This window comes from Melanerpes formicivorus, unplaced genomic scaffold (assembly GCF_026170545.1).
Source record: "Melanerpes formicivorus ecotype bairdi unplaced genomic scaffold, bMelFor1.0.p_v2 SCAF_6, whole genome shotgun sequence".
Lineage (NCBI taxonomy): Eukaryota > Metazoa > Chordata > Aves > Piciformes > Picidae > Melanerpes > Melanerpes formicivorus.
The window spans coordinates 19,797,168-19,935,986 of record NW_027142358.1 but is presented as its reverse complement, the minus strand read 5'-3'; the positions used below and the strand labels follow the sequence as shown (position 1 = coordinate 19,935,986).

The 138,819-nt window shown below is 40.2% G+C and overlaps 4 protein-coding genes and 1 non-coding gene across 9 annotated transcripts in view; 3 read left to right on the top strand and 2 right to left on the bottom strand.

Moving 5' to 3' along the window:
* GPRIN2 (G protein regulated inducer of neurite outgrowth 2) overlaps window positions 1–12,806 on the top strand; it is a 17,484-nt gene extending 4,678 nt beyond the window's left edge. Inside the window, exon 2 of the mRNA XM_068140004.1 lies at window positions 6,946–12,806. Within this exon, the coding sequence (XP_067996105.1) occupies window positions 6,960–8,762 (1,803 nt within the window). The 5' untranslated portion in view covers window positions 6,946–6,959 and the 3' untranslated portion in view covers window positions 8,763–12,806. The remainder of the gene's footprint in view (window positions 1–6,945) is intronic.
* A 6,798-nt stretch (window positions 12,807–19,604) lies between these two features.
* NCOA4 (nuclear receptor coactivator 4) lies at window positions 19,605–31,959 on the top strand. 5 transcript variants are annotated; one of them, XM_068140001.1, is made up of 10 exons: window positions 19,605–19,705; window positions 25,223–25,376; window positions 25,792–25,932; window positions 26,070–26,158; window positions 26,634–26,742; window positions 27,242–27,313; window positions 27,911–28,057; window positions 28,263–29,267; window positions 29,591–29,680; window positions 30,268–31,959. In XM_068140001.1, the coding sequence occupies exons 2-10, from the start codon at window positions 25,236–25,238 to the stop codon at window positions 30,271–30,273; spliced, it is 1,800 nt and encodes a 599-aa protein (XP_067996102.1). In that variant the 5' UTR covers window positions 19,605–19,705; window positions 25,223–25,235; the 3' UTR covers window positions 30,274–31,959. The 5 variants fall into 5 exon arrangements, with proteins under 5 accessions (XP_067996102.1, XP_067996103.1, XP_067996101.1 ...); XM_068140002.1 differs by lacking the exon at window positions 19,605–19,705 and adding an exon at window positions 22,177–22,298; XM_068140000.1 differs by lacking the exon at window positions 19,605–19,705 and adding an exon at window positions 22,666–22,841 and having other exon boundaries at window positions 28,290–29,267.
* A 3,930-nt stretch (window positions 31,960–35,889) lies between these two features.
* TIMM23B (translocase of inner mitochondrial membrane 23 homolog B) lies at window positions 35,890–54,887 on the bottom strand. The gene is made up of 7 exons (XM_068140003.1): window positions 54,722–54,887; window positions 54,123–54,181; window positions 51,803–51,896; window positions 51,497–51,581; window positions 48,835–48,893; window positions 46,083–46,193; window positions 35,890–36,546 (listed from the first exon to the last, which is right to left on the bottom strand). Exons 1-7 carry the CDS (start codon window positions 54,816–54,818, stop codon window positions 36,431–36,433), a joined length of 621 nt encoding a protein of 206 aa, XP_067996104.1. The 5' UTR covers window positions 54,819–54,887; the 3' UTR covers window positions 35,890–36,430.
* Window positions 49,538–49,739, bottom strand: LOC137442145 (small nucleolar RNA SNORA74). Its single transcript, XR_010987591.1, has one exon. It is a non-coding gene; the product is annotated as a small nucleolar RNA SNORA74 (small nucleolar RNA).
* Window positions 54,888–54,959: 72 nt separating the features above from the next.
* PARG (poly(ADP-ribose) glycohydrolase) lies at window positions 54,960–124,093 on the top strand. Its single transcript, XM_068139997.1, has 18 exons — window positions 54,960–55,420; window positions 58,598–58,664; window positions 60,316–61,299; window positions 63,720–63,903; window positions 65,051–65,173; window positions 66,326–66,409; window positions 67,581–67,655; window positions 84,067–84,159; window positions 86,708–86,865; window positions 98,242–98,321; window positions 100,830–100,890; window positions 101,429–101,504; window positions 103,687–103,834; window positions 110,133–110,211; window positions 110,880–110,988; window positions 114,571–114,676; window positions 119,824–119,952; window positions 120,664–124,093. The coding sequence occupies exons 1-18, from the start codon at window positions 55,246–55,248 to the stop codon at window positions 120,825–120,827; spliced, it is 2,895 nt and encodes a 964-aa protein (XP_067996098.1). The 5' UTR covers window positions 54,960–55,245; the 3' UTR covers window positions 120,828–124,093.
* The last annotated feature ends 14,726 nt before the right edge of the window (window positions 124,094–138,819 follow it).

The window sequence follows — 138,819 nt, the reverse complement described above, 5'->3', positions numbered from 1 at the left end:
CTTGAATATTTTCTACTAAAATAAAAAAATTCACAAGTAGATGTTATAATTACTTAGCCAGTTTGGACATGCAAACTGCTGTTTTCTTGTGAAGATTGCATTGATATATAGCTGTACTCCCCTGCTGTGAGGCTGGAAGCAGGCTAAAGTGGGCTTTTGGTTTTCTGTATGAGTTTTAAGTTTGTGCTGTTTCACAGGCAACTGCATTTCACAAAGTTTGCAGGTTTGGGCTTCTGATGAGCAGCTTGTTGCGCAAAGCTATGGCCATGTGTTTTTTGCAGAGTCCCGGTCAGTGGGTTGGCTTTGGGGGTAGTCTGTTCAAGATCGAAGAATAGACTCCAAACGGGAACTCTGAAGAGGATGAGTCATTCAACACCAGCCTGACCCTATCCCTTCCAAATTGATACGTGTGTGGCAATAGGATCTGATCCTCTGTTGCAAAGAGGAAAAGATACAGTAGTGTTTCTGAAATAAACCCGAGTGTGGATAAGTCACTGCAAATTTTGTGCATTACAGATTAATTGTGAACTAAATACAGAAATGTGTTTCTCACAGGACTTCTGTACTGCCAGTGGATATTAGTAGCTAGCAGTTCTGAATGGCATAAACCTGGCACCAGAATTAACAGTTTCGTTTTGCTTAATTCTGTTCTGCTTAAGCAGAAAGGCAATTCTACTAATGCACCAGTTCTGGAGGCACACACTGTTCAATGTAAGCATGATTCTAGGTCAACCTTGCCGGCTGTCATAATACTAGATGGGTTGCTTGATTTTTTTTATTTGTTTTAAAGCCCCAGCTGTTGGAAACAGCTGATTACATGGCCATATCAGCATATTCCATTTGTAATGAAAATGTTTCAAGTCCTCTGACTCAAGACCACAGTTTTAAAGAAGTCAGCTCTCTAATAATAATGCTGAGCAACAAATATGACTGTGCTGCATCTCATATTTTAGCCATTTGGTATATTGTAAGGCGCCAGGTACACTGTGTGCATGGAGATACAGTGGGAGTAATGTTTTGCTTATAAATTGGTTCTTAAAAAACCATAAATCTAAATCAGAGAATGGCTTAGGTTGTTAGGGACCTTAGAGATCATCCCCAGAGTTTCTGAGACAGATGATTAAATTAAAGTGGCAAAGAGGACACATAGCTGAACAATGCATCATGTGAGGTGTCAGGACTCCATCCCAACACATGCCTGCCTTGTGATAGAGTGCATCCCTCTCTGGTTTCCCAATGATTTATTTACAGCCCCATTTGAATTCTTCTGCCTGGGGATTCAATTGAAATTGTCATTAGTCTCCTTTGGTTCATCCTTCTCAGGCTTTTCTTTCAGATTCAACTGAACAAGATGTAGTTAATTTATAGTTGTAGTCCAAAATGGAAAGAGTAAGGTAAAATGATGGATTAAAGGTTAAGTAATTGGGGTCTCAACCTGACTCTATATTAATCTGGTTGTATTGACAGTCTTCTATTTACAGAATTTAGATAAATTCCTTGAAATTCCCTGGTGAGTGAAACCTATTCCCCTGTTGTAACTCCTGTATTTCTTACTTTCTCTTATACTTCACCAAAATAAAGTAACAATTAAAAACACCAAAACCCCCTAATCCCAGACACTTGAATCTCTAAGCTTTTTACCATGCTAATCCTGTTTTGCCAATGCCTTTCAATTGGTTTGAGTCCCCCCCACCCAACTGTAGATGTTAGTGATTACTCTTAATGGACTGTTTCAGAGGAGTTAGGGAGAGGCCATCAAGTCTCATAATACTAGGATGTTAATCTTTGTGTAAGCACAAAACAGATCCTTCTTATCTTGTGCAAGTTACTGGTAATTTTCAGTGTGGGCAAGAAGGGAAAGATGTTTAGACTTGACCATACTCCATCTGTTTTTATTTTGCTGGTATAAGCCCTTTTAAAATTAGTACAGCTCTACAAGAAATTAATGTTTTATTAGATCATGCTCCTTTTTATGTCATTTTAGTACAGTAAACATTTACCTTAGAAGTTCAGTCAAAGATGCCAGTAAGGAAGACACATTACTTAAAATACCAGGCCTGGAGAGAACACTGTGAATATGCTGCATTTCCTCTGGTACCCAAGGTAACTTGGCTGTTTAGGCAGAAATGTAGTTATTTCTCTGTATTCTGCCTTGTCCCAGGTAGGTGTCAGTGGTGTTTAGGTCTAAGTGACAGCTGCCCCAAAGTTGCAATTCAAGTTTTGTAATTTAAACTGCTCTTGACTTTTCAAACTTATAACTATGGGTTTTGTAGTAACTTTAAATAGTTAAGACCCACATTAGCATTGAAATCAAGCTATTCTCCCTGTATAAAACATATGTGTGTTTGTTTTGGAGTTTGGTGCTCCTGCAGATATTCTGTGCTTGTTTTATGAAGCTGATTATCATACAAGTTAGCAAGTGCTAGTGCACAGTGGGACCAGAGTGATGCAAATGAAGGAGTGAGTTCTGGGCAAGGACCGTGCAAACCCCTAATGTTGCGTGTCTTCAAAAAGTGCTAGTGCCCATCATGAAGGGTCCTGGTCCTGAAATGAAATCATCACCCAAAAATGTTGGTATGGCTTCAATCACCTAATTCTTCCAAATTCATACTTGCACATTAGTGCTTTCATCTATGAAACTGGCTCTGAGTTTGTTGCTGAATTTGCACTCTCGTGCTGCTTTTTAAAGCATAAAACTAAATATCTGAGGAAGTTTGAAATTATTTTTTTAGTTAGGGTATGATCAGCAAAGCAAAGTAGGGTGAAGAAACTGCCAGTGGCTATTACAAGTCTTGCTGATTCTTAGGAAGAAGTTCTTCAGCAATAGGATAGTGAGCTTCTGGAATAGGTTGCCCAGGGAAGTTGTGCATGCCTCCTTCCTGAGAGTGTTCAAGAGCAGGTCATATGAGGCCTTGAGCAGCTGAGTCTAGTCAAGAGGTGTCCCTGCCCACGGCAGGGTGGTTGGAGTAGATGATGTCTAAGGTCCCTTCCAACCTAAACGGTTCTGTGATTTGTGGGTTGTTCATTACAGTTATATAAAGAAAAACTAAACAAACACCCAAAGAGAAATCCAACCAACCAAAACAAAAAACAAAGGCAAACAAAACCCCCAACAACTGACTTGTATTGTTCTGTGTGTTAGGCAATTCATACTGCACCACAGTATGTTTAGTTACTGTAGTAACAGAGCACTTCTGAAAGAGAACAGGGTCATGTAGCTTGCTAAGTTATGGTGCAGATTTGTGCTTGAGACAACAAGTCTTCCTTCCTAAGACAAAAGATCCAGGAATTCTCTTAATTTTGTGGCATTTTGTAGTTTTTCTTTGCCTGTTGGAGGAAATGCAAGCATGGCCCATGTTACTGCCCTCGTAATGAAAACTATGATTTGGTTTGTGAATATCTTGTTTATCATATCACTCTTTGGAAGACTGCCAGTGCAGGAAAGCAAGCAATCCCTGGCAAATACATAATTCAGGACCTAAATATCATCATACTGAAACAGCATGTGGTAGTATTATGCTACATGAAAGCTGGCTGTATATACTGATGTGATTGTAAGGAATTATTCCACTTTTTATCTATTTATATTTATTCTCCAAATTGGAATTGAAAGTGCATGCACAGAATACAAAATTAATTTTTAAAAAAATGGAATCATAGTTAATAGACCAGTGAATTTCTTTCAGTTGCTAACATACATGGCATTTCACATTCTGAGACTAAATTTACAAGTGTAGTAAATAGGTCACAATTCTAATCATAAGTCATAGCAAAATACACATTTGTTGCTTTAAAGTAGTTCAGTGGAATTAGTGAAAGCAGCCTAGATCCCCTCATAAGCTATCTGAAGCTCATCCAAAAATAGTGGATGTTAATTCCATTTCTACTCTAATCCTTTCTCTGCTTGTCTAACAATTTTCTGTATATTCATAGCAGAGTATCTGCCCCAAAGTTGCCCCTTGCTTTCTTCTGTATTCAGGTGCAGATTTTCTATGATTTTTTTCCAAATAAAAATCTCTTAAATCAGCTCAGAATCTACAGTATATATTTTTGAGTAAAATAATTTTCCTATAATTTTTTTGGTTTGCTTTTTAAAAAGCACAGTTAACCAAAGCAGTCATCTTTACCCAACATGCATTAAAAAGTTGTTTCAGGTCCCTTGGTACCCGCTAAGTCAGCTGTGTTTATAGCCACGTTTCATATGGAGAATCCATTCCTGATTAGCCGATTCACAAAATATGAGGGCATTGGATGACTGTAAAATTAGAGGAGTTCCATGTTTTGGGAGCTCCGTGACTCGGAGTTTTTTGGATGTTTTAAAAATATTATCACACCGCTCTCAGTACCTGTCCTAGCACCTCCCTGGTGTGTATGTTGGCATCACCTTACAGCCATTTCTGCTTCCTGCCCCTTCTCACAATTCATTAGTGGGATGTAGTCTGCACCAGCTCGTGGCAGGACAGCACCTGTGGTGTGTGTGCATGCACTGCTGTCTCCCCTCTGTAGGGATGTGTATGTACAGGTAAGAATTCTTGTGTACCTTGGGGGACCAGCGCCACCATTGCTCATGTGAAATGTAGAGTATGGGGAGATGAGTATGGGATTGCATGCCCTTTCCAAAGGTTTAGGAAGAAGGGCCCCACATGTGCTGGTTTGCTCCAGGTTTACACTACTAGTAGACTTGTCTTTCTGCAGATGGGAGTGGTCTTCTGTTTCCTCCTCCTGCTGATGTTAGTGATTGGTGTGGCTGGATTGATGATTTGATCTTGAGAGAGCTAAGCTAGTTTAAGAAAAAAATAAAGTCAGCAAGCTGATGTAGTTTGCACAGCCTTCTGACATCTGTAACAGGATATGATTGAAGCTTCCTTTCAACTGAGAACTTACTATTTGTGATTGAGGATTTCCATTAGTAAATGTTGTTTCATCCTAGTATGTGCAAGAGCCTTTGCAGGTGTTATCTTTTAAACTGATTAAATGGAAGCTCTGCACCTTGCAGACAGCTATGCTATGGTGTTTAATCCTATTGACTCCTTTGAACTCTATGTGGCAGACTACACCCACATGTGTAAGTGGCTGCAGGACAGAAATCATGCAGGAGGAGATAAGTGAAGTGTTTTATAACTGTCACTTTTCTGGTTCTTGCTTCTTTTCTAAGTGTTGAGTGAGATTTTTGTGAGGGCTTTGGAAAAACACAAAGAAATACCTTGAGGGCCAGCCTGGCAAGCAATGGTTACTTGTGTCTGTAGATGCCACCAGCACATGTAGTCCCACAGGCCAGAGAGGCAGCTTGGCATATAGAGCAGGCTTGGTGCAAGGCAAGTCTGTAGTGAGTTTTATTCTAACTGAACAAGTGCATGTGAAGAACAGGAAACTGCCTTTCTTCTGCATTCAGTCCAAATCTGAATGAATCCTAATGCTAGAGGATAGTGCTGCTAGTCACAAGCCACTACTACATAGCCCACAATGGGAAGCTTCTCAAAGAAGCAATTGCAAATATGATTATTTTTTTTTATATATATTGTCTTGTTCAATTTAATTTCATTATGGAAAATGGCCATGGGAAAACTTCAGCCTGAACTTGCTGAAGTTAACAATGAAAATGGAATTACAATGTTAGCACTGATAGCTGTCTGGGCCAGCAGTAGAGCTCTTGGTTTGTGGATGGAACAAAAGGTGTATTCAGTTATTTTGGTAGATGACTCTTTGGATCTGTAAATATCTTAATAGAAAGATCACATATTAAAGGTTTCTCACTGATAGGTTTGAGTCTGAGCCCTTGCAGCCACTGGTCTCTTGGTGTTATGACTGAACTTTCCTGTTACATTTACAGAGTGCTTTTGTCTACTTTTCTCATTCCACACATTCATTTTTATTTTGGTAATACAGTTGACATGAAGTTGTGAAGGTTTCTGTAGAAGTTCTGCTAGGTAGGCACAGACCCAGTAGTACTTGACCTGAAGACAATGAATAAATGCTTTAGATTTTTTCTGTTCAACAAAATGGGCTCTTCAAGGAAAGAGATATGTTCAAATATCTGCATGTAGATAAATGAGCATATTGAAATTATTTTGTTGTACAACGGTTGTAGGACCTATGTGATACCAAAGGAATGTGTGTATTCAGACAGTGGAAGATCTGATTCAAGCAACAAAAACAGATCACTAAACCTGGTTAGATTGAATAATCTTCAATTACATCTTCTCTTAGATGTGGAAATGCTAACACAAATGTTAACAACACACAGGATACTATAGTAACCAGTAGAAACAGGTGTTTGCTAACAATGGAAATGACTGAACTTAAAAAAGAGCAGAACTGCAATAGTTTTGTTATTAGTGATCATCTTGTGAAATGAAATCCAACGAAGCCTGTAGGATGGGGAGGGGAAGATGGGTTAACTCTCCAGCACTGATTGGATAACTTCTGAAATCACAATGTTGAGAGACTAAAAACTGAACAGTTTTTGTTTTGACAATGCAGTTAATGTTGTTGGCTCAATGAACATTCTGGTGAAAAGCTATCTTGTTTAAAGACCTCTTTTATCTTTGCATAAGTTATATGACATCTCTGTATGTCCCAAGAATGGCTCTGGTAAATTCCAGGAAGATAATACTTGGCAATGTTGTACTTCTTATCGTTACAAAGTTGAAACCAAGATTTCCCCCTCACCTCCTTGGAAGCAAACAAAAAAACCCAAACACACCCACACACACCCCAAACCCAAACAAACAAACACCAGTGTTTCAATAAATCCTGACTCTAATTCAGGGAATGGCAAGTGACCAGTCTGAGTACACTGACTGCAGTATAATATTTTTTTTTTAAAGCATTTGATAACTGGGCAAACAAGAAGTGCAGGCAGAATGTCAAAATCCATTATATTTTCTAATGCATTTATTTCCTTCTTAAATTGTTTCTTTTACTCTTCTCCACCCTTTCTTGCAGATCTCTCTTTTGCCATGTCAGCTGACAGCCATCATCTCCACACTCCTCCTTACGAGGATTCACAAAGCTCTACTTGTCACAGACTCTTGAATGTCAACAGCCACCCCCTCTCAAAGAGCTCCTCAAATCTGGCCTGTACTGAAAAATCAAGTTTAGAGGAAAGGCAAAGCAACAAACAGGAGCTGAAGAAAAGCCATAGTAGCACCATCTGCCATACCCTGAGGAACAAGAGTGATGCTAGGAATGGGGCAAGTCCTGAATGGTCCTTCTCACAGCCTGAGATGATGGGACTTGGATCAGTGGTCCAAACCGTAAGTGACCAATCAGCCAATGACAATTCACAGAGCAGAACTATGACTACAAACCATTTTCTTAGCACTGAACACTCCACAGCATCCTGGGAGGCAGGGGACACCAAAATATGTGTGAAGAGCAGTACTGTTGAGAATGTTTCTTCAGCTTGCATTGCTAGCCAGCAAACCATGTGTAAAATGGAAGAACCAGGAACAACCCTTCAGAGAAGCCACTCAGACCTAACTTGCAGCTGCAAACAGCAGACTTGTGTCACTCATATAGAAACCAGTGTTACTCACTCCAGTCTGAGCATTCCTAGCTGCCCACACGGCCCTCCAATGGCCTGGATGTCTATTCAAACACAGAGATGTGGATCAGAAACAAATGAAAATACATCTCACTATTCAAACCTTGTCACTCATTTCCCAGTTCTACCTAGAGACCAAAAAGTACCTACAAATAGCTTTGACAGCAGTAGTGTTCCTCAAAACACTACTGTTTACACAGATCCTGGAATATTTCATACTGCTGTTCTAGGACCCCACATGCCTGGAAATGATTTCTCAAACAGGACAGTGTTCAGTCAAGCCACTGGGGTTATTCACAGTGGTCTGACTTATGGTAATATTCCAAACTCTGCATACTCCCCTATGGTGATAACAGTTCATAACAATTCTGCAGGGCCCTGTAATGTAAGGCAGGACCCTTGCATGAAAGTAGATGCCACCATCCCTGCCTATTGCCATTCTTTGCCCATACCATCAATACAACTTGTTCCACGGTTGGCGTGCTCAGTTAGTGAGTCAGGAAAAGAGCAGGCAACATCGGGCTACTTTCATTCATTTTCTACATCAGACATTCTAACATATCCTAAGCTGGTGTCTTCAGTGAGTGAGTCAGGCCTGGATGCCAAGAGAGTCCTGAAGTGCTGTAGTATTCCTGAAGAACAACCGCAAAATGCTCAACAGTGTTCCCAGCAGGAGAGAGCTGCCCCAGAACCAAAGGCTGCCTGTGTTGCTTTCAGTAGCCAGCAAGGTACAGACATAATGACAACCAAGGATATGTGGACTATGACCTCTATGAATGATTTAACCAAAGGACTGAAAACAGCTCTTGAGTGTAGAGATGCTGAGGTACAAACTCTTCCAACCATGGAATGCAAATCTGTGGCAACAAGCCCAGCAGCTGCAGCAGAGGGGCACTCACATGTGTTTCCAGAGGTGAACCTAGAGCAAGACTTGGAAGCCCTCAAATCTCCAGTACGTGAAGTGAGATGGGATGATGAAGGAATGACATGGGAAGTGTATGGGGCATCTGTGGATCCAGAAGTCCTTGGGTTAGCCATTCAAAAACATCTTGAGATTCAAATAGAACAATTCCAGACCGAGCCTGCCGAGGTGCCTGAGAAAAGGAATGAGGAGCCACCTTCTGATAAAATGGGGAAAAAGAAGCCATTCAGAACCATGATGCATTCCCTGAGATATCCAAGCTGTTGTGCTCGTTCCAGCACTGCAGTGGAATGAGCACAGATGTAGGACATGGGACAGCTGTCCTGCTTTTAAACTGTAAATAAATGCTCACTCTTAAGTGTTAACGCAGTACATCCGGACAAGCCACTCCTTCAGGATAAGTGGGAAAAGCAAGGAATAACCCATGGCTGGGCCATATAACAAAGGGTGCAAAGCTGTAGCTACATCATGCCCATCTGAATGCTCTTGAGTGTATTTAATGTAGCATTTTTTTATTCTTCTATCTTAATTTTAAATCATATTGCAAGGACTGAGACTTCTTTTCTAAATGATGTGTCTTTTTAAAATAATGATGACTGTTCCCTGTATTTTAAATAACATAGGGTTTGAAAACAAAGTTAGAAAATGCTTCTTTAATCAAAGTTCTTATCTTTCAATCATGCTCCCTTAAATTATTTGGGCAGTTACTTTACTGTTAGTTTATATTAATGCTGACTCTAAGTCTGCTTTAACTGTAGAGAAAATTACAAGGTAGTGCAATGCTTCATGACAAAGAATTTAAACATTTGCTACATAATTCTGTGGAGAAAATTCAGGACTGCTAGGCTGAAATCTTCCCTTTGCAAGCTGATGTACAGCTGCAGGATGCTCCTGCAACTTTCAGAGTAGTTTGTAGCTATGATGAATTCTACTCTAAATGTCCAGAACTGATGTTTACCAAGTGATTGACACTAATGTACAATATTACCAAAGATGATTCATGTAATGTGAATTTTGCTTATTGAATGCTTGTTCTAGATACATGGAAAAAAGGCTGTTCAGATTAGTCTGTCACCCCATTATCCCCTACAAATCATAAGCAGTTTTGGTTTGGTTGCATTTTAAGCAATTCCCAGTGAGTTCTTTTTGTGTGCACCTATCCTGAACAGTGGTGATTTTGTTATTGCATAAATCATTAGCAACTGTTTGCATGTAACCTCTGCTCCTCTTGTGTTCCCCCTCTGCTCTGACCTCATGTCTGCTGAAAGTGCAACACCAGAGTACAGCTCTAAGGTTATTTGTTCCAAGTGCCTTGGTCATATGGGCAGCTTAAAGAAACCTTTTTCTTTTCAAACAATTTTGCAGGGAGAAACCTGTTCTGATACTGTAGTGCAGCCCTGGTGCAGGGCCTGTTAGAAGTGAAAGATTTGTTAAGGAAGCTGAGACTATTTCCAGTGTCACATGTGGCCTTTGGTCAATGTCTTGGAAAATATTTCTTGAGGAAACTAGGAATATTTCTGATGAGGAAAGAGGAAGAACATTGATTTCTGTCTCAAAGGAAAATGTTCAGCATCACAGAACTCATTGCTGTGGAATTATCCTTTCTTCCTTTAAATGTGTGTGGTCATGCTTTTGTAGTTTTCTTTTCTATTCCAGTAAGTTAGTGGGCTGTCCACATAATGTTCACCTGGCATTTATATATGAACAGGAGCCCCTGGTCCTTAGAACAGCTTTAGAATCTCAGGTAGAAGATCATAGTCTCATCATAGAATCATATGATGGCTTAGGTTGGAAAGGACCTTAGACATATCTACTCCAACCTCCCTGCTATGGTCAAGGATGCCTCTCAACTACACTCAGCTGCTCAAAGCCATATTCAACCTGGCCTTGAACACTCCCAGGGAGGAGGCATCCACAACCTCCCTGGGCAGCATATTCCAGAGTCTCACCAGCCTCATACTGAAGAACTTCTTCCTAAGATCCAGTCTAAAATCCTTAAATATAGAACCTGCTACCTGGAATGCTGTGATGCAGTAATTTAATAACATAGAGTAGTTAATTACCAAATTTTCTTTCCCAGCCAATGCAGAATTAAGCAGAGCTGGCTCCTGTGAAGCTTGGTTTGAGTTCAGGAGGCTTCATTCAGGCCCTGGGACTTCAGCCTCAGTGAAGTCTGAACTCAATGTGTTTTATACAAAGTGTGAAACCATTGGAATATGATGCCTTACTCAGGCTGCCTCTATAGCTGCGAGCATCCAAGTTTTGATGTTGATCCTAGATGTTAAATTTCCTCTTTATTACTAGAAGGTAATGAGTAACTAAAAAAGTCATTTCTGCTGTTGTTTAGTGTTGAGCAAAACAGTTTGTATGTGGGCTTATTCTATGATCCACAGTGTCATAAGCTGTACCAAATGCTGGTTTCTACCTTTTTTCAAGTACTACGCTTCAAGAATTTTAATCATGATAGGGGTCTAAACCCTTGTCTTGTCCATTAGCTTGTCTTTGGGCGTGTGGGAGAATTAAAGACTTGAACCGTAAAACTGAGGCTTTAAAATAGCAAGTGTACCTTGCTCCTGTGACCATCATAACCCATACTTTTAAGCTATCTGACATGTGCAATAATCCTGGTTCTCCCTCCCACCACCACTCTCACAAGCACCCCTCCAAAACAAAGCCCCTACTTCTAGGTAGATGATAAAATAGAACCAGTATTAAACTGGTTTGCTGAAGGGACTAAACTAATACTGTGAAGTCCCTTGAGTGCTGTGGCTGTTGTATACCCTAAAAGCTGGAACAACTCATTTCACAGGGCTCTGGTATGAATTACCAAAGGTTTATGCATTGTTATGGATTTGTTTTTACAATAGGAAACCCTGATTGCCATTCCTGGATGAGAAAAATAAATGACAAGCAAGGGGAAAGGACACCAGTGAATTGCTGCTCAAAGAAAATAGATGCTCCCTCATTGCAGTCATTGTGAGTCGTTAGGATACTAATTGGAGTCACTGTTGATAACAAAAGTAGTGTTTGTGTTTGAGGATTTCCTGTGCTTTTGGTAAAATGCAAGCTACATTAATGGAGATCTGAGGAAAAAATCCCCAACCAACGAAATATTCATCTGACTATTAGATACATGGATAAAGTAAGTTGTTTCACTTGTATGATGGGTGCTTCTTAAAAAACAAACAAAAAAACCCAACTGGATTCACTTTGCACTTGGGTTCAATTTTTAAAAATTAAATGCAGTCGTTTGTATATTAAATACTCTTCATGTTAGTGCTCTGTTCAAGTGTAACTCTAGTAAATGTGAGAATTCAGTCTTGGGTTTTTACCATTTTCTAACTTAGGAAAATCCAAATCCACATTTCTACTTTTAAATAAAAATAAAACAGAGGGAAAACTTACACTGGATTTATAACTGAGTGATCAGTGTTCAATATAGATGCTTGTCAAGTTAGGGTGAAATCAGGTATATTACTTTCTTGAGCCCATTTGAAAATCAGTTTGCATTGCATCATGCCTCTGCTTCCCAGTCTGAATGCTCAAGTACAGCTTTGAGCTAATCCACCGGTGGTTGCCTTTGGCACAAATCCTCAGTAAGGGCTGCACTGGCACACTGGGAGATTGACCCTTTTGCCTCAGTGCTCCTTCTTTCCCTATGAAAACAGCCACCTGATAATGCAGTATTTTAGATATATCTAATCCCTAGACTCTCACTAATGTCTCTAGAAGGCTTTATGGCTATGGGATTGGTAATGGGCTGAGATGCTTAGCTAAGTGGCTCAGCAGAGGTTAAATGGAACTGACACTACTAATATGAGAATACTGATTAAATATCTCTGAGAGTTATAATAATTTCACCACAAATTATTATCTTGCTCTAGTAACAAAGGAGACATATGACCATATTTAGTGTTGCTATTCCTGGAGAAGAGGCCAAAACCTGTCAGACATTTGATACTGGCTTAATTATCATTGCAAAGTTGTAATTGGAGACAGTCCTTGATTGTAGGGTTAAATACTGAAATAATTAAAAAAACAACAAACCAAACTTGCTTAGTGTCATATCAGTTTTAAAATAATTGTATTTACTTGTTTGGTCTTTTGAAAATGCCAGTTTGTTCTGAGAAACAGCTTTCTACAGTTGTATGTGTGATTGGTTGCCTAAAGGCTGGTGATTAGGTGGGAATACTGGGGGCCCAGTAACACTGGATGACAAACTTCCCAGTGATTGCTGCTTCCCCCAGGTTCATGAGGAGACAGGAGCATGGATGGAGGTAAGCATCTGAAAGGCTCTCCAAAGCTAGAAGCTTTGGCGACAGAGGTGCTTTGGGTTCACTGTCACCCCCCGTTCGGTCTGTAGTGTTTGCAGACCACTTGTCTTTGGCCTTATGCTGCTAGTAGAGACCTTTAGGCTGTTGCAGCCTAAGTCCTGAACTGTTTCTGTGAAGGATGCCACAGATCTCACCCTTGACAAACAAGTTTTTCTGTAGGACCTCCTGCTCTAGAGTAAACTTACCTGCCTTCCACATGTAGCTGAAGTTCTGTTGTATAGCTGAGGCAAAAGTCCTCATGGAACAGCACTGTTCCATGCTGCTTATCCTCTGAGACAGCAGTGAGTGTAAATCACTCAAGGAAAATAATAATCAGCTGTAACTGAAGAAGTTTCAGAGAGAAAGAAGCATCTCCATGGTACAAGCAGGGGAATATATTTCGTCCTGATCACTTCTCTACTTGCAGACAGTAAGAAATAGTGGCAAGCTGGGCTAATTGCATTATTGGATAGACATTTAGGCTTTTAAATCCAAAGCAGTAATGACCTCTCTGGAGATGTGCTGAGGAAAGTGGCCTTCTGGAAGGATGTTACTGTTCATTACAAATGGAATAAGAAAAATCATGTAGGTTTGCTCAGGAAAAATAACATGCAGTGAGGTTGGGATAAAACAGAATCTTGGAGCAGAGACGAAACACAGGAACCCTGACCCCAAACAGTGAACAGAGCCAGCTGCTTTCCAGACACTGCCATAGCTCCCTCTCTCAGGAGCTTTTCCAACTGTGAAATTGCAATGTTAATACTTTGTTACCATCTGTTCCTTCCAGACATGTTGAGGTGATTAATTTGTCATCTTAAGCCCCTTGAAAATGAAAGCAGTGTATTAGATCTAAGTGATACAGTTAATTGGAAAGAGAAAGAGTCAGCATGTGGGTTTGAGTTGGAAGTAAATAATTCTAATCAACTCCCACAGTACTAGTTAAATAACTTGGTGAGATTTGCTGTGTCAGTCATTTGTATTTTTCCCTTTGGGGGAACTTTAGGACTCTGAGAGAAGCAGGTTTTGATTTACAAGTTTTTTTTTTTCCCTTTTCATTCAATTCAGAACTATGGATCTGAATTGAAGAACACAACGTCTCTCTTGAGCTTCTTTCCAAAGCTTTGTTATTTACACAGGTCACAAGATCCAGCTGACCTCTGCAAAGAAGAACCTCCTAATGCCAGTGAGCCTGTGATAGAGCCCAGAGCTGCTCATGTCTGCAAGTGCTGCATGCCTGCTCAGCGAGAAAGCTGTGGTGCTTTCTGCTGATGTTACAGTCTGGGGCACCCCCCTCCCCTGCTCTTCTACATGGAACCATTCTACAGAGCCATGTGGTTAACAAAAGGGAAGAGCTGAGTAAGCTTTGTGTGACACAGGTTGCTGAGAATTTTGTTCTTTTTCTTTCTGAAAAAGAAACTTGCAGCCAAGACCTCTGCCCAGTGCAAAAGTGAGGGTGCTCATTTTTCACCTCTGCAAGCTGGAATAAATACATCCATTTTCTGTGGGGCAACAGACATGCCATGTGCAAAACCAATGCTGTGGAGTCATTTCTTCCTCTGGGAGCTCCTTCATTAAGCCTAAGCACATGGTTGCTTGTGGGTGTTACTGCAGGTCTGTGTCAGTGAAGGGAATGGTGAGAATCCTTTTCCATGGTCACCTGAATGTACAGCTTCCATCTTCCTCAAGCTGTAGAATTGCTGAGTGTTGAGCTGACAGCCATCACGTGTACAAGGCCCCAATACGTTCAGATACTAAGCTGTAGCTTGTAAGCCTTTAGAAGCATTAATCCCACCTAATATGTGACCTAAGTATGGTATCTATCTTATTATCAGCCTTTCAATATACTTCAGTCTACACTACTCAGAAAATATGTGCAGGAAGCTTAGAAAACAAAGGGTGGAAACAGAAGCAAGGAAATGACACTGCAGACATCCATCCCATACCAGCCACCGCCTGGCAGAGAAGGCAACTCCAACAACAACAGTGTTGTAGATGGCTCAGCAGTGTAATGCAGCAGAGATTTTTGTCCCCTGTGGTGTTAAAGGCGGTGTGACACGGTGAATCTGGGTCAAGAGCTTTGGTGAACCTTGGCTGGCCAGGTTCTGGCACCACCTGGCGCTCGGTGGCTGGCACACAGTCAGGCAGTACAGACCCACTGATTCTCCCTGCATTTTCTGGTTCCTGCTCATCACCTACAGTTTACACAAAAGCAAAGGTGGGGCAACATCTCCCTGTGCAGTGAATCTTGCTGAATGCCCTGTTGTGCTTTCCAGCACACCAGTGCTGAGGGGCAGCAATTCATGGTGCACAAAGCACATCCAGGCTTGGGGACTGGGATCTGACTTGCAGTGTCAGGAGCTGGCATCTCTGTTCTTTCTCCTTTGCCACAGACACTACCCTCAGTAATGACACATGCATAAAAAGCTATTCCCTTTCTCTCCTCTGTCTTTTGCTATGGTTGTAGATAACTTTGCTTACCCTGCCTCTGGTGCTGGCTGTAGTGCGAACTGCTTCACCCCAAACTGGGACTGGGCAGCAGCTCCTGGAGGTAGGTAAGTTATAGGCTGTCTTGTGTTTGTGTTGTCTGGAAAACCCTACAAATGCCATTGCCTCAGAAAATCCAATTTTAGGAAAGCCTGTGCACTAATTTGAATTCACCATAGGATGGGTTATGTTGTAATTCCTTCCTTGTATTCATAATGATCTCTGTTTGCTAAATGCCATGTTTTTTTCAGCATCAGCCTCAATCTAACAGTAAAACTAGGGGTTACTTTGGTACCATGCTGCTGTAGCTGCTTTCTTAAAAAGGATCTTGGAAAAAGATGAGACAAGTGTTTTTTCAGAAAGCAGAAGAGATCTATTTTGGTTGTGGAATGCCTTTTGTTCAACAATCCACTTCTCCATATAAATAAGAGCAAGAGCCATCCCTACTTGGGACCTCACCTCGAGTACTATGTACAGGTTTGGAGCCCTCAATATAGGAAGAATGTGGACCTGATGGAGAGGATCCAGAGGAGGGCCACAAAAATGATCAGGGGGTTGGAGCACCTTTGCTATGAGGACAGGCTGAGGGAGCTGGGGTTGTTTACCCTGGAGAAGAAGAGGCTCTGGGGAGACCTGCTAGCAGCCTTCCAGTACCTGAAGGGGGCCTATAGGAAGGATGGGGAGAGGCTGTTTACAAGGGCCTGCAGTGACAGGACAAGGGGCAACAGCTTTAGGCTGGAGAAGAGCAGATTTAGATTGGATATCAGGAAGATGTTCTTCACTGAGGGTTGTGGAACACTGGAACAGGTTGCCCAGGGAGGTGGTTGAGTTCCCTTCCCTGGAGATATTCAAGGTAAGACTTGACAAGGCCCTGGGCAGCCTGGTCTAGTTGGGGATGGCCTTTTGAGGTGCCTTCTGGCCTGGACCATTCTATGACTCTAAAAATCTATTTGTCTGGGTATCTATTACAAAAAAGATGCTGTGTTGACAGATACCTGAATGTTTAGGTATGTGCTTACCAACATGTCTGTGCATAGGGTATGGAGTCTTAATGCTTTCATGGCATACATGAGAAAGTAGGACATGAATAATGGTATTTTCCTCTACAATTGCTAGTAACCCTGTTGCACAAGAGAAATAATTTATATTATCCCAAGCTGATGTGTTCCTTTCCTTTGTCCCTTTACTGAGAAATGACACTTCTTCGGTTAAAACTTCTGCTGTTATTTTTTGCATTGATAGGTTTGGTTCCTAAGTAGATTTGTTTATGTCTGTGGCAGGACCCTGATTCACAAATGCTGGGCTCTCACTGCAGCCCTTTGCTTCCAGAAGTAAGTTCTGCCTTTGGTTAGACTTCCTGGAGAAAGTACAGAAAACCTTCTGGGAGCCTCTTTAAATGAAAGATGCAAGTGGAGTTAGATGTGGTCTATACTTCTGTTCCATGTGAAGTGGCATAGACTACATGTGGGACAGATAAATAGACAGTAATTTTTAAAAGTTTGCAGTAATAACTCCTTAAACTAGAGAAAGGAAAAAGGCTAAGTCTGAAGTGCAGAGAAAGGTTATTAAAACATCTGTCTATATATGAAACTGTATGGAAATTAATAAATATTTAGCTTATTTCTGACATTGAGGTAGCTTGACACAAAAAGCAACAATTTATGGTGAGCAAATGCAGCACAAAGAGCTCTGAAACTCCCTTGCAGGGAAGTGAAGCCTTGGACTTAAGCACAACTGACTGCTGCCCTGCTTGGCTCCTTGGGCAGATCAGTGGCTGCAAGGTCGACCTTCAGTCATGGGCAGGATGAGCTCTGCGGGAAGGTTGGAGATGAATCTGGAATGCAGCTGTGGGACTGAGTGCCAGGTCATGGCCTGCCTGGAAGAGGACCAAGGACACATGTCAGAGAGGATAAGCAGGAGGGAGGGCCATGAACCTGGGTGGGCAGGGACTTAGGAGCATTAATTTCCCTGATACCTACAATGACAACTCTTCTATAATTTCATGCTCTGGTTTGGCGCTGTTGCTGTCTCTGAGAGGAACTACTGTCAGCTTGTTAGTCTGCTTTGTCATCTGGCTCACTTCCAGCTCAGCCACATTTGCTACTGGCAGTGTGGTGCACTTCTTTTTTAACCCCTGTCTTTTAAAGGCAGCCATATGCTGCTTAATTGTGTGGCAGTTGCAGAACAGGGAAACTACATAATGAGGCATTAAGCACAGAAGTTAACACAACTGCTTCTCTTTGACTGAATTATTGCAGTTATTGAAAGAGGAATGGTCAGAACAGGAACCACAAGCCTTTAAGGATATGTGCATAAACCCAGTAAAATTTACTATAAAATAGTTGCAGCAGAGAACATTCATCAAGTTCTTTGTGTTTTGGGTGGTGCAGAGCAGCACACTTTGGCAGGCCAGTACTTACTACAGGTAGGAAAACATTCCATTTTAAGAATGAGTGGAGGGACAAATCCCACTCTACCCTCTATTCTTACATGCAAGGAAGAGTGTCTTTGAGTATGCACTGAGGATTATTAAGCACTTTTGCTGACTCAAGGCAAAGCCAAGTGGTGGCTTGTCAGGAGGGATGGACTGCAGGACTACTTGCTTGATTCCCACTGAGTGAAAAACAGTACTGAATTTTGGGTACTGGAGCACATTATGCATTGTCACAGACTTCCCAAGGGAAAAGTTGCATGCCCCTGTTCTCATTACCTATTTTTGATATCTATGTAGGTCCCTTTTATGCATTGAAAATGCTTCTCATCATACTCTGGTTGGAGGTTTACTGTCAATACTGATACATGGGGTTTTTTTCAGCACTGAGGAACACCAAAGCACTTAAGTCTCCATCTTTGCTACTGATTGAGCATGAGGTGATCTTGTTTATTTTTATATGAAATCACATCTCTACCTGACATATGCCCCTATTTTATCAGACTAACTTGCCCTTTGTTTAGCTAATGCCACTTTGAGTGAAATAATTTATTGATCAGTTGTGTAGGTTTGGGTAAAAAGGCACATGAGGTGTGGCTTAGTGTAAGGCAGTGCAGGGTGGAGTGTGTACTGCTATCAGTGGTGGGAGGAAAAAGCCCATTAAAAAGATGCTTGCTCTGAAATTCCTTTAGGGCTGAGATGGAAAACGATGCATCCTCCTGGCAAAACATACCTTAGCTACAATGAATCCAGCTTGGACAGTGTACCATGTGAAGTAAATCAATATACTAGCCTATCCACAAAAAACACTCAAACCATTTTGGAGAATAACATTGCCTTGGTCAAGCTTACTGAAGACATGACAGCAACCTACACCTGCCTGTCTGTCCAGGAACAGCTGCTCTCTTCACCCAGGAGAGTCCCGCTTAGGTAACTGGGTGGAGGGATACAAGATCTATATGAGTGCTGCTGATTTACAAGCTCAGACAGGGTTGGTAATATCTTTTCTCTTAAATCCAAATACACATGTAACACATCCTCTGTCTTTTATATGTTTAGACAAGGAAGTGAAATACAGGTTCCTAGGGTAGCAGCACATTCCGGGTTAGGTGTCTGACTTCTTCTTTCTCTGCCAGCACTGAATTATTTATTCTATGGCTGCAGCCATGAGCTCTAACCATGAGTAGCATCCTAGTTAAGAACAGTTTCTTGGTCTAGGCCCAGAGGGGCTCCCGTGTGTAGCAAATGGTGGCTCATCTACCATGTCTATGTAGACCTGCATGCCTAATTGGGTTTTGAGTTGGAACCCTTTTTCTCTGTTAATGTATGTTTTAAGCACTGTGCAAACACCTATAACTCGCAGTGCTTCACAAATGCAGTTTGGGGGGGTCTGGCTGGGTGATCATAGCCAGCTGACAACATGGGCAGCAGCAGTGCACCCTCTCTTGCTACCCTCCTGAGTAATCACTGGATCCTCTTCCCAGCAGACTATGGTGGCAGGTATTAGGAAGCATTCTGCTGTGATTCACACTTGGGAAAAGACAAAACCGAAACAAGTACTGCGTAAAGCCAAACCAAGCAATGCACGCTGACAATTTTCCAGCGGGCATGAACAATACCCAAACTGGTGGCTTGCCACATCCTCTGACATGTTCTCTACTTCATCTTTCTCCTCTACTTTGTTCTTTTGGAGGCAGGGAAAGGGTAATCCGGTGTTGTCTGAGGGGTCGGAACGGTTTCCCGGCCCTCCGAGCCCGCGGGCTGTCCCTGCAGCCCGGTCCAGACCACCCCGGCCATCCGCCGCCGCGGCGGCGCCAACGGCCCCGCAGCGGTTCCGCCGCTCCGCCAGGGGGCGGACGGGGCGGCGCGGGGCGGAGCTCTCGCGAGAGCTGTTGCTGGTGGCCGGGTAGAGGCGCTGCGGCGGCGCTGGGCTGAGGGCAGAGCCTGGAGAGCGGAGCTGGGCGCCGGTGAGAGGGGCATAGCCGGGCTAAGGACAGACTTCGACGCCGGTAAGAGAGGCCTGACAGAGACTGCCGGAGGCCGCCGCCGCCACGGGGTGTATAGGGGGGGGCAGAGACAGGCTTGAGCTCCCCCACGAGCCGGTTCGGGCCCGCGGCGGTTGCGCGCAGCAGCGACGGCCACGCGTTGCCTGGGTGCGGGTTGTGCTGTCAGTTTCTGTGAAGATTTTTCTCCCAGCGTGGCTCAGGCTGCTCTGTGAGAAACGCCTCCCGGTTACTGGGTGGCTGTGGGATGCCCTCGCGTGTAGCGGCGCAGCGAGGCCGCGTTTCCGCGCAGGAGTGCAGGCGGGCGCGCAAAGCCGGCGGAGCAGTGCCGGGCCCGGCGTGCCCGGTGATGCTCGCTTCGAGCCGCCGTGACAAGGGCTGGGTAGAGGCGGTGCGAAGTGAGGTGTCCTGCAGCCTGGGCGGGCCTGGCATCCCCCTTTGGATGGGGCGCAGGAGTAACCAGCTGGAGTGGGGCGTGAGCGGGAAGGTCAGTCGGGAAATTCATATTCTGTGGTGGAGAGATAACTGTGATGGAATACGCAGGTATGGGGCTTGCTTTACTTACCTCTCTTTTTATTCCCGTGAGACGTTAGGCTGCTAGCATTCTTGAAGTCTTCTCTCACTTTAATTGAAAAGGCAACATCTTTTGTGTACAAATGCGCTGTTAAAAGGCTGCATAAGCAATAACAGCCAGGGATAGGAACGATCAGGAGTTGTGCACCGTGATTACTGTAAGCCTGGAAAACGTTTATTGTTAGGTAATTGATAAGTGATAAAAAGTGTAACAAGTACCATTCCTAACTCTGCAAGTGCGTTGCATTGCACTCATGGATATACAAAGAGCACAAGTATGCCATCTTTGGGTGCAGAGCAAGGGATTTGTCAGTTATTTTCCAAAAGGTTTTAAATGCAGAAATCTGACAAATAGTTAATATGGATTTTACATTACAATTTAAGATAACAGTATGTCTGTTCCACTCTGAGATACCTGTGTTGATACTGTATGAAATTATGGCACGGCGACTTCAGGCCTTCATATTCACATGTTCTGTGATTTTTTTTTTAATTGTGTGTCTGCTGTACTTAAAAAATCAGTTGATGGCCTAAAATGATGGTCAGAATTTTTGTCTCATCTGTACTGTTGACTTCAGAACTCAGCTGTTATGAAGACATCTTAGTACATGTGCTTTGTGTATTGGCTGGTGTCTTCCAGACCTAAAATAGGCTGAAAAAGTAGTTGTGAGCATTCAGGTCTATGGCACAGATCCAGAGTAGTGCAGACAGGGGAAAAATACCTGAATTTTAGAAAACTGATTACCCAGAACTTTTATTATTCCTTAAGATGCTAGTTACATTTTCTCTCTTAGAACTGTTAAAGACTTAAAAGTCTCTTTGTGACTTAAAAGTAGCTTGGGAGTGAAATAATCTCCCCCAGCAAAAGCTTTGCACAGATACTGGCTCATGATGTGGGTGCCGTACTGTATAAAAGACTTGTTATGTTTGGACAGAAATGGACATTTCTGAGGTTCAACTCGTGTACTTGCAATACTTCACTCCCTGACCACAACTCCCACGTATCTAATTTGGGACAGTTGCTTAAGAGGAACTACTGTTTTTTTGGTGGGATGAAATGGAAATGAAGAGGAATTCCAGTTGAACAAGCCAGCTGGTTTAAAACCACATCAAGTCAGGTCAGAGAGACCTTTGGAACATCTTTGTACTGCCAACTGAAAGACATCGTTCCTTATTTATAAATAGATTCTGTTCTGTGTGAGGTCTTGTTCCTATCAGAATCTTTTCCCCAGCAGAGGCCCGGGACGGCCATCTTCTTGAGGTTATCTGACACCCATTTGAAATGTAAAACAATTGCTTTCTCTAGTGGCTGTGGGGATGGTTGTGCTGAAAGTGAAAAGCTGGTAAAACCAGTTTTCTGCTGGCTTGTTCGCAGATTGTGTAGGCCAGGAAGGGTTGTCCTCTGCTCTGCTGCTTAGCCATGTGATATTTAATACAAGTGTAAAGAAATGAGTTACGTCCATTATTTTCTGATCTAACAAATATAATCCAAATAAGGGAAATACAGGAAGTGACACCTCAGGGATGGAGGGTGGGCAGCCTGTTTGAAGACTGGAGATGGTGCAGAGCACTAAGAGAAGTAATACTGTGACCCAGAGTCCTGGGTGCAGGGTCTTCACGGTGACAACTCTCCAGAGAGGCCTTTGGGTGCTAGTAGGAACAGCCAGAAATCTGTCTGTAAAGGCTGGTAGTTATTTTGTGATTAGGAGCAATAATATTATCTTCCTGCCTCATTTGGGTGGTTCTTTTGGTTTTGTAGCTGTAACACTTGTACCGATTGCATGCGGGAACGTGCATGTGCTTGTGAAGCTGTGGAAGCAAGAAGAGTAGGCGTGATAAGGGTTGTGTATCTCTCCAGGAGCTAAGTGGGTCTGAGCAGTTTATTACCACAGGGGTTTCTGGAAGGTCACAGGTGCAGAGCTGGACCCAGTCATCTCTAGGTGCCAGGTTCGCCTGTGGCCAGGGAGGGAAGGTTCAGGTTGGCCGTTGTGCAGCCCCTTCGCCCTCGCTGATGCAGAAGACACAGGTACTGAATGCCTTAGCTCTCGGGTGTACTTCGCTGTGTTTGTGACACGAAGAAGAGGCATTGCCACACTTGTGAAGTCGGGAGAAGTAGCGGGTTTGTTGCAAAACGTTCTGGTTTTGCGGTTTCAACTGCCAGCAGGATGTTAGGAGGCCCTCGGCATTTCAGCCGAGAGGGCGCAGGAGGGGAGCACAGCCGGGGTGGACTGGATGTGCCCTGGAGCGCTCCGCGCCCCGCAGAAAGGCCCGTGGTCCCCGCCGGGCGCCCCCGTCCCGGGCTTCCCCTCCCCCGGTCGCTGCCGACGTGCCGGCGCGGCCGGGCGCTGTGGCGGCGAGGCGGGGCGGGGCGTGGGCTGGCCATACCGATAAGGCCTCGGGTCTGGGCCGCGGCGCGGCCGCTGTGCGGAGCGGAGTCTGCAGCGGGGCTGGAGCGGCTGGTCCTGGCTGTTCGAAAGCACTCCGCAGCCCCTGCTGCTGCCGAAGCGAGGCCTGGCATGGACGCGACTGTACAAAGCGGGACAGTGCCGGCTGCTGCCTTCGCTCGGAAGTAAGTGCAAGTTCCGGTCCTGGGGAGGAGTGCCTCTCGTGATGCAGTGTACCCGTGGTGGGAGACCTCCGTGGCATTGAGAGCAGCCCCATGAATTCTGTTTTGTTACTGCTCAGCCTGAGTGTGTGATCTTGGGGTGCGTCCTGCGATACGGAAATGTTGTGAGCTTCTAGTGCTGTTTGATAGCCGTTGGAAGGCAAGGAAATACGTGGTTAGGCCCATTGGGTTTTTTTAGAGGCTTCCAGAAATGGAAAAGGATGGATTTGCTCTCATCCAACTGTAATGTCAGTTTTATTTGTGAATCTGTGGCAAAGCATAAGAGCAGCTGTTTTGCAATAACTGCCAGGCTGGAGGAAAGGAGCATTCAGTCTCTCTGTGTACGTTTTGGAGAGATGTTGTTGCAGTAGTGGGAAAAAAAAGAAAGGGGGGGGGGGGCAACAAATGGAAGGATTGGCAGAGGTTAATAGAGGAGCCTGTCAAGTTTCTTAAAATTTGACTGTGCCAGTGTGAAACTGCTAATGCAACATGTGAAAAAGTAGCATTCCTTCAGGCATTGACCCTGCTTCCCTGATAGCATAAATTCCAAAATCACATAAATGACAACACAGCATACTTTGGACTTAGCTCTCATGGATACACGGTGTAACATCACTTTCACAAAACTCTTTTCAGGTACATGATGAACTGTGAGCAAACATGGCAATGGCATTTAGCCCTTCAGACTTTGACTCAGTTATTTAAGAGTATAATGAATGAAATACCTTTTAAAAAGTATGAATGTTTTGTTTGCTTTTGAGTATGTGACAGACTTTAACATATCTAATGTGTTGTTTTCAGGATTGGGTATATCTCTGCCTTTGCATTAATACTTTAAATTCCATCTGAGAGCTAGCTCTTAAGTTTACCTGTAGGTTGTACATAAGAGAGTTGACAAGCTAAAATCTAAGGGGTGCTGTGAAAAGGAAGTTTAATCTTTACTAAGCATCACCAGTGAAGATCATCAGACTTTACAGAATTGAATCTGTGAATGAATTAGAATATGGAAGTACAAGAGCAGAAACACCCTAAGTTCAAGTTCACTTTCTATAGCTGTGCTCTGTGCTTCCTAGAAGATGAGATGTTAGGGCACGGATGGGATTGAGTTGTTTGCAGAGGCTTGGGGTAGCTTTTGTGTCTGCTCCATGTCTCATGACATGGGTCACCTGGGAGACTTGATGCCTGTGGTGGGGAGGGAACCAAGGGAGTTGCTGCCACTGCCTCGCAGCAAAACTTGTTTGTTCTGTCAGTGTCCACTGGTGAACCACTCTGGGCCTTCTGCTTTGTGAAATACACAACTTTTATGTATCTGTTGAGTTTTGGCTGTAGAAGGATTGTTCGAGTTGCAGTTTATATGGGGCTTGGAAATTGCAGACTAAATAGCTGCTCGGTAGCACAAGCTCCAGGATTGGTTTGTCACATTCGAAATACTCTTCAGTTACTTCTATGGGAGTGACAAAATCAATTAAATACTTAGATTGGCCCGTGTGTACGCTTAAACACTGCTGAGAATTTTCATAGCTCCCATTGCTGAGAACTTGTTTTAAACAGAATGTTTCCTGACTCTTTAGTTAGTGCCTCTGGGATCCTCTGAAACTGACAGAATTGAAAATTTTCAGCAACAAAATAACCACTGTTTATAACAATGCTTATACTGAGGCTTCCTGTTCTTACTAATAATTCACAGTGAGCTTTTTTTTGCCCTTAACAGTGGGAATTCTTACCAGTATCACTTTTGTCAAAACTTTGTTATCTGAGCCTCTTTTACTTGAGGATGTACTGAAGTTGAGTAAGTGACCAGAGCCGCGCAAATATAATGTGCAGCTGCCATAAGTTTCAGGCTTTGCAGTTTAGTAAAGAGTGATCTGTGTGTCAACACTTGGGTTTCCAGTTGGTCAAACTATAGCACATTTTTTTTTATTCATGGGAGCCGGTTAATTTGCCTGCAGTTGAAAAAATGGCTCCTTGTGGGGCCATTCTCCCCCAGCTCCAGCAGAGCTGCTGAACCTTGCCTGACTCAGTCCCTAGCTACTGGAGTTTGCTGCCTAGACATGAAAGTCAGAGAAAGATGAATGCCAGGGGAGAATTGTCTAAGCTCCTGTGGTTGAAGCTGTTGTCAAATATCTTTTGTTTTTTTCTGTGGGCAGAGGCATTTGAGAGATTGTTGTTACTCCTGGAGAAAGATTTGTCTGTGTTTAGAAAAGGAGTATGGTGTAGGAGTCTTGGTTATCTTTGTTGTTCAGCTTTATAGTGAAGTGGAGCAGATGGCTCTTCATATGATGCCCTTCTCCTTCCTTTAAAGAGGAATAGAAACTATTAAGAAATTTGTTTTTACTCTGTTTCAGGAACACGTCAAGAATGAGTCCCCCTCAAGATAGAAGTAGATATTCCTGCAACAGTGAGCCTCTGACAAAGTGCCTTCAAGCAAAGAAGGACTTGGAAACAGCTATATCTGGAATTGTCAAAGCAGAACAACAGATTAAAGAGAACTGGCAGGAGGTAATACTATGTTGATTTAAAAAATGTTTTAATAACTAGCATGACTTCAATGACAGCTTTTATTATTCCAGGGTACTTTCTGTTATGATGACGGTCTGAATTTTTGTAGAGACTTGCAGACATCTTCCTGTGTAATTTGGTCATGCTGTCAATAAAGGTATTCCTGAATTGCTAGCTTAGACATGCAGAATGTCCTGAAACCATCAGCTGAAACATTAGACTAGAAAGATACTTCCCTGGAGATGACCTGAGTCATGTGGTGCTGTGGGTGACTGCGGTTAGTTGTGGAGAAATAAATTGCTCCAAAAATACCACTTGTTTGTGACAAATATTCTGTTGCAATCAGCACAGCTGTTGGGATGCTTGTCCATGCCGTTCGATAGGCGTTTTAGAAGTGGTGCATGTTCCCTTGCAGGTAAAGGCGAAGATTCACAGCCACATAAGCCGCCACCTGGAATGCCTGCGTAGTCGGGAAGTTTGGCTGTTTGAGCAGGTAGATCTCATTCAGCAGCTGAAAGAGGAAGCATTGCAGCAGCAGGCACAGCAGCTCTACTGGGTAAGATTTGGTTGTAAATGGTTGCAGTGGCATTTTGAAGTAAGCTTTGTCCCTGCAAGACAAGGGACAAAGCTTACTTATTTTCTCAATTTTAATCTCAGAAGCTGAAACAATAACGTGTTTTGCCTTCCATGCAGTATCTGGGACAATTCAATTGCCTTATTCATCAGCTGGAACGCTCCTATAGCAAGGAACTAGCAAACCAGATTTCGGTTTGCCTGGAGAGGTAAATATATTTACTGATGCAAGTTAACGCACTTGGTATTTATTTTCACTTAAGAACTTAATTTGATTTTTTTCATCCCAGTAGAACTAATAATAGATTGCTTTTTCTACTTGTTCAGTCCTTCCTAGAAACAGGATCTTTAAAGCAGTCAATGATTCCTCTTTTTATCTTAGAAAAGCAGGACTATAACAACAGGGGAGGGGCTCCTTTGTGCATATTATTTCGAGTACTATTTCTTGATGGGTATCTAAGAAAGAAGGAAAAACTTAGTTACTCTGGCTATTTATTCAGTTTTTGTTTGTGGATAGGCATCTCTCTATGCATGTATTAGAGGTCTTTCTGTTACCTACATAGTGCCAAGTCAGTCAGTTTGGAAGCCTTTTTCTGCAGTAATGGGAGTGATACCCAAAAGTTGACAGGTGAAGATTGTCTATTGTGTTTTTTCCTTTTTGTAACTATTGTCTTACTTTTTCAGACTGGAAAGTCTTACTCTTAAACCAGAGGAGTCTTCTGTCCTGAATTTTGAGGCTGACACATCTTACCTTCGCCAGGCAATTACCTCATTTGGTTCAATTAAAACAATGGTAAGCACCAAGGCTGTCTCGGCTTGGAATACTTGGGAAAAGTTTGGGATTTTGAGGCATTAGTGCAGTGTGTTCCAAGTGGGATTTCTACTTTAATTATGGCTTGAACAGGTTTTTACAAGTCATGTAGTTTTAGCTGTTTACACATAGCGCTTTAACTATTGCATGTAGCTCTGATTTTGACTGAGCTTCAATCTAGTTGTACATGGTATTTGAATACGTTTTGGCAGAGACTGAAAGATGATTGTGTTCTTACTCTCTTCTAGCAATTAATAATGTCACAGTTTTCATTAGATATTAATAGATCTTAATTCTGAAGGAAGCGGGCCAAAAGTAATATTTTTACAATAAAAGTTTCTCTGTGGTGTTTTTAAATGTTTAGAAAACTTTTGCCACAAAGAACTGAACAGTTGTAATTGTGCTTCATTTCTTTATTGTGGAATTACTCCTAGAAACTGGAGAAAATTGAGATTTAAATTAACTTTTACTTTCCTTACAGCAAACCTCAGAGAGAGAGAATACTTCTCCCTGGTTCCCAGGGCAGAATTGTACCCTAATGAGCTGTGAGCAGGTAAGATCAAGACTTGTATATGTGAATGTTGAACTGTATTAAGGGGAAAAGGAGAACTCAAGCACAGTTAGCTTGCTTTAGTAATGACTCCAGTTTCTTTGCTAAGATCTGTGAGTAGCTAGTAGCAGTCACTGTGGTGAGCATCAGTGATCTGATGTTATAGCTGCTCCAGAAACAGATGTACAAAAACGGTGTGTGAATTTGGAGAATGACTGTCAGAAGTGATGTCAAGCCAGAACCTGGAACTATGTAGTTCCTTTTAGTGCTGAAATTTATGGGAAATCTATCCACTGAAACAGTGTGAGGGTAGTAAATTGTGGTCTGAAGGAGGGTTACAGCTGGTTTACACATATCAGAACTGTGCTTTGTACAAGCTGTCCCTTCCCTTTCTTGTCATTTGCTCTATGAAATATCTGGGCTCACAGAAGAATCCATCAGTGCAGTGGCTTAAAGTCACACAGGAAGGGATTGGAAGGGACTAGGGTTTTGTGGGTTTTTTGGTTCAGCAATACTGATACACATTGAGTGCCTCTAATGATGTTCACCACAGGTTTCCTCAGCAGTTACACTCTCATAACCACGAATACTCTTTCTTAGCAGAAAACATTGTGTGGGACAGTGAGTGCCTCACTTGCTGACTGGTTACTTGGAAGCCGACCTGCAGGTGTTTGCCAGGCTCCGTACATTCCCAGCACCAATCTTGAAGAGTGGGTTACACAAAAATGCATGTCAGAGCCCAGCCAGGTAAGCCTTTCATGCACTAACCCGGGGCAAACACAGGAGCCCATGGCAGGTGGAATATGGTGGAAATGAAACTTTCTGTACTTCTATTTGCTCTGGCTCATGTTTAGCTAATGCTTTTGCACTTACTATCAGAATGCTCCAACTGTGCCATTACTGAACGCTGTCTTTCTGTGGTAATAGATGTGTTTCAATGTGTTTTTACCAGGATTCTTCCAAAGTCTGTTATTTTCAGAAAGCCTGGGGAAATCTGAAAGATTTGGAAAACTGGCTCCTGCAGAACCAACAGCGTGATGTAGCTGGGCAGACAGACTTCCCTGGCTGTAAGGATTCCACCTCTACTTTCAGCTCATCCTTTTCCACTGTTGAAAAGGTGGAGGAACTGGAATCCCTTGGACAAGAAGAGATGGATCTTTCTGATTGGCTGCTCACTTCTGACACACAAAATGGAAGTAGTGCCTCAGATGAGAAATGGAAGTGTGAATTTAAACCTTTTAGGGAAGAATGTAATTGGAATGATTGGCTCCTCAAAGCTGAAACATGCACCAGTTGCCGTGGCAGCCAGACCAAAAGTGTGGAAATTGAGAACCTGGGAAATCTGAAGTGCCTGAATGACCATCTTGATGGGAAGAAGTCACCCACCACACCTGCTGTAAATGCTTGGCTTCTTCAGCACCCCCAGGTCTCATTTAAAGTGGAAGATGTGTGCAAAGCTAATGAGCTGTGTGCCAGCTTTTCAGAATGTGTGTGTGATGAAAACTGTGGAAAAGAGGCTCTGTGTAAATGGCTTCTGAGGAAAGAAGGGAAGGATAAAAACAGAGTTCCAGTCAGCCAGAAAGATGCACCAAACCTAGAACATGAGAAGACCAAGTCTCCTGCCAGTAACTGGCTTAACCTTGCACAGCAGCTCACAGGGGAACCTGTTAGTGCAGAGAAAGGAGATTATTCAGCAGAGATCGCAGAACCTTTGAAAGTACTGCTGGAAAGGCCACTGACAAGCTGGCTAGCCAAGTCTGAGCACAAAGCAGAAAGTGTAGAAGAAAAGACAAGTAGGGAAAAAGCAGACAGTAGCTTCAAGAGTCCTTTCCTAGACCTCTTGGCTCCATTCCACCTCCCCTTGAATGTAAGCAGTTGGGTGTTGACTTCAAACAACCTAGAAAACACTAACCCACCTCCAGCAGAGGATAAATGGCTCCTGCGCAAGAAAGCACAGGTGAGCATAAGTTTTTGTTCCTGCTGTGTCTAAAGCAAATAGGCCAGGTTTGTTGGGTTTTTGACTTTATTGCCTGCCTTCTCTTCCAAATTCATAGCTCTTGTGGATAATACAGACAGTTGTTAGGCTTCTTAGCTCTTTTAATGTTTTCAGTGATGATTACTGAAGTAAATGAGGCCAGTGTCTCACACAAACAAGTTGTTATGTTTTGCTAAATGAAGGAAGCATTCATCTCAGAGACTCGGAAATCAGGTGCCTTTTTGAACACTTGACTGAATGTGTTCATGTTTGGAGATCAGTAATTAAGGTGACTTCTCTTTCAGGACTTTGGCCTTCCTACAGTCTGTGACCTTTTTGCCTGTATGAAACTCAATGGAGATAAAGAAAAATGGCTGTATCAGACTCCTTTACAGGTAGGATATACAGGATGTGTTAGAACAGCTGAGCTGAAACATAACTTGGGGGGGCAGAATACAGATGTTGGCAGCAAAGTGCTGTTTTCACAGACTCTAAATGTAATGTTTAACAATAATTTTCTCCTTGTTTTACCTCTTTAACAACTTAGAACATTCTGTATTTTCATCTTGTGATCACAAGCCAGGGAGGGAATTAGTTCTTGAGTAAATCACTCTTTGGCTGACTGACACTTGGTAAAATCTTGGTAACTTCCAGTTACCAAGTAACTAAACTGTGCAATTCATGTCTGAATTTCCAGGCAGCTTCTTTCTTATCTCAGTCATGTATTTACAGCTGATGTCATGTTTTTCCTTTCTGCCAAGATAACTTTATCATTGTTTTGAAATTCATGGAAAAAGTCCTTAGCAGGTAGACTTCAGGTAGACTTCAAGCCCTAAAAGGCAAGATACTCAGTTCTAAGAAGTGTTTTAGTATGGTTTCCCCACCCACTGGGGTGGTTTGTGGTGTGTGCATGTGTGTGTTTGTTTGCACAAGTGTTGCTGTTCATCAAAGAGAATCCTCTTTATATTTTCAATTTGTTTAGATGTGAAGAACTAGAAGCACTGAAATCGTCCCCTTGCTGATCAATCGCACATCACGCTAAGTGACTGCAGCCAGCTGAATTCTTGTGTTTTGTGTTTGGCCTCTGCTTTTTCTTCTAAAATTGTAACAAAAGGAAAGAATATCATATAACAGAGTTATGGTGCAGAAGATGCCTTTTTGTTATGATTCATTCTGAAATGGTAACCCACTGAGCATATGCAATCCAATACTATAGAGGTGTTAGTAAATTCTTATCTATTACGGGACAATGTGAATCTTCTTTAATGGGTTGTCACTTGAAGTAAGTTGAAGCCAGTGTAAGTATAAAGCAAGATCTTTCTGGTACTGTGAAACATCCACCTTCAGAATTGACTTCAAAAGTTGTTGTTCCTTCAAAAGTTGCTGTTCCTTTCAGTTGTTGTAATTTTGTCATGACGTGGGTTCCAGCTTGGATTGCAAGGCAGCTTAGGCTGTATTTGGAAGCAGTTTGCATCTTGTATTGGTGCGTGTCCCAGACAAGTATGTATAGTGCAGAGTTTGAAAGAGACATGAATTCATGTGACAGGAGAATTGGTAACTTAGCTTGGAGTGGAACTCTTCTTGCAAATATTTGAGCCATTCAGAGAACAGGGTAGGGCTTAATTCTTATGCATCAGCAGATCAGCTCCAACTGTGTCCCCAGCATTGAAAAAGAGGAAAAGCTGTAACGTGAAGTGGGTACATTTCTGCCAGTTCTGTCTAGATGATTCATAATGACCTCTTCATTCACTAAACCACTGGAAAGCAGGCATTGTAGCCACATATTGTTTATAGTATTTGGGGAATTGGATGCCTTCTCATCATGCTGTTTAATGGGAAAACACTAACCTGGCACTCTGCATGGCTCCAACTGATCCATTTGAAAGATACATCATCTGTGGATTTCCATCCTGTTATGCATATCAAAGTGGGGTCAAATGACCGATCCCTAGAGGTGTAGACATAATATGAGCAATGTCTCTTTAGGTATTTAGCATTGTGAGCCCAAGGAAAAAGTGCTGAGATGTTAGATGGAAATGTGGATCCTGCCTGTCAGCTTGCATGAAAAACTGTGAAGTTCCTGGTGCAGCTTCTACTCACTTAAAAGAGTTGGTCTTAATGACGATGAAGACAATAGGCTCTCATTCTCTGCATCCCTGCAGCCTGCCCAGTAATAAAAGTGATTTCACTTCTTCACTATCTTGTAGAAAACCAAATTGGCAATATCTAACCTCAGAATCACTTTGCAATGTGAACACATTCCTGTCTTGACAGAACCTGTGCATTTGGTTAAAAATGAGTTTTTAGTCTGAGAGGGGCATGCTGCACATCTGAAACCAGACCCCAGAAGTGCTTAGTCCGTGGACCACTTAAGGCTTGTTTTTGGAGTTCACTTTCCCCTTTGAACATATTCTTGTTGCGTAGGAAGACCGCACTGTGACTAACTCCATTAACAGCCTAACTTGATTAGCAGTTGAACTTACTGAAGGTGATTGACGTGCAGCCCACTTCTAATAATTCCTTGGAGTTGTCATTGTGTGCTACTTTGTCAGTTCATTATGAACCTTTAAAACCTGGGGGTATGTATTCCTTTACTTACTCATCTGTTATCACTAATTGATATTTATGTAAAACATTTATTAGTCTTTTCCATTAAAAAGTAATTGCAACCAAAGGTGTGGTATGTCTCCTTTGCAAGATGCTTAACAAAAAATGCTATGGCACATGGCCACATTAACTCCTGCCCTGTTTCCGTGGATTCACACCTTTCAGTTCTTTCTTCCACCACAACCTACAGTTGGCTGGAGCCCCTCTGTCAAAGCCGGGGAACCCTGGCACCAGTTACACACCTACTGGGGAACTCTTGTCAATTCCTGCACTGCCACGTACATCCCTGAACACACAGCTGCTATGTTCTAAGTCACCCAGTCTCTACTCAGCTGTTCTAAGAAATCCACATGTAGAAAAAAATTGGTTGTTCCTTATGAGTCTTGAATATGTAAAGAGACTTCAGTCCTCCTATGGCTGTACAGCATCCTCATTGCTCTTTGGGTTTTTGAACATCTCATGCCCTGCATGTTTTGTTTGTCCTTTGAGGATTTTCCATCCCTTTAAATTCCAGACTGTGTTTTACCATTCTCACGAGACACTCTGCAGCTGGGCCTGGCAGCCTTTCACAACAATACAACGTGTGGGTGTGCTTATGCACTGTTTGTCTAAGTGGACTAGAGTTAGAAGCAGCTACGTGGAAATGTCCTGAACATGTATCCTGAATGTTCAGCTTTTAAAGACAGGAGAAAAAAGTACTTCCAGGTCTTCCAATGACAGAGTAGCTGAGCAGAGAATGCTATCCCTGGCTTCTCTGGGTAACATTTACAGACATTCCCCCTTCTCCCCCCGCTTTTTTGTTTTCTTTTGAGATTATCAGCTTGTACTGAGCAAGGAGTCTTCTCTGAAACAATTTATTTCCCTCTCTCCCTGTGGAACTGGAACATTTACCTCCCCACTTTTCCCTCATGTGCGTTTCTGTAACACTTCAAACCTCCTAACTTCTGTACCAAATGAAATGCTTTGTGATCACATCACGTGCACGGGTGAAGATATGAAGCTTTATGGCTCCTGTTGGGTGGGGGACTTCACAAGCTGAGCATGTACCCAGTGAAGGCGTGTTACACCCCGTCCTTGAGAGCTACTGTGGGCAGGAGGGGAAGGTGCCCCAGGCTTTGACCAGTGGAGGAGAAAGGCCAGCACTTGGCAGGCAGTTCCTGAAGCAGCAGTGCAGGCTGTGGCACAGACTAGGTGAGTTGAAGGCAAACTGCTGTCTCCTTCATCAGACACACGGTGCCTGGGGAAACACTTTAGAAAGGGGAGACAACATGGCAGAGCCTTGTAAAGGAAGGAGCAGGAGAGCAGTAGTGGTGGCAGAAGGCCCTTCCCTTCCAGGTACCTGCCTGGAACAGGGTTGCTTGCAGGGCTCCTGGGACACCAGACTGCCTGACTTCACAGACTCAAACCTGCCCCAGTGCCAGTCTGGCAGCATCTCTCACATGAGAGGTAGGGTGCCTGACAGCAGAGGAAGAGACACCCAAGGGCAACACGAGACCAGTACCAATAATGCTGTGCAAATAGAATAAAAAAAAAAAAGGCTGTAGTACTCTTTGGTGCCACTGAAGTGCCTGGCAATTCAACAGCACAGGCCAATACTCACACAAAGTGCCTGGCAATTCAACAGCACAGGCCAATACTCACACAAAGTGCCACCTAAACCACTGATTTCCTATCTAGAATTTATTAAGCACAAGGCTAACCCTCTCTTAAAGCTTAAATCAGGGTTTCCTCCCCCACATTTTTTCAGTCCAAAGGTTAAGTCAGGGGAAACACACTATGAATATTGGCTCATTTTTCTGCCTTAACATACATTTTTCTTCCATTTTCAGAAGCAGCGTCTGCTGCATGAGGCAGCTGGAGATTTGTACCACATGATACGATTTTTCAACCAATTCCCCAAGCTGTAAGAGAAGTCAGCTGCTGACAGGGAATGGTGAAATTGCCTTTCTCTGTTCCAAAGACTACGTCAAAGCAGCTTGACACGATTCAGGAAGCTTAATACCTGTTCTCTCAGACTGCCTCACTTGCTGTCTCAGCAAAACTGAGAGCTGCAAGAGGATAGCATGCTGTTTTTCAACACGGCCAAGGTCCCCCATGCTCATGTTTCGGAAATGCTGCATGAGAGGACCGCTTGCCAAATCCTCCTTGCAACTTCATTTTACTTCTTTTTTCTTCCTACTGAATTTAGAAACACTTTTGGTCACAGCTTTAAGTAGCAACTTTATACTGATTGATTGACATTCGACTATGGGCACAGTCTTGACGTGTAACATCACAGACATCACACACTGCTGCCTCCATGTTCGCATTTCATATCCCAAGTTATGGCTCACTCTATGTACAAAGAGATTATGAATCAAAGCTTTTAACAGTCCTAGAAACACAGCTACTTCTGAAAAATGCACTCAGCTGTACCCCGAGTCAAGCAATTCCCAGGAAATCTGAAGTTATTGCAGACCATGCAAAACTGTCTTAAGCTAGCCTAGCCTGAAGATTACAACTTCTAATTTACAAAACCTTGTTTCTACATTATCTCCAGCATACTTATGTGAGGAAAGACATTTGTTAAGCTTCACAACTTTCCCACTTCAATTAGAGGTAGAGATCCTGTCTCACGCTTCAGTCCTGAAGTCTCTAGTAAAACCTAAAAGATACATGATAAAGTTCCTGACACTTAAAAAGCAACCCTTATCCACCATCAGCCTCCAAAGCAGCTGTCAGCCCTTCATCCAGCATTGCCAAGCATGCAGGAATACAAGTTCTATCAATTGTGACCAAGAAACATGGGCGGGGAAGAACTCACTGATGCCAGCAGGGAGACAAAAAACTCAGGAAGAAAGTGCATGCATTTTCTTGATGTCCCACATGACAGCACTGAGCAGCTGATGCCTACATCACCTTTTTGCAGCCTGTGAATAGGGGACAGCTTGGTGGTACAGCCCTTGGGAAATGTCTGATAGAAGGTCCATGTAACACTTCATACACAGCCCAACAAGGCAGTGGAAAGGCTTAACAAGCAGTACTTAACAAAGCAGGTAAGAAAAGGCCTGTTTTCTTTCCATTATGCTACATCTAGTTAAGTGGTGGCATAAAGCATCTACTTTGACCTGGTATCAAAGCAAAGCTAATTAACTTCAGCCGTGAAAGCTCGTTAGCTATAGCACTTGCTCTACTAAAAGCTAGTCTCAGTGCTCATTTCCTCTTGAAGAAGCTTCTGAGCCACACTGTATTTCTTCTCAGAGGAAGGTAAGTGCTGCCCTTTTGTTTTTAGTCTGTTGGAGACAATGCAGTTATCAAGAGTAGGGAGAACTCCCAAGTAAAGTCTTGTTTTGCTTAAGTTGTCCATTGAGCATCAAGTTTCTTCTTTTCTCCTTGCCTTACCTTCATGCTGTCTCAGACCTGTTTATTTACCTCTTTTATTACTTAAAGGAATATGCTGTGATAGAGTAACTTGAAGTACTGAACTAATTCATAACTTAACATTTAATTAATCTTCAAATTATGCTTGGTACATGGTTTACTTCTAACCCTGGGGAAGATGTAGGTTCACCATTTGTCTTCACTCTGCCAAAACCCTACAAACAGTGCTTGGCCTGTTGCCAATTAAAAACACTGTAATAAGCAATGAGAAGAGTATTTATATTGTTTGGTTTCTAATGTTGGCTAAATGAGTTGAATTCTGAGATCCTGAAGCACCCAAGTGTTTTGATAATCCACCGGCAATTGTTCTGCAACAGCAATTGTACCTCTTCCAGAAATAACTAGTTCCTTATTTATTGCAGCAAATAAGGGAGTGGAGTCAAACCCTCTTATTATGCCTCACCACCACCATCTCACATCAAGAGACAATCAGCCTGTTACTTTAATTCCTCTCACCTGCTAACTCTCCCAGAATTTTGTCCCACCAGTCCTTAAAAGCAGAAGTGTAACTAGGTCACCAGATGCAGCACACTTTTGTGTCATCAGCAGCAGGAAGAGCAAAGCATATAAACAGTCATGCACAAGTACCACCCTTTTTATTAATGATGATGTCCCTTTTTACAGCTTACCCTGTGCCGCCAGAACAACATGCCCTGCCCTGTGCTAGCTGCCACTTAAGGCTCCCACTGCCCAGGTGATGCACGTGGAAAGCCTGCAGTGCCTAGCTGTGCAGACATGGGCTTTGCTGTGCAGCACTACTGCTGTAGCACACACAGCCAAATGGGCCTGGCAGACACCAAGTACAGCTATTGGATTTGAGCATGCCTTGTAGCTCTGGCTCAGGGCTAGCTGGTGAGCATGTCAGGGAGACTCTATCTCGGTGGCCACTTTGCTTGCTTGCAGGTCCAACAAATATTGCTGCCTGTCCAGCGACTGGCTGGCAGGAAGGAAAGGGCCAGTCCAGCTATGTGGTGTTAAGAGGTTCCTCCCAGCACAGATTCCTTCAGTTTCACACTAATTGCAAATAAAAAAAGGAAGAGGCACCAGACAGGTCTCACAACTGATTTGATTGGTGACTAAGCAAGCGTGTCCTCTGCCCGGTGCTGGCTGCCCCCTGCTCAGAGGGACTGCCGGACTATGGAGCCCTTCATGTGCTCCCAGTTGTTATAGAGAGCGTAGAGGCCGGTCAGTGTCAGCCCTGCGATACCGCCACGTGCTATCCCACGCACTCCACCTGAAAGAGAGAAACAGATTAAGACCCGTTCAAGTTACATCTGAGGACACAGTCAGCCACAGAAACTTCTATGTAGCAGCTCAAATCCAGGGGCATCTTAATGAAAGGTATTTTTAATAACTATTCAGAAAAGGTACTTGTGCTAACTCTACCCTCCCTCAAACCTGCTGCCAGGCTTGGGAAAAGTCACTCCTGATCCTGACTTCTTTGGCAAGTCTTCCTCTCAAACTAAGTTAGTGCTACTGCCTTAGTGAATCATTACAGAATACTTGAAGCAGAGAAAGCTTTCCCCAAGTCCTGCTTTGTCTATTCCATTTATCCTCAACTCAGGTGTTTACAGGAAGATACCATCTCTTTCTGCTTTAAGAACTCTTCCATTTCAGATGAGGAATAATAACCACAACAATGTTGGTCAGTTATGGCAACTAGTTTTGAGGGCAAGGAGAAAGAGCGGGAAGGAAATAAGCAAACACAACAGTAACTGATGTGGACATGACCTTGTGTGCCAGATTCTTAAGGGCTATCATGACAGGCTTACCACTGCTTTTATGTATTTCCAAAATAATTTAAAACCCTTTAAAAAATAGAAGTAGATGAAAAGGCTCAACAGGCAAGAATTTACTATGGCATACACCAAACAACTTCCTTCATTCTCACTATTGTTAATATTCAAAATTATCATCTTGTAACGGCAAAAACTGAGTAACACAGGCAATTAGAAGAAAAAAATTATATACTTTTCTAATTTTTACTGCTCACTCAAAACTTGAAGTTTCTGCATGTCATGAAGGGAAAGATACAAGGCAAACCTGGCTACTACCAGCAGCCAGTGTACTTGGCTGAAGCTGGGAGTCGGATGGCATCACAACTCCATTCCACCCAAGCAAGGGTTGTGGTGTGCAGGGCCAGAAGCAGAGTCTTCTGTTGCTTTTACTAAAGAGCAAAATGTTTCTGTTTCTCTGTGGTAGAAAGTGCTTTGGCAAAGCTCCCAGAATGCACAAAAAACCGCACAGGAACACCTGAGAATATGACTCACAACACTAGGAAAACTTTGCAGAATCCAAGTTAGTGATGTTTGTCAACCCCAGCTGAAGCAAGTTAGATCATGTACAGTATACAGAACAAGGCTGGTTTCTGCTTACAGCTAAATAAAACCTGTCTGTTTTACTGGTAAGACTGACACTGGAATTCGGGTTCCTCAAACTTGAAAGGAAATATACCTCAGCAATCAGTGATTGGGTTTGTTTTTCTGTTCCGGTCATAAAGCTGTCTCACAGAATTGCACTTCGGCTTGTACTGAGACAAGAGGCTGTTGGCGTCAGCTAGACTGACTTGTGCTGAAAGATTACATCGATTTCTTTGGGGTTGTTAAACCTACTTGCATTGCCTAGGCACGTAGCGAAACCAAGGAGCTGCAGAAATGATAGCAGAAGTTGGACTTGGTACCAGAGGTCACGTCTAGCCAGTTGCATTGTCAGACCAGCTGTGACAATTCAAGAGCTTTTTGGGATACAAGCGTAATTAAATGTTGATAATTCCACAGTTCAAAGGAAAGCCATATTGTGTATGCACCTATGTGCCTCAGCTGGCATTCAGGAACATAAATGTAGAGTTCTTCGATAGTTAATCCTGAACTCGTTCCACTAAAACCTTTCCAAATGAAGAGGTTGCAGCTGTGTACACAGAACTAACCACATGCAAGCAGTTTCTGGCAAAAATCCACAGGTGAAACTTAAAGGACACTGTGCAAAACAGTGATTTAAGAGAAGTGTAAATACTATCCCCTCGTTACTTTGGGGAAAAATGAGTAAAACGTTAGAGAGCCTGATTTTTGCTGTTCATACTAGGAAGCAATTTCTCACAGGAGAAACTCCCAAAGAGGGGTTCTAACCATTATAGCATACAGGGAAATAAACACAAAGTGGAACATCCTCTTTGAATGCAACACGGTACACAGCTGTGACTATTTCTGTAGATTCTTCCCTCAGCCCTCAAGTTCAACTTATTTCCTTTGCCTTTAAAAATCCTTGAAGGTTGATCAAAGCTGGTTCCAGATACTGTCAAGGCAGGATTTCATTGGATAGCTAAGACACTTTTTAGCATCCATGAAGACATAAAAGATGTTGTGCTGCTAAGACACACTGCTCCTAATGCAAAATATGTTGGTAATGTTTTCATGTGCTGAGGTCAGACAGGTGAGGATGGCAGCTCTGTATCAACTTAAAAAGTGTCAAACACGGGACATAAAGCAGCCTGCAGGCTTTTCAGACAACTTAGGGACTTCACTAAAGAAGATGTTTCAGTGGAAGTCTGTCATGAACAGGAACTGAAGTTCTGCAGTTGGTACAGGTGCATTACTGAGAGAGGCAAAAAAACCCCTAAGAGTAAAACATAAAAGAAGTGTTTCTTACCAGGTTCCCTATGCTTCTGCAACAAAATTTTAGCAGTAATTTGTGTTGCAGCAGTTGCACCTGGTTTCTGCACTATCCATAGTAATTACAGAAAAAAAAAAGGGGGGGGGGGAAGAAATTATTTCCCTGAACTGGTTAGATTTGCACATGAGTAAACACCTCTAGGTCAGTGGCAGACATCAAACAGTAATGCAGTGTAGAACACAGCCCAGTTGCTGGGCAGGAAATGTTAAGCCCTGTGAGAAGATTACCTTGTTCGAAACCCCAAAAACTCTCCACTCCCACCCCAGCTGTGTTTGCATGATAGAACACATTCCCACCCCTCCTCTGCAATCACCTTCTGCAAGCCTCTGATACCAAGCCTGCCCTGACAAACCCTGCTAGAAATGTGGCTGTAAGCCCCGTATCTTCTATGTCCAAGTAAGATAACTTAAATTTCTAGCTGGCAGACATTTCTGAAGCAGGTATTTTGAGATCAGGCAACTTGTACAATAGTTGAGAACTACTATGGGTTTCCAAAGATACATCTGATGCTCTAAAGGAGAATTCCGTTGTCTGGCTTTAGCTGCTGAGCTCCTTCACCAGAGTGCAGAAGCTCTCACTGTCCCTCTTCCTTATGTTTAAGATAGATTTCAGAGCATGCTGCATAATGACATGCAGTATTCTCATAGCACAGCTTTGCATTTCTTTATGGTATGACCAACTCCTAACTGAACTTGACTCATACAGCAAGTAGCACCATTATTTGTACTGTGTGACACGAGGGCAAAATCTCCCATTTAGGACCCTGATTCTCTATTTTCAGAATCTGTTACTCCCACTACCCTGGGATAGTTTCTGGAATGTTTAAACAAATAGCAATGAACAGCAAGCATTATGAATACCTTAACTGAAAAGCCTGACCCATATGTTTATACTAACAAAAGAAGCGTAACATTTGTGATTAGCGTTCCCTCTTCCAGTCTCTCTGATATATTAAAAATGCAAACAGTTTCTCTTCTTTTAAGGCTTCCAGGAGCAAAAATATTTTTAAATGGCTGAAAGGGCTTGAATTCTCAAATGTACAAGGCAACCTCAGTTATGCTCCAAATTCAAGCACAGTGGTGATTAATCAGACCCTCTGAAACATCAGCAGGCATTTGAGCATCTGTGGGTGGTCCTATGCCAGTAGAAAACTGTTTCCTTCTGCTGCTCCAAGGCTATTACTTTACAGATTCTTGTAAGTGTGGACAAAGTCTGTGACCATAGAAGTTACTGAGGAAACGGATAAACTTCTTTTTGGAAAGAATGTAGGCTGCAGAAAACCGTGTTCCGCTTTCATCCTGCTGCAGCTAGGATAGTATTGTGGTTAAAATACAGACGCAACAAAGCCTGAAACAGGGAAAATTTCCTGTAATTACTGCGGTATGAAGGCTAAATGAGAACAAACTAAGTTGTGATTATTTAATGCACAATTTCAGAATTGAATTCAGAAGCTGTTCAAATTACTTTGCAAACATTGTACCAAAATTCCCTGGTTTTCTCACTGACTGAAAGCAGCAGCATGTGACTGATGAGATTACTTCAGCTACTGTAAATGGCAGCAAGAACCTTGGAAATCCCTGCAGCTCTAAGAACTTAGTTCACTGTTTCTGCTTAGCAGAGGGGACAGTGCTTCCAGTGGCTATACACATTTTAACAGACATTAGTTCTCAACTAATAAAGAAAGCCCCAACAAGCTACTGCTTGTAGTGCTTGCTTGTAGTTGTCTGTTAAGTTAAAAGCAGGTTTTAACATGAGTTCTTCACTTGTAAAATGCCTGATGGCTCTGAACTTCAAAGTTCAGTAGCAAATACTTGTTCTTCATCAAATAATGCACAAAATTAAGAGATCCCAGGATATGGACCTACATCAGTCTGCAAAAAGCTCCTCTTCTACTCCTCACCAAATAGAAACAAGTGGAAAAAACCCTGACTGGGCACAAGGATTAGAGGCATTTATAGCTGAAGAAGTAGTTAGCTCACAGAACTGCTCTGAACTCCTACCCACTGAATTTCACAAAACTGATCTTTAGCTCTGGCCAGACTTTACTGCTAGCAATAAAACATTTAGCTCTTATTAATTCACAATGTGTTGACTCTTCAGGGTGGTGTTCTGAGGTCTTAAGTTGAGAACTACTCCTTTCAGCTTCAACTAGCATGCAATTCCCTTTTCTTCAGCTGCATACCATTTACAGCAAATAATGTAACATCCTATTGTGCAAAACACATGAGATGCTCTACCCAGTATTGGGTTCCTACTACACAGAACTACAGTAAACAAATTAATGTGGTTTGTCTGAAGTATTACTTTATTTTGGTTCCTGTTTTCTGTTATCTCAAGGGGGGGGAATTATCTAAGAAAAAGAGCATCTACAACCTGGGTAACACTCAGATAAGAGGTAAAGGTTATTTAACTTTTTTGTTTACTGAAGTCTCTGTCAGGAATTTCAATTAGCAATTAAGGACTGTTACACTCGGTCACACCAAAGTCCTATCTAGCTCAGTATCTTTTTTTCCATGAGTGATCAATCCTGCATGTCTGAAGAGCGTAAGATCCTCCGCCAGCTACATCTTTGTGACATAATGACTGGGAGGTGTCACTGCATGGGGGTTGGACAAGATGACCTTTGAGGATCCCTTCCAAGCCAATACAATCTGTGAACCATTTTCATGGTGGGAGGCTTGGAGAAGAGGAGACTGAGGGTGACCTAACGATGTTTATAAATAGGTGAAGGGTGAATGTTGGGAGGATGGAGCCAGGCTCTTCTCAGTGATATCAAATGACATGACAAGGGACAAGGAGTGCAAGCTGGAGCATAGGAGGTTCCATGTGAACATAAAGAAACCTTTTTCATTGTGAGTGTGGAACAGGCTGCCCAGAGAGGTTGTGGAGTGTCCTTCTCTGGGAACATTCAAAATCTACCTGGATAGGTTTCTGTGTGACCTGCTCTAGGTGATCCTGCTCTGGCAGGGGGCTTGAACTAGATGATATTTCAAGGTTCCTTCCAATGCCTAACATTCTGTGAATAATGGTGATACAGTACACAGTGACAATCATTTTTGCCCTTTGCTGTTTTCAGACACTATTATGATAAAACAAAATAAAGTTGCCTGATTTAGAGAAGAGATTGCAGACACATATGAGAGAGCTAAATATTTGGTTTAAGTTATGTTGGCATTTGTGCTTCACATCTATGAGAAACTTGGCATGATGTATCTTAATTTCTGCCTTTGAAATTGAAGACTAAAGGATAGTATCTTCTTAAGCAGAAATGTAATTCTTGTGAATTTAGAATAGTGGACTTCCTCCTAGCAAAACTCAAATGGGTTTCAGTTGCAGCATCTGTCCTCCATACACAACTGGGAAAAGAACAAAGGGTTTTCTTTCATTCATCACTCATCTTCTACCCAGAACACTCAGTCTAAGTTGTGAGCTGAAATCCCAGCTCTCAGTAAGTTACAGGTCTAGTCAAACAAGTTAATACTATGCTCATATTGCTGCACTTGGGCTAAAATTCAGTAAATTATCTTGGTAGTACATTCCGTTTTGAATAAATGTGAGAACTAGAGATCATTTTGGTCAAAAGGATCAACTAGTGTGCTGTCTCAATGCCCCCCCCTTTCAAACTCAATTTAACATCTGTTAATCAAAGCCACACAGTATGCTGAGACAGATTACAGCTAATACTTGATTTATAATGGCAGATAAACAGCACTTGACTGGTTCTGAGGAGGACCATCAGAAGTCCTGGGGACTTAACTGCTTTAGTCACTTTCAATGGGGAACTTTCAGTGACTAATACTGCTTCCAGTTAATACAATGTGGCTGAACTTCCACAGTTTTCATCTGCAGACTTTTTAATGCGATTTCTTTTTCTTGGACACAAGCTGTGGGTTAAACAGCCTTGCACAAAGTGCTCACAACCTAATAGCTTTAGAAGGTGAGCATTTTGGGAAGCCTTTTTCATTTGACTGCTGGCATTTTGGTAAAGATTAACTCCTCTGCAAGAACAAACTGTGAAAACTAGGATTGTTTTGGGGGGCAACAAATCTTACCTTCAAAAAGTTTTCCCACCATTTTAATTCATGTCCATTCATCACCCTCAGCAAAGGCTTAATCATTTGTTTCAGAAAGTCAATCTAGGCTTTGTAGTGTACCTAAGTGTATCTGTCAGTGCATCAAGGTTGGTGATGCGATTCCTCCATCCTTGCTGTACTTAAAAAAAGAACTACGAAGCTATTAATAAAAAACCTGCCACACTTTATACAGCTTCTTCTGAAATATGTTCCTTATTCTTTACAAATTGGGAGGTAGGAAATCTGACTCAACAGCACGGCCTCCAAATCTCTATCCTTGTGGATTACTTTGTGGATTTACTAATCTTTGTGGATTACTGAACAGCCCTGATTCACAGTGTCATGTTTGTGGCAATTTCAAGCTGACAATAAAATAAAATAAGGGTCTTTATAACAGAAATGCCCCTGATGGCTTTCAAAGATTCTTGGTTTTTTTTCAGTGTCATCATCATATGACATTCACTGTTGTGACCGTTTGAGGCTGTGCCTTTAAAAAAGGGACAGTGCTGGGACACTCTGGCTGAATGTTTTGAAAAACAAAGATAGGTCTAAATGAATTTCATTGGTAGATTGGTAGAATGCAACTTTAAGTTTTAGTTCAGTTGGAATTTTTGTCAGCTCCTCTCTGTTCTGCCTTTCCAGCCTCCTGTCTGCTTCTGAGCAAGTAGCCAGAATGACCTTGGATAATAGATAAGAACTAATCCCTGCATGCGCTTTGAGGCCTAACAAAATTTCAGCCTTATTAATTACCTTTTTTTTCCCAAAAAGGGCTAGAGAGAGAGAAAAGGGAGGTAGGGGGAGAGAAGGGGTACAGAGGGGGAACCCTCCTCTGTCCGGAGGAGGGAGTTTTGTTCTGATTATTTTTCTTTGCTGTGTATTTCTGTATATATATTGTAAATACTGTATATTGTGTGTATATATAACCTGCATTTCATTTTGCTTGTAAATATAGCTTTTGCTTCTCCTTTTGCTTCTCTGACTGGGCTAGCTGTGGTTTCTTTCTTTTGTGGGGGAGGGAGAGCTGGGCCTTCTATCAACCCACCACAACTGTAACATAGGAAATTATTAAAACCTTGCTATGTCAAAGATTTGAATTACTAATTTGCCTATGGTTTAAGTATTTAAGACTTTTAAAGGTAAATATATATTGATGTTGAGTAAAGGCACAACTTAGTGGGAAGTTTTACAGAATTAGGAAAGGCACGCTGGGATAAGGTGGCAGGACAGAAAGAATGGGAGAAGCAACAGGAAGGACAAAGCATGAAAGAAAAAGAAGGAAAATAAGACTGGAATTATATTCTTCCAAGAGATGTGAATTTTCACTTTCATAACTAACTCATGACTTCTAAGGTCTACTGTGCCACTCAATTTTCCTGTATATGGTGAGAAATATATTTGACTTTCTGTGCACTACAGTTCATATGCACAATAATGAATACAGACTTCACTACACTCACCTTTTACTGTTAGCTCAGTATTTCTAATGTTACAAAACATAAGTCCCATTGTGCTCTGGTATGAAAGTTGCAGTGTCATATGGCTGTGCATGTGACTGGAGTAGTTATCCACGGTTGCACTATGCCAAAGAGAGGGATTAGTGATAAAACCAGCTTTATACTTCTGAAAGGTAAGGGGGAAGTGTCTGCTGGAGTGCAAGATGGCAGTTGTCCCTACAGAAAAATGCTATGACTTTTATACTGCTATCTTGTACAGCTGCCACTGCCAACCTGGTATGTCACCCATGAAAGCCCAAGTAATTCATTACAAGAGAGCTATGTGCACTTGCAAGGTTAAATGTACAAACTGCTGTTTAAGAAGGCTGCTTAAGCCAATTATTTCTGGTTTCAATTAGTCTCGGCCAGCAGTGAAAAAATACTTCTCAAATTGTTTTGCCCCATATATAAAGCTGGCCTCCCAGAAAGCTAAGACACTGAGGCCCAGTTAGACATTGAAAAATATATTCTAGAATCATCTCCTCAGTAAAATGCAGGTGACATATGCAGGCAATCCTTTAGTGAAGTACTCAAATCTTATACATTTTCCTGTGGTCATGTCAGTCTGTGATACCCTATAGTACTCCAACTGTTGAGCTTAGAATATGGGTTAAAAGGCTTTATGCTGGTGAAGCTCAGACCCTCTCTTCTGCAAACAATTTGGTATGCATCAGCAAACTAACCTTAAATCCATGGTGTTCTCAAATAACATTGTTAGTTTTGACCACTATGCAAAGACTAGAGTCCTACTGCAAGACAAGTTTCACAAACAGCAAAGTATTAACATTGTAAATATATTAGTTTCTTTCTCTATACTTTAACAAAATGAATTTGTAAAACTGATTTACCAAAATATTTTCCCTTAAGGAAAACAAATATTTCCATATTAAACTTGAATTCCTGATTCTTCACTTTCTTGCTTTTTTTCACAAAGCTTTATTTAGAAGTTTTGCCTTACAATCTATTTAGGATTGTAGTGGATGAATACCACTGCCTCATTTTTGCTTAGAGGAGGTAATCCCACTTATTATGTGGATGCTTTTCACATAGCTAAGGCTAATTAAGGAAAACTTGCTTTAAAAAAAACCATTCCAGCTAAATTAAATTGGATTCTTTCCACCTTGCACAGGAGTAACAATAATCATGAGAGCTATATTGTCTGATAAATCCTGAATAAATACTCAAATGTATACTCATAGTTTTTGTACAAAATATATACTCAGCTCATTCTTAGACATGTTTTCTAAGTATAGCAGGAGTAAAACCAACAGTTTCTCAAGTCTGTAAGTGAATGCAGGCAAATGGCAAAATGGCAGGGGGTGGTCAGGGGAATACACAGAATATATTGTTTATCTTGATGCAGCCAAACTATTACAAGTGATTCATGTAGAGCTGTAAAAACCCTACATTCTAGTCCCATGTTGCTAGTGTACCATTTTTGCACTGCCCACTTTCAGAGCAGGGAAGTAATGAAAATCCTAATAACTAGGATAAAGCGCAAGAAAAGAGTAACTAGAAACATTTTGCTACTCTACCAGTGCTTTTGTATAGCATTCCTGTCAAGGTTCCAGCAGCTATGGTGTTCAGGTCATCTTCTGCCCCTCTTGTTTTTTCAATGACGACTCCAAATGCACTGTAAAGTAGAGCTGGGAAAGAAAAATCCATTAAAAAAATCCAGTTAAAACTCCCATGCTCCAAGACACAAGGCACAGAATCCAGGTTTTGTGGAACTATTTACACTATGTTTCTGAAGCACAGATTCTATCATCTTGGAAGGGTATTAAAGGGGCAGGAATCCTCTGGCAAATTCTGTTTTTGATGTCCTTTTCCAGCCCTATTTCTATTTTACAGCCATTTTTACTTTCTCTTTGGTTAAAATGCAGCATTCTCATGATGGTTAATACTGCCTTAAGACATGATAAACATGTGATTGAAAGCACTGAAACTTAAGATCATTTTGCTAGTTCAAATTTTGTGTTTAACTTTACTCTGGCAGGCATTATACTGTTCTGTGGATGGCATCAAACAAAACAACACTTTCTAGGCAGCAGGAAAGGTTGCTGCCCATGTGTGAGGGAGATGAAAAGCAAGTACAGCATTATGATGCTGTTATCAAGGGCTAGGGTACAACGGGCTACATTCCTCTTGTAAATGACTACCAGATTGCTTGGGATTTGACATTAACAGCTGTTTCACCTCCACTTGCATTTCAAAACTTTTTTCCCTGGATGTCCTTCTGCTTCAGCAGAACTTTAGGGACTGTCCACAAAAGGATTAGGAAGAGAAATGCAGGGCCTCTTAGTACGGATGCATAGATAATCTAAGCATTTTGATCAAGGGAAAAGACGCCTCCATCCTCACCCCTCTTGACAGAATCACATTTCATGCTGACGAAGACTGGTAGAGTATGTGATCACTGTAAAGAGATGAAGACACTATGCCACTTCAATTCATCCCTTGTCCTCCAAGAATTGGAAATGTTCTGCTAAAAAGCATGGACATCATTCACATGCAGCCATATTAATGTTGTCAAGTTGAACAGTGGCATCTTTCCCCATTCAGCAGAGGTAATTGTATTTTACCTTGCCTTAGTAGTACATAGTATTTGTTCACCATTGGAATGGGCTGCCCAGGGAGGTGGTGGAGTCACCATCCCTGGATGTGTTCAAGAGGGGATTGGACGTGGCACTTGGTGCCATGGTCTAATCATGAGGTCTGTGGTGATGGGTTGGACTTGATGATCTTTGAGGTCTCTTCCAACCTTGGTGATACTGTGACACTGTATTAACAATGAGGGGAGGGAAGAGCTGAATTCAGCAAAATTTTCTTAAAAATAGTTTAATGCAGATACTGCTGCCTTTGTTCAGGAACAGTGACAAAAGGTGTCAGTAGTGGAAAAAAAGGAAATCTCTGAAGTAGGGATGCACTGCACAAATGAAGTAAAATGCAAAAATACTTAGTATCCTTGAAAGGAACTGCTCATGCAGCTAGGAGAAGGCAGAGCTAAACAAAATCCCAAAGTATTTTGGAATGCACAAACATTTTCTTGAGTAATCTTTCCTCAAACACAGCTGGAAAAACCTGTTAATGTGTTACTTAACCTGGAACCTTGAACTGCAGTGTCCCTGCATCTCAGTTTTCAGACAGATTTTGATTAGATACAGAATAGAAAATAAGGGGGGGGGGGGGGGGAAGGAATACCAAAAGGCTTCCCACCATAAAACTCACTAGGTAGCTCATATGAGAAGTGTCATTCTCACTATAGTTGAATCCTATCTCTAACCATGGTCTCTGTATTACGCCTCAAAAGATGTCTTGAGTTAAACGGCAAGCTAACTACTCTTTAGAAGCAAGACTGAAACAAAATGAAATAAATTCAACTTGGTTTATGTTTGGATTCACTTCTCAAAATCTAAATACATATGGATCAAGCTGTAATGTGATGTAATCAGTTTTAAGTACTGATGATTTTTCTTCTATTATTTCTCTGTGGGGCAATGAGAGTCATCATTAATCTTCAAAATAATTTCATCAGATTTGGATTTCTTCTTTCACAGTAACTGAGCACCCTTTGCCCTTTTAAGACTGGGGAGGGAAAAAGCCAAAGATCCTGTATTCTGCAGGACATTAGCTATTTCTCTGACTTTCATGAAGTCATCTGAAGTTGGGTTTTCTGATGTGATTTTACCTCCTAACCACCTCTCCCCCCAAATCTCAGCTCTCAGATTTCTTTCCTTACACCAGGCTTCTGCTAATTTTCTTTTTTTCCTAACCTGTACTAGTTATAAGCAATGTTTAAAGTAGGCAGGATCATATGTGATTTTTTTCTAGCTAAGCTACCCTTAGAAAAGGACACATTTTTGTAGTCTCTATCACATTTCTTTTAGAGAGAAATACTTTGTTGGCTCTACCTGGAATACATTGCAGGTGGCTACTCACATGAACACTGAGTCTCTTCTTAGTTATTTCAGAAGTATTCAGCTACAAATTGTGAATTAACTGGGATTTCTTAGCAAGTAGGCATTACCTATATTTTTCAGTTATTCAACAGCTAAAGTTCTTATTTGTAATACACTATAAATGTAGGGGTTAATTACAGGCATTTGGCTACTTATGGTTCCAATCTTATTTCAGCCTTCCATCTCCTCTTCAACAACTATTGTAGTGTCCTCATTTCCCAAAGAACTGCAGCTTTTATGGATTCCATAAAGAAAACGTAGAGAATACACTTTTCCATCAAATAGGTATCTCTTTAAACTGTTTTTCTTGCAAAATAATTTTACTTACCCAGAGATCCCAGAGTGTTAGCCCATAATGCTCCTTGTCTTGTTACCATATTTAGAATCCTGAGAAGGAGTTAAAAATTTATTAAAACCTTTAGCTCTCTGTATTTACATGGAGGCAGTGTTAATGGTAGTAGGTGTAACGTGTTTACACTATGCATTTGATTAGTAAAACTGGAATAATTAACTAAAAACCCTTCAAAACCAAACAGTAAGGAAAAGCACACATCTTGGTAATATATAATCTCCTCTACCATGCATACTACAAATAATAATGTATACCATACTGAAACACAAGTATTCAGTCCTGTCAAGAAAAATCATCTCTCTTTTCAGTTTAAGCTTCAGTTCAGTTCAAAGTTGTCCCTTTGTAAAGAATCTAACCTCTTCCCTTCAAATGGTCTATTCTATTCTATTCTAAATGAGACTTTAACCCTAGCTGATAAATGTTCCTTACAGGATAACACATAGATACTGAGAATGACTGATACTTGGTAAAAGACCTCCAAGAAAGTTAGTGTTCTTCTAGGAGATGGACATAACACAGGGACCTTGTGTCAGGGAGCATGGTAATACCTGAACAAATGGTGTGGGTATTAAAAGCAAGTCTGAGCCAAAGCAAGTCAGGAATAAAAGAGGCAACCTTTTGAACTTCCATCTGTCAAACTTAGCACCCAACAAAAGGTGAAGTACCCTGAGTATTTCTGTATGTACGCTTCCGGACTAGCACTAAAGAGTGAAAGCAAATCTTTAGTGCGCTCTCAGAGAAGCACAATGCCACTTCTTTTTGGCATAGTTGTCTCCAAAACAGTGACAACAGCTGCCAGAAGAAACGACTGACCTTTATCTACCAGCAGAGTAACACTATCACAGGCACAGTACTGCTCTGGACAGCTGACTACCACTGGAACATCATCATTTAAAACAATGCAAGTGCCACACATTACATTCCTCCTGCTTTGAGTTCCTTTTCCACTCTTCTTTCCTTTTTTTCTTTTAATATCTTTTTTGTTAGGAGACACAGTCATTAATGAATAAACATGAACATTAATGAAAAACATCATTTTGAAACAAGAGGAAAAAAGCCCAAGAGGCTAAGGTATCAACAAACTCCCCCTCAATTACACCCCCCATTTTGTTAACATGACCTCCATTCTGAATTGATAAGAAAATTAATAACCACCATGACAGGGAACTGACAGCAAGATTAAAATTAATTTAACAAAACTATATGTTTATGCACATTGAGGACAAAGTTGAAGGCACTCTAGGCGAGTTTCTTCCCTGCATCTGATAGGACAACACATAACCGAATACACTGTTTCGAGGTGATGACCTTCAACGGGCTTTTTCCCTCAAAGGGCAGGGACTAAGAGTCGCATGTGCACTGACTGCCACCTGCTGGGCTCGACTCATCAAAGGTTGCGTTTAGCAAAGTGTTTCACTCTGATTTGGCTCTTTCCGAATACGTTAAGATACAATTCTGCTCATTTGTAACTCTGTGGAAGAGTAATAACTATAGTGAATACTTTGATTCTATAATTCTAGAGGTGGTAAGGAGGGGGACAAAGAATACTAAAAAATGAGCAGAGGTAGTATAAGCTGTACTAGGAAAGATTAAATTCCTCCTCTAAAATTTGCTTCTCCCAAAGTATTCTGGAGGAGTGACAATGGTGTTCTCCAGTTATTTCACCCCTCTACTTTTCTGTGTTTCCTTCACTTGCACTGAAGTTTTTTTACAGTCATGTCTAAGTTACTAATAATTCTAGAGGCATACTGCAAGAAAAAAATATGTACTCCTATCTTCACTGAATTCTTTGAAACCATCAGGTGAAGTGAAAACATGGGCGTGCTGTGGATGTTCATGCACACTGTCATTCAGAACAACTTCCACCATCCAACACTTGCTCAGCAGCATGCACCTAAGTCACCCCAATGCAAATCCAGGTAGGTCCAGCTTCTGAATTTTAATCTTTAGCATTTTGAAATATTGGGAAAGAAGACAGAACTCACAAGTATGTGACAGCAAAAAATAGCTCAGAGCAAAATATGCTGCTTCTGGGAATATTTCTACATATAAAAACACACTTTTGACTTTGAAGTAGATTTCTGGTAAATACCTAAGTAGCAATTTGCTCTCAAATATTTAAGATACATCAGAGGACATACCAACTATCACTGTCACTCTTCTCCCAGGCAACCAGCACCAGAACAAGAGGACACAGTCTCAAGCTGTGCCAGGGGAGGTTTAGGCTGGAGGTTAGGAGGAAGTTCTACACAGAGAGTGATTGCCCATTGGAATGGGCTGCCTGAGGGAGGTGGTGGAGTCACCATCACTGGAGGCGTTCAGGAGGAGACTTGATAAGGTGCTTGGTTGCATGGTTTAGTTGGTTGGGTGGTGTTGGATGATAGGTTGGACACGATGATCTTGAAGGTCTCTTCCAACCTGGTTTATTCTATTCTATTCGAGAAGCAAAAAGCTTGAACTGGCATAACTAAAACCTTTTCACAGCTTAGGGAAGACAAACACTGACTCCCATTTGTCCCCACCAAAGGTATAAAAATATACTTATTTTTGTAGTGTGTTCAGGTCTGACCTTGTAGAAGGTGGAAGAAAAAACTCTGTGACTAAGGTGTGCTTTTTTAATTTGAGATTAAACACTTACTGTACATTTCTAGGTTTTGACCATGCCATATTCTGCGTCTCCTTCAAGCCAAGTCGTAAACCATTCAGTGCACCAAATGCTGCCCCTAGTTAGCAAAATAACAGTTGTTACTTTTTAAGAAGAAACAAACAAAAATCACATTACTAGAAGCAAATACTGAAAATAGACCTTGGTGTATAGACTGAGGTTAAATAGCTGTTTATGTAAGGCTAGACTGCAGAACAGGACATTTGCAATTTCATCATTTACTGCAGTTCATAGGTGGGGCCTGGACTGCTGGCAAATGTGAAAACCACAACCACCTACCTGTCATACAACATCCTCCAATGGTAAAAAAGGCCAGCTCAAATCTGCCTCGCGTTTTGTTGGCTCCTGTGGGCAAGATAAACTCATCTGTATCCTAGGGAAAAACAAAACAAATGTTTTTGTATCTTCCAAAATATTCCAAGTGCTTCAAAAATCATAGAACTAGAGAATGGCCTGGGTTGGAAGGGATCTTAAAGATCATCTGCTTCCAAACCATCTGCCATGGGCAGGGACACTTTCTACTAAACCCAGTTGCTCAAGGCCTCATCCAATTTGGCCCTGAACACCTTCAGGGAGGGAGCATCCACAACATCCCTGGGCAACCTGTTCCAGTGTCTGAACACCCTTAAGTATGGCCTTACTCATGTGGGCCACACTGATTATTTTTTTTTTTCTTTAATCCATATAAAGAACTGGGGGGGAGGGGGAAAAAGAAGATAAAACTAGTGTTTGTGGAGTACTGTTGTGTACAGTAGCAGAGATGGAATATACTCTGTGCATATTTTAGTAAGAATGAAAAAAAGACTTCAAAAAGATAAACTGACCAAAAGGGTGTCATTCCTTAACTGTCCTGATATTTTACAAACTACATCAGGCAGCCAGGAAACTCATACAGTATGGTTGTTGGTTGGTTTTTTGGGAGGTTTTTTTAAATTACTCTTTGCTTATTTAATTACAGCCATGAGTACGACTGTAGCATTATTATGGGAAGGCCAGGCTCATAATGTAAGAATGTCAAGAATCAGACCAACTTTCTCACTGCATTCTGAAAGTATATGGATGGGTTTTAAAGACCCACACACCTTCATAAACAAAACAGGTGTAAAGGCTAATTATTGAAGTAATTGTATTCTAAAATATTAGTTGTGTATTTTTCCTTGAATTTGTAGTATCACAGAATGGTTAAGATTGCAAGGGATCTGCCGAGCCTGTTTAGTGCAACCCCTCTGCTTAAATCAGGGTCAGCTAGTGCTGGTTGCTCAGGGACTGTAGCTGGGCTATACAAATCTCCCAGCACTTGCTAGGGCTAAACATAATGAGCAGTGAAGTGTTACGATCAAAACCATAGGCTCCAGTGTTGCACTAATAGGTGTCTTTAGCACTAATTTATAGGATACTCAGGACACTAATACCTTTTCTTGTAAAGCAAGTTTTGTTTGGTCAGTTGTTTTTTGAAAATCTTAGTACATATACTCTGTTTAATAAAACTCTTGATATATCATTTTTAATGCCAACCATCTTCCCAGATACAGTGTATTAACCAAACAAGACAACTGAAGAGGGTATTTTTGAGAGGGCTAAATACATCATTTTTTTCAAGCACTCAACAGACAAGATAATCATGTCAGTGAGTACACTGCAAACACAGGCACATCTCCTGTCTTCTATCATTATGGGAATGTTACCTTATGAATCAGCTTTTACTGAAAGAGAAATATAAAAAAAAATAGCCTAGAACTGCATTTAGAGATTCCCACTTACAAAAGAAGCAGTGACATAGTGTACCACAAAACAAAGGGCACAAAGACTAGCAGATACTATACAACTGTTGCCCTTCGGTGCTACTTCTGCAAAATGTAATATTCTCACATAATAGAAGGCTGATATGTAAAACTATACAGAAAATATTAACTGAATTAAGGTACACCTTTATTGGATTAATTTAAATTGTTTAGGCTATAGTTAATGCTGCTGAGAAAGTAAAACACTATAGGGCTTTGAATTACTTTCTTTACAGTGGCCTATGGGCCATCATGTTACATGAAATAATATTAAGCTGTGCAAGTATGATAGTTGTGTTATTCTGTAGAATAAAATGGAAAGCTCTGCTTCTTGATGGTCTCCCTTCAGCTGGCAAAACGTCCTAAGGAAAGCAGTGTGAAATTTGCTGCTGTTGTGATGATAGCACATACGATGACAAGGCCTGTATCAGGTCTGGGGTTTGGGTGAACACCTGAGAAAACTGCTCAAACTCACCACAATACAGAAAGTTAATTCATCAAAACAGTGGGGAATTTCTGGATGCTTTTACTGACTGAAGGGGCTTCGTGGAGGGTGTGGAAAACGCCAGAAATTGTGGCAAGGGTATATTGGGGCTGTATGCCTTTAATAGTGGCAGGCTCCTATTGATACAACAGCATGACTTATCCTCTACATTTTCTTCTTCTAGATGCCATGGCACTGCAGCCTTTTATTAGGAACAATATAAAATAAAACGTTCAACTGTTCATCAGTTCAAGACACTGCATGGCATTGCAGTCTTCACATATGAGCATAGAAACGATGGAATCATGTTCAACACAGTAAGCTGCCTTCTCACCTGTACTAGATACCTGGGGTCCAAGTTTAAATATGGGGACAAAGGACTCATTCCAGTTACTGAAAAGAAAAAAAGTAGCATACTTTAACAGCGGCCTCCCTAGTAATAATTTCACATCCCGCACGTTAAAAGGGGGCAGACCTCGTGTATGGCGGCAGTGAAAATTCTGCCGTTAAGATGCACAACTGATTAAAATATAACGCCGACTGACACCCCCTGTTCGGGGGAAGCAGCTGGGATGGGACGCACACGACGCCTCTGTAACCGGCGGCTGTCGCAACACGCTGCCACGGCCGAGGGGCCGGCCATAGGGAAGCTGCGTCCCTGCTCCTCCGACCATCCGGCAGGAGCCGGCAGCCCTGCGGCCCAGCTTCCCGCAAGGCTGCGCTCGGCTGGCTGGGTCCTCTGCCCAAGCCGTGCCATGCTGATTCCCAAGAGCGACGCCGCCACGGCTAGTCCCGCAGAGATCGGGCGCCCGGCCTGGCCTCGCTGACGGGAAGCGGATACTGCCCTTCCCCCCCCCCAACCCCACCATCTGCGTTGAGGGTGGTGGTCGCCGCCGCAGGCCCTGCCGGCCGCCCCCGCGCTTCGGTACTCACGTGGCACCCCGGCCAGGTCGGCGTGCGAGTACCCCACCCCGCCGGCGCCAAAGAGGCCGCCGAGGCCGGTGCCCTTGGAGTTGCTGCCGCCCTCCATGGCGCTACCGGGCCTCGCGCCGGCCGCTCGCCACAGCAACGACCTCCGCGCGTCGCCGTAAAGCGCGTCGCGCTGCTTTCCGGCCGCATGCCCACGGCCGGCGGGGGCGGAGCGTGGTCACCATGGTGAGAGGGGAAAGGCGGGCGGGGAGCCATTTTGCTGTGAGCGGCGGCTGCTCCTGCCCCCTGTTGCTGGACGCGGTTCGGCCCCGGCCCCGCCGCTCCTTCTTCGTCTCCTGCCGAGGGAGCGGCCGGCGGGACAAGCCCGGTGCTGCGGGCCGGAGGATGCAGAGAGGCAGATCTGCCGGCAGAGCCGCCGCCGCATCTTCGCGCCGTTCCCGAGGGGCGGCTGCCGCCTGGTCCCGGCGGCCGCTTGCGGGCCCGCGCGGCTGAGGCGGGCTGGGCGGGCGGAGGTGGGCCTGCTGAGGATGAGTGCGGGCTGCGGGCGGGATCCCCCTCGGAAGAGAGCCCGACCGAGCACCGACAGCCCCGGCGGCGGCTCCCAGGGAGAGCAGTCGCCGCCGCTCGGTCCCCGCCAAGAGGGGCCCGGGGGCAACAGCTCCAGCGGCGGCCACAGCCCCGCCACCGCCGTGGGAAACAAAGGTTTGTATAGATTGGGGCTGAGCCGCCCCCGGGACGGGGGCAGTGGCTGGGCTTAGAAGGGGCCTTGCCGGACGTCCTTATCGTTCTGTCCCAGCTTCGGTGGCTTGTGCTGTTTCTGGGTACCAGGGGACGGGGCTACTGTCTAAAAAGCTTGGGAGGTGATGAACTTGCCCAGGCTGGGCTGCACCCCTGTTCGTCGGCTCCGCCACCGTCGTGGGTGCCGCTGGGTCCCTCGGCAGGCGCGGCTGTGCTTGGGGCTTGACCAGAGGAGGCGGCTTGGCCGGGGCCTTCGCCAAGTTGACATGTCCTGTTGTGCCGCTTCTGCTCGCGTGATGCGCTGGAGCGTGTGCGGGACACGTTAAATGCCGGGAGGCCGCATGTGTCGGTGCACGTAGCCTTCCTGCAGCTGGCCTTCAGTGCCTTGAATCGTCGCTGAACTCCCGGAGCCGGCGTGTCCTGCGTACCCGAGCCCGGTGGTGTCTGGCAGTGCTCTTTGCTTTCGTTTGGAGCCGGCTTTAGGTACAGGATCGTTGTCCTCGTTTTGTGTCCGATTCTTTACAGACTTTGAGTAACAGACTTTGAGTAACACCCAAGTGAGGTCTGAGCTGCTAAGATAGCGTGTTTCGTGTGTGAGAGGAAAGAGGTTTGCTGCAAGAGAAGTGAGGGCCAGCAGCGTATTGTGCCAGGCTGTCACGATGAGAGCCAAAGGTGATGACGGGAATCCACGTGGGCCTGTGGCTCCTGGCCGTGTAGGCTGCCCCTCCTGATGTGTAACAAAGCTGGCTACAGAAAGTTCCCTCGTGCTTTCCCCAGGTTTTTAGTTGGAGCTATCAAAATAACATTTTAATGTATAATGACATACCCATTTCAGGAATAGAAAGGAATACAGAGAAGAAGAAACTTGAACAGATTTGTTGTGGTCTTCAGTTGATAAATTAGATCTCATTAACCAGTAACTAAGAGGTAACTTTGAGTAGATAATATTTTAATGCTAGATGTATGCCCTTTTACAGAGTGATAAATAAGAATGTTCTAAAAGTTCAGTTGTTTCTTTATTGGTGGAGGAAGGGTTTGGCAATAATTTGAAGAGTCTTGAATAGAAATTTAGAAACCACTTAAAAGAAAATTATACCCGTCTGGTTTTACTGTTTACACTGAATGTAAGCATAATTTGTCATTTTGTTACCTTTTCAAGTCTTTTTACTGCCTTATTTTTAGCAAAAGAGAGGTGTTAGTAGTGTTAAAGAAAAATCACGTGTGTCGTGTTGGTTATAGGGCTTAAATGGCTAGTGAGATGTGAACGTTCAGACCAAAGCCATTTTGTTCAATACTGACACTGATTCTATAACTGCCATTATTATGCTAATTCCCTGTCTCAAGAGGTAGTCATTTGCCTTTGAAGAGATTTATTTATCCCATGTCTTCACATGTCTCCTCAGTTGTTTTTTTTCTAGCTGCTTGTTTCCCCTTTTCTGTAGGCAACTCGGGTTAATGCTTCAAACATAAGGTGAAATTTGATAAACAGTGATAAATATACTTCAGCTTTAGTGAATCTTTAGAAATAATAATAAAAAAGTGGTTCATAAAGTCCATCAAGCTGTTTTGCTCAACTATTTTTGTCTGAGTGGGATGAAGCTGAACGTTCAAAAAATTGACTGAGTATCCATGTGCTTTTAATCTACAGTTTGGCATTACTTTCTGGTGACCTGGTCTCAGGATGTCACTTTTACAGTAATCTTTGTGTTGTTTCAGAAGGTCTTAAAACGGTTTAAATATTTTCCAGAGATTCTTTTCTTCTAGAAAATCTGCACTTTTGATGCAGCTATTTGATAACCAGTTGTGGGAAGGTGTTCCAAGGCCTTGAACGCTAGGGAAAGCATTTATGGAACAATGTTGCTTGATACCTGTGGCCTAAGCTGCTTAATCTCCGATTTGCACAACCTCCATTTGCAGCAGAATGCTGAGTCTTTCAGTAGTGACTGTTAATCAGAATAGCCACATCTGCTGTACTGGGTTTTCTTTTCTACAAAATTACTCTTGCTTCGGGGAAACTACAAATTTTACCCAGTTGGAAGCAGTGAGCAAACACCTTGCACAGTCAGCATTGGCAGGTAGATCACTGCTCTTTGCAGATTGAAAGGGAACTGAAGCCAGGTGACAGTTTTTCAGAATTACCTTTAAAAAGCAACAAAGCAACTCCCCCTCCCCACCCCTTATGCTAATGAAGATTACTTTTGAGGTGTGAAATAACTGTTTTGATTTTTGTTTTCTGATACCCGCTGCCAAGCCTGTACATAATTAGTGTGCTGTTCTATTGGCAGCTTGTTTGAACTGCAGTATCACACAGATAAGACTGATCACATTCACTGGAGCCAAGTTGTTAGGACTAAATCAGAAAAAGTCCTTTGCTGCTGTATAGAGAAGCAAGCATCGATAGGCTTTCAATGTTTTTGTGGTTGGAGGGGTAAAGAAATAGTCCTTTTCTCAGCACTTGTCACTTCAATCTTCAAGTTTCATATTTCATGGTATGCTACATACAAATAAGGTTCTTAGCTGCATCTGCTAAGATGCCTAGTTGCTCTTTTTGTTTTGTTTTTTTTAATATGTTTTGTTGTTATTTAAGTTACGTTGCCTCTCCGCAAAATTCAGCAGAGGCGTTTCAGGGCTCACTGTGGTGGTGGTAATAATGAGAGCTGGAAGGTTCAAGTTGTGGAGTTTGGGGTGTGTATTTTTTTTAAATCTAGAAGTTCACCTTCTGTTTTCTTACCATATTAAGACCCCCCCCCCAAAAAAAAACTAACAAACAAAAAAAACAACAGAAAATGCCACATATAACAACAACCAAGCAAGAAAAATAAACAAAACCCAAACAACAATAAAAACCAAAACAAGCACACCCTTAAAAACCAAAAAAAAATCCCCCACACTAAGCATGGCATTTATGAAGATTATTACCAAAATTACAGCTGCTGGCTGATACAAATTGAATATTGCATCACATGAATTTTAATAGTGTTAGTGTTTGAATGTTCCATGCAGTAAAGATGATAATAATGAGGACTTAACTTGTACTCGATGAAGATAAAAACAGATCACTTATCTTACTCATATGCAATTTATGTTGCTGTTTTATCATGTTTCCTGTAATAATGTAGTGAATTGTGGGTTTTTTTTCAGTTTGTAAACAACGAACAATTACCAGTTGGCTGGAGAATAAAGGACACAAGACAACCGAGTCCAAAAGGTAAAATGTACATGCAACAAAAGTTGTGTTGTTTGAGTGGGCCTGTGATGTCAGAATCTCTCCTTAGTCAACAGCTTTGCTTTTATTTTTGAGATAGGACAATAATAGTTAGAGATTTTGGCTGATGGTTCTGCATTCAACTCACAATTGTGGTGTTAAATTATAGACAAAGTCTGGTTTTGGCTTATCTGATTGAACTGATTATAGTATAACCATGTGCAGCTGGATTCAGTTTAGACTAGAGTTTGCAGATGCTCAAACATACATTCAGGTTATTTGTGAAAGATGGCATAGAATTTTTACTGCTGAATAGCACCAGGTAAAACTTTGTACTTTCCGTTAACATGGTCTGTCAGGAAGTTTGCAAGGCAGCGTTGAAATTAAACTCGGAAGAGTTTCACTCTCTGGTGCTGAGGATTACTGGATATTACTTTTCTATAATGGAAATTGTAAAAGTGCTCGTTTATTTCATTGGTGTTTGTTAATAAATAGAAATTGAAATCCATAGCAGAGACAAAATAACTAGGAAAATTAGTGGTAATGACTAGTACAGAAGTACACAGGGCATGGTTACAAGCTGACAGGTTGCAGTAAGGCTGAGATGTTAAGAGTGTGCTTAAGGAAGGAATGATTTGGTTTAAGTTTCCTTTTCAAGTATTGCTTTTCTATGTCCTCTAGAGTTGCTGGCAGATTACAGACTAGTCAGTTCTAAGCAGCAGGTTAGTTGTGTAAACGCTTCATGTGCCATTCTATTCTAGCTAACATCACAATTTTATTGTATTTGAATTTGAACGCTCTGTTTGTGTTAGATTTGATTTTTCATTTTAAGGTGACAGCAGATGTTGTCAATACTTCTAAACAGTCATTTATTGGGATGGCAGTGGTAATGTAGCTTTTGGTTTTTGACATCAAAATTTTCAGAGTGGGAACAACTGCATAGATGGGGATTTAAATTATCATAGTATAAACCCCCTCTAAAATCCTTTTATTTTCAGCTAATCTTCCTTTGGATGAAGTTCTAAGCTATCATCTGTTGCTCCAAGGCCCTGTAATTTTTGTTCTGTAGCAGTAAATGATATCTCCTCATCCAGAATGCTCTTTCAGAAGAGGATGTGTTACCATTCATAAAGGGAATTACTGCTTATGGAAGTAAGGAAGTAATAGGATGTTTTTGAGATTATGGACTGTGTCCTCTTCTGAAGGATGAATTTGGAAAGGCCTCTGAGGGAATGACTACAAAACCAGTGATGTACTTCCTCCCTGTTTTTAGCTGGTGAAAATGAAATTTAAGGACAACTTTAGCAGGACTTCTAATGTTTTTCTGCTGGAAAAAAACCCCTTAAAAATAGCTTAATACTGTTTAGGTTTGAAAATAAGGATCAGTGGAATAGATTTCTAATGTAAGCAGCTGATTCATCATTCTTTGGAGCCTTTAAATGGAAATAGGTTATTACTGAGCTACATTACCCAGTGTGGTAAAACATGTTGATTCTGGAAATGTAGTGCTCATTTACAGAGTATAATGGATAAAATTCTGTGTTTTATGTGGCATGTTTATAATAATTCCTTTTTCTTATTTTTATATATATACACACACAGAGAGATTTCCTTTGAAGCTAATGCAGCTAACTCCCTTGCTTCTCTTCCACAGCTTCCACAGCAAAATTAACAACAATACTGAAGCAAATCTCAAGATGACCTCTATTAAAAAAGAGACCTGTTGTGAGCACGATGTGAAAAAGCTAGAGAATATTTGTCAGCAAAATTATTCAGAAATACCTGTGGAAGTTGGTGCAAAATATGTTAATTTGCCTCAGACAGGTAGCATGCATAACTGGGAGGCTGAGGACAAAGATCAGGTCTTAGAGACCGAGCCTGCGGAGGGGATGCAGTCTGGAGACGTCTTTAAAAATGCTAACATTGATCAGATGCACAAAACTGGCAAGCAGGCTCAGAGAGGCTGTGAAGAAAACAACGATATTTGGACTCAGAGGAAATTATCATCAGGACAGCCCTTGAAAATGGGAAATACAAAACTTTCTTCAAAAGACACCAAGACAGATGGACAGGCAGCTTCGTGCAATTCACAGAAGCTGAAGAGTTGCAGTTCTGTCTGTTTAACGGGTGAAAAGGAGGAAGGGGATGTAGTTCCAGAAAGTCCACTTTCAGACACTGGTTGTGATGCTTGTATATCAGATCTTGGAGATCGTGGGAAACTGAGCAAATGCCAGAGCAGTTCAGGGGATTCACCTGCTTTTGAGAAAGAAAGTGAACCAGAGTCACCAATGGATGTAGATAATTCTAAGAACAGCTGTCATGGGTCGGAGGCTGATGAAGAAACAAGTCCATTTCTTGATGAGCGAGATGAGATCAGTGTGTCAAAATCCATAAACAAATCTTTCAGAATTCAGTATGGGGATGCTGAACTGGACTCCAGAAAGTCACGATTTTCCTCTAAAGGCTGTGAAAACTGTGATGAAGTAGATAATTCTGTTAAAGAGGATGGTCTACATGCAAAGCCACCTGGGATCTCTCCTGCTCCATTATTAGAATGCAAGGGTGCAAAACAGAGTGTGAAGAGAGACTCTAAAATCACCTCTCACTTCATGAGGATACCAAAAGTTGAGGACAAAAGGTAGCATTCTGTCTGCCTCTTTATTTGTGTTTTCATGCCTGAAAATTTCCTCTTTGATAGCCCTTTGACTGGATTATATAAAGAGTTTTGCAAAGTGTATGTGAAAGCACAAACCCGACCTTAATGCAAGCTTGAAGTAGCTTATTTTTAATGGGATTATTTCTATTTTTTTATAGAATGTTCATGTTCAGGGCAATTTTTTTAAAAACTGGGAATTAAAAGACATGGTAGGAAGTTGATTATATCCAAGAAGTGATTTAAAACCCTGGGATTTTTGATGCTTGGAAATGAGTGGTGATACAGGAGTGCTTTATGGAGTGTAGCTTTAGCATTCGTTCAGAATACTTGAGGAAACTGGTATTACCTTGATTTTTCTAGTTTCATCTGTTAGAAATACTGGATCTATTTTGTTGAAGCGTCAGTGTTACTAATGCTTTGATTGAAACAGACATGGAAAATTTCATTTTTTTTAAAGCAGTTGTAGAGATGTTTGTGAAGGGTTTTCTTTAAGCTCTCCTTTTGGGCTATATTCTCTCTCACAAGAGAGAGGGATTCTCCTAGTGATTGCACACAGGCATTGGAAGTAGAACCCCTGAGAGTGACTCCCCATGCTAGATGTTATGTAAGGACAAAAGGATGATCTCTGAAGCGCTTAGATTTCAGTGGGAGCTGAGAAAGAGAGTAAAGAGCAAAGGACTAAGCAGAAACGAGAAGTCTGTATGTGCTGGTGTAGTAAGCAATTATCTCAATAGACTGAAGCCCTTAAAGTAGGGCAACAAACTAGTTTTGCATATCTTTACTGGGCGGTCCGTTCTGGCTGTGAGGAGCAGCACAAACCGTGCTTTTTAAGGAAATTAAGAGGGTAATGGAGGGCAGCTAACTAGTGGCATTAGCTTGCATATGATAAATTTTGAGTTAAGTAAGCTTGGACTGGATTTTGAAAACAGAAAAAGGTAGCTCTTAGGATTAAAGAAATGCATTAAGATTTTGCTGAAGTATATTAGTTTAAATTGATGGGTTAGGGAATGTTCTTTTCACCACTGTAAATGAATTGCTATTGTAGCAAAGCAGCAGAGGTTGAGGCTTGTGTTTGTCAGTACTGGAGCATCCTGTTACAATAAATCCACACTTGAGAAAGGAAGCATGGAAAAGTGTAGATGTGTGGATAGATTGAAATCCTAGCAATGCTTTACAGAGTAGTTGGCAAGATAGGGTATGAAGCTGTAGTGAGATTATTTGTTCTGTTCTTCTTGGGACCTAAACGAGATAATGTCAAGGTTATAAACCTCAATACCATGTGAAATAGTGATAGTGTCTATAGTGCTTCAGGGGGCAATTAAAATATCTTAAAGCTTTCCTCTTGGTTTTTGTTAGACTAGGTCTACAGCAGATAATAAAGTAGCTCAGATCTTCGCTTGGGGGGAAAGCAACAGCAGTATGTCAAACAGGTTTCAGTCATCAGTAATGCTATGCCAGAGTTATCCTTTGGCTCTCAAGGGAGCACAGTGGGCCTGTACACAGTGTCATTCTGATGTGGCTACACCGTTTGTCTATCATGGGCTGGGTTGGAGGTATTGTCTGTCTGAAGGTACTGGTATATGCATAGACACAGTGAACAGGTTGGACAGCGTCTTTTGTCCAAGGATGGAGTAAGTTTGCAAAGGAGAATTCAAAGGTCTAAAGAGTGCCTCAAAGTGTAGGCTTTTAACTTGTTTTGCATTTTACTCTGAGAATTTCCTCTTGCATGAGAAACATATGGTGCATTGCATCAAAAATAGAGAAGATTTTTCTTCCCTGTAACATCTCACATCTATGTAAATATCTTTGACCATTAAAGAGAATTAATTAATCTGCTCTTGCATATATTTGAATTCTGTAAGCATTTGTTTTGGGCTCTTTTGATGCTTGAAAAATTTTTACTTGCAGGTATGGTATGCCTGAGATGAAAAATGCAACCTTACTGAGGATGGTTAAGAAGTGTGTTGCTTTTTTTTGGTATTTGTTTTTTTGTTAAAGAAGAGCTATGTGTGTCTGTGCATGCATACATTTGTTTAACAGCTGAGAAGGGGTTGTAAAGGGTATCTTGACAAATGTACACTGATGAGTCTGTGTCCTATCTCTTGATAAACAGATCTTACTGGGAAAGAGCATGGCTCTGCAGGGGGAAAACTGCTAACACTGCATTTCTGTGAAGGTGTCAGTAAACCTGCAGGGAAGAGTATTTGGGTAGACATGGAGTACTTACACATGTTGTGGAGGAGGAGGTGGTTGTTGTGGCGGGTTTACCCCAAATAAAGCTTTAGCCTGGGGTCACAGCGCGGGCCAGCAAATAACCTCTTAGGATTGTAAAGTTCCTGTATATGTCTGTGAGGTCTTTCAGTGGAATAAAATGTTTTTATGTTTATTTTTTTTAACAACAGAAAAGAAAAATGTGAATACAAACCCCAGAGGACAGGAAGGAAGATTCCTAAATACGTGCCACCTCCTCTTCCAACTAACAAGAAGTGGTTTGGGACACCAATTGAAGAGATGAGAAGAATGCCAATGTGTGGGGCCCGTCTTCCTTACCTGCGACCCTCAGCCAATCATACAGTAACCGTTAGAGTACGAGAATTCAGTCTGTTACCTGAAATTGAATTTCATGCTTAATTGTTTAATAATATAAAATGCCAAATATTAGACTTCTGACATTAGCAGGCTGTGGAAAGCTTTCTTTGCCATTCCTTGGGAACAGACTAGGGCAAGTAATTTTCCTGAAAACTGACATTTCTGATGCACAGAGTTAGGATATTAAGATCCAGAAGAAATGTAATTAGGGTTTTACTGCCTCTAGCCTGTTAGGTACAAGTAATTTTCTTCTGCATAGGTGTGTGCACTTCCTTATTGTAAACTGGGAATTTAAATATATCCGCAGGTAAAATTTGTGCTTCAGCATATTAATGTTGTATTTTCATTTTATTATTATTCTGGTTGGGTTCAAGATCTATAAAAGGCTCAAAACATTCAAAGATATGAGAAAGACAATGAAGAGACGTTTCCAACAGTTCTGCCACTGCATTTTAGATCAAATCTGTTATATGTGCTTTTAATCGTTTAGAGTGGTATGCAGTCCAATTATTGTTGAAACAAAACCTGAGATCAGAAACATGTAAGATTGTGGGTATATTGCAAACAAAATCAAAACACATTGCGTTTAAATGCAAGCTCTGGGGGAATTAATCCTACTGGAAGGCTGTGTAGCATATTGAGTCTTTAAGAATATCATGTTACTTATTTTTACCTTTCTGATGTTCCATGGACTAAATTTGCAATTGTGCTATTAGCTATAATGACCTCTCATTCTCTTCAGTATTAGGTTAAAAAGTGTTCTTTCTGCACGTGATTATGGTTAGATTTGAAACTACATTTTGAAAATATTTAGATAAAACTATATAGATATTTAAATGTATAAATGAGGAAGTATTTAGCTGATAATTAGACAATAATTGCACTTATTAACTTTATTTCAGTATGTTTCAAGAGGTCTGGTGATAAGCTGGTGTTCTGGAGTAAAAGAATGACGGATGGGTATTTTGTCTGACTTTGTCATGTGCATGTAAAACCACTTTTTTCCCTTTCCCAAAAGGGTGACTGTGGATGAGAGTTTTTTCTAAACTTACATTTTTGCTTACTTTCTATTTCTTCCATTTAGAAATCTGAAAGTAGTCTGAGCTTTCCCTCTCTCTCTGCACCCCCCACCCCTGTATTGCAGGTAGATCTTCTGAGGGAAGGAGAGGTGCCTAAACCCTTTCCAACTCATTACAAAGATTTGTGGGACAACAAACATGTTAAAATGCCCTGCTCAGAACAAAATTTATACCCTGTAGAGGATGAGGTAAGAAAGTATTTACTGTGTAACAAAATTTCTTTACATGCTGATGAGTTTTCACTTTACTGCATTTGCTTATTGAGCAAACAGTGTGTATGGAATTGAAAACTCCAATAGATTAACATGCTTGGTATGAAAAGCTGGATTCAGCCATATGTTTTTTTTCCTAGTAATCTACCAAGCCATTGACTTAGTGGTGTGTACATTTCTGTGCTTAGATCCCTCCCCACCCCGGAGCGTTGCTGATAGCTTGAGGTGTATCTGTCTGCTGTTTGGCTGAAAAATAATGGTGGAGAGTTTAGCATTCAGCCTCCATGATTTGTTGATCTGGTATTTTTTTTTATCACTGCTTGAGACTTTCCTGAAGATATGTATTGACATACTTCAGATCATGATGAGTAAAACAAGCAAGTGTTCGTGAAGATTGTATAATGATGATAACTGGGCTTGAATCTGGAGCAGAGAATTTTTGCAGCTTCTTAGTCTGTTCAGTTGTCAATTTAACACATAGAATATAAAAGGAATTTAATGGACATTGCAGAGATAGAGAATTGATAACATCTTTGTTGCCAGTTGAGCAGGATGTGTGGCCTCTGCTCTTGTGGTAGTCTCATAAATATCATTGTTGCTTGTAATGGGCAGTAAGACTTTCTGTGAAGGGAAAATATCTCAGAGGATGTCTTAAACTTGAGTTGGCACAAGAGTCAGCCATGGCAATATGCCTTTATAGTTGTGCCCTGATTGTTCTTTGTATTACATTCTGATAAAATTGATTCAAGTTTTATTTTTGAGTTGCAGATTTTATAAACTGGTCATGTTTTATCTGCAAGTTCCACTTTTTTCACAAGAAATTACTGAACATTACTTGTCCTTCTTGAAATGGCACAAGGAAGGGTGGTATATATATGAAAAGCTCCTTGTGTATTTTCTGCGTCCTTCAGTTAAAAAGCAACTCCTAAGGGAGCAAAATGCAGTGGATTAGAAATTGCAGAAATACTTAACAATTACCCCAAATATTTGCTTTATTTTTAAAGAACTTTACAAACAAGGAAAATTTTATTTTTAAATAAAAGTGGCAAAGAAAACAATTATTAGTAGATATGTCTTTCTGTTTTGAATAACTGAAATATGGCTTTGTTTTGGGCTTTTGCTTTAAAGAATGGAGACAGAACTGCTGGAAGTCGATGGGAACTAATCCAAACTGCCTTACTGAATAAATTTACTTGCTCACATGATTTGAAGGTAAGCTTGTCAAATTTGAAATCAAGTCTGTAGAATATACAGATTTGCAGATTGTATTGGGCTGGAAGGGACCCTCAAAGGTCATCTTTTCCAACGCCCCTGCAGTGAGCCCAGACACCTCCAAACTAGATCAGGCTGCTCAGGGCCGTATTGAATCTGACCTTGAATGTCTCCAGGAACAGGGCTTTCTATGTCCTGGTAGTGATTCTGGCTTAGTCCTATTTGTTTGATCATATATTTAAAAAAATGTAAAACTCTGAGCTGTTCAACAGATACCCTGATGAGTTAAGGTTCTTAGTTAATGAGTCTTAAGTATGACCACTTCACGCAAACCCATGTGTGTCAAGCAGTATCTATTGGGTTGTGGTAAATGTAGCATTTATGCTCTTCCTGTAACCAAATGGGAAGGTCATGCACAGGTGAGGGAATTTAAAACAGTGACTGTTCACACCAGTATACTCCACTAAAATTGCAGCAATTCAAACTGCTGACAAAAGTCTGTGAATTTTGGGAACTAATGCTCTGTCAATAACAGATCTCACTGGTTTTTAATGAATTGTGATTTGGAACAGCTTAGAATTTCTACTATTATTTTTATGGAGAAGAATGTAATTTAGATTATACCTAGAAGGCAGGGAAGGAGATGGATGCAAAATCTGGATGAACTGAATGAATAAATAAAGTCTTCCCTTGCATGAATAATGCAACTTCCCTTGATAATGCTATATTTGTTAGGCTTTTTTCTTGAGAATTTTTTTCAAGGTGCTTGTCATTGATTATGTTGTGGCTCTTAAAGTTTGTAAATGGGTAAAACTGTATTGCTGAGGGTCTGCTTTTTGGGGATTTGTGGGGGTTTTCAGTGTTTTTAAAGAAAGCAAGCATGAGGTGGGGAATGTTTATGTTGTTATAGGCAGATCCAAACATGCCGTCTATTGTTTTGGGCTAAGAGGAAAAAGTGTATACTAAAGTTTATCAATGCTAAACCTAAAATATAAGATTCAGTATCATGGACTTGCACTATATTAATACAGTTGTATGGCTTTTGGTAGGCCCTATGACAGGTTTTTAGCCACTAGATGGTACTGTTCCTTCAAAAAGGGAATTTCATTTAAATGCTTTTCTTCTTTTAGTAAGTATCTCTAGGCTTTATTTTGTTTTGCTTTTTCTCTAGGAGGCTATATTGAGATACAACATTGCTTATTCCAAGAAATGGGACTTCACTGCTCTTACTGACTTCTGTGAAAAGGTAAACCAGGTTGATTTTTAAAATAGCAAGAAAAGTAAAACAGAAGTGACTGCTTTGTTTATGTGAGTCAATGCTTTTGGCTTTATTTCCCTTTTCAATAGTATGGTTTTGCAGTCCTCATCTATGTTGACAGTTATTTGGCTGGTACTTCAGCTGAAATTACACTTTATAAACTGGATTTATTTTAAACCTAAAGCAGGTAATATGAGTACATCAGTAGCAACTAAGGTTACTAAAGTTGAAAAATGCATTTTCTGTGTTTTATAATTAGATTTATTAATAAATTAATATTTCCACTATAGTGGTTTCTTGATTTATTTTTTGTTTGTTTTTGTTTGCTTCTTTTTTAAAGGTGTAACTCTTTTTTTGCCTTTTCAAACAACGCTACTTTTATATTGCAGTGGTGTTTGTATAGACTATGCTTTGCCTGTCTAGCAGTAAGATTTAGCTGTATGCTGAGATAGTGAATTTAAACTGTATAGCCTTTGAAAGATTAGGGTGGTTTATATAACTGTATGTTACCTTCCTGGAGGAGGATGGCAAAGGAAATTTAATAGTAGGTGGCAAATGCAAGTTGGACTATTGTTAACGTACATCCTGAATGATGTCTGGAAACTGTGCTAATTAAAGCAGTATGGGAAATTAAATGAGATGTTGTATTTTTCTTTCACCAACTCCAGAAGTGCTTTTAAAACTTGTGTTCTTGGGGGGGGCTTGCTAAGCTATATTGAGGTTTGGTGAAAACTAAATTTGATTTGAAGTTAATATTGTCAGCTATGTATGTTTAAAATAGATGTCTGCTTAATTCATGTAATTGAGGAACTCTTCTTTCTAATGCCTGTTTCCATTGCATGTAGGGACTGCTATTTTACAGATTTGGTTTTGTTCTGCATGCCACACAGTATAGCTCTTGCTGACTGTTTCTATAAAAGTACCGCTGCTATCATATTTGTTAGCCATCAGAGCTGCTGTGTTCACCCTTCTTTGTCAATTTAGTGCTCTCTCCTCTCATCCATGGGGTGGGTCTCTGTTTTTCAGATTATCATGGCTGGATTGTAGGGGCTTCTTGTGGCAACCAAAATTAACTTGGCCTGTTAACTGGTAAATCTTATGTTATTCAAGAATACATACTTATATTTTAAAACATTCTAATAATTTAAGGAAACTGTTTAAAAATATGAACCAAGAAGGACCTAGAGTAGCACCTGTATTGCTACAAATGGAACTGAGCTTGTCCTGATGCATTTGTACTGTGCATCTGAGAGTTCGGAAACTGTGAATTAATAGATTCAAAGATCATCAGCCAGGGAGAGTAAGTAATATTGGCTGTTTCCAGGGAAGAGAGGAACAACAGGGAGATAAACTATGTATTGGGCATTAATCTTTCACTGAGAGTGAAAAGACAATTTCTGTCACCTGGAAATAATGATTTATTTGTGAGGTTCCTAGATAAAGGGAGGAAAGCTTTTTCAAAATGTGGGCTTTAAAGCAAGCTGAAGAGTGTGCAGCATTATATTAAATAGTGAAGCATTGTGAGACAGTGGCTTCTTATAGACCACAGGAGCACAATCTTACCCTGGTTTTGTGTATTGAATATGTTTAATTTAGTGAACGGAGCATGTGGAGAGGATACATTTTGCAGAGAGGTTTAAATCATTATTACTAAAGGATATGTGAACTCTTCAAGTTCTCTATATTAACAAGATACCTGCTTTCAAAGAGTGTTTGCTTAAGCAGTCTGCTTAAGTGAGCAGCTGTGGACTGAAAGGTTGAGTACCTCTGGAAATGGGCTAAATATACTAGCTGTGGTGAAGTGTAGCTTTTGAAGTAACTGTATTTGGGAGTTAATGATTAAGAGCTCATCACTGGCTTGTGTGTTTTCTTGTTATGGTTTTGGGGGAAGAGAACTGTGTTGTCTGACATTTGCTCAGCAGGAGTTGAGAAGGTTGGTTGAAAGGAAATCTGACTTCAGTAATCAGCCCGAAGGGGAGGGGCAGCAGCTCAGCAGAGGGGGAGAAATAGTCACAGATAACATATTAAATCAAAGATACTAAACCAGATATCTGAGTATCATAAACTGTTTATATTACTGAACACTACTGACTTCCAATACATTCTTGAACAGGATTTCTGTGGTCTAATTTAGAAGCAGCACCCACAGCTCTAATGGTGTGTATTTTACCGATTCATTTAAGACATCTGCATTAAGGTATTACTATAGTAAGTCTTTGCTTGGTAAATTACAAAGTACCATTGTTATTTTGTCTTCTGACTGCGCACAGTTCACCTTAATCGGTATTTTAAATGCTTTCAGTCTCACATTGTGGTTCCTATTCTAGGTAGTTTCCTTCCAAAGTTGCATAGTCAAAAAAATCCATTATTTTTAAATCCTACTTAGGAGATTCAAATCAGTTTGCTTGTAATAACGTTAATTACCTGTTTCTTAGACCTAAGTTTATTTTCCCCAAACAACATACCCTGATATGCACAGGCTGGCCATTTCTACAGTTTGTCCACTGTTTCTACAGTGTTGTCAGAAGAGGGAGCCCCCGTGCTATTTTCAAAAGATTCTTTCTAATGCCAGTTAATGTGTAGAAGTTCTGTTTGTGCAGTGAAGTAAATCTGGGAGCTGGAACTTTTTTCTTTCTTTTAAAAAGTTCTTAGTACCACTCAGTAATGTGCATAAAGCTCCCCATGTCTTACTTGCTTCAGACTAACAGTTTTGTTGTCTTCTGTGCAATTTCCACACTGTTTTATTGATTTGTTTTGCCATCTGTGTTAATATTGGCAAATAGGCTTAGGATTTATTCAAGTTATTGCTGGTGGATGAAAATTATTACTGATAACATTTTTCTTCTTACTTGCAAAATTCTTGTCACTTGAGAATCATCTGTTCCAAGATGTGTCTGTTTTCCCAGAACTTGCCTAGAAATCAGACAGCAAAGAAGTAAACAAGCAGCGTAAGAAACAAGAGGTTCCTGCAGCAAATGGAGCTGTCTTGGGACCCACAGTGTGTTGTAGATGAGTTTTATTTATGTGAATGATGATAGGTTGGGAATTTATTACATGCTTTCGATCAACAATGCTCCATACTGTAGTACTTATTTTTCTTTCTTGTAGATTTGCTCCTCCACTTCTAGGCAAGGCCAAATTACTTTGTTTTTCCAGGTGCATGAAATAAGTGAGTTGTAGTCATTCAAGGTTATGTCTTAGACTAGCTCCAACAGTAGCATCTTTTTTTAAAGGGAAAAGTAGGACTTTATCTTTTAAGGCTGTCACACAATCTGCTGCATTAAATCATATCTGCTCGTTCTGGACATGCTTTGTTTTTATTGTAAGGAGGGGTGTTTATGTCTAAAAATGACCTTGTATAAGCAGTGCATAACTTTCTTTAAAGGCGATCCTTCTAAACTCAGGTTTAGTTGCATGGTATACAAGAACTTACATCAGCATGGTTTATGTTGTGAAGCTTTAGGAACCTTCATGATATTGAACCTCTGTCATTAAAATCAGAGCTTTTGAGATGAGATGAACCAGTTAGTGATCAGCCTCACAACTTGTTTTTGTCCTTTACAGTAGAGCTGTATCAAACTGAGTTGTTTAGTCCAATCTAAAACCTGTGAGAGTTAGCAGACATATTTAATAACATTTACTGAATAAATATGTTAAGGCAGACACGGTGATGAAAAGGAACTCTGCCGGCAATGAAACAACAACGGGTGCTTTTATTTCTCATGTGGTTTAGTTTTAGTCTTCTAAAGACCTTTGAAATCTGCAGAGCTACAGCATTTTCATCGTTTTAGTGTCAGAAAAGGAAGGAGTAATTCTCATCTGCCTTTTCAGTTCGTGTAAGTAAAGTGTCTAGTCATCTGATTTTTAACTGCTCTTGCTGATTTTTTTTTCTGTTTGTATATGCAAAGCAGAAATAGAGGGACTCAAGTGTGCAGAAATGTTAGCATTTTAAATTCCCTAAATACTTGTTTCAAAAGTTTGAAATAATGCCTGTATGCTATTCTGCTTGGATATATCACTAGAAGAGAAACTGTGATCTCTGGAGTTTCGTCATGTAATGGAAATTACAAATAGTTGAGACATAGGTTTGATCTCTTAAGAAGCATAGGCTGAAGGTTGGAGTTTAGGTGAATTTGCGTGGCATAGGCAGTGATTGAATTTCTGTGAGTCATCTGAAAAATGGATCGTAATACGTCTTGCCGATGTTCATGTTGTATCCATGAATATTTTAATGTTTATCTGGACTGTTAGAGCTTGATCGTCTTGGTGGAGAGTTTGTGAAATAGAGAAGGTACAATGAGAGGAGTCAGAAATAATGTAAATGTATGTCTTAGTTTTCATAGGAGAAAAGTCTGAATAAGCTGGGACTGTTAGTTTTTTTCATTTTAGTTAGATATGAGGAATAGGCATAACAGTGATGTCCAAAATGAGTGTAAGAGAGGATGAAGAGGACATGACTGTTCATTCTTCTGGTACAACAGTTAAGGGACACCAGATGAGTGTTCCAAGCAGGTAAGGAGGCAAAAAGTAATTGCTAGTTTAGATACTGAATAAAAGGCTGTGGAGCTCCTGTTGGGGCAATGTAGAGGACACTATGGCTTTAAAATCAAGCTTTGAAGGGCTTTGGAGAAATTGCTGGTAGAAAGATCCTGTTGACATCTATGCAGATACTGTGGTGGACTCGGAATTTCTGAAACTGATCACTGGGAGTAAAATGGCATTGTCTGGAAGTACTGCTGGTGACTTGCTTTCCTTGCTGTTAGACTTTTCTAAGCATCTTTTGTTGATGAACTTCCACGAACCTTTGTCTGTTTTTGCGTTACTAGGACTTGCTGGGTTGAGGTAGAAGGTGGAAGTGGCTTTGTCACACAGGCACCATTTCAGCGTAGTGCCAGTACGAGACAGTGCTGACAGAGGTATGGGGAGCTGTAAGCTAGCCTCTTTTAGGAGAACAAAATAATAACAGTAATTTGGCATTTAAAATGAACATCATTTGAAGACACTCATGCCTTTTGAAATTTGGTTTGGATTTCTGATTTGGTTTTTTTTTCCCTTTTGGTTTTCCCCAGGTTCTCTGCAGCATTTTAAACACTTGGTGCCGACTTGTTTAAAGTAGGGAACCTTAAAGGGGATATGCTATCAGTATCTTTACAAAGACACTCTTGTTCTCCACTGCATTGTACTTGGTTACCTACTGTTAGATTTAGGGTAAGAAAAAGCATGTGTATGTCTGTAGTGCTTGTTTATGGACTTCTTGCGGTCTTTTTATCTTTTGGGAAAGCTCTTTGGAGCAGTCTATTTAATAACCAAATCTGCATATTTGCTGTTGATTGCCATATAAATTCAGCATTCTAGAAATCCTTTTTTGATAAAGGAAGCTGTGAATTTGATTTTTTTTCAATGAGGTTCAAGGAAATGTGGTAATAGTTCTTAAATAAAGAGTCCACTCTCTTCTTCTCTCTATACTTAATTGCCAAGAAGAGCCCTCAGCATGAAGGAAGAGGAAGAATGGAGCAGACTTTATCTGTGCCCCTTTTTTTTCCTTCTCCAGTCAAGCATGATTTCACTTGGCTTTAGCCTCAAAACTAGCTGTTAGCAGCTTTTTTTTTTTTTAATGGCACAAATCTCAGCTGTAAAGTCTGATTAAAAAACTATGTAGCAAGAAAACAAGATGGGTTAATACTGAAGGAATATATTGCTATTTTTATTTACCCTTTAATTATAATTTTACATGATAGAAATATGGACTATTAAAAATGTTTGTCTTGCAAGTCCAGCTGTAATTAGTTTTGAAACAGGTATAGAAAAGGAGGCCCACTTCTCCCTAATTGTTTCTGTTAAAACTTGCATGATGGTCTTAATTCTGGTTGCTACATACTTTCAGAAGTCCAGAACAGTCAGGTTGTGAGGCTTGCTGTCTGCTTTCACATGCAAGTGTCTACTTGCTATAACCTCATACCTTTTCCAAATCTTGAATAGATGTAATTTACAGATGCATAAATTTACCAATATATAATATGCAAGATAAATATGTAAATAAATTAATCTATAAACACAACTTCTTGTATCTTCTATAAATATCACATATCCATATTACAAGTGCTTGGCTCTTCCAAAAGTCTTAATATTTGATTATTTTTTTTTCTTTCATTTGTGTCTGGCAATAGTCATATGGATGGAATTATTTGGATTTTTTTTCTACAGCAGATGTTTTACTGCACAGGTTACAGAATAAAGGAGAATATTTCTTATAGAACAGAACAGAATAAACCAGGTTGGAAGAGACTCTTAAAGTGAGGAGTGGTAGAGCATATTGCAATGAGTCTGTGCTTTGCAATTAGAAATAATTGCATTAAATTTAACTGAAAAACCTAATAAATGTGTTATTGAATTGCTGAATTTTGACATAAACCTAGTGAAACCTGAGATAATGCGTACGGAACATGCTTAGGGCATTGTTCTGCCGAACTAGAGTTTCTCATTTGAATTGTAGCTACAAACCATGCTATCATGTTTGGCTTGAACTTTGTAGTTCCAGAAGACATGTCAGATACAAATAATTGAGTCAGAGCATATGAAGTGCTTGAGAACTGGGCAGAAAAATCAGATGTGCAAAGGCTGGCAGTATGTCTGCTTCTTCTCTAAGAAGAATCGGCTGTGTTTTGAAGTGATTTGAATGAAATTATAAACTGTCTTGCCAATGAAATACTCTGCTTCAACTGAAAAATTTCAAACTACTGCAGAACCACACAGCCTTTAAGTGTGTGTGTGGTCTTAACCTTAATAACCTTAATTTAATGACCTTAACTTTTGGAAATTATATTTCTTCTTTTTTACTATTATTTCTATTTTTCTTCTGAAAAAAAGGACTATAACTGCAGCAGCTGAAGATGATATGGCTGTAGTATAGTAGTTGATTATGGTTCAGCTCTTGATTTTTACTCATTTGAAAACAGACCAAACTACTTAAGAATGCATTCCATTGTTAAATGGCTTGGACAATTTTTGTGTTCTGATAAGGATTTACCTCACTCATTTCTCCTAGCAGGTCTTATGAACCATGTCAGTCCTTCCTGTATGTTCTCTTCTGTGAATGACCTGACTCAAAAAAAATTATTGTTGTAATCAGTGATACTGGAATAGAAGGAATTTTAAAGTACCAAATTATTCTGGTGACTGGGTTTTTGAGAAATTGTTTTTATAATTATCTGGACAGTACTAACAGAAGTAAGCATTGTACAGAGATGTCAGCACTTCAGATGTAGGCTTTTAAGCAAGATACAGAATGTCCCAAGGCTGAAAATAGCCTATCCATTGCTCCTTGCTGGATTTCATTTTAGTCCAGATGTTTTCAAATAACTTTCATTACATCAGATTAGCTTTTTAAAAATCTAAACTGAAAAGGTCTTTTGAGTGTGCCATGAAGTGTTTTCTTTTCAGAGTAGCAGAAAGGAACTTACCCCATATTGAACAAAATGTGAGCTTCTCTGGGCTTAGGGGCAACGTACACATTCAAAACATTAGAAGCCAAACACTGTAGAGGAGAAATAGCTTTCAGCATTCAAGTACAGGCTTATTCTTGTATTTTTTTGTACTTTCTCAGCAAAAGAATGTTTTTTTAAGTGATGTTTTGTAGGCATCATTACAATGACTATTGCATCAGCCTATTTACTCTGAATTACTAGGGAAGGGAGATATACCCGTAGCAAGTGTAGAGTTTTATTTATATTGCATCCTAAGTGTTTGTGGATTCTTAATGCTTTGAGACAATGTGAAGATACATCCTGAGGATCACTTCCATAGTTTTTCAATATATTGAGAACATTTCTGTTTAAAATTTAAGAAAACAGTAAATATAAGTGTTCTGGGTTTAAAAGCCATTTTCTCATACTTGCTTGTTTCATTTTGGGGGCAGAGAGTTGTGGCTTCCTTAGCTGTGTGTCTTTAGAAATTAATTTATTTATTTCTGTGTGTTGCAGTTAGAATTCAGAAAAAAAAAAGCAACAACCAAAAAACCACCAAACACACACACACAAACCACTTAAAAAACCCAGCAACAACTGGGCAAAGGTTTCAAAAGAAATACTCTCTTTAAAAAAGTATGTGGAAGTAGGGAGGTAATAAAGAGGCATTGCTATTGTTAAGATGACTGTGAATGCATAACTGAAGTATATTGTAACTGTTCTTGATTTTTCTTCTGCTTTTTTATTTGAAAAACTGAGTTTATGTTGCTTCCTTGTCATGCATTCTTTAAAGGGCCAGTGTGGCCAATATAATCTTAATTACTGGATATTTTTTCAAGGCCTTGGATATTTCAGGTCTAGAATACTGACAAGCAAAAAACAGTATAGATGTTTAAAAAAAAATATTTTACAGTGTTGTTGTGTTATCCTTAGCTAAGCCCTCATATACTGTTTATGCTTGACATTTTTGGTGATGCTAAAGAAAAACCAGCATTGTTTCATGAAGCTTTTAGTACCAAGGTGTTACAGTTTAAAGGTTATCAGTTTCAGAATTGTTTGAAAAGAGTTGTAGTTTTGGACACTTCTTCAGTGAGGTGCTTAGCAGGGGCTTTCAAAATCATAGTAGTATTAAACACTTTATTCCCCACGCGCTGTTTGTAGAGAGACAAAAGTTTTGAATGAACCTGAAAATTGCTTGTTTTCACCCTTAGTGTTAGTCAAATGAAAGATTTTGTTTGGTTGGTTTTGTCCATGTTCCAGTCCTGCTGTAGAAGCAAGATCTTTGCCTTCCCCATGACTTTGTACTTAAAAAGTAACTCAAAAGTATTTAGTTTCATCCCAGCACTCTGCCACTGCCTTAGAAATTGTTGTGGTGCTTTTACTCGCTAAAATCAGCACTTTGCAAGACTACACAGATAGCGTCTGTTGGTGGCCTGTAGAGATTTGGGACTAGATTTCTCTAATTCATTAGGAAAATGCTTAAGGTTTCTGGTATGTGGAAGTACAAACTACATTTCTAAACATGAGGAGGAGATGGAAGTGTAAATATAATTTTTTTTTTTTTTCCTCTTAGGTTTTATTTAGAATGTTAAAGAGTTTGAGAACAAAGCTGCAGTTGTTGGGGATGATACACCTGAGAGATCATTCCAGGGTTGGATTGGCAGTAGACATGAATGAACCTTTGGGGGGGAAAAAATAAACAAAAATGAATTAACCTTTGCCTTGTAAGCTGTCTTCTCTTTTCCTTTTGAAGTGTCAAGTTTGTAGGTTTGATAAATGTCAGAAGCATTCTTTCTCTGAAATAAGATTATTCTCTGCATAATCCAGTGTTACGGGTTTTTTGCCTCTTCCCTCCAAAGATTACTTTGTCCTTCCTTTGGTATCTAATCAGACAAGTGCTAAAGAAATAGATGGATTTGACAGCCAAGAGTGTTTCCTACTGAATTAGTTTTGTAAGGAAACTAAAGGGTGGAGGTGAGAATATTGTTTCCTGCAGCTTTGGAAGTTCATTTAATTTAATGGGATAGAAAATCCACCCCTTCCTTTACTTCTAGGTTTCAATCTTGTTTCTCTGTGTAATATTTGACATGACAAAGAGTCTGTTTCAACACAGGCATACAAGTTAGGGGGCTGTAGGCTGGTGTCTCTGCCTAGGTGTCTGGTGTGCTGATAGTTTGTGTCACAGTGTGTTTAAGTAGAATTCATCTGCTCCATCTCCGCATAAGTTATGGGTGTTTGTGGTACGTTACCTTAAACATTTTTGTTTCAAAGTCACCCAAAGAGGACTTGTTCAGCCTTTTGTTTTGTTTTGTTTTTTTTTTTGCTTGTGTATCTGACTTGTTGGTTTGGGGTGGGGTTATTTTGTTCTTTGAGTTTGTTTGGGGTTTGTTGTTGTTGGTTGATTGATTGGTTGGGTTTTTTCTCCAGATAACAGATTGAGAAAGTCTGCTTTTAAGATTCTGTCACATTTAAAAGCCCTTATGATAAGGATTAGGGGCAGAAACAGAGTACAGGTTGGCATTCTGAGATTGGTTTACTTTCAGGTGAAAGGCTTCTGTCATGGATAGTGGCTTGGTTGTTTTTTTAGCATTGAGGAGTTCCAGTGGTGAATAACAGCACGAAGAAAAGCTTGCAATTCCTGTACGAGACAGGAGAATAAGTGCATGTTGCTCTGGAAGGAAAAGAGGATGAAGACAATATTGCTTGCTGCAATAAAGGAGCAGCTACATGTTGTGATTTAAGTATACTGAAGTTTTTGTGTTGTCATCTCAAAGGAAAGTCTAAGCTGAAGCGAAATAGTGAGAAAGAAGCCTCAGGATGCCTGGGAAGACATCTAAAAAAGTGGGAAATCGAAATTGTTAATGCTACTCAAAGGAACCAATTGTTAATGTTAGGCAAAAGAACCAGTATCTTGTTCAAGAGAATGACTGAATTCTTGTATCTCATTTGGCAGTGAAATGGGAGCCTTTGGAAGGGAGGTACAGTTCTATGCATTGAATAAGAAAAACCCCAAACCCCACATTTAAAATGCCTGTGAGTATAACAAGACTATTAACAGTCTTAAGAAGGAATTAAGACTTCAGACACAAGTTCATTTTGTCCTTATTCTCCAAATACTTATTTTGCATTCCCTTTCCACCAAAGTTGCACAATTACAGAAGTTGACCAAAGCTGGGGTTTTTTGGACAATTTCAAGTTGTCTTAGGCTTTGTGACAGGTTCCACTTGTATATTCCTTGTGTGCAGCACTGAGCAAATTGTTCTGTGAGAGTGGGAACAGTGTTGGTTTGTTCATGTTATGTTTTTCCTGAATTGCAGACTTGAAGAAGATTTACTAATGATGTCTAGTTAAGGCTATGAGTACCCTGATTTGTTATACATCTACTTGCGACCAAATTTTTCAGCTTGAAAGTATTCATCATGTGGATCTCAGTGCCCTGCAAAAATATGCAGAGGTTTGTTGCTTTTTTTCCTAGTGGAGGCAAGGTGAAGATAGTGAAGAAAGGAAAACTAAAATTAAAATTCTGAAATGAGAATGAATTTTCTGTGAATAGAGAACACAGCAGTTGTGCAGTTTGTTGAGTTTATTAGGAGACTATAAAGATATGATATCTTGGATTAAAATAATTGGGAAAGCTGTTATTGGAAAAACAGTTCAGCATAAGTAACTGATGGTACTGAGCACTTACAAACACAAACAAAATAATTCTAAGAAAATGCATGATGCATTATGGCAGCTGGGAAGGAAAAAGAAGGTCTAAATCGATTAGAATTGGGAAATAAAAGGGACAAAGCTTGAAGAAAGCACTCTGGTTTTCCTGCTTATCTTTAGGAAGCTTGTTGAGTTGATCCCTGTCTTGCCACAGGAGTTAATATGGAGAAATAAACAAGTTGAGAGTGCTAAACCTTTGCTGTCTTCACATCCTGGTTGCCTGTTGGTGTGATAACTCTACCTTCCCATGTGATAGATAGAGCTGTCCAAAATTCTGTTCTGTATGTGCAGTTTGTTTGGTTTGATGAGCTGTCAGATTTAGATTTAAACTCTCCACCATCACTGTCACCCCACAGTACCTCAGATCCTTATTAGGACTGTGAGGCATACTCGTTCATTATGTTTTGGAGGACTGGTTTATAGTGACAAGAGGCCATTACTTATGGTGGATTTTAGTCAAGCTTCTTTGATACAATATAAATGGTCATTTTGCAGAATTGCAATGCAAGTTTGGCCAAGAGCTCTTAGCTCTGTTACGGCTCACTGAACCATTTGCATCTAATGAATTGGAGCCCCAAGTCATGTTCATTTAATCAGTCACTCCAATGCAAATACTGATGGAACTGCTAAGTGACTTCTTAGGCAAAAGGCAAGTCATACTTTGCAACTCTGATTGCATAGACATTCCCATTAGGGTGTAACCCTTTTTTTATTCCTAAATATCTTTTTTCTTTTTTGTTTGCATGATTGGAGGACTATGAATAAAGTCAACAATTTATTTTTATTTCAAATCCTGAAGGAAGCTATGAAGGACATGTATGCATAATAAGGAAAGGAGAAAATGATCAATTGTTTAAAAAATAATTTGCTATGGTGCATAATGCATTTTCCTGTATCAAAAATTGTTGAAAATGAGTTAATATTTTAGAATTCTTTGAGTTATAAAACAGATCTAATTTTTTTTAAGAATGGACATACAATCCTTAATCTTTGCATAGTTGTAGCATTGGAAAAGATTGTACACACTTACTAGCACATGACTGAATCAGGACATGTTCCTGTAGCAGGAGACTTATATCAAAGCAAAATGCTTAGGTGCCTTTTGTAGCAATTTCATACTATCTGGAATATTAGTGGTTTTTTAGTGCAAAGAGTTGCAACTGGTATCTGTAGCCCGTTGACAAGGGGTGTGAATGGCTCTGTTTCACCTACCACCCACCACCATGTAATAATGAACTCTTTAATAGGTTGGTTCAATTTATTAATGAAGAGGAAGACTACCTGCCTCTAGTTATTTTCCTGGAGCATTAGCAGGCCAAAAGATCTGAGGAAGTTATCAGAGGAACATGGAAACTGGTGAAATGTGTTGAGTGTGTTTTCAGGGAGAAAGTGTGACACATCCCTCTTTCAGCTGCAGCAAATAAGTAGAATTTGTACTGTAACTCTAAATATCCTAGGTTTTACATCAGTACAAGTCACTGCTTCCTGAATAGAGTTTCCTTCTAAATAAATTTTCATTCAGTTCTGTGACCAAGTATTTGTTCTGTATGCTCTTGCTAGGTTCTCCCAGGTTTACATTTGCATCATGGGATGTCTGTCATATGTAGCTGTTGTCAGCATTCCATTTCTTAGAATCCTTTTGCTTTCTACAACTGATTGCTCTTTTTTAGCTGCTTGCCAAGTCTGAAAAGACTCACTGATAAAACCAGGTTCTGTGTTGTGCTGAGCATAGCTAACAATGTGCAGTGACAGTGGTTGGTCTGCAGAGCTGCAGGTGTGGTGGCGTGCTTGTTTGGTGGTCAAGAGGATGACAGCTAAGCATCCAAGGATTTGTAAGTGTGTGTTTCAAATAAACGTCATAGGTCTGTTACCTGTGCAGGAACAGACTATAGGCAGAAAGGGAAGATCACATGGATGTGGTTATGACTCAAGCTAGTTACATTTTGGTTGTATTTTTTGTTTTGTTTGTTTGAGAATTAAAGCAAGAAAAGACACAGATTTCTACCCTCCTGCCACTGTTCAATAATGGGCTATAGCCTCAGGATGAAAAGGAGAGGCACAGGACTGAGTAGTTCCCCAAGGAGTTATTTTTGGAGAGAAAGTTTATTGGGAAGACAGGATTTAGAGTTGTGGGTTTTTTGTTTAGTTTTTGGTTACTTTAAAGAAAAACCAGCATGAATTCTTATATTACTCACTGCAGCAGCTATTTTGTGAAGTTTTTGAGCTTGAAAACTATTGATGTGCTTCTCTGCAATATTGAAAAGACCTTTGTCTGAATGGGGTAATATTCAACACAGGGAGGCTTAGGCCGCTTGGTGGTTTGAGTAGAGTGGGATACACAATTAGGAATTTCTTGACAAGGTCTGTGAACTTAGCAGTCTCAATGATCATCATTTTAAAGTTGAGGGGTCCTTTAAGTGACATAATTTTTAAAAATATAGTAAGGTTTTTATGCACACACACAGGGAAAAAAGTAATCCTACCGTATTTGTAATTTATGTGTAAGAATAATCTGTCTGAAGTCCAGCTGGAGTTCACCTAGTCTTTAACAGCTCTGAATTTTGAGGCCTTCATTAGTGGAGGTCTAGGAAAACTCATGCACAAGAACAATGTAGGAAGGAGAGTATGTTGTGGTACAATATCAGGAAGGTAAGGAGTAGGAAAAGTCAAATTGAGTTACAAAGTGAATCTTGTATACGTGTTTTTGTATTGGAGCTGAGCTGTGCAATTGCTGGCCCTGCTTCTGTTTTGGGAAAAAAAGATGTCTCATACCATTATTATATTATTTTCAAAGGAGCACAAAGAAAAGGTTGAAGTCTTGACAGCTATGAGAAAGTCCAGTGCCATAATGTGTCACCAGATAAGTGATACTGTAGAGTCTGTGGCAGTCAGCAAAGCGTAGCATCCACTATTTATATGTCAACTTTAGAAGAGAAGAAGTGTTACCCGAAGGGGAGAGAATATCAGAATTTGACAGCCTGGTAGACATCTGAGGTTAAATGTCATCTTTTGAATAGATTTAACTTACATATTCATTTTATGTATTGAGATCTGAAATTCCAGCCTTTAAATGCTTGTTTTGTTACTTTATGGTGCTTAAAAACATTGTGCCCAAGAACAGACCTAAGTTTCCTGCTAGAGCAGGTGATGTTAAAGGTTAGATTTTCAGTATCTGACTTATACTTTTTAAATGTGTAGGAGTATATGCAGTCAACAACAGGAGGTGCATCTTGTTAAGTCCTTAACCTTAAAATTGGCTTTCAGTAATACTTTGTGTATTACTTGGATTCATCTATTATATCAAATTATTTTCACTTTTCCTATACTACTTGTGTAAGTTTTGGTTTTAATTTAAAACTCTAAATTAAAACTTTGTTGCTGTATCTCCATAAGCAACATACTGCATGGAAAGTAGGTATTGGAATTGGTTTATTTTCCTCCCTTTCCTACCATAAGTTTAGTCCTTTGAGCATTTGTTTGTGTTTTTTAATTCAGCTTCCTGAGCACTTTTGTCCCTTTATATCACCTGGAAAGGGAGGGAATAGAGCAGAGATACTTTTATAGTTATTTTAATGATCTCAAAAGAACAGAAGTTGTAAGCCTTCAAACAATATTCTTCACCGAGCGAGTCATTCGGCATTGGAACGGGTTGCCCAGGGAGGTGGTTGAGTCATCAACCCTGGAGGCGTTCAAGGGGAGATTGGACGTGGCACTTGGTGCCATGGTCTAGGCATGGGGTCTGTGTTGATAGGTTGGACTCGATGATCCTCGAGGTCCTTTCCAACCTAAGTGATATTGTAATATTTTCAGCTTGGCATTTGTGGCGAATAGTATGCTTTGAATCACAGCTACTTTATTTTCCTCTTCTCAAGAAAATTGTCAGTATTTTTTTAGCTTCTGATGTCTGTGTGAAGCTTTCCAATGAAGTAGGAATTATAACACTGTGATTATCTGACTAAAAGGATCACTTTGTGTAATTTTAGTTAGTCTTAAGTGTCAAAGAGAGTAAAATTGGTAATACTTGATAGTGTTTCATCTATTCTGTCTGCTGTTGGTTTTGTGTGAAATTGGTAGTAGATCAAATAATTTTATAACAGTGTTAATTGAAAAATAATGTTAAGGCCACAGTTTCAGAATTTTATTGATTTTAATCTAAAAAACAGTAGAATGTAGTTGTCTGAAATATAGATTCCCTGGCTGTAGGGGAAAGAGGAAGGCAGAAGGCTGAACTTTGACCTTTGTCTTGTGTGCCCCAACTGTAGTGCAAGTTGTGTGTTCAGTTCTCTCTGCCTTTTACCTTGAGTGCAGCATGCAAATCTAACAGCCAGTCACATCGGGCTCCTGGACCCCTAGATTAGGGAAAAACTGCACACTCCATAGGGAAGTGGAGAATTTGTTTTTCTCTCTCTGATGTTGCCTTAGCTGTGTCAGGAAGGTAGTTGAGAATAAGACAAAGATTTGATGTGACTTAGTCTTAACTATAAAAAGCTTTGAGGAGCCTTGTGAAACACTGATGTACCCTGATTTTTTTTTTTTATTTCTGATCTCTCTTTCCCAGGAAGAATGTTAGAGCAGGTAAAGAAGGGCAGCTAAAATAGTCATATGATCAGCTGTCTTGCAGGAAGAGACTGAAAAGATGGCAATTTGAGCATGTGGGACCAGGCATGTGGGACCTTTAATGTATGTAATCTGACAGCTATAGTTCTTGAGGGATCGTGGGGGTGGACAGCAGAGAATGGCCAGGCTTCCATTCTGCTCTTGTATAGGATTTCCTGTTGCTACTGCCAAGGACCACTGGTCTGACCCTGTAGTGCATTTCATGTGTCATTAACAGGAGAATATCACAGGTAATTGTCTTGGACTATGACCTAAAGATGAAAGAAGTAAACTGTTCCAGTGCTTTTGTACTTTAGGTAGTTATTTTATCGGCTGTGAACTTGATTTCTTGCTTTGGAAAGAGTGAAATAACAACTCTGTCAAGGTTACTGTATAGAACATTTGGTGATGTTTTCGTAACTGCAGTGTTTGAGAGTTGTGTCTGGATTTCAGTTAATGGATTATAGTAAGGCAAAATGCAGTGAGATGCTACCATGAAAAGTGCTACGGATTTGCATGGATGTGATCCTATATTTTTCCTCTCGATTCTTTTGGATGGGTCCTGTTTTCATCAACTTCTGTATAATCATTGCTTCTGAGGCAAAAAATCTTGTGTTTGTTTTTAACAGGTTCTCGAAGATGCAGAAGCTCAACATCTGTTCCAGTCTATTCTTCCTGATATGGTCAAGCTGGCTCTCTGTCTCCCTAACATCTGCACACAGGTAAGTAAACATTGTTAATAAGTGCTCTGCGGTAGACCACTTTTTTGCTAACTAGCTAATTGCTAAGGTAAAAACATCAGGATCATACTATGTTCTTAATAAAAGCTATAGTTTTCACATTCAGGCCTAGGGAGCAAAGTGGACAATGCACATAGATAATGATGTCACAATGTAAAGTAGTGTGTCTCACTGTCATATTTTCAGCCTGAACTTAAGGAACACTCTATTCTGAAGACACTTCTTGCTTTTTTTAAATCAATTGACCATGAAACCTTTCAGGTTTGAAAATCATAGTTGTAAACTCTCATCACAGTATTGTCAAGGTTGGAAGAGACCTCAAGGATCATTGAGTCCAACCTGTCACCACAGACCCATGACTAGACCATGGCACCAAGTGCCACATCCAATCTCCTCTTGAACACCTCCAGGGATGATTACTCCACCACCTCCCCGGGCAGCCCATTCCAATGACGAACAACTCTCTCGGTGAAGAACTTTCTCCTCACCTCGAGCCTAAACTTCCCCTGGTGCAGCTTGAGACTGTGTCCCCTTGTTCTGGTGCTGATTGCCTGGGAGAAGAGACCAACCCCTTCCTGGCTACAACCACCTTTCAGGTAGTTGTAGAGGGCAATGAGCTCACCCCTGAGCCTTCTCTTCTCCAGGCTAAACAATCCCAGCTCCCTCAGCCTCTCCTCATAGGGCTTGTGCTCAAGGCCTCTCACCAGCCTTGTTGCCCTTCTCTGGACACGTTCAAGTGTTTCGATGTCCTTCTTAAACATCGAGACTGAAATACTGAAATTTGAAAAACGGAAATACTTAATCTTGAAACACCTGGTATTGTATTTCAGAATTTCTTTTCATCCTTGAAATAGTATTTTTTTACAAAGCTTTCATTTACTTGAGAGCATATTTTATTCTAGTTAGAACATCACAATACTTGCACACAAAAACTTCAATTCTTTGTTATTGTTGTGGGAAGCAGTTTTGTAGGTAGTAAAGCTGATAAAAGTGAATAGGATCAAGTAAGTAAAAATGTGTGATATGTGTCATATTGGCAGGGTCACAACTCTAATTTGTAAGCTCCTGTGTTTCAGTTTTCTAAATCGATTTTGTCGGACAGGACCAGGGAAGGTCTTTCCCTACTTTTTTATGCTGCAAGGGTGCACAGTGACTACATAATCTCAAACAATATGAATATTTCTTTTTTTTTTTTTACAAGTCCTTTGATAGATGAAGTTTATAAGCATCTTATGAACTTTATGAAGTTTCTGAACATAAACTCAAGCACGAGATTTGCAAGTTCATTTATAGAGATGGTTTACTGTTTATAGAGATGATGTGCTGTTAGCTAATTGTAAAGTGTGAAGAACTTTGTCACACCAATTAAAAATAAATAAATTATTTTTAAAGTTTTTGGGTTAGTCATAAAGCTAAGTTTGTTCCAATGTAACATCCTGTCCAAAAGATCCTGGTTTTGTGGACTTGTGGAACTTACTAGAGAGACCTTCTCGGGCTTTTTTCCCATCTAGTTGTGTGACTTCAGATATGATAATATAGCTTATGAATTAAATAGCCAGAAGACCAAATGAAATTCAGTGAACATGAATGTAGTAGTTATAAGAACTAAGGAAAACTTGGTCTTTTGTAAGCAGAGCTATGTATTAAACAGTCTAAATTACTAGCAATTTCTGTATAAATAAAGGAATGAAATGTAGCTATTCAGCTCTCCTAGAGTTAGACTAATGATGATGGCTGAGGGTATTGGAAGAAGAGGTGAAAACTATGTTGTTGTTCTGTCAAATGGATTTATTGTAATTGTTACTCCATATGCCCCCATCTCCATACACTCCCTTCCTCATGGTATTATCACAGAATTAAAAAATTAAATGCTGTTAGAATGTGGTAAGAAAAAATTGCAGATTGGGAGGCTAAAGCCTGATGAAAGCCAAGTTTTATAACCCTTCAGGCTTTTGCTGTTTTTTTTCCTTCCACCTCTGATAATAAATAAATGGATAATCATGCACCTTCTGCAAACATTATCAGGGTTATTTCTTCAATAAAAAGGAAAAAAGTTCCCAGCAAGTTGCAGAGTGATAATCCGTGGTACAACTTGCATGTTTCTTTGTAAAGTATGAAGCATGGTTACTATAGATGAAAGCACATCTTAAGAGTTCTTAATCCTGCAGCTATTGAAAGTGGTTAACTTCAGTTTGTAAGATTGCCCAAAATTTGCAACATCCCATCTATCTTCCCTCTCTCCTTTCCCCATGGTTTTGTTTAATGAGTTGTGTTTTCTTGCTTTTTCGTTTTGTTATTGATTAGAAATCTGCACTTTGTCAAGCAGGCCTTTTCTGAATTGTTGTGGATAAACTGTTCATAACTTTAATGGTGCAGCTGATTAAAAGGTTCACCAGTGGCCTAAATTACTCTTGCTCTAATTTAACAAATGTACTTTTATGCTCTTGTTTTTTTAAAATGAGTAAGCTAATTTTTTCTCTCTCCTTCCCTATTTTCTCTCCTGCCACCCCCTCACTTCTTTTGTTGGTAGCCAATACCTCTACTGAAACAAAAGATGAATCACTCCATCACTATGTCACAGGAACAGATTGCTAGTTTTCTGGCCAATGCTTTCTTCTGTACTTTTCCACGTCGCAATGCGAAGATGAAGTCTGAGTATTCTAGTTATCCAGACATTAACTTCAACAGGTATGGCTCTCTGGAGTAAATGAAGCTGATAACCCTTCAATGAAAATACTGTTGTTGTCATTGTTTCTTTCATGCTTCTGTCACTAATTCCAGTAGTTTGCTTTCTGCCTTTTCTGTTTACCCCTAAGGAACAAGAAAACTATGCTGCAATGTAAGAAAGGGTCTTGTGCACAGGAAGCTATTCTTAATCCAAATTTCTTTTTCATGTATGCACATGCACAGACTTGCTCTTGCTGTGGTATAATTAGGCTGATACAATTCCCTACCTCATTAGCCATTCATAGGTGAATAGTACATTTCAGTTTTGCTTCAAATACTCTATATGTATTTAAATTAAAGGGCAATGTTTCCCTGGACATGTTTCTGTTGTTGTTTTTGTGTCAGCAGTGATGAACTGCACATTAAGTTAGAACAATGGGGCTTGATTCTTTAGAATTCATACAATCTCATTATCATTTTAAGACAGTGGTAGAGCTGATGTTAAAATAAACCTGTCCTTTTTACTACAAAAAGTCTATAAAGGTTTCAAAACCACAATAAGAACTTAAAGATATTCTGATTTCTCAACACATGCTTATTCTTTTTCCTCAAGGCTAACTTGCAGGTGGATTTGGTTAGGAATTTGTCTTCACATCTGTTATGGTTTCTGTTGTTGGGTTTTTTTTTTCTTTTTTAAAATCTTATTTCAGTTCTAAATGGGGAAGAGCATGGACACTTCCTGCTGCAAAATACTATGGTTGACATGAACTTGTAAATTAGAAATGAGAGCTGGTCATCTTCTATATACATTTTCAAGCAGTGCAATTCCTACCAGCTACAGAAAAAAGCGATGTTAAATCACTGGTGTAAATTCATATTCTTTGCCATGAACATTGCACCGCAATGTGAAGTCACAGCAGTGCAGTGTAATACTAGTGATTAACTTGGGGCATACTAATTTGAACTCAAAAGAGCTGTGCCAAATTATTAGATAATTTCCTGCTATAAACTTAAAAACAACCAATATAAAGAATTGGCTATTTAGTATTTCCTGCCTTACTCCAATATGTCCTCCTTTGTTTTCTGACTTGGCTTCCTTATGCCATCACTCCCAGTAAGTTCCAGCTATGTTATTTGAAGGGGATAAAACTTCAGACAACCTTCAGGCTTTCCTTTTGCATTATGGATGGAGTAGTGTTCAACAGTTAGTCACATGGGATGAAAGCCATTTTAATTTGTGTAAGTGCAAGAATATTATTGCCTAACTGGAAAAAAAAAGTGAAGCTGCTGTCCCCTAGTTCTTGAGGGTTAAAAGAGGCTCTTCCTTAGTGTTTCCACCATAGGAAAAATTTATGCAATTATTTTTTGTGCATAACTACTCATTGGACCAGAATTCCCCCCTTCCCTCCCCACTGGTTAATTTTTCATTTGATGATGAGCAGATTAGTGACGTTGAATACAAGGTATGATGGGCAGTGAATAAAATAAGAGGAGAAGTGTCAGCAAGAAGGGAACTGGCAGGATAAAAAGCAAAAGACGATTGAAGAGAGCAAATGATAAGAGTTCTACAGTCACCTAGTTTCTATTGTGATACTATATATAACCTGACTTAGTTGAAATCTAAAATGAGGGGAGAGGAGGGGGATAAGGGTGGTGAGACTCTGGAATAGGTTGCCTGGGGAGGCGCTTCCTCCCTGGGGGTGTTCAGGGGCAGGATGAATGAGACCTTGAGCAGCTGTGTCTAGTTGTGAGGCATCCCTGGCCATAGTGGGGAGCTTGGAGTAGAGAATCTCTAAGGTCCCTTCAAACCTAAGACATTCCATGATAATATTCTATTTCTTTTTCTTCCTGTTAACTCTGCTTTGTTTTTCACTGTGAAAAGTTAGCTCTGGGTTAGCAAGGGCATCGTCTTTCTTGTAGCTGGATATATTCTGAAGGCAGTAGGCAGTGACTGAAGTTAGTGTTTGTGACTTTTTTTTTTTTTTTTAAGAAATTTTGTTCTTGCCTTTCTTTTTTTCCCTCCCCCAGTTCATAATAATGTTTTGATGTAAAGGCTTGGAAGACTGGTGCTCTGCTCTCTCTGCTTAGGGAAGGGCATAATAGGTTGTTCCACACAGCAATCCTTTCTCTTCACAGTATTATGATCTGGAGCTTTTTCCAGACTGACTTTCTCCCCCCCCAGTATAATTAATTTGCTAAATTAGTGTGAATGAGTTACTTTGGGTACCAAAAAAAAAAAGATCTCCCACACCTTCCTAATGAAGCAAAATTACTGAGTGGATGCTAGTATTTGAGGGATTTGAGTTTTTCTTTAGCAAATGTGATGTTCCACTAAGCTTGCCCTTTCTGTGTTCATGCAAAAGGATTCCAGTCTTCCCCTCAAGCCTTTGAGATCGAAACTGAAAAAAAAACATTTGCACCTTAAGTTAGAAACATAAACATAAGAAGCTGTTTTTGTTTGTTTCTCAGTGTTTATGCAGTAGCCAATTATCATTTCATGATATGCAGAGTTAAATGTTAGTACCATTTTATGCACTATGAAGTATGTATATTTCCTACATTTAAATGCTGTCATGTTCCCTCTTCCCTTCAGTCTTCTCACTTTAGGTTTTTATGTGGTATTCATGTGCATGTTGTGACTTCCATCCCTACTTCCCCCAAGGTGCAAACCTGTTTGACAAAACAACAGTCAAGTCAGTGGGAGACACCGAAAAGTTATTCTTTCTGGATTTTCTTCTCTAAGTCCACCTGTGCTTGGCACTTACTACAGTGTTGATGGCGAGTTGTTTGAATGCTGGTGCATGTGCTAAGAACTGCAGCTGTTCTGAAGGAAGGCAGTTGTATGTCTTAGTACTGGAATAAGTCATCTCTGCTTTACTTCTCTTCTGTCTGTTGGAATTGCCAGATAATAGGAGGGGAAAAACATGGGCAGCCTTATTTTAACACTGAAGCACTTAGTTTAATAGTGTGTTGTGACACTGAGATTCTATTTTCACCATTGTGCTACAGACTGAAAGTCACCTATGTGCAGTGAAATACTCTGTAATTAAATTTAATTCTTCCCTTTCATACTTGGCATGGATGAGTCTGTTACAATTCTTAAGTCACTAATGACATAATTTGTTTAAAATGTAATTAATAAAATGGAATTTGTAGTTTAATTTTGAGAGCTCTAACTGTAGTAATAGAATGATATCTGTTGGGTGGACAAAAGTTAGATCCTAATAAATAGCAGAAAATGCTGCTTCTGTTCAAAATAGCAAGCTAAATTTAAGGAGTTCAATTTTTCTTTTTGATATCACTTTTATAATGTATAAAAGATGGGTATGGATTTGGCAGCTTTATGCAAGATATCCCATCAGAAAAATAAACCATTAAATTTTCCACTTTATTCCTCTTAGTGATGAATTTTCCATGAAAGCTCCATGCTGGTTGAATGTAGAGCATGAATTGTATTGGCACTTCTTAGATCATTTCTACAATTATGATGTTGGTGGCACAGTTTAGTGTTCTTACAATGTTGCACATAGTTAGGTCTTTTCTTGTGAATAGTTTATGGTTAAGTGTCACACTTTTACAAAAAAATATATTCTTCAAGAAATGCATTAAAGATAAGTTCAAACTATGCCTTCCTGCATTTGTTTCTTATAAGATGCTGAAACAGATACAATCCACTGTCACATAAGACATTGCTATGTGGAGGCTTTTATAGAATATATTTTCTGGAAAGGAACCTTTGAGATCATCTAGTCCAATCTTTGACCCAGCATAAGTTGTCAGATTTAGGTCTTAATACTATGTGTAGAATTTGGTAGTTTAGGAAACTACCTAGTTTGATTATATGTAAAAGCCAAGCATAAGGAAGAAAACTTCGGCAGTCTTGAGCAAGTGTTCTGGAGGACTGAAAAGGACCTTTTCTTTTGTGTCTTTGACCTGCTATTAGACCCATTATTAGCTATTGTGTCAAGTTACAGTTTAGTTAAACTGGAGATACTGTGCATCTGTAATAGCTCCCATCAAAGTATTTGAGGTGGAATTCACACTTGAAGTCTCAGAATTGTTTCAGTTGGAAGAGACCTCTAAGATCATCAAGTCCAACTGTCAACCTAAGACCACCAAACCCACTGAACCCCTTTATGTTTGTACAGTTTCTAAGTTCTTTTCTTGTCAGATGCACTTACAACTCAGCTAGATTTATTTTTTAATATTTTTTTTTTCAGTATGCCTAAAGCTTCTGTAAGTATGTGTTCAAGAGGGGATTGGACATGGCACTTGGTGCCATGGTCTAGTAGTCATGAGGTCATGGGTGACAGGTTGGACTTGATAATCTCTGAGGTCTTTTCCAACCTTGTTGATTGTATGATTCGTCCAACTGCAGATCACCAAGACATGGGCTTCAAAGTCATCCTCCATCCAAAGGAAAAGGCATACTTGAAGTATATCTAATGGTGTGAGCCTGGTAGATCTTTTGGCACATATGTTACTAAGTGCTTGGGTCAGGAACTGCCAGCATTCCCCTAGGGCAGAATTTATAAAACAGACCTTTAAAGTAATTTCAAGTGATTGGAAATGAGGAGCAAACGCACTAGTTAAGATCTATGTCTTTTATGGAATGTATAATGCATGAAAGGAAATGGTCAAACTGTATAGTACGTTTATGCAGGAGAATTGAAGTCTAATTTACCAGTAATGCAATTATCTTCATAAACAACATTAATTTTGCCAAACTAATGAGTATTCTCTGGGGATTAAATTACCTAGTGACTTTGAGAGAACTTGGTTTGGACTGAGGGATGCATTGCTCCTCTGAAAAGTGATTCTAGGTTTTTGATCCTGCAAAACTGTTCTGTTATGCCTGCTTTAGTTATATGTTCTAATTAGCCTTGCATGGAATACTTCAAGCTGAGTATAATTTTCTGACAAGTTTAAGACCAACATGTGTGTGGTAAATGATGAAATACTCTTTAAATAGGTAACTTTAAAAGGAGTCTGGCAATAATAACTTTGTAGTGATTAAAGCAGTACTCAGTCTAAAATTTTTTCTTTTGTTAGCTTAATATTAATTTAGTCCAGAACTTAGTTGTATTATAACAGTTGTACCATAACCCCAGCTACAGTTGTAGCTTTGAGCGTTCATTTGTTTCACACCCTCAGGGTAAAATGTCTTACTCTGTTAATCCTTGGTGTTGAGTACTTGGAGTTAGCATCTTATAATTTCATCAATCAGGTATCAATCTGATGTATTTTAAGATTTCCAAATGACCAAAACTTTTTCTTACAGGAGGCCTATAATGCTCAAAGTTACTTGCCACAATAAACAAAAGTACAAAATGAAAAGCATAGAGAACAGAGATGTGGGTGTATGTGTCTCAGACCTGATGCAGGGATTATATGCATCTAGATTGCCCATAAAATTACATTGCTCAGTATTTTTGTTTATACAAGTCTAGAGATTTAGTGAAATGTAAGCATGTTGAGCAGTATGATGTTCTGAATTTTGAGATGATGACAGGTGATACCTATGACGCGTGACAATCAATAAGAACTTGGCCTCTGTTGTAGGTTGTATTATTGAAAGGATTGTTTTTCTCCTATTTGATGTCTAGGGAATTCAACAGCTCTAAATTGCATCCTGTATAAACAGGAAACAAAGGCAGTTTTAATACAGAAAGATGGAATTCATATACACTGGGCATGAGTAAAGCAGAACTGAGGTTACTGTACCTGACTTACGTAAGGCTGTGCAATGTTTTCCTGTCTGCAAGTGCAAGATTGTTTCCTTTTGTACTGTCAGATCATTAATGTGCCTGCCTTTCATCCCTCTGGAAGGAATTTCTCATCTAGTTTTTTCTGCTTTTGATTTATATGAAGTACAGATTTCATTAATTGAAGTGTTTATATTCTGAATAGCTTTACTTTTAGTGCCCATTTAAAATACTTTTAATAGTTTTAATGGCTACAGGACTTTGTAGTAAAGATTTCGATTTTATATTGTGTATAAGAATTTCCTACTGAAGATGATTTCACACTTCTTTGTCTTACAGTAAGGAATTGATATTTAAGTATTTAGGTGTTAAAGATTTAAGTACTGCACAGTAGTCTTCAAACTTCAATTGCACATACATAGTGGCAAAAAAAGTTTTGAGCGTGCAGCCCCACTATACATAGTTGTTTACTTATATGTACATTTGCTCCTGTACTAATACATTACATTCTAAAGCATGCACTAAAAAAGAAATTTTAAAAGGTTGAGATAATTATGAATAAACAGTATTTAGAAAATACTTTCTATTTTATAAATGGTACAAAAATATTTTCTTCTTGTATCCTAGTGAATTGCCTTGCACATCCCTGGAATGCTTTAAAGACCAGAGTGAGTCTAGGGTATTGCTATTTACAAAATACCAGCATGTAAGCAGGAATGAAACACTTCAAAGGCCCTGTGCTCTTTAACATCTTTATTGATGATCTGGATGAGGGCATTGAGTCCATCATCAGTAAATTTGCTGACGACACCAAGCTGGGGGCAAGAGTTGATCTGCTGGAGGGTAGAGAGGCTCTGCAGAGAGACCTGGACAGGCTGGACAGATGGGCAGAATCCAACGGCATGAGATTTAACACATCCAAATGCCGGGTTCTGCACATTGGCCACAACAACCCCATGCAGTGCTACAGGCTGGGGTCAGAGTGGCTAGAGAGCAGCCAGGCAGAGAGGGATCTGGGGGTGCTGGTTGATGGTAGGCTTAACATGAGCCTGCAGTGTGCCCAGGCAGCCAAGAGGGCCAATGGCATCCTGGCCTGCATCAAGAACAGTGTGGCCAGCAGGAGCAGGGAGGTCATTCTGCCCCTGTACACTGCACTGGTTAGGCCACACCTCGAGTACTGTGTCCAGTTCTGGGCCCCTCAGTTTAGGAAGGATGTTGACTTGCTGGAACGAGTCCAGAGAAGAGCAACAAAGTTGGTGAGGGGTTTGGAACACAAGCCCTATGAGGAGAGGCTGAGGGAGCTGGGGCTGCTTAGCCTGGAGAAGAGGAGACTTAGGGGTGACCTTATCACTCTCTACAACTACCTGAAGGGAGGTTGTAGACAGGCTGATGATGGTCTCTTCTCCCAGGCACCCAGTACCAGAACAAGAGGACACAGTCTCAAGCTGCGCCAGGGGAGGTTCAGGTTGGATGTTAGGAAGAAGTTCTATACAGAAAGAGTGATTGCGCTATGGAATGGGTTGCCCGGGGAGGTGGTGGAGTCGCCGTCATTGAAGGTGTTCAGAAGGAGACTTGACGGGGTGCTTGGTGCCATGGGTTAGCTGTTTGGGTGGGTTGGATTGGTTGATGGGTTGGACACGATGATCTTGAAGGTCTCTTCCAACCTGGTTTGGTTTATTCTAATAAAGGTTTAGTCTAATAATTTATTTATTGTGATAAGGGGAGTGTAAATGGTAGCAATGAAACACTTGTTGCAGCTCCATTCTTCATGAAAAGTGCTTGACCTGAAACTGACAGGAAGTTTGTTCCATCTTTTTTTGTTCAAGTGGAGCTTTAGTTATGTTGCTAAGTTTCAGAGGCAGGTAAATATTTCCATATGAGGACTGCAAAACCCAGGATATTGATTGCATTTCTGACATTCTTTTTTGCACTCTAAAATTATAGGAAAACATTTAAGCAAAACAAATACACAACTTCTTGTAATCATTATTGAAACAGTGTGAACTATTGCTGTGTGTCTTTGCTGTATGTTTACTGACAGTTGCATATTCTTTTATATTTTTAATATTCCCTCATATATAGGATTTCTCTTACGGACAATTGAATTAAGTGTCTGATTATGTGCTAGGAAAGAGTTTTCATTTAGCCAGACTGACTTTAAAATCAGCTTTTTGTTTATGATACTGTTCTCCCAACTACTTTTTAAATGTTTTTAAATCTCTAACCTTGATTCCTTGAACACTTATCTCTGTAGAGGTCTTGCTTTTGATTAATGCTGTCACTACCCTGACTTGAGATAAATTTGCAGCTGTATTTGATGGTCAGCCCTGCAAGCTTTCTTAGCTCCTCTGTCTGCTAAATTGAAGCTTTGTGCATGGCAGTAGGAACATCCTGTACAAAACAGCTTACATACGCAGTTGCCAGTAGTGTCTTAGTTAAACTGAAAGTGGGCTTGCAGTGCTTTACATTTGATTTACAGTGCACTTCATTTGGATGAGTTCTTTAGTTGGAATTAATGGGTTTTGGCTTTGGGTTCTTCTGTCAGAAAATTGATTATGTGGATTCCACTTCACTTTTTCTGTTTGTTTGTTCTAGTAGGATCTATGTCTCAGCTTGAATTTTATTTACTATCTAGTGATGCCCTCATCTAGTTTTGCTCTTCAAAATAGAGACAATTGCTTCAGAAAGAAAACTTCTCATAGTTTTGTCTAATTGATCATTTTGGAAGTAAGGTTGATATGTTCATAACTTTGCCATTTTATAGCTTTGTTTGCAGACAGCTATCTTCAGTTTTCCACTAGCTTACTAATGGGAGTAAATTCTAGACACAGGAAATAAGAAGTAAATCTAAGCATATTAATCTAATACACGATTTCTTCAAACTGCTATAGTGCCATAAATGGTTTGGACAAACATAATTTATGATGGATTCAGTCCTGAAATGTGTGCAGGACTGATATTGCCTGGTTTTGGTTTTAATAAACAGTTTTTTAAAAGAGAAGTGTTTTCCAGTATTTCAGAGTGGGTTTTCAAAGAGAAAGTACAATTTATGTCATAGCTAAGAAAAGCAGATTCTATGAGGAGAAGGGTGATGAGAGCTCTTGAGCTAACTGCTATAAAAGATCTAATGCATGTAGCTTCAGGATACATAGAGCTACTAGGTTAAAATACAGATAATTTTGAATACCACCAGGATTCTTTTATCCATGCTATATGAAGTGTCCCACTACAGGAAGGAATGCCTGAGCTCATGGCCAGAACTTTAAAAATTCTTTTGTGTTGCCCTGTGATTTTTGCCCAGCTGTATAGGACTAGAACTGAAATACAGATATTATTTTTGGTTTTATTATTATAGATGGTGTTTTGGGGAACATTTATCTCTTATAAATTAAAAGATAGGCAAATGCTGAACATTTCAGATTTAGAAAAGTATTTGGTTGAAATTCCCTACCTGACAGAGTGCATTTTGGTGAGTAATTGTAACAGATGAAACCAAGTTCATCTCCCTTGCTGTTGCCTTCAGTGTTGGTCTGGTTTATTTCAGGCATATCTTTCCCAGATTTGTAATTCTCCTGCCCAGTCTGGTAGTTAAGCAAAATCCTGTCTTGCCTTTGTGACAAGAACTCTCTCCTGAGTGTTTGCAACATAAGTGAGATTTCTGTTTGATGTAGCAAGGCAAAACACCAGTAAAGGCATGAAAGGGCTAATAGATAAATTAACCTGTTAAAAGGATTCATACCAAATGAGACATAGATAAAGGGTCATGTACAATGTTTTTAAGCAAGATCTGCACACACACATCAACTTTTATGAACCTCTTATTAGTTGTATCACAGTATCACTTAGGTTGGAAAGGACCTCGAGGATCATCGAGTCCAACCTATCAACACAGACCCCATGACTAGACCATGGCACCAAGTGCCACGTCCAATCTCCCCTTGAACGCCTCCAGGGTTGATGACTCAACCACCTCCCTGGGCAACCGGTTTCAATGCCGAATGACTCGCTCGGTGAAGAATTTCCTCCTCACCTCGAGTCTGAACCTCCCCTGGCGCAGCTTGAGACTGTGTCCCCTTGTTCTGGTGCTGGTTGCCTGGGAGAAGAGGCCAACCCCCTCCTGGCTACAACCACCTTTCAGGTAGTTGTAGAGGGCAATGAGGTCACCCCTGAGCCTCCTCTTCTCCAGGCTAAACAATCCCAGCTCCCTCAGCCTCTCCTCATAGGGCTTGTGTTCAAGGCCTCTCACCAGCCTTGTTGCCCTTCTCTGGACACGCTCAAGTGTTTCAATGTCCTTCTTAAACTGAGGAGCCCAGAACTGGACACAGTACTCAAGGTGCGGCCTAACCAGAGCAGAGTACAGGGGCACTATGACCTCCCTGCTCCTGCTGGCCACACTATTCCTAATGCAGGCCAGGATGCTATTGGCCCTCCTGGCCACCTGGGCACACTGCTGGCTCATATTCAGGTGGCTGTCGATCAGCACACCCAGGTCCCTCTCTGTTTGGGAGCTCTCCAGCCACTCCGACCCCACAATGCTTTGATAGAACTTTTTGGTCCATTTCAAAACAGACCAGATAACCCTGGAGTTTTCCTTCTTATATCCCTATTATTTTATTCAAAGAATAAAAAAGTTTCCATAAAAACCTTTTACCTCTTTAATATACGTATTTTTGGATGAAATTGATCTCTTCAGCATGTATACTTCATAAGCATTTTTAAATGCTGAAAAAAATCTAGTTCACTTCATTGCTGAAAGCTAAATTCACCCAACAGCTTTCTGGTTTTTAAAGGAGGTTGTCATTCCAGTACATGGAAACAAATGAATAATGTTGTGTCATTCCTTTCTGAGAAGGGAACCCTACACCCTTAGGGCATTTGCTGTATCAGACAGCCTTTGAGTAGGAAGTTAACTAAAGGATATTATTCCTGAAGCTGCCGCTCTTCTTCCTTCCAGATACATTCCATTATGCGTTGCCAGTAACAATGCCTTGTCACTTTGTTGGAAGTGAAATTAAGTAATGTGTGCTCAAGCTGCTGGAAGGCAGATGATGCAGTCAAAGTATTTCAGCTAACCTTAAAAGAATACATTCACTTAATGGCTGAAAATAGGACACTCCTTCTTAATGCTTAGGTTTTTACAAATAAATGATTGAATGCCCATACTAGCCCAGTGGATGAAGCAGTGTCTGGTGGTGGTAGATTTTTTTTCTTTCCTCTTTATTTAGAAATGCAGTGCAATTGAAAGCAATATGGTTGCATTAATTCTTTTCAACTCACTGAACTGGAAGTAGGGTAAGACATTTGGATCTTGGAGTACTCAACATACAGGTTTTCACCCTTTGGTCATTTACTTTGACACAAGCCAGTCTGTTGCAAATAAACTGGCAGCTTTCCTGGATGTTCATACTGAAATACAAATTTCTTTATAGTACAAAATAACTAGGAGTGAGATAGGGATTCACTTAGCATCTTCTTCAGAAATTTAGCAAGTGAATGAACTTGTTACTCCTAAAGACCTGTTACAGAGAAGGCTGTCTAGAGAATTCTTAGGACAGTAGTATATTTAAATGCAAAGCTAATTGAAATGTGTGCATAATAATTACAGAATCAAATCACAATTAGTCAGTAGCCTAATTACTATGCACTCTATCCCTGAAACCTAATTGTTTTGTTTCATTTTTTTGTTTTTCAGATTGTTTGAAGGACGATCACCAAGGAAGCCTGAGAAACTTAAGACCCTTTTCTGCTATTTTAGGAGAGTTACAGAAAAAAGTAATCCTTTTTTCTTTTTCTCTGAACTACAAAGCAGATACATGAAAAATTTAATCCCATTATATGATGAAAGTGTGCAACAAAAGGCAGTTTGTGAAGCACACTGATCCTCATATCAATGTTGTTTCTTCTCATATATATGATGCATGCAATTGACATTTCTGCATATAGCTTACTCTGTTTTGTTTCTTTAGACAGATTACAGGGAGGGTTTTGTAAAATATTTACAGATATATTTTCACCCCCCTTTGTAGATAGATATTAAAAAAAGGTGTGTAAATATGTATAGATAAATATACATATGTGTGATGTTTTTAATCTATGCAACTATTTATTGTGTCAGAGTGAGAATGTAGAAGAAACTTAGTATCATATGTAGTCCTTAATCACAGGCTTAAGGATTCTGAATCGAGCCTCAGACTTCCTGCAGTATGCATATTTAATCTTTTGGCTATAACTTCTATAGTTGTGGGGGATTTTCCCATACTTGTGTTGACATTTCTCCCAAAGCAAAGCTGTTAAGTTGGCCCAGTTCAAATAAAACGAGTGACAGCAGGACGTGAGATATCCCCAACTCTTTTAGAAGTCAGTGCACTATTTTCCTTAGTGTGCTCAGTCAGATCTTCTGTTGTTTACCATGAATTTGAAATCTGCATAAGCTTTCAAAAGCAGATTTATTTTTCTGAAAACTGCCCCAGAGTTTATAGATTGTGGTATTGGGAAGAAAGATTTCACTGCAGTAGCATACTTCATACCCGCAGCAATATCTTTATTATAGGGTTGGCTTTTTTTTCCTTACATGTCAGTATTTCACTATAAGCTTCATACTCTTTCACAAGGGTTTGTTTTAAAAGGAAGACAGCTTTAGGCTATTAAATACAAAAATCCCTTTACTTGTTTCAGTCCTTCAGTTCATCATTTTAATTCACCACAAATTAAATGCAGCAACGTCCTGTTTCAGCTATCAAACTTTCAGAAATGTCAATAGATCTAAATCTCTGAGGTAAAAAGTAAATCTGATCTATGCATGGGACTGAGAAGCAATATCATGTACTAGGCTTTCTGTTTGTTTTTTTGTCTTTCCACGCTTGAGTAATTATGTTTTCGTGCAAACCAAATCTTAAATTTACACAGCTGTCCCTGACTCCCTGTTCCCTTTTTGGAACATGCTTTATGAAACTGCTATATTAGATTTCTTAATGTTATCACTTTGCATAATAATGAATGGGATTCTTGACTGCCCTTTTCTTGAATTAAAAATCCCTGTTGTACTTTTAAATGACCCCTTTTCTTTTTTGGCCAAGGAATTAGTAAGATGAAAGTAACTGAAGTTCATGAATTACTGTTAATATTTTGAAACCCTTTCCAGTGTAAATGGTAATTGAATTCCTTGTAGAACACAGTGGAGACTGTATCAGCTGAAGACTTTTTGCTCAGGAGATGAATGCTTAATTTGTAACATACTGGCACTGATACCGGTGCTCCTTTGTGAAAAAGCATGTGGTTGCTGGAAGCTCTGCGTGTTTGTTTCTAAGAGCAAGCAACTTGCTTCTTTTCCCCTACACTCTTGTAATTTGAAAGAAAAGCATAGGATTATTTAAAGCATTTGGAAGGATACGTTTGTGCTTTACAGACTGTTTTGAATGGTTTTCACAAGAAAACTTACTCAAGCAAAGCAGTGAGGCCCAAATTAATTTCTTATTAGGATGGCCCGGAGGTGTTCAAGAGGGGATTGGACGTGGCAGTTGGTGCCATGGTCTAGTTATGAGGTCTATGGAGACAGGTTGGACTTGATGATCTTTGAAGTTTCTTTCAACCTTGGTGATACTGTGATACTGTGACATCACCTACTATAGAAGGTTGATATTTTCTTTTTAATTTTTTTTTTTATATGTCATAAGAAGAAAAGATGATCATGCATCCTTTCCTGCAATGAGTAATGGCTACTCTTTTTGTCTTGATGGCAGGAGTTTTCTCTCAGTTAAAATACAGTGAATTTCATTAGCATCTGGGGGACTGAAAACAGTTTGATTTGAAATTCACTGTCACTACATCTTTATTGACTTTTTTGAAGCTGCTGCTTCATCCATCCATAGGTCGAGTACTTTCTGTGTTGCCTGTTAACCAGTAGCCATCTCTAAAGATTCATCTGTTGGGTTTTTTTTCTTTTCTTTAAGTGGCATCAGATTTTACTTTAACTATTGAGTCTTTCTATTAGTGTTTATGAGTTTAAAGGAAAGTCACTTAAGAAATAGGTTTATCTGGATCCGGAAAAGAAAATTACTCAAACTCCAAAGGGAAAAGGGAAGTGAATGTTTTGGTCTACATTCAGTTTGAGCATGGGCTCAGGGGAATATTTGAAGCCATGACTTTTGATGAAAGTTAAGTGTTTGTGTTTCTGCCAAGAATGATGTTTGTTGTAATTTAAAAAGCCTACCTTTTTAAATAACCTAAGGGCTACGGCTGCAGTAGCTAATACGTTTTCTTGTGTGGTTGGTTTGCCTGTAGAACCTACGGGATTGGTGACCTTTACAAGGCAATGTCTCCAGGAGTTTCCAGACTGGGAAAGGTAAGTCAAGTATCCTGTTAACATAAAAAAAAGTTGTAAATCAATGATAGCTGAATCCCATTCATGTCTGAAAGTACTACAGAAAGCAATGTTTGGTGTGGGTTGCTATTGGAAGAAGTACAGAGGGAAATGGATGAACTGCCACAAGCTGTTGGAGTGCCCTGAGTTTTCCGGTGTGTATGTGTGTGCCTGTGAAGCCAACAAGCCTTAAGTGTATTTTTAAAACACAAATGTTGCAGCTTCATTGCTGTTTAGCAAGTAAAAGTGGGACAAACTTGTGTGAAAAAGGTAAAACTTCCACTGCAAGCTTGGTATTTTATGGTGAAAGAGATGGAGAAACTCAACAATTGACTATCTTCCAATTTTATGAATTGTTTCTGAAAGGCAAATGTATTTTCTTTATCAGGGCCTTTTTTAAAAATCATCTTATGTTTGAGGGAAGAAGTTTGAATTTGGCTGGGTTTTCTTTAAAATTTGAAGTATTTTTGTGAAGATTCTGTAATCATCCTTTCTGTACAATATTTTTCCTCAATGACAGATCACAGAAAAAACTGTCCAGATTGCATGTCACCTATGAAGGCACCATTGAAAGCAATGGACAAGGTATGCTACAGGTAAGTTCATATAACAGTAAATGTGGCTCTATGTCATGTTCTTGTTATACTGTTGTGGTCTGCCAGCTTAAAAGAGATTGATTTATCTTCAATTGACTTAAATGACAAGATGTCATGCAGTGTAAAAGAAACATCAAGATTAATTCTATGGGCAGTCTTAGTTCTGTCAGTATTCCCCAGCTCATCTAGGTTTGCACATGTACCTGTTACAGGAAGAGCTGACAGAAAATTGCATGGCCCGGACAGCTTCAGGTCATGTGGTTCAAACCAAGATCAAAATTGACAAGAGAAAAGTTTCAGGCTGTGATCTTGATAAGTTGTCAAGGACTTCAGTTTATTTTTTAAAAAATATTTTTGTGCCCCAGACAGTGACCAGGTCAGTGGATCAGGAGCCTTTTATGCTGCTGCCAGCACCACTGTTTTGGTCTGGGAGGCAGTCAGCAAAAGAAATTCATAAGGAGGATGTCCTGTCCATATCTATAGCAAGGCACACAGCTGAGTTTTCAAATCAATTGTTTGTTTTTTTCCCTTTCTTTAATAAAATAAAAAAAGCCCAACCCAACAAAAAAAACCCAAAGGCAACCAAAATCCCTGCCTTCTAGAGTTTATTTTAAAAAAAAGTACAACTTCTTTAGCCAGGGAAAGTGGAAGAGGAGGAGGGAGAACTTCAAACTTCAAAATGTTTTGTGATTTCATGAACCTGGAGCGCTCAAATGTGTATTGAAATTATTTAAAGTTCCTATAACCTCAGAGTTGAGAGGAGTTTGGATTATGCCTTTCCCTGTACTGTTTCCGTTGCAGTCTGTAAAAGTGACTATTGCCTAGGATGTGATACTTTCCCTCCTAACTCTTTCAGTTCTTATCAAACAAACCATCTCTGCTCAGATAAAAAGCACTGGTTCCAAGAGGGAGCAGGATGACCAGGGAAATGCAGGAGTCTACAGTGACTCCAGCCTCAGTGGGCCAGGTCACTGGCTGGGACAAGCAAAGCAGAGATGGTGACAGTAATACTTTTTACTGACATACTGGTAGGTGATGGGTCAGGCCATGAAGGTAAATTCTAGACCTCTGGTCAGCTAGTGGCCATCAGCAGAGGCCAGTGCTGGGCATGGGCCCATACATGATATGTCTCAGGCAATGTCCAGCACAAGAATGTGTGTTTGTACAGGGGATAGGGAGGGATAGGGAGGCCAAGGTGAGGCTACTCAGAACAATTAAAGAGTATCTGGGGCCCTTACATGCTGAACATTTGAATAGCTTTCATGTTACTTTTTTGTACCATAGTGAAGCTCAGGAAATCCTAAATAACTGACGTCTGCTGGTGTTTCTAGGACAGACTTCAGGAGTGCTTGCTGTTGTAGTGTCTGGCTTTTCATGTGTTTCAGACTTGACTCTGACTTCTGAATTAGTTTGTAATCTATACAGGTGTTCATGCCACTACAGCAACTTTGTTGCCCTCTAGTAAATGTGCTCTTATCAGCTATCTGAATTAAAACCAATAAGAGACTAATAAAATTTGAAAGATGAAGTGACTTTTAAAACTTACACATTTATATAGCAGTTAATTTCCATAAAGACTAACCACTTTATTGAATAAACCAACTCCTTTAAAAGCGGTTGTTTATAATAAAAACGTAATTTGCAACAAGTAGTCCAGAGCTTTCAAACAGAAACCTTAATAATTATAATTCCTTGCCTAATTCAACTGTATTCCAAGGAGAATTAATAAGAGATGTTTTTAGTTACAGAACAACTGGTACAGGGGCAGTGCTGATCTAAAAATGCTTCAGTGTGGACAGCTGAGGCAGCGTGGTTATTAAAGGACAATTTAATTCTTCCGTGTCCATGAAATACCAAAAGAATACTGTTCTTTGATGTTTTCAACTTTCACATTTATTGAAATGTGTTTTATTCTTAAGTGAAGAAAATGCACAAAAGTTGGATTTAAAGCATTTGAGATGTAGAACTTTATTTTGCTTTGTCTTGCTTCAAGTTTTCTGAGAAGTAGGAAATTGGGAAAGACATGCTGTTAAACTGACCGTCCTGCTGCTGGTATTTTGAAGTAACAGCAACAGATTTCAATGGAAGTATTTAAATGTGTACAGGACTTCATTTACCGTGGAAAATGAAAGGATTTTGTGGTATTTGCTTATCTCAACCCTCCTGAATATATTTTTATTAGGTTGATTTTGCAAACCGTTTTGTTGGAGGTGGTGTGACCGGGGCAGGACTAGTACAAGAAGAAATTCGATTTTTAATCAACCCAGAACTGATTGTATCGAGACTTATCACTGAAGTCTTGGATCACAATGAATGTCTTATCATCACAGGTTAGTCATTGCAGAAAATGTTTCACATCTTATTCTGGATTTATATGTAGAAAATACATTTCAAGTTGAAGGTTAGTATGTTTATATGCTGTAGGGATAAATAAAAAATAGGAGTCATTTGACAAAGAGCTTCCTTCTTCACCACACCTCTTAAGGCCGTAGCACTGTTCCAAGAGATTTTTTTGTGAAGGAAAAAAAGTGTCAGCAAGCAGACAGAACTCCTTTTGAGGACTCAGTCTCCTCATACCTAGCTAAAGAATGCTGTTGTGCAGTAAATGTAAAAGCCACAAATACTAGCTGTTATCTCATACCAGCTGTTAGCAGGTATTGCTTCAGTTGCATGAAAGCAGGGTTGGGACTTTTTGTACCGTATGATATGACCATTGGGCTTGAAAGCTCTGAGAAGAGGAACTGTCTTCTAGTTTGCCTGAGTCATTATTTTGCCTGTGGTGGGGAGGGGTTCTGCCTCAACCCTTGAAATTACCAAAAAGGAGAGGAAGTGGAGAAGGAGAAAGTCATCATCCATTAAAAAGGGTAGAAAGTCAGGAAATGTTGCTTAAAGATTTTGATCTTTGTTATGAACTTCTGTTTGTGATACATCCAAATTAATTACAGGTTTGTAATTACTAAATGCTTCTCCAGTATGCTGTTGAGGGGCTGTGTGGAGGTGTGATGTTTGTTCAGCTACTTGCTGAAAGTTGTTTTTTTTTTTTCCCCTTTTGTTTCCACCTCTGCCATAGAACTTGGAATGTTTTGTTATCCATTGGATCAAAACACTTAGCATCAAAATGTCAGCTGTCACTATTAATAACTGGAGGGGACAGACCCAGGTCATGCTGTGTCTCTGTTCTATACACAGGAACACAGTGAGCATATTTCATGACTGAGAAATAAAATGATGTTAACTCTTTCAAAATTTACTCTAAAGAACAGTTATAAAGAAAAACAAAACTTGATTAGAGAGATCTTGAGTAAACTCTGCAACAGCTAACAGTACTCTTGGTTTTTTTCACTCTGCAATACAAAAAATGTTGGGTTTAGTTACCTGAGCTGCCTCAACAGTCAGGAATTTGCACAAGTATTAAAATGTGTGTCCAGGAAAAGTCCTTTGAAAGCACATTTCTCTCACACAGTAGAAACTTGAGCTTGCAAATCTTACTCTATAGTGACCTATTGATTTTACCAACCAGAGCATCTTTTGCTTCAAGTCTTACACTGGTTAATCTTTTTAAAAGCAGTGTTTTATTTTGTTTTACCAGCCTGCCAAAATTTTTGTGATTTCTGTGAGAACTTTTTGATTGATTTGCTTTTTTGATTTACCTTTTAAAAAACCCAGTGAGTCAGAAAATTCTATTTTAGGTATAATACTGTAATAAGATTAACATATTGAAGTACTGTCTTCTGGGTGATGATGAAAACAGAGCACAGCTATCAGTCTGTGTAATAACTGATTGGGAGAAAAAAGTAAATGATGTTCTGAAAGGCCTTTTTCCATTCTCCCAAAAAAAGTAGTGATCTGGCATGGACAAATAAAGGTGAAGGTGTTATTTCACTGTGCCAAAGTTGTTTCAATTTTATTGAGTACTTTATAGTATTTTGCAATTAGTGTTTGTGATGTGGTTATTTTTTTTCTCCTCTAATGGAAATGGCCATTCCATCATTTTCATTTCATCCCTGGAGCTCTTCCACCTCACTTCTTAGCCAAGTTTCCGCTGCATGTCATAATCCTTGATAAATTACATTCTTTGTGATGCATCTTGACTCAGCAGCCTAATGGGTATAACAGTGTAGCTTTAATTTGCAGAAGAGTCTGAGAAATAGGGGGGAAATTAAATTTGTTATGATTGCACAGTATCTGGTTAAGATCACTGCTGTAATGAGTATGAAACTAGTCATGCAAGCAGTCAAGTTCTTCAGCACAGACATCTGAAATGTCAGCAGTAATGCCAAAGATTCTCACAGCTGCATTTCTCATAGAACTGTGAATAAGTGTCAGTGGCTTTCACTCTGTGTTTGGTTTTCTTTGTTTTGAGTTCATATTTACTCAGGCAGCATTAAGAGCAGGTAAAGTTGTATGTTTGCTGTACATCTACAGAATGAACAACAGCCAGTCCTGACTGCATCTTAGCAATGCATTTTCAGAGACTGCTAAGCACATTACTTGTGCAGTAAATAAGATCAGATAATTGGTTCAGCTGAACATTTGCTCAGAGGAGAAAAATAGTTTTGCAGCTGGGTTCAGCCGGCTGATTGTGCCACTCTCTGGAGAGCCAGAAGACTAATGGTTCTATGAGATGAAGATCAAAAGACCTGATTACAAGTTTCACAAACAATGTATTTTTTTGAATGTTTCTTCTATGTACTTTCTTTTGACCTCAGGTAGATTGTTTGTTTTGTTTTTTTGTTTGGGTTTTTTTAGGTTTTGTGGCTTGCATTTCAAGTTCTGATGGATTGACAGGTTGATCTTTTTTTTAATCCACCCCAGCAGATTAAAAAAAAATAATCACCAGAAACATTAGCATATGATCTTTATCCCTCATTGCTTCTGTTGTCCCAGCAATAGCAGTTTTTATCCCAGCAATTCAGCAGGCCCAAGTGCTGCCAATTGGGTAACCATTCCTGTCTGACAGATACTCAGAGCTTCACTTATGAAAATACATTGATTTTAATTAACTTTGGGTTTCTGGGACATGAGACTAGATTTTGTGTGATTTTTTTCTGAGTTTTTGTTCTTGCTGTTCTTTTTATATATAGGGGTGTGTGTACGTGCTTGTTTGTTTCTTTCCTGGTGCTGTTGTCATCAGACGCTGCACGTCTGTTAAAATTTAGTGGAAACAATGAACCGTGAAATACTCAGCATAAGAGTTTGGCTGTCATTTAAGCTACCCTGTTACAATAGCTTGATAACCTATTCTTTGCACGTGTTAGACATCAAAGGAAGTAATTCCTTTTCAAAGATGGAAGTTTTGCTAGCTTATCCCCTCAAGAGAATTCTCAGAAAAGTCACATCCCTTCTCTGTCTGAATCACAGAATGACCTAGGTTGGAAGGAACCGTAGAAATCACCTAATACAACCTCCTTGCCATGGGCAGGGACACCTCCCAGCTAGACTTGGTTGCTCAAAGTGTCATCCAGCCTGGCCTTGAACATCTCCAGGGAGGAGGCATCTACAATCTCCCTGAGCCGCCTGTTCCAGAGTATCTTAGTTTCATAGTTTCATTCAGGGCTGGAAGGGACCACAAGGATCATCCAGTTCCAACCCCCCTGCCACGGGCAGGGACACCCCACACTAGATCAGGCTGGCCAGAGACTCATCCAGCCTGCTCTTAAACACGCCCAGGGACAGGGCCTCGACCACCTCCCTGGACAACCCATTCCAGGGTTTCACCACTCTCATGGTGAAGAGCCTCCTCCTCACATCTAGCCTGAATCTCCCCACCTCCAGCTTCATTCCATTCCCCCTAGTCCTATCACTACCTAAGATCCTGAGTAGTCCTTCCCCAGCCTTCCTGTAGGGCCCCTTCAGATACTGGAAGGCCACAATTAGGTCACCTCGGAGCTTTCTCTTCTGCAGACTGAACAGCCCCAACTCCTTCAGTCTGTCCTCATAGGAGAGGTGCTCCAGCCCTCTGATCATCCTCGTGGCCCTTCTCTGGACACGTTCCAGCACCTCCACATCCCTCTTGTAATAGGGGCTCCAGAACTGGACACAGTACTCCAGGTGGGGTCTCACCAGGGCTGAGTAGAGAGGGAGGATCACCTCCCTCGACCTGCTAGCCACACTTCTCCTGATGCAGCCCAGGATCTGATTGGCTTTGCGGGCTGCAAGTGCACACTGAGAGCTCATGTTGAGCTTTTTGTCCACCAGCACCCCCAAGTCTCTCTCCTCAGGGCTACTTTCCAGCCAGTCCCTGCCCAGCCTGTATTTGTGCCTGGGATTGCCTCGACCCAGATGCAGGACCCTGCACTTGCTCTTATTGAACTTCATGAGGCTGGCTTGTGCCCACCTCTCCAGCCTGTCAAGGTCCCTCTGGATGGCCTCCCTTCCCTCCAGTGTGTCTGCTGCACCACACAGCTTTGTGTCATCAGCAAACTTGCTGAGGGTGCACTCAATGCCACTGTCCATGTCACCCACAAAGATGTTGAATAAGACAGGTCCTAGGACTGATCCCTGAGGGACTCCGCTTGTCACTGGCCTCCACTGGGACATGGAGCCATTGACAGCCACTCTTTGGGTGCGGCCATCAAGCCAGTTCCTTATCCATCTAGTGGTCCACCCATCAAACCCATGTGTCACCAGCCTGGAGACCAGGATGTGGTGCGGGACAGTGTCGAAGGCTTTGCTCAGGTCCAGGTAAACGACATCAGTTGCTCGCCCCTCATCTATTAATTTTGTCACCTGCTCATAGAAGGCCACCAGGTTGGTCAGGCAGGATTTGCCCTTGGCAAAGCCATGCTGACTGTTCCCAATCACCTCTTCAGTATTCTTTTGAGCGAGTAGTGACTCCAGGAGGATCTGCTCCATGATCTTTCCAGGCACAGAGGTGAGACTGACTGGCCTGTAGTTCCCTGGTTCCTCCTTCTTACCCTTTTTGAAGATGGGGGCAATGTTTCCCCTTTTCCAGTCTGTGGGGACTTCACCAGATTGCCATGACTTTTGAAATATAATAGAGAGGGGTTTAGCAACCTCATCTGCCAGTTCTCTCAGCACCCGTGGGTGTATCCCGTCGGGTCCCATGGACTTGAACACTTTCAGGTGATCACGAACCTGATCTGCATTTACAATGGGCAGTTCTTCCTCCCCGTCCCTGGCTTTGACTTCATAACATCTCCACCCTCATACTGAAGAACTTCTTCTAAGAGCCAGTCTAAACCTGCTTTCCCTCACCTTCAAAGCATTCCCCCTTGTTCTATTGCTAGACACCCATATGAAAGTCCCTCTCCAGTCTTCTTGTAGAATCCCTTCAGGTATTGGAAGGCAGCCTTAAGTTCCCCCTGGAGTCTTCTCTAGTCTGAACAATCCCAGCTCCCTCAGCCTGTCATCATAGCAGAGGTGTTCCAGCTATTGGATCATCTTTGTGGCCCTCCTCTGGGACTCATGGATATATAAGCATACTCTGCCATCACAGTTTTAGGGACTGTTTCGGTTTTCCTTTTTTTCCCCCTTTTATTTAACAGGAAGGGAATTCCTGGTGAGGAATCTTTTACCATTGCAGTAATTTTGCATACTGACATTTCAACGTAGCCTTAAATCTTGTTTGTGTGCCCTCAGAATTGTTAATAATCTAGACAAATCTAAGCAAATGATGAGTGAATAGTAAAGCAGAGGAGTGAACGAAGCTGAGTTTAAAATGAGATGGAATTGCATGGTTCTATGTTTCTGATTGTTTTACTTCCATTTTAAGAGATGGAAAAACTTTGAGATTCAATTCAGAGATTTGTATTCTCAGAGTAGCACTCATCTGTGCAATAGGCTTTACTTTTGGTAATCAAATGTTTTGTGCTGTCATTTTACATGTCCTAAAATGTTGGGTGGGGTTTTTTTGTTACATTTATAGGCATAGCTAGTGTCCCAGTAATTAAGGTGTTGCTTAGCAGTTCTCTTCTTACTCTTATTTTTTATAAGAGTATGTATGAGTGGAAATTTTCTAAATGCGGTATTCTTTTCAGCCCCCTACTTCAACTTCAGCTGTTGCAAACTCAAAATGGGGAGTATTTGCCTGAAGTATTTGTGCATTCCCAGGTTTTGAAGTAAGGTATAAAATGACATAAAAGGCAGCCTTTTTAGAGCAGTTATGATCCTTACTCTAACGCTTTCATTCTTGCTTTCCTAAACCTTCAGCCCAGATGGTTCCTACATTGTGATGAACTAGGGTTGCCACATTTTCAGTAGCGGAGTGACTGTTATCATTGTGTCTGCAGGTAGAAGCCTCAATAAAAAACAGACACAAGCTGGTGATACAGAGGCTTAATGTCTTTGTTAAGCAGATGTTAGTCAGTAAAACTTTAAAGATGACAGACAGTTTATTGAGAAGCTATTGAATTTGAGAGTGGCAAAGCTGAAAGCCCTTATGTGCTGGACAGTGTACAGAGATCTGCACTTGTGGTGTTTGATGGTGGGAAAGAAGCTTTACTGGTTACAAGAAGATCTTGTATACTTGGTGATATGAATCTTTTATTTTCCATTGCTTCTGAGAGCTGTGTGTTCATTTGGAGAAGTAGTGAATCCTAGGAGAGATTTGTGAAGTGAGAAATATGTGCAGATTCTGTGTGTAACATGGAACATAATTTGTTTCAGGTACTGAGCAGTACAGTGAGTACACAGGCTATGCAGAAACTTACCGGTGGGCGAGAAGCCATGAAGATAAAACCCCAAGGTGAAGTCTCACATAAATATTTCACTGAAGGAATAAATAAATTTTAAACATTTGAAAACTTGATGCTTTAAATATTTCTTTAGTATTTGCCTTGATAGCTCATTTTTAGACTATTTGATCCTGCTGTTTTGAGTAGAGCAAACAAGTTAAGAAAGTAATCTGATACTGAGATACCGAGGGTGTCACAGTGCAGCTGATGTGTGGCAAAATAAGAATTAATACTACAAATCTGAACAGAAAGCTTTGAGCTCTTAAATTTATTTCTTCAACAATGTTATCATATTGTATACACAAAATTATTCATTTGGTATAGAAACATGCACACTGTCCTCTTGTTTAAATGCTGGAGGAAGACAGACCACCAAAGTGCTGTTCTCTGACCTTGCAACGTTCTTATGGGATTAATAAGTAGCGCTGCATAATCAGATTCGTTTCACGTTGATGTCCAAAGTCTAGCCAGAGTATTTCTAAATTTATAGAGACCTGTCTTATTTCTGATGCTGTTTTCATTCCTGACCCACAAAGAAAATGTGTTCCATTATCTGTTGTGGGCTCATCTTTCTAGCTTCTTCTAACAGAAAGTCTGTGGGGAATTGTTCATTTTGGATCACGTTTAGGTGGTTAATATGAAACAACTAATGTTATCCTTATTTCTTCTTCCGATCTAGGGATGAATGGCAGCGACGCTACACTGAAATTGTTGCTATAGATGCATTTCACTTCAGACGTTTTCTTGATCAGTTTGGTCCAGAGAAAATTAGAAGGGAGCTCAACAAGGCAAGTAACTTCTTACAGTGGCCTGTAGTCTAATTTTTATAGTACCTTTGCAAATATTTGTGTATTGTTATCTTCAGCTAAAGAGGTTCTTGCTTAGTTGTGTCTTTTAGAAAAGGTCTCTCAGGGTTTTGTTGTCCAGTGTCACAGCAGAAGCTTATCAGATAGACTGGGAGAGCTGTATTTTATGTAACTTTCAAAAATCTAAATGAAATTTGGATACAAGTTTTGTTAACTCTACCCTGTTGTTTTAAACGACCATTTTAAATTCTCTTCGCATGGTTAGCTCTGCTGTATCCTATTACAGCCCTGTAATCAAGGTGGAGAAGGAGGTGCCTCACGTTTTAACATGGCATCAGTTCATAAATATGGGGCCACTTGCTTTTCTTCCACCTTTCCTGTTTGCTCTTGGGGTATTGACATATTACCTGGGAGTTTATCATTTTACATGTTGATGTTATCTTTAGATCAGCTTCAGCTATTCATAAATCTCTTATCTTTATTTGCACAATAGCTGTAAGCTGCAATGTGTATGTACACACCAGCTAGAGCTTACAGTGATGAGGGTGTCCAGAAGATTGGTAAATCAGGTCGGTTTTAATGCTTCATACCAAACTTCCTGACTGGCATTCAGAACAGCACACTTCCTACTAATAATTCTTACACTTTAGTCATCATCAGTATGTATTCAAAGCAGTAGTCTTTGACCTTGCCCTATGTAAGCTGTGTGTATACAAAACTGCACTGCTCCAATGGGTGTAGTCATCAACACTGCCATGCTGAAGAGCTCTGTGACAAGGAAAACTGGAACAGCAGTGGGCATCTTCTTTTTGTCTCACATGCCCTCTCTAATTTGAGCTCTTGCCCTTAAATAAGATACTTGAGTTTCTAGATGGCTCCCAGCCCTTGGTCTCTGCCTTAGACTGTGTGCTGTATTACATTTAGGAACATGGAGCTATTTTTCCAAGCCAGGGGAGGTGCTTTATCTGTACATGGCTGAGATTTCCATGTTACTTGTTCTCGCTCTGCTGCTGCTTCTTTTGTTGAAGCTAAAGCTGTCTTTTCCCAGCTCTCGAGGTTGTACTTTCTCCATGACTACTAATTGTCAGCAGTGATCTGTTAACACTTCTGAAGCCTTAGCTTTCAACGTGTGTCAATGTTTTCAGGGCCTTTGTTCTTATCCCATGCATAAATGTTCTCTCCAAATGAGATGCCTGCTATCCATCTCCAGTTCATATATCAAATTCTCACAAGTATACAAGAAGGCTAATGAGCCAGAATGAGGGCCCTGCATGGCTGATGTAAGGCATAGGCATTGAGAGGTCTGTGGAATGTTACAGCAGTGGCAATGCTATTTTTACTGAGCAGTTGAGTACAGGGATGCTTACAGAGTTATACTATATTAATGTGTTTATATTTGGGTTGAAAACATGCTAATGATAGTCTGTTTAGTGTACTTATGTGTAATAAGATGCAGCTGGCCTCTGCTTTGGCTAAGGTGTTAAACATAAGGACCTAATACTGCTGTTGTTAGTCTCCTGCCTTCTGTAGTATGGGAAGCTGTAAAGTAATATAGGATGCATTTTAAATAAATAAAAACATAAGGCAATGTCTTTTTAATTCTCAGCTGGAAAGGGAAAGGGAATATACCAGAAAGCTGATCTTTCCTCCCTTCCCCTGAAATGATACACAGTGCTGAAGGAATAATTTAATTTAGTTGTAAAACCTTACATTTTCACTAATGCTCATCAGCTTGTTTCTTCATGGTCAGTAATGAAATTAGGCCTGATAAAGACAGTAAATAAATTCTGTAAACTTCAGTAATATCTTAGTACAAAATTTGAAGTACCTACTCTAGTGAATTTATGATCTGCCTACAATTTTCAATATTTTAGATTAGGTTTGGATTTTCAAATAAGTTATGGTAGATCCATGAGACTTCTACACAGTGTATCAGTGTCATTGATGTTGTTAGATTAGATAAGGACTGATGGGTATTTAAAGAAAATGTTAAGCCTGAGATAATTCTCTGCTTACCAGAGTAAAAATTTCAATAAGTGTATTGGAGATTCTATAATATCTTAACAAATTAAATATCTTGGAATGTACTATGAGCTTTCTCAGCTTGGTTAAAAAATATTAACCTTAAGGTTTTTCCGTGGGCAAAAATAAGTTTATGGAATAAGCTGCAACTATTTCTTAGTTAATAAAATCATGACTCAGTAAGCACAGTATATGCACCCAGGCTTTGAAATACAAGTGTATTTTGTATTAGACACAGCCCAGCATCCAGGGGTTCTCTTTGTTTTGTTTTGTTAGACATTAGGAAACATCTTAAAGCGATTCTTTTTAAAACTTCAAAATAATACGATAGTGTGCATTTGAAGTTGTGGCCAGCCTAAAAACAGATTGATTTTTATAGTTCAAAAGGAGCAGCTCTTCTGCTTAGCAACTGTTTTAAAACTGCACAGAAAGCTTTCATATTGCTGTCTTTCTAGGTGAAGCCTATTTAAATATTGGTGCATTTTAGGTGCCTTTAAAAAAAAAAAAAAACAAACAAAAACGCAACCCCTTTAATCTGTCTTTTATTTACTATGAAAACCCAGAGAGGAGCACTTACATATTACTCTCTATTGCTGCTGTATCCCTGCTAAGTATTTGCTGACTTTCTTATTGTGTCTGATAAAGTTTTTCTGTGTCCTGGTGAATTGAGAAATGCACGCCCCTTAGTTGGAAGCTGAAAAGAAAATGGGATGCTGTTGCAACAGCAATCCATTTCCTCACTGGGAAGATGGTGTTTGAAGAATTACTGCCCACACAGCCAGGGTAGCTTGCTTGGCCCACTGGTTTTCTACAAATATGCTTTGGACATGAAGCACACTAACAGCTCTGGCTTTGAAAAAGCTTAAGCCACATGCCCTTGATGATGTGTAAGTACTCCTCATGCAAACTCTGAATTATATGCTACCCTGCTAAATTACAACTCCCTGACATCTGGATTTGCAGCTTAGATGAGATCAGAATAAAGCTGTGGGTGCTCCAATCTGTACCAGGCATTTGTACCAGTTCAGTGAATTTTTTTTGCTGTGGAGACTTCCTGAAGACCTATCCTGGGTTTGTATACATGGAAGACCCTGCCTTTACTCAAGATTTCTTAGTGAACATCACACTTCTTTGTCCTACCGTCATTTATTGCATTAGACCATTCAGTAACACTGGACACAGCAGTTCAGCTTTCATGTGTGCTAAATGGGCCCAAAAGCAACAAACATGATACAATCTACTGTTGAAGTTATCCTCTCCTCTGGCTATCCTGGAAAGTTTCCTATAGCTGAGTTGAAATCTCTGGGAGCCAGCATCTGTATATAATTTTTTTAACTTAGATCCAAATAAGGCAAAATTCTTGTTCTCTTAAATTTTTGAGTGATTAACCTTAAATTTAAAGGGACACTAATTGTCTATTGGAAAAGTTTTAATTTGGTATTGCTAGAAGATAATACTGATTTATTTAATTTTTTTTTTCATTGTATGGTTTGAATTTATCACACCAGATTACTTGTCAACTTCATCTTACGACTCTTGCAGGCCTTCTGTGGCTTCTCTCGACCCAATGTTCCACCTCAACATCTCTCTGCAATAGCAACAGGAAACTGGGGATGTGGTGCCTTTGGAGGGGACTCCCGATTAAAAGGTAAATTATAGGTCTTCATTGACTTGAAGAACTCAGATTTTGATTTTTAGCTTGCTCTGTTTGCTTAAGTACATTTTGTGGGATTTTTTTTTTTTTTTTTGCTGAGTTACACATTTTAGCTAGCAACCAGAATAATAGTTAAACTGTCCACAAAACTGAATCATTAGCTTTGATCTTTAGGCCATGAGACCTTGAACAATAAAAAACCCACTCTGTTTCTATGTGCTATTTTTTGTATTTGAAGTAAGTATATGATGGAGAAATGCTGGATTTACAAGGGCCCTTAGCACTGAAGCCTTCAAAAGCATGGGTGTGTGATCACAAAGGTTCAGTGATATAAAGCAGTTCACCATTCTGAAGGATGTTTTTTTAGATTCTGCCTAACTCTGCAAAGTTGTTTAAAGTTCCTGGGAATTTGCAGGGCTTCATAAATTTGCTGGCAATGCTTAATGTTTAGTTTTGCCCCTCATGTATTGCTGTATGCCAGAGAGTCACTTAGATATGCTTTGTTTTTTCCTGACTTGCCTTCTCTATCACTCACTTTCTCATGTTCTTTTTATTTTTAATTAGAGTATTTATAATGCAGCAGACATCGCATGCCTACATTCATTTGAGGGTTTTTCCCATCAAGTCAAGAACTGATGAATCCTGACATTTCAGTTGATATCCTGATCCATATAGCTCTGAGTAGGAATTTACATTTTTACTGGTTTTCGAATACTTGGAGAGTATTTAAATTTTGCTTTTCTGAACAGCTTTAGGTAGTTACATTGAGACAAACAATAAACAGGCTACCAGCTTCATTATTTTTCTTTTTTAATGTGTTTTATTCATTGAGCATCTTTTTTTTCTTCCTCAATGCTCATTGATTTCCTGACACTTGTTTCTGATTTCCATTAGATAAAATGGGCTGCCAAGTGCAGGTTGTCAGGATCAGAACATCAGAAGTAGTATGTACTGCAAGATCTGGTCATGCTTGATTGTATTAGGAAGGTTTAATAAATGTTTTGATTTGCATAAGGCCTACTTGTGGACATGAACGGTAATATCCCATGTATAGTTCTTTTTAATGCATGGGTTTCTGATAAAAAATATGGCTTGTGTGATCTAAGCCATTATTTGCTCAACTCTGGATGTGAATTTTAGAATATGGATTGCTCACTGCAATGCTTTTAGCTCTTCTCCCCGTCAGTCAGAGCTGAAAACTGGAGCATGATGACAAAGACCACCAGAGCTGAGTCCATTTTGGTGAGGTGACCATTAAGAAAAGCCATTGAGGCAGACAAAGAAATGAGCCATGAGATGTGGTACTTTGGAACTTGAGTATGAGTCCCGGGCAGAACAAGAGCATGTAAAGACTTGATCATTCTCTGTTCTATTTTAATTCAATATTTTAGTTACAGCTTACATTTATTTAACTTTTCATCTGGTTTTGGATCAACTCTTTTTTTCCCCCAAAGTCTGTAAGAATTAACAACAGCAAGTTAGTGTTGCTGACATTAGAAAAATTCATTGAAATCTTTGTGTACTCTAAAGTCTTCTCATGTTCTTTTGGTAAAAAGCCTTACAAAGACAGATGTAGTTTAAAGTACACTTCAGTTACTCTTCTTGTAAACATTTCTCAGTTGATGCTGAAAATCACAGTATCACTAAGGTTGGAAGAGACCCCAAAGATCATCAAGTCCAACCTGTCACCACAGACCTCATGACTAGACCATGGCACCAAGTGCCATGTCCAATCCCCTCTTGAACACCTCCAGGAATGGTGACTGCACCACCTCCCTGGGCAGCCCATTCCAATGACCAATGACTCTCTCAGGGAAGAACTTTCTCCTCACCTCGAGCCTAAACTTCCCCTGGTGCAGCTTGAGACTGTATCCCCTTGTTCTGGTGCTGGTTGCAATCCAATACTTACTAAAGAGAATTAAATGACAGTGATGTGCTATGGGATATGCAGCTAGTTGTTCAGTATGTGGCATTCTTCTCTGTGCTAATGCTGACTAGAAACAAGGGGACTTCAGGAGTTTATTGTAAACCATGAGCTAAAAAAGGAGTACAATAGTTTATCGTGTGGATTTTTTCAGAATGGAGTTGCATTTGATGTGTGATAACCAAATGAAGTCTTTCCTAATTCACACACACTCCTTTCATAATCATAAGTATTCTAAAATGCTGTATAGGGTTATTCTGACCACAGGCTCTCTCAATGGTTTCACCTCACTATAAGCACATTTCTTGCACTAGAAATTTCTTCACACTTCATAGGGGGGGTCAGAAATTCTTAATTTTAGAATATATACTGTGAAGACCATTGTGGGATTAGTGGAAGGAGAGGAAAACACCTATCTTGCCTCATGTAAATGCATGTGATGTTGAGGTGCTGCCGTGATGGTACTGCGGTTCTGATCCTGCACAGTAGGCAAGGGCTTGGGGAGTAATGAGTGTTCCTTCCCTTGTAGCACTGCTGTGCCTGCAGCAGTGGAGTTCTGCTCTGCTTCTGCTGGCACTTTCCTCCCACTGCTCTCTGGATTTGGGCTGCACTGCCACAACAGTTGTGCAGTGTGGAGTCCCTGGTGAGAACACTCTTTCCACTGGCTAAAAGTCACTAAACATGTCATGCTTGTGAGGATAGCTGGGTCCCAGATGGATTTGTGTTACGCTTCTATCACTCTTGCTAGGTCATAGAGGAAGGTATGTCAGCATAGGTGTGAGTCCAGAAGAGTTAAATAGCATCACATCAGCTGAGTGCAAGGAGCAAGAGAGCCCCCATCCCTCCAGTGCCCTGTACCAGAGGCTCTATTGCTCTGTGTCAGTATTTTATGAAATTAATGCCCAGAGGGTTGTGAAGCCTAATTCATGACAGAAATTTTGACCCTTGTTTCACAAGACTTACCAGCAATTCAAGATAAACAGTAAGGAATTTTAATATATTCTGTAAAGTGAAACTGCATTGTTTGGAATGAATAATCAAGTAAGATTCATTAGTTTCTGTTCCCCTATGCAAGCTAATTAGACCCTTTAAAAGCTGAACTACTGAAGCTTTACCAAATCCACAGCTGGTTCAGTAGTTTAATTAAAGTATCATTCCCAGATTGAGATTAATTTCACATGTGAATCGTGTCATTTATAATATTAGCTATGGGTTTGCAAGAAAGGTTGTTTGGGGTCTTTTGTTTGTTTAATTAAGAATGCAGTCTTTTATTAGGTCTCTGTTTAAAAATGTGAAAGATTGTTGAGCTGAGCCATGATCAGCTTTCTATGTAGTTTCCACTAGTGGGTGGAAATGCAGCACATATGCTGTTTTATTTAAAATTAATCTTTACAAAGACAATATTAATCAGTTTAATTCTACTTACTGGGCAGAAAAAGGAAAGAATTAATATCAGAGCTGTACTCAAAGGCTCTGAAATCAGACAAGTCACAATAGATAAAATATTTGCTGGGGCCCATTATTTGCCCTCTTGTAGCATTACCTGAAATGAAGGTGTGATTGATTGCATGCATCTGTGACACTCCAGCCTCACAGTACTGCTTGGTGGAAAAGCTGTACCGCTGTTAACAGTTTGGTGCTCCCTAAAAGGGTCCTGTTTTTTCTTCTCCCCTTGCTTGTTCTTGGCTGTATGGTCTGATGCCTTCCCTTGCATCAGCTCTGGCCCTTAGCAAACCCTTCACTCAGCCAATTCAGCTGCTTATCTGGCAGAAAATAATTAGCTTTTATTGTTTTGTGGTATAAATTTTCTGCCAAGTTGCTGAATGGAATTGACTTATTGAGATGTCTGATGAACACCTGCGAGCTTCAGAGAAGTCAGGAGGTAGGTGAGAAGGGAGAAAATGTAGCTGGACCAGAGCCGCTTTCTGCAATTGCAGTGGGTCATTAGGTTGCTTACTGGGACCACTGTTCAATACCCTGGATGATTTTTCAACATGAATCTTGAAAAATCTGTTTCCAAGATTGGAAAAGAAATGAGAATGCTTCCTCATAGGAAAACAAAAGTCTATTTTGTAATGTTAACCATTGACAGAATTTGGTTGAGCATGTTTGGCATAAAGCTGAAAGTTAAATAACCTGAGTTGCATTCCTGGTGTCACCGCTCACTTCTGTAGGTCAGAATGAGATGCCACATTCCATGTTGTTTACTTCTGTTACTGCTCCTTAAATTGTGCAGTAAGAGGCTGCAGAACCATAGATCTCTTGGGAGCTGTATGTTGAGTCAGCTCTTGTTTTGTGTAGCTAGTGAAAGGGTTGGCTCCACTCCTTTGGAAGGATGTCAGAGAATGGGAATTGTGACTTGTTTATATATGTTTTACCCCACTGTTTGTGACATGATGCAAGCAGCTTGAACCAGTATGTGCTGTCATGCACATTGATTGGATAAATGGCTGCATGCTGCTTAGGGACAGACAAGGTCCCAAAACACCCCTTTGATTTTCATCACATTGCTTATCTGTAAAGAGTGGTTGTTATTAGTGACTCCAGCAAAGCTCTTCAATGCTCAGAGCTGCAGTAGTCAGGATTCTTTACTTTGTTGTAAAAATGTAATCATAGAGTCATAGAATGTTAGGGGTTGGAAGGGACCTCCAGGGATCATTGAGTTCAACCACCCTGCCAAAGCAGGATCACCTATGGCAGATCACACAGGAACACATCCAGGTGGGTTTTGAAAGTCTCCAGAGGAGGAGAATCCACACCCTGTCTAGGCAGCCTGTTCCAGGACTCTGTCACCCTCAGTAAAGAAGTTTCTCCTTATGTTGAGGTGAAACTTCTTGTGTTCCAGCTTATACCTGTTGTTCTTTGTCCTATCATTAGGCACTGCCAAAAAGAGGCTGGCACCTTCATCTTGACACCCACTGCTCAGATATTTATAGACCTTAATAAGATCCCCTCTCAGCCTTCTCAAGACTGAACAGCTGCAGTTCTCTTAACCCTTCTTGATAGGAGAGATTTTCAAGTCCTTTAGTCTTTTGTTGGACTCTCTCCAGTAGATCCCTGTCTCTGGAAATACCTATCCATTTTTCAAACTGCTTTGCAATGTTCACCTGAGGATGGGTGATATGATTAGTTGCTGTAAGCTTAGGTTTTGTTTTCCCTTTGGAAAACCATTGTACTGTGTATTCATTTAAGTGATCTTTCTTTTTTGTCATTTCAGCCTTAATACAGATAATGGCAGCTGCTGAGGCTGGGCGTGATGTTGTTTACTTTACCTTTGGAGATGTGGAGCTGATGCGGGATATTTACAGCATGCACACTTTTCTCTGTGAGAAGGGCCAAACTATTGGTGAGCATAAAGAAATCTTGTCATGTAGCAGACACCTAACCATCTCTAAAAGTGAAAGCTGTCCAGTAAGAACTGCTCTCATCAAGTCCTGAACACAAGCAAGCAGGTGTCAGTTTGTTTATACCTGTTTCCAGAGTGGAGAGCTCTTCTGATTCAGGCTCAGATGCACAGAGTTTATGTGTTTGAAGACTTCTAGAATTGGGAGTTACACTCAAGAATTTGGAAAACACAGAGATGTGGTACATAAAACATAAATATTTTTAAAAAGAGAAAATCTACTTACACATTCTTGATACAGATTTGTCATAGTGATTCTGGCTTGATCCTGCAAGATGTGATCAGTAGTAATACAAGAAAAGCAGTGTATCTATTGCCCCACTGTAATTGTTAAATGCCTTTAATTTCTGGGACAGAAGCACAAGGCTAGGTAACTGCAGTATGTTTTGTAGGTAATACATAGACAAACCTGATGTTCAGATAGCTTGTGCAGAAAGCTCAGGAGAAAGTTGTGGGAGCCCACCCTGTATTTTGAACAAGCTTGGAAACAGTCATGATCCCCTTAAACAGTTATCTACCTCCTCTTTCACTGCTTGTATAAACAAACATTCCTAGCCACTGTCTTGGTGCAAGTGTGCATTTCTAGTCATCATTTGCAACTGTACAGTCCTTTTATAGCATGGTCTTTAAATTTTTTTCCCCATTGTTTTTAAGGGGACATTTACAGGCTGTTACTGAGATACTACAATGAAGAATGCAGAAGCTGTTCTACTTCAGGACCAGATGTCAAGCTGTACTCTTTCATATACAACACCGTTGAGTCCTATGCAGATTCTACTGATGATGATGAAGAAAAAGGGTTGTGCATTGAGGATTAAAACAAATGTATTTGATCAGAATATCATTCATCTCCTCCCACCTGGTATATTGTGTGGATTGCTGGGTATCATGTATGAATTGGCTTAACTTAATATATGTTGACTGCATTGGTAGTTAATGTGTAATGCCCAAAGAAAACCCACCCTGGAGAAGACGAGATTTTTTTGTTTTGTTTTGATGGTTTCATACATTAAAACCTTGTTCATGTGTGTACAGAAAAAGATTACTTTGGTAAATCTGGTTTGCATTCTCTGTACTCCTTTGCCTTTATTTTTCACAGATCTTATCTCAACTTCTCTTGCAAGCTTAGTGCTGAAGTACAGGCAGCCATGTAACTCCAGGGGTTATTTTGGAGAGAAGTGTGTGGAATGATCACTGACATAATTTGATTACCTTCTTAAGACTGCCAGAGTAACTTCATTGTTCTTACCAATTTTCTTATTTATTTGACTTTAAATGTCCTGATTTAAATCTATTAAATGGTTAAAATGGGAAAGATTTTTGGAGGAGCTATAATGCATTCCACAGCTGCATTGTCTTTATCAAGTCAGACACAGAAGTTAGCATGAAGTAGAGAAATATTAAAATGTGGGAGAATGGGAAACTGAGAAGTGTAACCAGTTAGAAGCAGAGGGAAATATTTTGACATGAAACTCAGTATCATTTTATTGGTGCTGTTGCAATACTGAACAAGGTATTAGAGATGGTAGTATAAGAGAAGTTTCCCAAGGTTCACTGTTGTTGGCAATATCATTTGAACTAAGGCCTGCTAGTTGTATTTATCTTGTCATATCCAATCTGTATTGTAGTATGCATATATATGAGTATAAGATCCCCATGGGATAACGTAACTGAGGAAATGCATATCACTTACATATCAGTGGGAGGAAAGTCTGCACAGCATAAGTAAGAGCATGAGCTCTTACTAGGAGTTTGCACCTTTGCTTTTTCAGGTATGTGAACATTACCAATGAAGACAGGGCAAAAGATGTGTAAAACTGTGCTATTACTATCTCTGTGAATACCAAATTAGCATTGTTGTAGTACAGTAATAGTTTACACAAAAGTGCAGATGCATCTGTGATAGGATTTTTCCAGGTACAGGGCCAATCCAACGAAAGATTTGTCTGTTAGTAATTTAAACGCAGTTTATTTTAAGCCTAAGTTGCTAAATTTTGCCTCCTCTGTATTAGATTTTTCTGGTCTGTCAGGGTTGCTGTAACCAGTTTTAGCAATGCAAGTGAAAACCACAGGAGGAAATGCAGTGAGCTGTGCCTTTAGTATCAACAAATCCTTTTGGTTAGCGTCAGATAAAACTTTACCAGCCCTGAAATGCAGAACAGTAATGAAATGCTGTTGGCAGTCTGGCTTACAACAAAGCACTCACTGCTTGAGGTGCTGTGGTGGAAGCAATAGCAAAGAGTTTGGGTCATTTATAAACACCTCAAGAGTGCTGCACCTTTGCGTTAATGTTAAGTGGGTATTTTGGAAGCATGGTGTTTGGAAGGTGATAGATGCAGCAGTTTGTTTCTTCCCTTTCTTCCCACCAGCTGTAGTTTCCTCCACCCCTGTCAGTTATAAGGAAAAGTTTTGGGCTGGAATTTCAGGCATTTTTCTGTGTTTGCAACTTGTATCTTCAGAGTTAGTGGAAATCTTTTCTCCTAGTCTGTCAGTGTTAGCTCACAGTCCGGCAAAAGGATTAACTGTTTTCTGCTAAGCTCTTACTTGGCATTTAGGTTTGACTAGGAGAGTGCTTCTAGATGCATTGCTGCTACTGATAAATGTACCCTGTTAATTAAGACAAGTGATGGAAAATCGGTGCTATCTGCCAAAACTTCTTCATCTTATTACTCAGGATTTCCTATAGAAAAGGTGAATTTGTTCCTAAACAACTGGAAGAAATTATAGCAAAAAGCTTTAGGTGGCTAGATGTGACCTCCCCTTTATTGTAAATAAATATTTTAGTGCAATACTTGATTTCATTGTGAGAGGAAGTGATTGGTCAGGTATGGAAAGTGTACCAAAATAAGATGGCATGAAGTTGTTTCAGCGCTGGAAAGAGAAAATATGTTTAACTTTGGAAAGAGTTTCTGAACATCATAATTTAAGGTATCCAGTTAAGAGAGTGTTTGCAGTGTCCAGTGTTTCCAGGACAATCCAAGTAATATTATTCTGTCTGTATTTTCACTGATATCTGAGAATTTTCAGACATGGGGAAGAATGCTTTTTATTTGAGATAAGGATAGGTTTGCCCTGCTTTTCCTGCCTTCCCCCCCCATGTTTGTATGGACAGAAGAAAGGAACATAATGACTCATCTTCTGTTTAATGTGTCACCTGAATGAGTGATATATCCTGCATTCTGCTGTGTGTCACTGAACTTGTAAAGGACAATGTTGGAAGAACACTTTGGAATATGAATTGACTGTGGAAAGGCTGAAGACTTATTTTTTTTTCTTGGTTGTTTTGGGAAGGTGTTTAAGCAAATTATCTCCAAGCTAACAATTTCACAATGGTGTTACATTCCTGTGACTTCTTAAATCAATAAAAAACTAAACTGCCCAGAATGCTGCATGTGGAAACAGGAATTTTGCATCAGCCCAGTATGTGCTCTGCATCTTTCTTTCTTTTTCCCTCCACCCCCCAGTCCCCATTTATAAACCACCTGAAAGGGTTTCTTTAACTGGAGATGCCTGTTGGTGCTGTGTTCAAAGTAGCATGGAATGGAGATGACAGTGATCTCTTTGTGCAGCCTAGTAAGCTTCAGTTTCACTCTTCCAGAAACCTTTTTATGAAGCCTTCATTTTTTTTTTCTTCTTTTTTTTCTTTTTATAAAGCCTTCATATTATTTTTTTATTTTTTAAGGGGAATTTATTACTGTAGGGATGTTTGCTATATTATTTGAAATAAAAATAAACTTCCTACTGAAACTTTTGTTTTATACTTTTTAGCATCTAAATTGAATGCTTACTATGAAGAAATGGCAGGCAGTTGTGTAGATTGCAGTGTTGCCTGAGAGTCAAGTTTGATATTGGAGCACTTCTGTTTATTTACAGTTCTTGCACCTAAATCCCTCAATTTTGAGGTGTTCTTATCTAATGATGAGTACCCATTAGTGTATATATTAATTTATAAACTGTTGGAAGTGTTCCTGACATTCTCCTAACCTTACAGTTTATGCACCACTACATTCTGTTGATTTTTCTGGATCTTTATGCTGATGTTTACATGATTTTGTAGGAATACAATTAAAAAGCTCTGACTGAAGCAATATTGTGTGCTTTGTCTTGTAATATGCTTTCCAGGACAGAGAAATTCAAGCATATTTGAATGTACAGGCAGTTCTAGCAGTAGATTTAACCATTCAAGTATTTTGACACATAAAATGTAAGTAATTAATTTAGTCTTACTGCACAATATTGTAGTGGTTGCTCCCATTTTGTATGGCAATGCAAAAGGAAGTAACTACTATAAACTGGAAGGGTGTTAGCATGAATGTGAGATTTCATGCAAATGTGTGTGGCCATATGCAATGTTTTTATGTTAATTCCCAAGTTGCTTTTGGGAAGCCAGTAATTATTCTTAGAACTTCATAGAGGAACTAAAACTAAATCGAAGTGAATAAACCCCTAAAAATATGTAACTAGTATGTTACATACATATTTGGATATATTGTAAATATGAGACTGATGTTCTCCTGCCTGATGCAGCAGTCTCCAGCAACCAGTGTGCTGGCTGCTGCACACTGGGTCTCAGTTCATCCTCAGGATGGTTTGTCATTCCTGGTTTTACATTTAATTCTTTTCATGAAATGGCCAAACTGGTACTCTTCTCTATAAGAGGTGTTTGGCTAAATTTTGGGTAACCTAGAGATGCCAGACTTGTGGTAGCACAATGACAAGTAGAGAAGGTTTGATGTCCGTTGTGTTGTAGCCTGTAAATCCCATGTGATGGGAGAGCAGGAAAGGTGCTCCCACTCGGTGCTGCTGCGATGGGGAAGCAGCTGCCCGTCTCCTGTCCCAGGCTGCCACTGATCTAATCAGCAAACATTTTACTAATTCTTAGTAGGAGGCTGTGGAGATAACTCCTTAGGGATCAAGCACAATTGCAAGGGCTACTTCCCCATGGACTTTTCCCATCTTTCTCCACTGCAAACCATTGGCTTCTCACCTATGTCAGTCCTTTAACAGAGAAGTCCCAGACAACTGCATTTCACGGCTTCTGGCATTTATATTCCAGACAGTCTGCATCCTCTTAGCCTAAGCAGCTTGCTACAGCAGGACAGACAGGTGGATGTCAGGCTTTTGGGATAGCCAAATAAGCTCTGTAAGGTGTTATTTGTATGTTAGCCAATGTAGGGAGATGAGGTGTTTGCCCTGGATAGATGGTGGGGTTTTCCCTTTCTTTAAAAAAAAAAAAGGCAAAAATTTTCCTTTCCCTATTTTGTGGTACATTTTTGACAAGAATGAGAACATCCATGAAATCATAGAAACTGCAAGCTGTCTGAAGTTGGTGTCTTCTTAACTAAGAATTGAGTATTTATGATCTTGTTTTGTGCTAACAGCATTTCATGCTCGTTTATCATTGCTTAAGTGAGTGTGACCTGAAAGCTGCATAGGAGGTGTCTGTCACTGATAACTCCATTACAGCAGTGCCATCAATTTCTGCTTAACTGAGCTGTCAGCTGGGGTTACATTACAGGGTCCTGGTAAGTGGCACTTGGCAGGCAGTGAGAGGAAATGCTGGTATGTTCCAAGTCCTCTTGGTTAACACTCTAGTACCCTGCTGCTCAGTGTTGGCTGGTATGCATATGCTGTGTGCTCTGCTTGCTGGCTAGGTGATACACATACTGCAGAGCTTAAAGAAGCTGCCACAAACTACAGGGAGTGCAGATCATTAATGCAGTCAATCAGATGTAGGCCTAGAAAGCAGAGGACAGTGGAACCTGTGAACAATAGCCTGACTGTGTTTGCCTGGTATCCACAGTTCACACGCTTCAGCCTTTAGATCAAATGAAACTGAAAATCTCGTAATTTACCTGTCCAACAAGAAGAAATACACAGGCCTTTGTGGTTGTTTTTTGTTTGGTTTTTAATGGTAAATTGAACAGGTGATGCTAAAAATGGGAGATTTTTAGCCTAGGTTTGGTTTGTGTTTTGGATTTTCTGGGGTGTGGAGGTTTTTTTTTGTGGTGTCTAAGACAACAACTATGATGTTCAAGTTTTCAGAGCAATGGGATATGAGGGGATTTCTTTATTGAGTTTTTAACGGTAAAAGCCTGAATAAATAAAAACTACTGAAAAGCCCCAATTCCTCTTTCTGTCTAAGTAGTAACTGCTGGCTTGTGTAAATCTTCTCTTGAAAAATTCATGTAACATCTGGGTAACTACCCACCTACCCTGTACAGAACTTTCCACAGACACTATCTGCCCTGTTTTCAGCTACGTTCACTTGGAAAGCCCAGTTCACTGGCAGCTGCCTTCTGCAACTGCCTGGAATTCTTATACTATAACTACGTCCTTTTTTTCAATTCAAGTCATTGAAGTGAGATTCTGAACAGACAAAAACTGTATTCACTAGACAGTAGCAAAAAATACACAGCAGAGCATGTTTGTTTCTGAAGCCCACCTTTAGAGTTACCAAGAAACAATGTAGTGCCACACAAGAGGCAAGATGTAGGTATCTGTATTAGCATTTAATCACTGTCCCCACAATAAACATGAAACTTCAGTTCCAAGGCTATTTTTGTAGAAAGGCAGTTAATGACAAACTGCAAACTGCTTGTCCTAATGCATCCTTATGACATAACTTTTTAAGTATGTCTGACCCTAGCAAAAGGTTGAAGGCATTACTGGTGTTTTTGCCTGGAAGTAACAATGTTGGCTAGCTTTTGTGTAAACTGTAATTTATATTAGGACTAATGTCTGGACTGTGTAAGAAACTAAACCACTGTAAATACTGGCTGGATGTGCTCTGTAATGGCTGCTGAACATCTGACATCTACTTTTCAGGGTGGGAGAGTGTGTTAAAAGGCAAAAGGGGAAAGCTGTAATCTTCTGCTGTTTTCACCTTCCTTTTCATGCTCATTTTATGTCAATTGATAAAAAAATTTAGATTGTTGGGGAACAGTCACATTCTCAGAAATTGCCAGTAGTACCCTTTAAAAACAAAACCCAGTAAAACAAAGGCAGAATCAAGGGTAAAGCCTCAACATCTATAGATTTATTACAAGGATCAGCTACAAAGAGGGCAGAAAATACTTTAGGGAGACAATTTATTTTTGTTTCTGTGTTTCCATTGCCATCTTCCACATGTTGGTGTCCAAGAAGAAATAGCTCTGTGAGGTTTTTTAGGTGCTTGTTTGATCAGTGTTTTTTATTTGTGAAAGACTGTCCTGACTGCTGATGTTAGTCTTGCTTTGCATACACAGGATTAAAAAGTGACTTTTTTTTTACTTTTCTTTTTTCCTTCTGAAAACAGCAATGTGAAATCTGACCGTGTCTGAGTAAGTCATTTTCATTTTGGAGCTGGGTGAGGAAATGACAAACATGAGTACCTTCTATGGCCTGAATGTTGCAAATTTAGAATGGATGGAAAAATTCCTCCTTACATCAAGTTGGTTTGTTTTGTGTAGATGGAGCACCAGAAAGCAGGTTTTCAGTGAAATGTTTCCACAGGCTTGTGTATCTTCCTCAATAACATTGGTTCCACTGTTAATGGCTTTGAGTAACTGCTGTCCCCTTTTGTAATCTTTAAAGTGTGAAACGTGAAGAAGGCAGTGTCCCCTTTGGCACCTCTTGGTTTTGCAGGACTGACAGGGGTGAAGTGAGCTGTAAAGATCTTATCCTATTGCAGGAATTTGATCTGCCTCAATCAGAAATTCCTTTGTTGAATTCACCTGTTGTGCTGTTTCCACATCAGGTGTTACCTGCAAAGGGACACTTTGGAAAGTTCAGTGTCTTGAACTATGATGTTAGTGTGGATTATTCCTAGGCAAAAAGCAGCTTTGTTTATTTCCGTTTGAAAGCAAAGGAAGCTAAATCCATTAAATTTAAAGAGTGTCCACTTAAGATTTAGATGTAGTTTACGTCATCCACTTCAGAGATACTTCAAAAGAACCTGCCATGTCTGCAAGGACATTGTTCCTCTGCATGTATATGGTGGGCTTTCAGCCAGGAGGGAAGTGCTGAATTTGCTAATTTCTTCCACTCATTAAAGCATCTTGGCACACCAGATGCAATAAAGATATTGTATAAATCAAAGTGTTTCACTACAGCACCAAGTTAATTTTGCTACAATTTGAAGACATACCTTTCCAAAATTAAATGTTAAGAAAATGGCTTTGAATAGCTAAATCCTGTTATTGTATAATGACAAGATTTTTCTTAATGTAGTAGGAATTGATTGGATCTAAACCAAAATGTCATGGAAATAAATTAAGGTAATTGTAAGTGTTTCACACCCTTTTATATAAAGGATAAGGTCTTAAAAAAAAGTTTTTAAATCCAGAGCTAACTCTACCTTCAAAATGCCTACATTGTAAGGTAATTATCTTGTTGCAGTTTCAAGTCATTATTTTTCCCATTGCCTGAGGAATTTTACAGCAGAGCAGTATTAATAAGATGCCAGGAGTACAAATTTCATAACTTAATCTCTGTCATAAATGGATCTCCTATAAACAAAGTGGCATTTTCATTCATAATTACTTGGCCTGCAGCAAATGTGGGACGGAAAGGAAAGGATGTTTGAGTATACATTCTGTAGAAATTGAAAACTCTTGCATTTTGAGGAGAGAGGTCTGAAGAAAAAAAAAGTCCTCAGTGTTTTTGGGCAAGGACTGAACATATCCTGAGTTTGAGAAAAAGAGGCTTCTAATTCTCCCACATTGTAAATCGCAGACAAGTGGCATTTAGACTTTACTGTTGGTGATGACAGTTCCCTCAGAATTCATTAAAAGACTTACTGATTGACTGAGTGCAACCCTCCCTTCCTCTACCAACTCCATGCACACAAAAACTAGCAGCCAAACTCAACAGATTAAATTTAAAATGCAACAGAGCTGGAGCTTTCTTTTTTTTTGTTTCCCCTGTCTGAAACTTGACCATTTGATTGCAGGCAATCATCAGCACTAGATGTTTTTAATGACAACTAAGTGCGTCCTAAAGTCATCTGGCAACACTTGGTGCTCTAAAACTTTTGACTGACTTTTTTTATTTCTTAGAGTTTTTGAAGCCTGTCACTTCTTGTCATGAGAGCTGCAAAAAGATGAACCTGCACCTTCTGCATGTCAGTTTGGAAGAGTTTTGTTACCCTGGCTGACAGCAGTAACCTTTTGCCTGCTAGGAAAGATTTTGGGCCCAGTAGTCTGAAGGGTTTCAAGGCTAATAACATCCATGTTTACTTTAAGCAAGCCTCAAATCTTGATTACATGTGACCTTCAGATAGCCTTAAAATGTTAATAAATTACTTTGAGATTGGTTTCTGCTACAGTTCAGTAAAAGGTCCTGACACAGCCGTGTAAAACTGTACCCATGATAAATGTTTAATCTATGGTCAAAATCATGCATTTATATACTTACTTGAGCAGAGGAAGAAAATTCACATGGCAATGACCTGACAGCTATGGCTGTTAGGGAATTAAATCCAGTTTCAGTTCTGATTTCTAGCAATGTTTGGCCAATGTTTTATTGCATGATGTGCAGGGAAATGTATGGATCACAATGACCAGCATCTCAAAAACACAAACCTGGTATCCTCTGCCCCCTTAATATTTTTCTAGGGCTGAGACATAACACAAGCAGCAGCTACTGACCAAAGTATTCTTATGTTGTGTTTAGTAGTTTGTATCTTGCAGCATTTCCAAAAATGAGTATTCAGAACATTTTGGGCTGGGGGAAATTCTCTGAAGTGGGCCAAGGGAAAGAACAAGCCAGGAGGCGGTGAGTAACATGTATGGGTCCCCTGCTCAAACAGTGTCTGGTAGACACAGGCAGCACCATTTCCTTACAGAGATGAAATACACAGATGCCACAAACCCAGACCTGGTGGGTAAAAGCCATATGTGTTTTGTCCCATGCTTGAGAAGGTGTTAATTCCTTGCAAAAGCCTCTTTGTTTACTGAACTGCTTGCTTTATATTTCTGTTCTGGTCTGATGGCCTCACTGTTGCCTTGCTCCTCAGCAGTGTCTAGCCAATGATCTCAGCCTCAGACCAAAAGGTTCACCCTGTCTGCAGGAGGAATCATAATTCAGCCTCCCGGCTTGCTCCTGCTAAACCTCTCACACACAGAGCACCCGTGGTGACAGTATGAGCCAGCTACACTTAGTGGCTTTAGAGTATTGAGTGAACTGTCAGCTTCAAACTAATTTACTTAAGACTTGGGCTAATCACAGTCCCCAAAGTGATGTGCAATCCGTGCACTTCAGAGCTAGATCCTTCCCTTGCTACAGTGTGCAAGGGTGGTAATGAGAGAGGAGCATGATTTGCTGGCTGGATTGAGTAAGAAATGACAGGTAGGATTTATTTCTCACTTTCCAAACACCTTTACAGAGCTTTCAAAATTTTTTCTTTAATGGGTTTCAGTGACAGCCTTCCACAGGCACTGTGGACATCCAGGGGAATGGGTCTGTGCAGGAAAGGGCCTGTTCCTTAGGGCATTTTCTGTAACTGCCTTTGGCTTCTGTAGCAATAGCACTAAAAATTCAAACCTAGCATCATTACAATCCAAAAGTCATCTCACTGAATTCTGCCTTTCATGTAATGATGTTGATCTTCATACAGCGAATAAACTGTGTGTTGAAGGCAATATTGTGATTAGTCAGACTAGGATTTCATGCATTTCAAAATGCCATAAAATGGGGCTGTAGCAATAATACTTTTCCATTTGTGAAACAAACACCACCTAGGCATCCATTGGTAATTGGTCTGAAGAGAAGACTAGAAAGTTGGACACAATTATACAGAATTAACCAGGTTGGAAAAAACCTTTGAGCTCATGGAGTCCAACCCATCACCCAACACCACTAAATCAACTAAACCATGGCACTAAGTGCCTCATCCAGTCTCTTTTTAAACACCTCCAGTGATGGTGACTCCACCACATCCCTGGGCAGCCCATTCCAATAGCCAATCACTCTTCCTGTAAAGAATTTCTTCCTAACATCCAGTCTAAACCTCCCTTGGTGCAGCTTGAGACTGTGTCCTCTCATTGTGTCACAAGTTGCCTGGGAGACCAACCCCCACCTGGCTACAACCTCCCTTCAGGTAGTTGTAGAAAGCAATAAGGTCTCCCCTGAGCCCCCTCTTCTCCAGGCTAAACAACCTCAGCTCCCTCAGCCTGTCCTCATAGGATTTGTGCTCCAAACCCCTCACCAACTTTGTTCCCCTTCTCTGGACATGTTCCAGCAACTCAACATCTTTCTTAAACTGAGGGGCCTGGACCTGGTGCTGTATCCTGAGCAGCTGTGGTTAGTAAGCATTAATCATAGAATCATAGAACAGCTTAGGTTGGAAGGGACCTTAGAGATCATCTCTAATCAAATCATCATGGGCAAGGACACCTCTCAAGTAGACTTAGCTGCTCAAAGCCTCATCCAACCTGGCCCTGAACACTCTGAGGGAGGAGGCATCTGCAACCTCCCTAGGCCACATATCTCAGAGCCTCACCATCCTCGTACTGAAGAGCTTCTTCCTAACATCCAGTCTAAACCTACTCTCCCTCATTTTCAAAGTGTTCCCCCTTGTCCTGTTGCTGAACACCCTTATGAAAGTCCCTCTCCAGGTTTCCTGTAGGATCCTTTCAGGTATTGGAAGGCAGCTCTCAGGTCCCCCTGGACATCAATGAGGTGAAGACTTTGTAAAATGGGAGGATCTGTGTAATGTATTTGTAATGTAACTGATGATGTGGATGAGGGGATTGAGGCCATCATCAGTAAATTTGCAGATGAAACCAAGCTGGAGGCAGGTGTTGATCTGTTAGAGGGTAGGAGAGCTCTGAAGAGCGATCTTGACAGGCTGGACAGATGGGCAGAGTCCAAGGGCATGAGATTTAACACATCTAAGTGCTGGGTTCTGCACATTGGCCACAACAATCCCACACAGTGCTACAAGCTGGGGTCAGAGTGGCTGGAGAGCAGCCAGGCAGAAAGGGACCTGGGGGTATTGGTTGATAGTCGGCTGAACATGAGCCAGCAGTGTGCCCAGGTGGCCAAGAAGGCCAATGGCATCCTGGCTTACATCAGGAATAGTGTGGCCAGCAAGAGCAGGGAAGTCATTCTGCCCCTGTACTCAGCACTGGTTAGGCCACACATTGACTACTGTGTTCAGTTCGGGGGCCCCTCAGTTTAGGAAAGATGTTGACTTGCTGGAATGTGTCCAGAGAAGGGCAACGAAGCTGGGGAGGGGTTTGGAGCACAAGCCCTATGAGGAAAGACTGAGGGGGCTGGGGTTGCTTAGCCTGGGGAAGAGGAGGCTCGGGGGAGACCTTATTGCTGTCTACAACTACCTGAAGGGAGGTTGTAACCAGGTAGGGGTTGGTCTCTTCTCCCAGGCAACCAGCACCAGAACAAGAGGACACAGTCTCAAGTGGTGCCAGAGGAGGTTTAGGCTGGATGTTAGGAAGAAATTCTTCACAGAAAGAGTGATTGCCCATTGGAATGGGCTGCCCAGGGGTGTGGTGGAGTCACCATCACTGGAGGTGTTTAGGAAGAGACTGGATGGGGCACTTAGTGCCATGGTTTAGTTGATTAGATGGTGTTGGGTGATGGGTTGGACTTGATGATCTCAAAGGTCTTTTCGAATCTGGTTAATTCTATTCTTCTAATGGTTTGTTCTATTCTTCTAATGTGACAGGCTGAACTGTACAGCAGTCTAGTTTGATAGGCATTGTAATTTATACCAGGTTGATAAAACAAGCACAAAATAACATGCTGGGGTTACATTTGGGGTGAGTTGTTGCATTTTTTTCTGAAAATCTTTTCAGTTATATGGTGGCTGCTAATGGAGTGACAGCCCACATGAAGTATGACCAGTAAGCTCACCTTGGTAACTGAGATGCTCAGGCTATTTTCTGCTTTACTGGAGAACAATTGTGCAGTAAAATACAGACAACAAAAATTCAGAGATGCTTAGAGCTGTTTCAGCTGTGGACAAGAATCATTCTCCAGTATTGTTCAGCTGTGTCCAGCACTGTGAATGTAATGTTTCCAAATGGCCAATACCAGGAAAACAAGACATTATTGTTACTCTGCATGTAGTAGATTTTGTATTTACAGCCCAGCTCTGAGCCCTTGGATATTTTACATTAACACTTTTGCTGAATGTCCCTTTGGCTCAGGCAACCAGAGGAGGAGGGGTTGGGGTCCGCAAGAGGAAAACGTCAGAAGGGAATTTGGCAAGCAGCCTCAGAGGATGCCATTAAAAAACAGGGATTGTGCCAGAAGTACCCAGAAAAGCCTGTTCAGCTATGGCAGAACAACTTGGTAAGGACAGTGCATCTAAGGGAACTCTAGGTTTGAGGCACAACATGGTGTTGATTAGTGCAAATAAACCTCTTCAAGAGTCACCTCTCAGCAATTTACAATCAGACACCACTGCTGCAGCTTCAAAATCTTCATTAGCAAACCCTGCTCCCAGTGAGAGCTACAAATCTCAGATATTCCAGAAGGTTTAACTGTTGGAGAACTGTCTTGCCTTATTTATTTTCTTCCAAATGAATGAAGTGGAAAGATAATGACACGTTCCCTCATCAGGATAAATAGCATTAGAAATCAAAAGAGCTACTCCTGAAGAAAACACAGCCAGTGGTAGAGAATAAGAGATGAGGATAATTTTCCATCTGAGCATGATGCAGTTAGGTACTTTGATATTTTATTTTCACCTAAAGGGACAATCTCAAAAAAATGCAGTGAGTTTTAAATGCAGCTAAAAGAAAGCTATCACAAATAAAGATTGTTTTTCTAGTTCTGTTAGGATTCTCTTATGAAACACCTGGAAATATTGATAAAAATTTCCTAGAAGTTTTCTCCTAACCCACTAGTGAAATAGGAAAAAAATATTTTTCTATTTTTTTTCTTGGTTAAGGAAAGGGCAGTTGGCAGTGCTTCCTTCATCATCAACGTGCCAAATGCTGGCAGGCTTTTTTGCAGTGCCAGTAGTGATCTGCTTCTCTCTTGCCAAAGTACTAACTCTCCATTAAAGTACCAGAAAAAAAATGAGTATAGTGCTCTTGCTAATTTTAACATAAATTCATTATTTGGCAGCTGTAATAAATGTTGCATGACAGAGTTCCTCCTTAATCTATTTCTCATATTCAGAGGAGGTATATGCTGAAGTTCTTTGTTTACTCTGAGATTTTATTAATAATACTGTGAGATATCAGAGAACTAATTATAGCACAGTTGCTTTTGTTCTTGTAGTTGTAGTGGGCTAATTTATTAGGAAAGACCTGTGGAACAGGCAGGCAGAAGTTGTGTTTTCATTTAGCTTTATTGTGTAGATTGTTTCTAACAGATCTGTGGCAAGAAAGAGGGGCTCTTGTCATGTGATTCTACCCAGAAATGTGTTTGAAGAATTAAGGCACTTGAAAATAACCTGCTGAATCAATTGTGGTCTTGGTCTTCCAATAAAACACTCTGTCCTTCTTAACTACTCTTTTCTCCAGAGCAACACAGCCCTAAATTTTAGAGAGTAATTAAAACCAAGACAGATGCTAGCCACATAAAACTATCAAGATTAGTTTGTCTGTTGACCAAATAACAATTGCATGTTTAACCTTACATCTGCCATGATTTGTTGTGAAATTGGTATGAATCACAGATACTTAAGTCAGCTTTGAAGGACGCCTGAAGGTCACCCGGGGAACTCCTGCTCAAAGTAGAATCAATACTGGAGTCAGAACAGTTTGTTCATGGCTTTGTCCAGGTGGCACTTGAAATCTCAAGGATGGAGGATCCACCCATTTCATCGTCTCTCATTCTTCTGCCACGCAGCATTGTGAAAAGCCTGGCTTTGAAGCCTGTATTCCTGTGGATCCCCCCAGGTTCTCCCTGCAGCTGACAAAAGGGCAGTAATTGCTTCCCTCCAACTACTGACTGTGCTTCTGTTGGCACAACCCAGCATGCTGTTGACTTTCCTCACTGCCTCACATTTAACCAACCCAAGAAGCAGTGCAAAGCTGGGATCAAATTTTCTGTCTCTCAGACATTGAACAGCCTATCTCTCCTTTACCAGGGGAAGTTTATTCCAGGAAGTCAAGAATATTACTGAAGTCTGTGGCACAAGAAGTCAAGGTTTCAGTAAGCAAAGAGTATGGAAATAAGCCATAGGAAATTCAGAGGTAACTCAATATACTTATCCTGTGTAGGACTGGGGAGGAAGGAAAGCCTTGACAAACAATACCATTTGTCAAAAACCATCAAAGAGGCTGGAGGAAAGCACTGAAGTGAATGGAAATGTGCTGCTGATCCAAGGGGGTCATGGTGTCACCTGTTAACTTTGTGGTAGTAAGATGTGCGGAACATGGCTGTCTATCTACTACAGGGCATGTGATGATAGCAGAGAGTGCTGGAAGGAGAAAGGTCTTCTCTGTGCTGCATGTGGATTGAAGCAAGAATGTGTGGTTACTCTTCCCTGTGACCTGCTCAAGATTTGCAGCAGTTCTGGGGAGAAAGGTTAAAGTAGCTGTGACTACCTCAAGTGATATACCCTGCCCAGGAAAGGCTTCTGTGTCCAGCAGAGGAAGTGCCTGCTAAATAAATTCAGGCTATTTGGAGAGGGTTGTGGAGAAGGTAGAGAAATGTTCTGCAAGGAATTGGTGTAAATACCAACTGGAAGAGTGTGTGCCATTACTCTGCTATTTTTTTACAGGGATTTTAAGAGTTAGCACTTGTTTAAAATGCCTACCTAGGATATGCAGCAAAACTCCACCATTGAAAACAGACAGAATAATTCATTGGAGCTGTTTGGTCTAGGATAGTCTAAGTATTTTAAATCTTGGATTTAAATATTACACAAGCCTAATGACCAGAGCCCTGTAGAATATTGGCTGTGTTTATTGTTTGGCTCAGAGCAAGAGGATGCTTTACCATTTCCTAATCACCTTGCTTTAAGAAGAGATAACACTTCAGATTTTAACCTCTACTAGCTTGTAGTCTTCATGCTTAATAAGCACACTGCAAAATAAAGTAAAATGGAGTTTCTGTGCTTGGCATAGGAGAACTTCTGGTACACATTGTTCCTAGTGGAATTATATTACCAACAACAAGGATGACTTGCCAAAAATACATAAATATATCTGTCTCAGGAGGGGAAGCTATTAATGAGATTGTTCTTCTATGAGTAATTCTGTATCCAGACCACCTCCTATGAGATTACCCTTTGAAGAAACAAGCCTACTGAGAAGTCATGCTGTGTTAGAGAGAGAGTTGTGTGAAGCAATTAACCACAGGAACCTCAATGCTGATTTCAAGTAGCTGCTGATCCAGCAAGGCAAACCAATGTACCAGAGGAGGCAAGGCATTAGAGTCACGCAGTACCGCACCATGGAACAAATGACAGGTCACGTGCCCTCAATGGGCAACATGGTGTGTTTCCAAAACCAGCTTGGTTCTAGTTTTATTAAGATGTGTTTTGCTATATTCAGGCAGGTTAGTTCTGGTTTTGTTGCTCATGCCTGAGTTAAAACATAAAAGAAGCAGAAATAAGTAAGAAAGCATGTCAGATTAACACTGGCATACTACAGAAAATGAGGATAAATATAAAACTAAATCATAGTGAGCACAACAGAAAATGTCACATCTGACTTTGATTCCAGAGGTCCTGTGTTAGACAATTTATCCAGTGCAAAACTTCTCTAATACATAACATTTTTCAGCACAGAACTGGCATGAGAATGATGCTAAACAAGCTGTCAAACTTGGATTTGTGTCTCCTATCACTTGCAATTTTTCTAAGTTTTCATTCTGCTGAGGGACTTTCGTTCCTGCCAGTTTCCAAGTGTGATAGTTTATCAGGAAGCAAATCCAGCACACGTATCTTCCTTCGGGTGGTGGGTGGGAAAGGCAAGTATGCAGATGGACAGATAAATGGCAGGTAAATGTGAACTATAATTGAAAATTTTAAGAACCAAAACTAGAATAATGAGAAAATAGCTCTTTGTCCATTGCAGGGGCTCACTGGAGAGCAAACAGGTTGATTGGCAAGAAGGCTCAGGAGTCACAGATTGGTGGCAAAGTGACACTGGACAGAGGAAAGGCAGCAGCAGTAAGGCAGTTCCTTAGTATAGCAAGAACTGGTTAGGCAGGCACCAAAAGCTGAGTGGGAGGGACAGGAGAAAATCCAGTTACAATAAATACTTGAGAATGTGGGAGATACTCCAAAGCACAACAAACCAGAATTATGCTGTTTCATGCATACAAATTCCCCACTGTGTGAAGAATTGGAAATACAAAACAAAGAACATAAATGCTGTGCAGTTGGACAAAGGCTTCAGGCAACAACATATGCATTTAAAACACACTGTAGTATCTTAGTGTCTATCCAAGCATATTTACCCTCTTCACTGCAACGGTATTCAAGCATTTGACACGTGGGTTTCCCTCTGAAGTAGAGGGGAGGTCTGCCTGTCCTCACTATAATTTTTAATTGAATTTATGGTCAGTCAGCATAACATGATTGCTCTAAAGATGGCTTCTGTCTGCTCATAATAAAGTTAAAACTCAATTAGTAGCTGCAGCATCTAACAATATTTCACCACCTGCCAGAAGGCTCAACCAACATCTGGCTAGCTGCAAGTAACCAGTTCAGCATGCATGCTGTGTTAAAGTGCTGATGGGCTCTCCCAGCCAGTGTGGTGGTCATCTTTCCTGGCAGCACCCTCCCTGGAACAGGCTGTCCTGTGGTGTTTGATCTGCCATCTCTCTGTGCAATCTTTTCCCTGCACTAAATACTGTATCACAAAAATGTTGACACAAAATTATTCACACCTTCACTTTGCAGTATCTATCAGTTCCTCAAAGATGTGCCACTGCTAGGAAAAATGCTGAGATGATAATAAGGCATTTGATTTACGTAAAGATTTTTTGTTTTTATCTAGATGCAATTGATTTTATTCTAATCAACAACTGTAATAACCAAAAAGCCTCATGAAGATCTGTGTGACCATTAGGTGACAACACCCCAGACGAAGCCTGTTGTATTCCATCCTAAGAGTTTTACTATCCATTTCTGCCCACCTGACCTTGACAAACTCATTTTTGCAGTATATCCTTAGCACAAACCAAATTACAGTTCTCTTTCTCTCCTCCTTCCAAGGTGTGCCCAGTTTTCCCAGTATTTGTAACTCTGTATTTACCCAGAAAATTATCCAGCAACAGTATTTATGTGATGTGTCAATATTTGCCTGCAATATCAGCTTTAGTGTCTGTACAGATGATTGACCTTGGTTGTATGTACTGCATAACTTGATTAAGAGCAGGTAAACAACAAATACGTCATGTTCTCAATTATTACAGAAAATGGATAGATGTTTGCGCTTTGAAGACATCCAGGAGAATAGAAGACTTGGAAGATATAAATCAAAGTTCAGTCAACAAAGAAACTCTTAAAACTGTATTGTCTTGCATAACCTAGGACAATAACTCGCTCAAAAACACGTACAAGTTCTGGTGAGAAAGCTAAGTGTCCTTGGAACAATTCACATCTTCATGAAACTTCCCATCATTTCTATAGAAGGATCTGTGTGAACAACTTGTTTAGATGTGTTTTCCTTCCATGTTCCCTTCACAACTCTTCATCTGATCAGTGCTGTTGTTTAGATTTGTATTCTATTTTTAATAAGAACTGGGCAGGGATCAGTAAAGGACTTTGCACATATGGATAAAGTTTCATGCTGTCTTCCACCATTAACATCAAGCACAACTACTGTCTTTGTGCTGATACCTTTACTCTAGCACACTGTCTTCAAGGCTGGGATAATCTCTAATCTCCCCATGATA

Bases quoted from the DNA above. Each gene is read 5' to 3' on its own strand.
- NCOA4 (XM_068139998.1), top strand. From the start codon at position 22,789: ATGGACGCGACTGTACAAAGCGGGACAGTGCCGGCTGCTGCCTTCGCT. The intron at 25,933-26,069 runs GTAAGATTTGGT...CCTTCCATGCAG, and splicing joins AGGCACAGCAGCTCTACTGG to TATCTGGGACAATTCAATTG. The intron at 29,268-29,590 runs GTGAGCATAAGT...CTTCTCTTTCAG, and splicing joins TCCTGCGCAAGAAAGCACAG to GACTTTGGCCTTCCTACAGT.
- TIMM23B (XM_068140003.1), bottom strand. From the start codon at position 54,818: ATGGAGGGCGGCAGCAACTCCAAGGGCACCGGCCTCGGCGGCCTCTTT. The intron at 46,194-48,834 runs GTAAGTAAAATT...TTTCTTTCCCAG, and splicing joins TAACACTCTGGGATCTCTGG to CTCTACTTTACAGTGCATTT. The intron at 36,547-46,082 runs GTAGAGTAGCAA...TCTCTCTTTCAG, and splicing joins AATGCTATACAAAAGCACTG to GTGGAGTGCGTGGGATAGCA.
- PARG (XM_068139997.1), top strand. From the start codon at position 55,246: ATGAGTGCGGGCTGCGGGCGGGATCCCCCTCGGAAGAGAGCCCGACCG. The intron at 65,174-66,325 runs GTAAGAAAGTAT...TTTGCTTTAAAG, and splicing joins TATACCCTGTAGAGGATGAG to AATGGAGACAGAACTGCTGG. The intron at 100,891-101,428 runs GTAAGTCAAGTA...CCTCAATGACAG, and splicing joins GAGTTTCCAGACTGGGAAAG to ATCACAGAAAAAACTGTCCA.